The sequence below is a fragment of the Hemitrygon akajei genome, chromosome 2, assembly GCF_048418815.1.
Source record: "Hemitrygon akajei chromosome 2, sHemAka1.3, whole genome shotgun sequence".
Taxonomy (NCBI): Eukaryota; Metazoa; Chordata; class Chondrichthyes; order Myliobatiformes; family Dasyatidae; genus Hemitrygon; species Hemitrygon akajei.
Genome location: NC_133125.1, coordinates 185,815,214 through 185,957,583, shown reverse-complemented (window position 1 = coordinate 185,957,583; position 142,370 = coordinate 185,815,214). Strand labels below are relative to the sequence as shown.

The window sequence follows — 142,370 nt, the reverse complement described above, 5'->3', positions numbered from 1 at the left end:
AACGAGAGAGAGACACATAATTCAGTATTTTGCTTCTGCAGTGATACTGCCACGGACATTTTGCTTTGAACATGATCTTCTCGGTGACACTCCTGTTGAGACGAAAGGAACTGGTGAAGTTTGATGGACAGGTGATGATACCTCATGGGGGGGGGGGCTAAAATAGCGGGTTTGCTAATACACAGGGAGACACGCCACGAGACCCTGAAGAGAGCATTGTGCCCCCACAAGTTGGTGGGAGTTTGGAGGACCGATTCGCTGGAATTGGCTGGAGACTCACAGGGTGTAAAGGTACGACTGGTGGGGACCTGTTGTGTGTCCACCCTTGGCTGGGTGACGGGTTCACCACGGAAGAACGGTCGCATCTGGAACGGGGGGTCACAGTCGGTGACTACAACAGGACACGAAGACAACGGAAGGTTTGCTGAAATTTCGTGTGTATATCTCTCTCTCTCTCTCTCTCTCTCTCTCTCTCTCTCTCGCTCTCTCCCCCTCCCCCCCCCCAACTGTACCACAACAACTATCTCGAACTACAGTAAACTGAACTGAACTCTGCTTCACTGGAAGACTGATCATTTACCCCTAGACTGCGATAGAGCTTGGCTGATTCCTATTCCCATATTTCTGTGTATACATGTATATTATCATTGTTAGCCTGTTACATTTATATCCTTGCATTTAGTGTACTGTATTACTTAATTTACTAATAAACTTTATTAGTTTCTAGTAATTACAGACTCCAACGAGCGTTCCATTTCTGCTGGTTTGACAACCCAGTTACGGGGTACGTAACATATGATATCAACCTAACTTACTTGGAGCAGTCTGGATTTGATAAACTGATGGACTGGCTCTGTCAACGACATCGTACGGTCCCACAAATCTCGGAGTTGTAAAAGGGCCTGGTTGATGTACTGAGATCATAACCTTCTGTCCTATCTCCAACTCCCTCGGTTTTGTTCACACATCAAAATAAGCTTTACTCTGCTGTTTCGTCCGTCCCATGTTATGAGCTGCAACATAATGGGCTTCCTTTATAGTGTCGATGAATTGCTGCTCCCGCTTGTCCTTTACAATACTATCACACTCAGGTTCAGATAAATCTAGCCCAACCAGAAATTCTAACCCTCTCAGTTCTCTCCCGCTCTTCAACTTCAAAGGTGTAAAACCAGTAGAAGAAGCTTCGGTGGTACAGATTACCACAAGGACTTAGGGTAGACAGTGACCCATGTGGCCCTGTGTTACTTTACCATTTTAGCTAACATTCTCTTTAAAGTTCTATTCATCCGTTCAACAATTCCACTGATTGGGATCGATAAGGGATAAGAAACCTCTACTTTATCCCAAACAGTCTCATCAGATTTTGCATCACTTTTACAGTGAACTGAGTCCCTTGATCTGATTCTAAACTCCTTGGCAATCCCCAATGAGTAAAGACTCTCTCGAACAAAATCCTAGCTGTAACTTTGTTGTGTTATTTCTCATTGGAAAAGCCTCTACCCACTTGGTGAATGTATCTACTATCACTCAGATATATTTCAGTCCTCCAGGGGATGGAGATAAAGTTCCTACAAAATCATTCGGCAAGTTAACCCATGTCCTTCTGCATTGTTTTCAAGTGTGTCTTGAAACTGCTTTTAGCCATTTTATCTGGGTTATACTGGGCAAAATTCAAACAATTCTCCCAATAATGTTCTCCATCTCCTCACATCTTCAGCCACCAACACAGATTCTCCAACTGTCCCACAGTTCTATCTGATGCCCAGAAATGTCATGGTACCAATACATCATCTAGTTTCTTTCACTTTCTGGCACCACAAATCTACCAATATCAAGTGCAATCCCATTCTTTACCTGTATTCCTGGGTATTTCCCATCCTCTTCAGAATGTTCCCCTCCCTGCACCTTTGCTAACTCCTGTTGCTGTACCTTAACTAGGAATTCTGTTTGTTATTTCTGTGTCATCATTCCTTCTAGATCCGGATTCCATTTCACCCCACATCTTGCTCCTCTTGGCTAACTCAGCCTTCCTGTACCTCTGCTTTAAATATACTCATTGATGTAGCCTCAGCAGCTGCCTGTAGCAATGAATTCTACAGATTCATCAATCTCTGTTTAAAGAGATTCTTCTCATCTCTGTTCTAAAGGGATGTCCTTCTATTCTGAGGCTGTGCCCTGTGGTTCTAGGTTCTCCCACCACAGAGAACGTTCTTTCCACATCCATTCTAACTTCAGGAGGACATTAGGACAAAGAGGAAAAGAGAATAGGCAAATATCTAGCAGATGGAGTATAAAGTAGGTGAACGTGAAATTGTCTTTATCAGGGAGCAGAAAAAGAGCATATTGTCTGTTTTGAAGGAGATTCCACTGAGCTAAGGGACAGTGTGCAAATGGTAAAGAGGATGTTGAAGGATCGATCCTCAGGGAGTTTGAGTTCTCATTGGGCAGGAATGGGAGGAGAGGACACTGAAGATGATTTTCCATCTATTACATAACAAATAGAATGGAACCCAGCAAGGTGAGACACATCCATCTGGAGAACAAAGAAAATCCTAATTAAAAGATTCAATAAGGTTAAAGATGCAAGTTAATCAATGAGGAAAACACTTTCGATGTAGTGTACGTAGATCTTAGTGAGGAATGAAATTTGAAATCCTGATGTGGTCTGATACTGTCGTGTGGTCGGGTTGGAAAGTGACAGATTTGAACATCAGAAAATTGAAAAACAATAAGGATTTTGGAGCAGCAAGAGAATGATGATGGGAGCAGAAATTTGCAAAGACGGTGGTTATCTTCGGGCTTGGTTTCATACAGTGGGGTGAAAATGGAGAATCAATAGCAGGTATGACAATACCCGAAGGAGAAACTATTAAAAATGTCAGTAAACATTGAGACAGAAAGGGAAATAGGTAGAATCAAATGAGTAGAGAGGGCAGCAGTAGGTGTATGTGTGTGTGTGTTCTGTGTTTGTAAATGATATACAGAGAGTTTTTTAATGTTGCGCTTGGAAAGGAGGTAATACAGAATCCCCACCATTGAGCACATCGACACAGAGCGCTGTCACAGGAAAGCAGCATCCATCATCAAGGACTTCCACCACCCAGGCCGTGCTCTCCTCTCGCTGCTGTCATCAGGTAGAAGGTACAGGAGCTTCAGGACCCACACCACCAGGTTCAGGAGCATTTATTACACTTCAGCTATCAGACTCTTAAACCAGAGGGGATAACTTAACATGAAAAATTCTGCAGATGCTGGAAATTCAAGGCAACACACAAAATGCTGGAGGAACCCAACAGGTCAGTGCCTTCTGCACCCACACTGAGCTCATCGACTTCATCAACTTTGCCTCCAACTTCCACCCTGTCCTCAAATGTATTTGGTCTATTTCTGACATCTCTCCCCACTTTCTTAATCTCTCTGTCTCTATCTCTGGATACAGTCTATCCTTCAAGACCATTTATAAGTGGTGGATCCGTGGAATGCACTGCCAGTGACAGTGGTGGAGGTGAATACAATAGGGTCCTTTAAGAGACTCTTAGAAAGGTACATGGAATTTAGAAAAGTAGAGGGCTATGCGGTAGGGAAATTCTGGGCAATTTTTAGAGTAGGTCACATGGTTGGCACAACGTTGTGGGCCGAACAGCCTGTAATGTGCTGTAAATTTCTATGTTCTATGATCTCACTGATACACACAGCTACCTGCACTATAGCTCTTCCCACTCTGTCACGTAAAAATTGTCGTCCACTTGTCTCCGTTCTTCCATCTCCACAGCATCTGCTCTCAGGATGAGGCTTTTCATTTCAGAACTAATGAGATGTCCTCCTTCTTCAAAGAAAGGGGCTTTCCTTCCTCCACCATCAATGTTGCCCTCACCCACATCACTTTCATTTTGTACACGTCTGCCCTCACCCCATCCTCCCACCACAATACCAGGGATAGGGCCTGTTGTCCTCACTTACTCTCCATCAGTACATTGTCGGCTGTTTTATCTGGAACAACTACACCAACATGCTTTGGTTCAGTGTGGTAGTTTATGAAAGATCAGATTGTGTATTGGAACATAGAAGGCATTTGATAAATCCATCATAAGCTCAATTTCCCAAAATGGAAGACATTGATAATTGGGTCAATGAATGAACAAATAGATCACTCGCAGGAGACAGAGGATAAGAATAACTTGCAAAGACACAGGTTGGCAGGATGTAAGTAATAGTGTCCTGCAAGGAATTCTGGGTCTGCAACTTTTCACATACTGGCTCAGGTGAGTAGATAGAGTCATAGAAGCAAGTTTTCCAAAGATGATATTCAACAGGGTGGATGGTAATGTTACATCAGAGAGACTAAAAGGTGACGTAGGCTTAGAAAATGTAGAATCCTCAAGTAGAGTTAAGAAACTTCAAAGGCAAAAAATACATGGATAGGAGATAAATACAGGCCTCTGAACAGCAGTCAGGATGTAGGGTACAAATTACAGAGGGAGCGAGAAAAGACGTAAAAAATTTCATGACCTTGGGCATGGAGAATTTCAATATCTAGATAGGTAGGGAAAATCAGATTGGTGCTGAATCCATGGAGAAGGAATTTGGAGAATCCCTGTGAGATCCAAGTTTAAATTTAATTATCATTCAACCATACATGAACACGTATGAATACAGCCAAACAAAACAGTGTTATTTAGGGTCAATATTCAAAACACAGTACCAACAGTCACACACAGCACAAGCCACATATAGCACATAGAATATAACTGTAAGATACAGTCCATAGAACATTACAGCACAGAAACAGGCCTTTTGGCCCTTCTTAGTTGTGCTGAACCATTTTTCTGCCTAGTCCCACTGACCTGCACCTGGACCATATCCCTCCATACACCTCTCATCCATGTACCCGTCCAAGTTTTTCTTAAATGTTAAAAATGAGCCCGCATTTACCACTTCATCTGGCAGCTCATTCCACACTCCCACCACTCTCTGTGTGAAGAAGCCCCCCCACTGTTCCCTTTAAACTTTTCCCCCTTCACCCTTAACCCACATGCTCTGGTTTTTTTCTTCCCTAGCCTCAGTGGAAAAAGCCTGCTTGCATTAACTCTATCTATACCCATCATAATTTTATATTAATTTTACATACCCTATCAAGTCTCCCCTCATTCTTCTACGTTCCAGGGAATAAAGTTCTAATGTATTCAACCTTTCTCTGTAACTCAGTTTGTCAAGTCCCGGCAACATACTTGTAAACCTTCTCTGCATTCTTTCAACCTTATTAATATCCTTCCTGTAATTCGGTGACCAAAACAGCACACAATACTCCATTCAACCTCACCATAACATTCCAATACTTGTACATGTACTCAATACTTTGATTTATAAAGGCCAATGTACCAAAAACTTTCTTTACTACCATATCTACCTGTGACGCCACTTTTAGGGAATTTTGTATCTGTATTCCTAGATCCCTCAGTTCTACTGCACTCCACAGTGCCTTATCATTTACCTTTTATGTTCTACCTTAGTTTGACCTTCCGAATTGCAATACCTCACACTTGTCTATATTAAACTCCATCTGCCATTTTTTAGCCCATTTTTCCAGCTGGTCCAAATCCCTCTGCAAGCTTTGAAAACCTCCCTCACTGTCCACTACATCTCCAATCTTTGTATCATCAGCAAATTTGCTGATCCAATTTGCCACATTATCATCCAGATCATTGATATAGATGACAAATAACAATGGACCCAGCACTGATCGCTGTGGCACACCACTGGTCACAGGCCTCCAGTCAGAGAAGCAATCCTCCACTACCACTCTCTGGCTTCTTCCATTGAGCCAATGTCTAATCCAATTTACTACCTCTTCATGTATACCTAGCGACTGACTCTTCCTAACTAACCTCCCATGCGGGACCTTGTCAAAGGCCTTACTGAAGTCCATGTATACAACACTCACTGCCTTCCCTTCATCCAATTTCCTTGTAACCTCCTCGAAAAACTCTAATAGATTTGTTAAACATGACACTCAAAAAAAAATGCATAGTACCAAGTCCCTGAGTACATAAATGTGCAGCAGACTGCGGTTGAACACAATACAGCTTGTCTTCACCCAGCAATCACTAGAGCTGTACCATACCAATGTACCATACCAACTCCAGAGCCTCTCTCCTGGATGGCTTAAGGCCTGGTTCTTGCTACAACTGAGGTCACACAGCTTCCCCACAAATAAACCAGTGAACCGGACTTGCAGCAATTATATTTATGTTTAATATATTTTCTCCTTGTGAACACTGCTTATATTATGTATCAGTGTTGACGCTGCAAGTAAGTTTTTCATTGCGGCCGTGCACAGATGTACATGCACAGTGACGGTCGAATGGGTGGGAGCTCAGAGTGTGGGTGAAGGTATGAAACAGCAAATGGCAGAAAACATTGATAAGGACATGAGAAAACAGGAGCTGCAAAGGACAGAAAAAAAATAATAGGAACTGTAGTTGGCCATCCAGCCCGTGAAACTTACCATCATTTAATCTGACCATGGCTGATAGGCCCCAGGCTTCATCTGACATTTTGCATATTCTTTAATTCCCTAATCATCCAGAAAATTATCTATTTCCTCTTTAAAAGGCAGAGACTCCATTATGCTTTGGGGTCAAGTATTCCAGTGTGTCTCTGCCTTCTCTGAGAAGAAATTCCTGTGTACATCAGTTTTAAATCAGTGGCCCCTAAACCGCCTGGCCTGCTGAGTTTCTCCAGCATTTTGTGTGTGTTGCTCGGATTTCCAGCATCTGCAGATTTTCTCTTGTTTGTGATTGTAACAGTGTCACTCTGTTTGAGATTCTGTCACTGCAAGAAATATCTTAACATCTTCCTTGACATGCCCAGTTCTTCTACCTGCAAAGAATATATATGCTCTGTCCACAACCGGTAGGAATTCTGGATGGCCAGCCATTTTAATTCCACTCCCCAATCCCATTTTGACATGTCAGTCCGAGGCCTCCTGTACTGCCATGATGAGGTCACTCTCCGGTTGGAGGAGCAATATACCTTGGGGCGGTACGATAAAGCAGTGGCTAGCACAATGTCTTACAGTACAGGCGACACAGGTTCAGTTCCTGCCACTGCCTGTAAGGAGTCTGTACGTTCTACCCGTGACTACGTGGGGTTCCTCTGGGTCCTCTGGTTTCCGCCCACAGTCCACAGATGTGCTGGTTGGTAGGTTAATTGGTCATTGTAAATTGTCCTGTGATTGGACTAGGATTAAATCAGGGGATTGCTGGGTAGTGTGCCTCGAAGGGCCAATTCCACGCTATAGCTCACTAAATAAGTAAATAAACCCTTCAGGTACTGGTAACATGTATTAATTATATAGAATCCTGCAGGCCAGAAGCCTTGAAAGTTTTGTAGTTCATGTCAGAGGAAGCCTGGATCACCTTTTTGGTTCAGAATGTTGGAAGTTTAAGGTTTACAGGACAAACACAGGCAAGTAGTATTAGCTTTAGATCGGCAACGTCTGGAGATGGGCCAATATGGAGGATGGATTTTTGTTAGGTAGACAAGATTGTTTATGAACTTAAAGCATTTGTGTCAATCTTTACAGAGATTACAAGAAGCTAAGGGAGTGAATCACTGAATGGAATTTGTATTAATAAATAAAAACAGACTGGAAATGTAGAAGTAGCAGTCGCAGTAAAGAACTGGTACTGGCAAAACTAATGGGATTGAAGGTGACAAATCCTAAGACTCGATGACCTAAATTCAATAGTTTGAGAAAGGTAATTATGAAAAAGGTGGATTGTGTTTCTGGTTTTCCAGACTTCCTTGAATTCTGGATGGCTCCTGTGGATTGGAGGGTGGCAAATGTGAACACATTAAGAAAGACGGGAGACAGAAAGCAGGAAACAATGGAGGTGTTGACATCAGTAGAAAGAAAATATTGGAATTTGTGACAAAGGATGTGAACCATTTGGAAGAGAATAAAAACAGAGAATCACAGGGCTAAGGCATATCATGACCACCCAACCAGGCTGTTCCAATGGAGAGTGGAAAACAGAGCCAAATCATAGATGGATGACTGGTAGAAATGGCCGGTTCTGATACAGTCAGGAACAAGTTACCAAACATTGTGGTATTCAATATTGAGACCGGAAGGTTGCACTGTGTAACACTGTGCACTCATTGTAACAGGGCAGGAGGCTGTAGACATTGAGGTCAAAGTGGATGAAGTACTGAAGTGGCAGGCAATAGAGAATGGCTGCTCTCTGTGGATTGAACACCGGGGATCCTAGAGGGATCACACAATGTGCTTCTGATTTTCCCAGTGTCGAGTGCTGAATGCAGTCACTCGATTGGGGGAGGTGCAAGTGAATCACTGATCACCTGAAAGACTGCTTGTGCCTCTGAATGATGGGGATGGAAGTGGGGAAAATATACACTGCATACCCTGAGGGTGCAGAAGAAAATGCCACAAGATGGCAAGTGGTTGGTGAGATAAAAAAGCAGAAAATGCTTGAAACACTCAGCAAGTAAGGCAGCATCTCCAGGAAGAGAAAGTTTCAGTGTGAAGGCTGACTATTTCAAGCATTTTTTTAAGTTTTCCAGTATCCACAGTACTTTATTCTTGAAATGGTTAGTGTGGACAGAGGTAAGCCAAGGAGTCAGAAAGGGACCGATATTTCTGAACTGCTGAAAGGGGGAAGGGAGGATGTGCCTGATGAAATTCTTCTGGAGCTGGTGGGAATTGTGAAGGATGTAGAGACCAGTGGGGCAGAAGATGAGGAGCAGGATAGTTTCCGTAGCTGCTGTCTTCATGGGTCAAGCAATATTACACAGAAACCTAATTGTTTTCAGGCCTAAGGTGATCATAGGCAATTAGTTACTCCATTTGTGTTTGCAGAGGGATTTTGAATAGGGAAATGCTTGCAGATTTTTAAGATTAGTGTGGGATCGTCTTTTACTGCTGCCAGTCCTGATAAAGGGGAATAGTAATAGAAACATAGAAAACCTACAGCACAATACAGGCCCTTCAGCCCACAAAGTTGTGCCGGACATGTCCCTACCTCAGAAATTACTAGGCTTACCTGTAGCCCTCTATTTTTCTAAGCTCCATGTACCTATCCAGGAGTCTCTTAAAAGACCCTATTATATCCACCTCCACCACCGTTGCCGGCAGCCCATTCCATGCACTCACCCACTCTCTGCATAAAAAACTTACCCCTGACATCTCCTCTGTACCTACTCCCCAGCACCTTAAACCTGTGTCCTCTTGTGGCAACCATTTCAGCCCCAGAAAAAGCCTCTGACTATCCACACGATCAATGCCTCTCATCATCTTATACACCTCTATCAGGTCACCTCTCATCCTCTGTTGCTCCAAGGAGAAAAGGCCGAGTTCACTCAACCTATTCTCATAAGGCATGCTCCCCAATCCAGGCAACATCCTTGTGAATCTCCTCTGCACCCTTTCTATGGCCTCCACATCCTTCCTGTAGTGAGGTGACCAGAACTGAGCACAGTACTCCAAGTGGGGTCTGACCAAGGTCCTATATAGCTGCAACATTACCTCTCTGCTCTTAAATTCAATTCCACGATTAATGTAGGCCAATACACCGTATTCCTTCTTAACCACAGAGTCAACCTGCGCAGCTGCTTTGAGCGTCCTATGGACTCAGACCCAAAGATCCCTCTGATCCTCTACACTGCCAAGAGTCTTACCATTAATACTATATTCTGCCCCACTCCTCCCTCTCTGATAGTGATTGGAAGTGTGGGGTTGGGAAATCGTGCTGTTGGTATCACAGGCTCTCCTTGGTGTTATGTCAGCGGGAAATCTTCTGAGGGAAGCTTCTCATCATAATGATATCGAGTCATCTTATCTGCTAAATCATTCTAATCCATATCTCCATATTCATCCAGCTCCCCGCTTTCAGATCGAAATGCACATACTATTCCTCTCTCTGCAGCAAATTGCCCCTGCAGCTCTGACTCCATCACACTGAAAACTACTCAGCCCACTGCCATTTACACTGCTAACACATGACTGTGCAGCCAGATTCAAGGAGAACCTGATCATTAAATTTGCTGATGATACCACAGTGGTGGGGCTCATCAGCAAAAATGATGAAACAATGTACAGGGAGGATGTCAAACACCTAGAGAGCTGGTGCAGTGACAACAACTTGATGCTTAATGTCACCAAAACCAAGGAGATGATCATCGATTTCAGACGGTCTCAGCCTGAGGACACACCCCTCAGCATCAGTGGCTCCACAGTGGAGAGAGTGGAAAACATCAAGTTCCTTGGGGTGCAGATCTCGGACAATCTCACCTGGTCCAGGAACACCACTGGGATTGTGAAATGAGCCCGGCAGAGATTGCACTTTCTGAGGAAGCTTAAACTCCCCACTAACATCTTAACTACGTTCTACAGAGGTGTGGTTGAGGGTGTGCTGTCCTTTTGCATCATATTCTGGTACTCCAGCTGCAGTGCTGCTGACAAAAAAGCCTTGCAGAGGGTGATTAGGGGAGCAGAGAAGGTTATTGGGGTCTCCCTACCTTCTGTCCAAGACCTCTTTCAGAGTCAGTGCCTCCAGAAGACACGATACACCACTAAAGACCCCTCACACCCTCTCCATGAACTGTTTGTTCTTCTGCCATCAGGCAAACTTTACAGGAGCATCAAAACTAAAACCACAAGGCTACTAAACAGCTTCCTCCCACAGGCAGTCAGACTGCTAAATAGCTGCTTTACCTGACTCTGCTTTGGTCACTTTTAACTTGCACTGGACACTTATAACTTGTTTTTAACCGACATGTGGCTATTGTGTTTTACTATTTATTGTCGTGTTTATTATTTAGCGTTGCATTTGTTATGTTATGATTGCACTTGCCCCTGGGAAATGCAGTCTCATTCTGCCCTACAGAGCTGATGTACGGTTAGAATGACAATAAAGTTTCTGAATCTTGAATCTTAAATCTTGATAATGTATAGCTGCTGTCTTGCCTTCTTTATGCCTACATCGATATGTTGGGACCAGGTTAGATCCTCAGAGATCTTGACACCCAGGAACTTGAAGCTGCTCACTCTCTCCGCTTCTGATCCCTCGATGAGGATTGGTAGGTGTTCCCTTGTCTTACCCTTCCTGAAGTCCACAATCAAATCTTTCGTCTCACTGACATTGAGTGCCAGGTTGTTGCTGTGACACCACTCCACTAGTTGGCATATCTCACTCCTGTACGCCCACTCATCGCCACCTGAGATTCTACCAACAATGGTTGTATCGTCAGCAAATTTATAGATGGTATTTGAGCTATGCCAAGCAAACCAGTCATGTGTACACAGTGAGTAGAGCAGTGGGCTAAGCACACACCCCTGAGGTGCACCAGTGTTGATCATCAGTGAAGAGGATATGCTATCACCAATTCGCACAGACTCTAGGGATCCCTGGGAATGATCCTAGGGAACTGTTCCATGAAGTTAGTTACCAGAAAGCAATACCTGGTCTCAGTAATGCCGAGGAAAGGAGATTGATTATAACGTGCTTGCATCTGAACATACACTCCACTTTGCCAGAAACACTGCGACATGCTGGGGGAACAAATAAGGAGTTAAATAATGTGGTTCTGACTGTTCTGGGTAATAACAACGGGGACCCAATAGATGAGTTGTGTAAATGTTCCCAGAGGAAAGGAGAACACACACTGCATTTGCGTCCTCTCTGTGGATGGTGTCCCGAGGGGTGTACGGATCAACATTAGATCGAGATCATTTCATACCAGAACCACAAACAGATGGATAAGTACATTAGTGTCTCATATCACCAACAAATCTGGAAAGATGTTGGAACGCTTTCATCCCAGTGACCCCACACATACTGAGGCACGAGTATTGAGGAAAATGAATGGAGCATGGGAGAAGGAAGTACAGGAGTTCGATGTTAACTTTGGGAATAATTCAGAGGCAGCTAAAGTGTTTTCACTTGAAGAAGATACACAGGGTATCGTGTGGGGAAATGCAGGTCAGGGTAGAAGCCAGCAGAGAGATTGTAAAAGGGAAGTAACACAGTGCTGGATTTCCTCTGTACCCAATTGGGGAAGTTGTTGTTGGGGGCAGGATAATGCTGAAATCTGCTGTTTAGCTGTGGTAACGTGGGCCATTATGCCCGGAACTCTACAGCGGACAGTTCATGTAATCAGAATCCCAACAATAATCAGTGATTGGGATTACTGAATGGTCGACATATGTTGGAATTTTGGTTAATGTGGGGATTTCATGCTTTAGACTTGTTGAATGTTGTTTACCTGTGCATGATGAATAACTTTCAACATTTCATTGTTTACAGTCTTAGAGTAACACAGTTCCTCAATATTTTTGGATTATAACTCAATATATTTGGTAATGATTTAACCCTCAGGGAAAGAAGATTTTCAGAAATGTTTTAATCTAGGAATAATTTGCATGTTTTAATTATGTGTAGTGTGGCCACGTATGAATTCACTTATGAGAGAGGGAGAGTGAGAGTGTGTGTGTGTGAGTGTGTGAAAGAGAGAATATAAAGGCTATTTTTGAAGAGGTTGTGCCTTTAAGAGTTTGCATCAATGTGTTAATATGACAGGGGCACCCACCCAGCAGTTTTTCCCCCTTTCCTCTTTGATCCTTTGAAAAATGTGTGAAAACTTTTCATGGAGAGAATTAACTGCTTATTTGCAGTTACTGGCAAAGATTCGCAGGGATGAACAGTACAAACATGGATTCTGGATATGAGGTGCCCATATTTCAGAGGGAAATGGGCATTCAGGAAAACTGTTCATGAGCTCCCATCCAACCCGCCCTCGCCTCCTCTGCGGCTTAATATTGACTTCTGGCGAAGGGTCTTTGACCAGAAACGTCGTCTGTTTCTCTTTCCACTGATGCTGCCTAACCTGCCAAGCGTTTCCAACATTTTGTTTTTAAAACTTAATCTTACCGAGTTTTAAAAACCTGAGGGTGGCGGGGTGGACATACGTCTCTACCAGAGGGGGTGTAAGGCGCTCCTTACCCCCGCTCGCCTGCAGGTCACCCTTGGGCAAAGTGTAGCACCTGCTTCACCACGGATCAGGGACATGTGGAGCCATGGGAGCAGGTGGTGGGTGGTCGTACGAGCAGACGGTGCATATCACAAGCCCTGGTTATGCGACCACTGACGCCAGGCAGACAATCTCTGAAGAGTACTGATAATGGCTGGGGTCACCCTCTTGTAAAGGCACTGCCCAGAAGGTGGCAATGGCAAACCCCTTCTGTTGAAAAAAATTGCCAAAGAACAATCATGGTCATGTAGAGACCGTGATCGCCCACGTCATACAGCACGGCACATAACGAAAGAACGATCTGACCCTGGGAAGTTGTTCTGTCACCGAGCTTCCCTGTGTAGTTCCCGTAGAGTCGCTGATGGATAATTCATAAATCCCACTGTCGTTGATCTGCAGGTCTCTCAGTAACAGTGAAGCGTTCTCCGGGAAAAGCAGCGCCCGGTGTTTATACGGTTCGGAGACAGTGATGAGCGCTCTACCGTCATTGAGGTGACATTCTTGCCCCGAGAAGCAGGTATATTCCACACATACACTAGCGTTTCCGCCGCTGGTCCATGTGATCCGCAGATACCCGTGTGGGTCCGGGACTGTGTAAGAGACGGGCAGGAGCACGGACTGGCCGGCGGTTCCATTCACTCTGTCCTGATGCACCCTCAGTGTTAGAGCGGCTAAAGGTGGAGATGGGAATTGTTGTAATATAAAGTGGCGACATTTAAACAATAGACACAAGCATTCTTGGGGCTGCAGAGTGTAACTAACTGAAATAAATCCTGTCGGTGTTTCACACAGCTCACCACCGCGCTGTAATGATCTTGGACCCGCCGGGTTTAATGTGGGATCTTTCTGTTCTCCGGCCCATTGAGTCTGAGCCGTTCCCCAACAACAGTCCCAGTCCGGGACATCCAGCGTTACGATACATCGGTCCCCGGGGAAGGACCAGCGGCGCGATAATTCTGTACCTTCCCGTCACCGTTAAACACTGACTGGTGGACAGCGCCGGGGTCGGGAGGTTGTGGAACAGGTGCGGGTCCATCCCGGGGAGAACCGGCTTCATTCCTGCCCCAGGTTTACCCGGACAGTTCTAATTCAGCCAACAGCGATTCTGATTCGAATCAGACAGCGCAGGAGGCCGATCGGCCCATGGAGCCTATTTGGAAAACTTTCCTGTCGTTATGTTATTGACACAAACCCAATTTCCAACCAGAACCCAAGTGCTGAACACGCGGGAGTTACGGATCTGGTTCACTGAACGGGCGGATTATCCCAGATAATTCCTCAGACACGCCTACATCCCAAATAAACGCTACAAGGCAGAATCGCGATGGTTAACCGTGGGGACTCTCACCGGTAACAGCAGAGAGGTAAGCGAAAATAGCGAGACCGCACACTCCAGGAGCCTCTGTAAACCGCATGGTGCTGCGGGCTGTGTTAAACTGTTGAGGGACGGTGAGTTCACGGGGCGAATGTTCGGCCACTGTCAGTGAGTTTCACAACTCCGCAGTGATACTCATCCAGTCTCGTGTCCCGGGAGCGGGTGGGGTTCCGGCCTCAACAACCCAACGTTAACCCTTTGATGGTTATTGTTTTAACCTGTGGGGAGAGTCGGGACAAAACCCGCAGAAGGGAGATGTCCACTTTCCGCAATCTGCGGGCTCCGCACCGCAGTCTCGGCGGAATAGTGGAAATGTCCCGTGTCTGTGAGCTCCCAGATCTCGGAGCGGACATTTCTCGGGGATCTGTCAACACTAACTTCCTTAGGACAGCCGACACGGTGGCTCCCGATTGAAGACCGGCGATGGGTCAACATCTCAGATCCACGGCTGAAGAAATTCCTCCTCATCTCTGTTTTAAAAGGAGGTCCTTGTATTCTGAGGCTGTGTAAACTCCCCCACTACAGGAAACATTCTCTCCTCATCCACACTGTCCACGGCTTTCAACGTTACACAATGAGATCTCTCCTCATTCTTCCAAACTCCAGTGAGTACAGGCCCAGAAGCATCAAAATAAAACGTCTGCCCGGAACGTCAGCTCCTTATTCCTCCCCATAAATGCTGCCCGGTCTGCTGAGTTCCTCCAGCATTTTGTCTGCGTTACTCTGGATTTCCAGCATCTGCACAATCTCTTGTGTTTACCCTTGGCCCCGTCTACTATGATCCGGCATCGTTGGAAAAGGCTGAGACTCTGCAGTGTCCCTTGTTCCCGTCATTCACTGAATAGGTGCCGAGAGAACAGCTGACGGGGTCAGTGTGGGACAGACGTGCTCAGGTTTGTTGAAACTAAAACCATTTGTTACAACTCAGGCAATAGCTTTCCCCAAGAGTAAAATGTACGGGGCTTCGCAACTCCGCCTGTCGCTGAAAAATACCTTCCATCAGCATGGACCCCACCATACAGGCCGTGCTCTCTTCTCGCTGCTGCCATCAGGAGGGAGGTACAGGAGCCTCAGGACCCAGATCACCAGGTTTAGGGACAGTTATTTCCCTCAACCATCAGGCTCTTGGACCAGTGATGATGACTTCACTCAACTTCACTCACCCCAACACTGATCCTGAAACCTGTGGACTCTTCAAATCATGTTCTCGGTATTTATGGTTTATTTTTATTTTGGCTTTTTTAATTTTTCTATTTGACCAATTAATTTTGTCTTTTGCACATTGGTTGTTTGTCCTGCTTTGTTGTGAGCGACTTTTCATTGATTCCATCGTGTTTCTTGGCATTTGCTATGAATGATCACAAGAAAATGAATCTCGGGATTGTTTATGGTGGCATATATGTACTTTGATAATGAATTTACTTTGAACTTTGAATATGAATCTCCCATAAGGGGTGGTCTCCGGGATGTTAGGGTTAATTCCCATCATGGAAAACGCCCGTGTGTGAGTTTGTTTAACATGGGGAGGCTGATGCAGAAGAACATAAGACCATAAGATATAGGAGCAGAAGTAGGCCTTTCGGCCCATCGAGTCTGGTCTGCCATTCAATCAAGGGCTGATCCAATTCTTTGTCATCCCCACTCCCCTGACTTCTCTACCTACCCTTTGATGCCCTGGCTAATCCAGAACCTATCTATCTCTGTCTTAAATGCACCCAATGACTTAGCCTCCACAGCCACTTGGTAACAAATTTCACAGATTTCTCCACACCTCTGTTTGAAATGGACGTCACTCAACCCTGAAGTTGTGCCCTCTTGTCCTAGACTCCCCTACCAAGGGGAAATAACTTTGGTATATCTAATCTGTCAATGCCTTTTAACATTCAGAATGCTTCTATGAGATCCCCCTCATTCTCCTGAACTCCAGGGAATACAGCCCAAGAGATTCTAGACGTTCCTCATATGGTAATCATTTCACTCCTGGAATCATTCTCGTGAATCTTCCTTGAACCCTCTCCAATGTCAGTATATGCTTTCTAAAATAAGGAGGCCAAAACTGCACACAATACTCCAAGTTGTTATGGTCCGGTCCGGAGCCCGCATTCCGGGCCTTGATCCGGTCCGCGGACTCCGGACTCCGGGTCTTGCAGCCGTCCCTCCTGACACCCTTAAGCCAAATAGGATCATCATGGCTTAAGAAGGTGCACCTGTTGCCTATCAGCTGGCAGGTGGATATAAGGGACTGAGCCTATTTGGAGGGTTGTCCTGTATGAGCTGGTTTGCCATGGTATGAGGTGTTTTGTCTGATTGGCTCTGTTTGTTCCAGTTGTCCTGGCTTGGAGGGCCCATGGCTTCATCCTCATGTTCTGTGAGTCAGCCTTGGAGTTACCCTGGACCAAGTTCCCTTCTGATCCCTTGCCTCTGTTGGGTAGTTGGCTGGACTGCTGTTGCCTGGTGGGGGACTCTGTCCCCTTCGTACCCCTCACCTCTGATTGGGTGGTGCCTGCTACCTGCCCAGGTGTCCAGTGTTTTGCCTGGGCCTCTGTGTTCCTGCCTGGGAGGTGGCCCTGCCCAGGAGTTATGTGGCTGCCCAGGGAGCTCTCCTGCCAAGCCATGGACTCTGGGACCCAGCCAAGCCATGAACTCTCTCTGAACCCCAGGATTACCTATCATGCCCTGTCTCTTTCACATGCCCTGGTCTCCCCATCTGGTTCTATCCCTTAGTTATTCCTGTCCTGCCCCTAGTGCTTCAGTGCCTGTGTCCTGCAGTTGGGTCCAGCCTCCTGTCCCCTTGTGACACAAGTGTGGTTTCATGAGTGCATTATGGAGCCTCTACATCACATCCCTGCTCTTATACAGTATTCTATACCTGTAGAAATGAATGCCAACATTGCATATGCCTTCTTCACCACAGATTCAACCTGGAGATTAACTTTTAGAGTATCGTGCACAAGGATTCCCAAGTCCCTTTGCATCTCTGCATTTTTAATTCTCTCCCCATCTAAATAATGGTCTGCCTGTTTATTTGTTCCACCAAAGTGCATGAGCATACACCTTTCAACATTGTATTTCATTTGCCACTTCTTTGCCTATTCCCCTGAACTATCAAAGTCTCTCCACAGGCTCCTTGTTTCCTCATACATCGTGAAAAGCAGTGGTCCCAACACTGAACCCTGTGGAACTCCACTGGTAACTGGCAGCCAGCCAGAAGAGGATCCCTTTATTCCCACTCTCTGTTTTCTACCGATCAGCCAATGCTCCATCCATGCTAGTAAATCCCCTGTAATTCCATGGGCTCTTATCTTGCTAAGCAACCTCATGTGCAGCACCTTGTCAAGGGCATTCTAAAAATCCAAGTATACTACATCTACTGCATCTCCTTCGTCTACCCTGCTTGTAATTTCCTCAAAATGTTGCAGTCGGTTAGTCAGGCAGGAATTTCCTTTCAGGAAGCCATGCTGGCTTTGGGCTATCTTGTCATATGCCTCCATGTATTCCATTATCTCAACCCTAACAATCCATTCCAACAACTTCCCAACTGCTGATGTCAGGCTAACAGGTCTATAGTTTCTTTTCTGCTGCCTCCCACCCTGCTTAAATAGCGGAGTAACTTTTGCAATTTTCCAGTCATCCAGGACAACGCCAGAATCTATTGATTCTGGAAAAATCATTGTCACTGCCTCCACAGTCTCTCTGGCTAATTCCTTCAGAACCCGAGGGTGCATTCCATCACGCCTAGGAGATTTATCCACCCTCAGACCGTTAAACTTCCTGAGCACCTTCTCAGTCATAATTTTCACTGCACATACTTCACTTCCCTGACACTCTTGAATGTCTGATATTCATCAGGTGTCTTCCACTGTGAAGACTGATGCAAAATACACACTCAGTTCCTCTGCCATCTCTGCATCTCTCATTACAATATCTCCAGTGTCATTTTCTATTGGTCCTATATCTACCCTCAACTCTTTTTTACCCTTTATATACTTAATAAAGCTTTTAGTATATTAGTTGCCAGCTTCCTTTCATAATTCATGTTTTTATTTCTAATAACTTTCTTAGCTTCCTTCTGCAAGTTGTTAAAAGCTTCCCAATCCTCTATCTTCCCACTAGCTTTGGCTTCCTTGTATGCCCTCTCTTTTGCCTTTAATTTGGCTCTGACTTCACTTGTCAGCCATGGTAGTGTTCTTCTTCCATTCAAAAAATTATTTTATTTGGAATATATCTTTCTTGCACTTCCCTCATTTTTCACAGAAACTCCAGCTATTCCTGCTCTGCTGTCCTTCTTGCTAGTGTCGCTTTCCAGTCAACTTTGGCCACTTCCTTTCTCATGCCATGGTAATTTCCTTTATTCCACTGAAGTACCGACACATTGGAATTTAGTTTCTCCTCACATTTCAAAGTGAACTTGATCGTATGGTGATCACTGTTCCCTAAGGTTTCCTTAACCTTAAGCTCCTTTTTCAGCTCCCGATCATTGCACAACACCCAATCCAGCACAACTGATTCCCTAATGGCCTCAACAACAAGCTGTTCTAAAAAGCCATCCGTAAGACATTCTACAAATTCTCTCTGCTAAGGTCCAGTACCGGCCTGGTTTTCCCAATCCAATTTCACGTTGAAATCCCCAATCATAATCATGATATTGCCATTCTGACAAACCTTTTCTATCTCCTCCTCTAATTTGTAATCCACATCCTGGCTGCTGTTTAGAGGCCTGTATGAAACTGCCATTAGGGTCCTTTTACACTTGCCATTACTTAACACAACCCATAGAGACTCTACACCTTCCGATCCTGTCATCTCTTTCTAATGATTTAATATTATTTATACACAGGGTCACACCACCCCCTCTGCCTACAACCTATCTTTCTGATGCACTGTATATCCTTGGACAGTCAACTCCCAATGGCAGCCATCCTTCAGTCAAGTTTCACAGAGGGCCACAATGTCATACTTGCCAATCTGTAGCTGAATTTCAATATCATCCATTTTATTTCTTATGCTGCATGCATTCAAATGCAACACTTTCAGTCCAGTATTTGTTGCTTTCTGTTTTAATTGCACCACACCTCTATTGCCCTGTAACTCATGCCACTGGCTGTGATTGTGCCTCATCTCCTGCCTGTCCTTTCTATTATCTCTGCTGCACACTATCTTTGACTTATTTCTGTTTTCCCTTTCCTCAGCCCTATCAGTCCGGTTCCCATCCCCCTGCCAGATTAGTTTAAATCCTCCCTAACAGCTCTATTAAACCTGCCTGCTGGATATTGGACCCCTTTGGGTTCAGATGCACGGGCAGCTACCACAGGTTCGTTGACAGATCAGGGTCAGGGCCCAGTGACTGGGACCCTTCACTGCTGCAGCTTTCACTGTCTTTGTGGAGTTTGATCTTCTGCCAGCTCCACCATTGAGGTCTTAGTTGGATCGTTCTTTATCTGGAACCTTCCCTTTGTCATCATCACTGCGGTGACCACACCAGGAGATAAATTCCAGATGGCATCGCTCTTGGGATCTCCATCACCAGCCTCTCCGTGACAAGGTGACGATCCTCAGAGAAGGATGTTGTACTAACGAGCCGCTTGCCTCTCCCTCACACGTGGGACTGGCAAAGATCTCACGACCCTCTATGAAAAAAGGAAGAGGTGCAAATTGCCCAGTGACTTGGCCTTCAACGCTCCTCAGAGTCCAACGAAATGGACTGCACTTATACAGCACCTTCAACACTAAGAGGATGCCCTGTTTGTAATTTGTGGGTCATTATAAACGTTCAATGAGATATAGACCTCTTGATAAAAACTCTAAATATCAACTTTGCCTTTACACTCTGGGGGACAGGAGAAGGAATCTACTTGGTGCTCTCTTTTAAAATTTAGCTTTTAACAGCTAAATTTAAAGCTGCAGACGGCACAGTTAGAAACAGCCGACAGTCAGGCGAATGGCAGTAAACTGGGGTGAGCTGGAGCAGTGGGCGGATGGACTGGAACGATTCGAAAACGTTGAGTGTCCATTCCATTCCAGGAAAATGGCTAAATCCCTCCTTGTTACACGGACATGGGCCGGAATACAAGGAGCTGTAGTTATAGTTTGACCTGTTAGACTTGTTGTTTTATTTTCCTGTGTCCCGCCGGGCAGGTATGCAGATTTCTGTTCAAAGTGGGCTCAGTTCAGCCCCATGAGAATAATGTGAATATTTTCCAGGATATTTGTAATATGATGTTTTATTGGTCCCTGCGAATGAGGGCAATGTCCGGGGATTGGGATAATTAAACTCCAACAACCACACCCACCTCCCTTTGTGTAAAGTGTGGTTCCAGTCAGTGGGTTCAATTCACTTTGACTCAACTGTAAATGAAAATCTTCCTCCGACCACACTGCAGCCTCCTGGACTCGATATTCAACATCAGACAGCCTGTTGTCTCTAATTCTCTCAGAACCGTCAGTTCTGCTGCAGCTCATCCATTTGTAACATTGACTCAGTTTTTCTCTCTCCATTAACAGGCCTGCTGGGCATTTCCTACAGCTCTGCATTTCACAACTTTTACATCCCTTTGTGTGTGCTCCTCTCCCTCACTGTAGAGTTTTATGTTCCTTTGTTCATGTTCCACGTCCCTAATAACTTCATTCATTACAAACCCGGTGACCTCATCTACAACGTACCCCACGAGAACTCTGACCCTTTGTTTTACCGACCCCCTCCATCCTCCGTGTAATTTAAAACCAACTTGTTTTCAATCTTTCCCAGTTCTGACGTCCTCAACCTGAAACATTAATTCTGTTTCTGTTTCCACAGATGCTGCCTGAACTGCTGAGTGTTTCTAGCATTTTCTGTAGCATGGTAGCGTATTGGTCAGCACAACGCTTTATGGTACTAGCAACCCAGGTTCAATTCCCACCACTGTCTGTAAGGAGTTCGTACACACTCCCTGTGACTGTGTGGGTTTCCTCGGATGCTCCACTGTCCTCCCACAGTCCAAAGGCTAATCGGACATTGTAAATTATCCCATAATTAGGCTGATCCCATTAAAGAATTTTCACCAATGGCAAAACAGAAGTGGTTTATTTAATCAGCAATGGTCATAAAGAGGCATCAGGCAATATGTTTAAAATACAAATATACACATGTACATACAGTATAGGATTAAAATATCCCAAAATCACCCTCCAATACAACATTCAAACTCATGGAGTTTTATTGCAGTTTCACTGCTCACTGTACAGAAATGGGAGGGATTTTGTGAGGAAATGCTGTACCTGGTATTGGTACTGGGGAAAATCACAATCTTTATGGGATTTCTGATGACAGCATTAGTGTAACAGCCAGAGCAGTTTTAATACTTGTACAAAATGGAAAGGATTTCTGGGCTTGGATTCACTGGTTTAGTCTGATACAACAACACAAAGGTGGGGTGGAGTCTACACACTGTCCTCAGTTTGACTGACAGCAGACAATCTGGGCAGGAAAATGACAAATTTGATGTAGATCCCTCAACGATTGGGATCAGTGGAGATGGGCAACAAGGTCAGCATGGATTTGGTGGGCCGAAGGGCCTGTTTCTGTGCTGTGTGACTCTGTGACCCTTCTCAGGATGGCCCAGGAGTAATAGTTGGATGTTTGTAGATTGATGAAGAAAATGCTCATCACTGATGTGTCACTCCGAGTTGGATGATGCCGGCCTCATTATTATACTCAGGGTTAACGATCCGTGTATGAATGGGGATTATTGTCCTGAAACTGTAGCCGGGTGATCTCATTGCACAGATTCCAGTAAACAGGTGAACAGAGGAACTCCAGTTCCAACTGACTCCTGCGAGGGTACAAAGGGTAACTCCTGTAACACCGACGTGATGGAAGAGCAATGCCATGGCCGAGAGTGAAAATGGTGACATCGGGATGTTCAGTTTGATCTCTCTCAGCTGCCAGCACTTCACCTCTCTGCTACGACAGGGGAAGTCAGCCTCGATGGCACAAACAAATACAAGCAATAGGAAGTGCTGCTGCTTCACAAACTGATTGGAAATGATGGGAAAGGAGAGGGACTCAGAGAGACCTTGTCATTCTGGTGGGGAACATTAACCACAAGAGGTGCTTGTTGTACAAGGGGGCCTTGGTGACCCTCCAGGGCTCCAGCCAGGCAGCAGCAAGGAGTAAAGTGTGAGATGTGGTAGAGATCAGCGATGAATGATCCCGAGGCGAGGAATCTGAGAGGCAGTGATCTTGTCACAAAACAACAAATTTCATCTCATAACACAGTGACAATAAACCTGATTGTGGTTGTCTTCATCAGGCAAAGCAGTTCAGCTGTGTGTGGGAGCCTGCATTTGATGTCCCAGATTGCAGTCAGGACTGTCTTTTGAAGCACATATTATGTAGTTATTGCAGCTTCCAGAGATCTAAATCAGAGACAAACCCATAAGGTCTTGTGGGCCGAGCCCCTCTGGGCTCCTCTTTCATGGTTCCTTAAAATGACTCCGGTGCCAATGGGAATTTTGCCAGACTATCAAGGATTGAATTTCTCACCGGAAGCTGAGAGCTGAAATGAGTGCAGTGTTGTTCTCACTCAGGGTGAGACAAGTTACAGCTGCAGAGCACCATGTTCCCACTGTTGGAGGGAAGGATTTTCCAGGCTCCAGTCTACAGCAGGGACACAGAACCTGCCCTCACAGTCACCTCTGGAACTGAAGGCTGCCGTGTCCCTTCTAACTGACCGGATGATTTTCAGGTTCAGCTTCATGACCTGGGCTGAGAGCTTGTAATTCCTGCATTTCTCCACAATCCTAAAATGGACAGAAAGTGGTGTTATAAATACTGCAGGAAGATTTCAATGAGTTTATACATGTGTGAATTGAGAGAGGGAGAAATAACAGTGAATTTACAAACTATTTACAAGAAAACTGCAGGAATTTATATGAACAAAATACCTGTTTTTTATCAGCATGGTTGTTCTCATTAGTTCCTTCGTTTCTGCCTGTAATTAATGAAATAATCCCTTATAAGTTCTAATGAATGATATACATTGTTGAAGATTATTTGTTGCTATTTTAACCGACCATTTATTCACAGCTGAGTCACAGAAACAGGCCCTTTGGCCCATCTCATCATGCTGTGTATTTTGCCCATCAACACCAATCCTATTTGTCCACGAGGTCCATACCCTTCTCAACCACATTTATTTAAATGCCTTTGTAAATCCTTCTTGTAATATTAAACATAACGTGTCCTCCTCTGACAGTGTGTTCCAGATGTCAATTGTTCTCTGTTTTAAAAACTAATCCCACACATCTCCTTTAGAACTCCTTCCTCTCAGCTTAAACCCAAAAGTTGTTTTTGATACCCCTGCCATACCATGGGAAATGATTTTCACTCTCTATCCCATCTATGCCTTTCACAACCTTGTATACTTATAAAGGTCACTCCTCAGCTGCCTTCACTCCAGGGAAACCAAGCCCAGCCGATGCAATCTCTCCCCAGAACCAAACACCTCCAATCCAGCAACATCCTGGAGAATCTCCTCTGCACTCTCTCCAGTGCAATCACATCCTTCCTGTAGTGTTGTGACCAGAACTACACACAGTACTCCCTGTGTGGCCTATCCTGTGTTTTGTAAAGTTGCAATGTAGAATCATAGAGAATACAGCATGGGTACAGGCCCTTCAACCCAACCAGTCCATGCTGATCACATTGTTCTCCCACCTCGTAACAATTTCCTGTATTTGTCCCATATCCCTCCAAGCACTGTCCCTGAATGTACTGATCCAAGTCTTTCCCACATGAAAAGATTGTACTTCCCAGAACCACTTCCTCTGGCAGTTCATTCCATCTACTCACCAACCTCTGTGTGAAAAAGTTGCTCCTCAGATCCCTTTTAAATCTTGCCCCTCTCTCCCTAAATCTCTGCCCCCTAGTTTTGGGCTCCCCTCCCTGGGGAAGGCTGATTCCATCCACCTTATCTATGTTTCTCATTATTTTAAACATTTCCATATGGCCTCTTTCCCCTATTGTCAGGGCGCTGGAGCAGGGATCCAATCTCAGACCCAGTACTGTGCACACAGTGATACCAATTGAGTAACAAATCCTGAGGTACATCAAAGTTCAGGCAGAGAACAAAACATACAGAGAAATCCAAAAACCAGAATCAGGAAACAGGCTGAGTCGATATTCAGACAGAGTACAGATACAAATGCTGGGAAGGCTCAGGAAAACTCACCGGCACAATCTAGCAAAGAGCAGGTGAAAACACAGGACTGAAATACACTGAGCAATAGATACAGGTGGCAGCAACACAGGTAATAATGAGAAACAGGTGAGAGACAGAGTACTCAGTAATACAGGGACCGGAGTAGAGCAGGAGTGGGGACAGGAGCACACGGCAATACAAATCCACAGACTGACAGCGAGGGGGAAACACACAAACAGACAGAGGTCAACTGGAGGTACTGACAGCTATGTCCTAATCCATAAAGACAGCCTGACCAGCCTCTCCCTATAACTCTCGTCTTGGCAATATCTTTGTAAGTCTTTTCTGCACTCGTTTTAGTTTAATTACATCTTTCCTATAACAGGCTGAACAAAACTGTACACAGTACTCCAAGTGTGGCCTTACCAATGACTTATACAACTGCAGCATAATGTCCAAACTCCTCTACTCAATGTCCTGACTGAAGATGGTCAGCATGTTAAATTCCACTTACCACACTCTTAAAATCCCCCCACATGTTCCATTTGTTTCTTACCCATCAAACAACCCCTTCCCATCAACACCTGTTGGATCCTGGCTAATTTTCTCAATATGAGCCCTGCTCCAGTTTTGGATCTACCCTGTGGACCTATGCTATCCTTTTCCATCACTACCTTAAAATTAAAAGAATTATGGTCACCAGAGCCAAAGTGTCACGTGATGGCAGGTAGGCTGGTGCCAGAGATGGGTTGGGCAGCTTTGACTATCCATTGTAGAGCCTTCCTGTCCACTGCAATGCAGTTTCCGTATCAAGCAGTGATGCTTGTAGTGCATCTGTAGAAAGATGTGAGTATGGATGTGCAAAATCTAAAAGGCCATAAGACATAGGAGCAGATTTAGGCCATTCAGCCCATTGAGTCTGCTTTGTATTTCATCATGGTGGATCCCTGATTCCACTCAACCATACACCTGCCTTGTCGCCATAATGTCCTGACCAATTAGGAAACGATCAACTTCTGCCTTAAGTATACGCACAGATTTGCTTCCCATTTAGATAATAGTCCACACGTTTGTTCCTCTTACCAAAATACATTATCATACATTTCCCAACACTGTATTCCATTTGCCACATTTTTGCCCATTTTCCCAATTTGTCTAATTCCTGCTGCAATCACATTGCTTCCTCAGCACTATCCCTCCGCCTATCTCATATCATCTGCAAACTTTGCCACAAAGCCATCAATTCCATTATCTAAATCATTGACAAACAATGTGAAAAGCAGAGGTCCCAATATTGACCCCTGAGGAACACCACTAGTCACCGGCAACCAACCAGAAAAGGTCCCTTTTATTCCAACTTGCTGCCTCCTGCCTGTCAGCCATTCCTCTATCCATGTCAGTATCTTTCCTGTAATGCCATAGGATTTTATCTTGTTAAGCAGCCTCATGAGTGGCACCTTATCAAATGCCTTCTGAAAATCAAAGTAAATGACATCCACTGCCTCTCCTTTGTCCACTCTGCTTGTTACTTCCTCGAAGAACTCTAACGCTTTTGGCAGGCAAGGTTTCCCTTCACGGAAAGAATGCTGACTTTGACTTATTTTATCATTAGTCTCCAAGTACCTCGAAACCCCACCATTAATAATACACTCCAACACTTACCCAACCACCAAGGTTAGGCTAACTGGACTAAAGTTTCCTCTCTTTTGACTTCCTCCCTTCTTAAAGAGTGGAGTGACTTTTGCAATCTTCCAGTCCTCTGGGACCATGCCAGAGTCAAGTGATTCTTGAAAGATCATGACCAATGCATCCGTTATCTCTTCAGCAACATCTATCAGGACTCTGGGATATGGTCCATTTGGTCCAGGTGACTTATCCACATTAAGACTTTTCAGTTTGCCTAGCACATTTTTCTTTGTAGTAGCAATGGTACTCACTCCTGCTCCCTGACACTCTGGCACACTGCTCGTGTCTTCCACAGTGAAGACAGATGCAAAGTACCCAATAGGCTCATCTGCCATTTTGTTCTCCCCCATTACTACCTCCCCAGCATTATTTTCCAGTGGTCCCGTATCAACTGTCACCTCCGTTTTACTCTTTCTAAAAGTGAAAAAACTTTTGGTATCCTGCGTTATATCATTGGCTAGTGTACCCTAACATTTCATCTGTTCCCTTCTTATAGCTTTTTTAGTTGCCTTTTGTTGGATTTTAAAAGCTTCCCAATCATCTATCTTCACACTCACTTTTGCTACCTTATATGCCCTTTCCTTGGCTTTTATGCAGTTTTTAAACTTTCTTTGTTGGCCACGGTTGCCTACCCCTGCTATTTGAGAACTTCCTCTTCTGTGGGACATATCTATCCTGGGCCTTGTGAACTATACCAAGAAACTTCAGTCATCTTTGGTCTGCCGTCATCCCCACCAATAGCCTCCTCCAATCCACCTGGGCAAACTCCTCTCTCATGCCTCTGTAATTCCCTTTATTCCCTTGTGATACTGTTACACGTGAGTTATGCTTCTCACTGTCAAATTGCAGTATGAATCCAATCAGATTATGATCACTGCCTCCTAAGGGTTCCTTTACGTTAAGCTCCCTAATAAGATCTGGGTTATTACACAACACCCAATCTAAGATAAACTTTCTCCAAGTAGGCTCAAGCACAAGCTACTCTAAAAAGTCATCTTGTAGGTATTCAACAAATTCCCTCTCTTACAATCCGACACCAACCTGATTTTCCCAATCCCCTTGCATATTGAAGTCTACCCTTACAATTGTGTCACTACCCTTATTACATGTCTTCTTCAGCTCTCTTTGCAATCTTAGCCCCACATCTTGGATACTATTTTGAGGCCTAAATATGATTCCCATAATGGTTTTTATTTACCGTTGCAATTTCTTATCTGCATCCACAAAGATTCAACATTCTCTAACCCCATGTCTCCTCTTCTAAAGATGTAATTCCATCTCTTACCAATGGAACCACACTACTGCCTTTGTCTTCCTGTTTTTCCTTTCAATACAAAGTATATCCTTGGATGTTAAGCTCCCAGCTAGGGCCTTCTTTCCGCCATGACTGAGTGATGCCCACCATGTCATATCGACCAATCTCTAATTGCACCACGAGTTCTTGCACCATATTCTGAATGATACATGCATTTAAATACAACACCTTCAGTCCTGCATTCTTCACCCTGGTGAATTTTGCCTCTGTGCTATAACAGACTACCCTGGTTATCCAGATGACTAAACTTGCTCTTGCAAGTTACTGCTTTATCCCCATGTCTTGCTCCTGATCAGAGTCCCATCCCACTCCCAAACACTCTTGTAAGGATATTGACCCCTTTCTGGCTCAAGTGTATACTGTCTATCTTCTACAGGTTGCCTCCATCCCCAGAGGAGATCCCAATGACCCAAGAACCTGAACATTTGCCACTGCCCCAGCTTCTCCACCATGAATTCATCCAGCCCATCGTTCAATTTCTGACCTTACTTAGTGTCCCAATTCTTATATTTTATGGTCCAAATTATGAAGACAAGCATGCTGTCTACATTCTTCTCCACACTATCATCCTCTTATCCACATTAAGGCTTCTTTAAGAGAACTTCCCTTTTTAAGAGAACTATGAACTTGGATAGTTGTCTCCAACTTCCACCCTGCCCTTAAATTCACTTAATCCATTTCTGACACCTCTCTCTCCTTTCTCGATCGATCTGTCTCCATCTCTAGGAATAAACTATCTACTGATATCTTTCATAATCCTACTGACTCCCTTGGCTATTTTGACTGCAGCTCCTCCCACCCAGTCTCCTGTAAAAATGCCACCACATCTATTCCCAGGATGAGGTTTCCCTTGCCGGGACATCAGAGAAGTCCTACTTCAAGGAACAGGGTTTTCCTTTCCATACAACTGATGCTACCCTCACCTGCATCCTCTCCATTTCCTGGACATCCACACTCACCACATCATCTCAGCCCCTTAACAGGGGTAAAGTTCTCTTTGTCCTCACCTACCACGCACGAACATCCAGCAGATCATTCTCTGCAACCTCTGCCATCTTCAATGGGACCCAACCACCAAACAACATTTTTACCTCCCCCTCACCTTTCTGCTTTCTGTGATTCCCTTGTTCATTCATCCCTCCCCATTAATCTCCCTCCTGGCACATCCCTGCAAGTGAAAGAGGTGCTAAACCTGCCCATTCACCTCATCACTCAGCTCGGTCCAAGGCACCAATGTATTGCCCCCAGGTGAGGCAACACTTCATCTCCAATCTATTGGGCTTGTCAACTGTAACTGGTGCTCCTGATGCAGCCTCCTCTACGTTACTGAGACACGATGCAGATCAGGAAACACTTTGTTGAGAACCTTCCCTCCATCTGCAAACAAGCAGAGTTTTCCAGTGGCCAACCATTTTAATTCTATTCCCCATTCTGACATGTCGGTCCAAGGCCTCCTCCACTGCAATGTGAGGCCACTCTCAGGCTGGAGGAACAAAACCCATTATTCCATCTGGTAGCCTCCAACCTGATGGCATGAATATTGATTTCTCCAACTTCCAGTAATTTTTCCCCTCCCCTTCCCTCTTCTACTATACCCACTCTGGCACCACACTCTGCTTCCCTCTTCTCTTCTACTCACCTGCCCATCACCTCCCCTGTGCCCCTCCTCCTTCCCTTTTTCCCCATGGTGCACTCTCCTCTCCGGTCAGATTCCTCTCCAGCCCTTTGCCTTTTCCAACTATCACCTCCCAGCTTCTTACTTCATCCCACTCCCCCACCCAGCTGGCTTCACATATCACATTGTAGCTTGTTCTCCTTCCCCTTCCCCAGCACATTGTTCTGGCTTCTTCACCTTCCTTTCCAGTCTTGAAGAAGCGTCTCAGCCTGAGACGTCAACTATTTATTCATTTCCATAGATGCTGCCTGACTTGCTGAGTTCCTCCAGCATTTTGTGTGTGTTGCTATGAACTTGGAATCCTCAGTCTCTCTGTTCAACATTTCTACCCCATACTGCAGATGTCCAAGCCCTGTTTCAACTCGACAAAATGCATGACCTTGTACTTGTCAGGATTAAGTTCCAGTTGCTAATGCTCTACCCAACTTTCCATCTGCTCCATATCCTATTGCAGACTTGGATAACATTCCTCACCATCCACAACACCCCCAATTCTCATTCATCTGCAAGCTTACTGATCATACCTCCTACACTCACAACTAAGTCATTAATATATATCACAAAGTGCAGAAGCCCTACAACCATTCACTACTGTACACTAGCAGGTGCAGACTTCAAATCAGAAAAAAAACATTTTTCCAACACGACCTCTGCCTTCTGTCACCTTGGATCCCGGGTGTGTTAGGCTTCTGGATCAGTCTCTCATGTGGGACCGTGTCAAATGACTTACTGAAGTACACATGGAGAACATCTTTCACATTGCCTTCATCAATTTTCTTTGCTGTCTCCTCAGATTAGAGAGATTGGGTTTCCCGGACTTTGGGCCTTACTGACAAATCCATAATCAGATCCCGACCTTTCCAATTGTACACAACTTCAATGCCTTAGAATTCCCTCCAATAATTTCCCGGCAGGCACGGAAGGAAATCACCTGAACTCAGCCCAAAAGTTCCAGACTTCCACACTCCAGCAGGAGACCGAAACCCCATCAGCTACCTACTGTGAGATTCCAGCATCTCTGAGCAGAACTTCCAACAGAAACAGCAAAATTCGGGCCAGATCTGTTCCCGAGTGACAGCAGCCAGTTGGGACAGAGTTGATAATGTGCTGGAGATTTCCCCACAAAGGCTCCCTTTAGAAGCTGAAGTGATGGTGAGACCAGGGGAAAGTTTTCACAGTGATTGAGATCTTCAGAAAATGCTTTGATTTTGATACTTACTGCAAACTGGAAAGGATCTGGATAACGTTATCACAACTGCGACCCCTGATACAGTCAATATGATCCAGATTGGAATGTTGGTCTTGCAGCTTTGATCTGAAATGTACAGAAGTGAACCCACTGAGTAAGTTCACACTGATTCTCCACACCCACTCCCAGTTTAAACGTACATTTAACACAGTCATATGTCCAATGGCATTTATGAGACAAAGCAACAAGTTAATCATTGTTCAATGTAAATTTATTATCCAAGTGTGTATATGTCACTGTTTACTAATTAAGATTCACTTACTTGCAGGCATTCACAGTAGACCAGGGAAGTACAATAGAATCAGTGAATAACTACACACAAACACAGACAGACAAACAGCCAGTTCAACAGAAGACAAACTGTGAAACTAAAAGAAGCATGAGTTGTGGAGTCCTTGAAAATGTGTCCATAGTTTGTGGATCAGTTGGGTGCTGAGGTGAGTGAAGTTATCCACACTGGTTCAGGAGCCTGATGGTTGAGGGTGATAACTGTTCCTGAAGCTGGTGGTGTGGGACCTAAGGCTCCTGTACCTCCTACCCGATGGCAGCAGTCGGAAGAGAGCTTGTCCTGTACGGTGGCGGTTCTTGGTGATGGATGCTGCTTTCTTGTTTCAGTACTCGAAGATGTGCTCACTGGTGGGAAGGACTTTGCCAGTGATGTACTGGGCTGTGTCCACCACTTTTTCTGGACTCTTGCATTTCCATACCAGACCATGATGCAACCAGTCAGGATACTCTCCACTGTGCATCTATAGAAGTTTGTCAAAGTTGTAAATGACATGCTGAATCTTTGCAAACTCCTAAGGAAGTCAAGGAGCTGCCATGCCTTCTTTGTGATGGCACCTACATGCTGGTCCTGATGTGATAAAACCAGGAATTTAAAGTTACTGACTCTGTCCACTCTGAGGAGGACTGGCTCATGGGCCTCCGGATTCTTCCTCCTATATCCATAATCAGCTCCTTGTTTCTCTGATGCTGAGTGAGAGGTTGTTGTTGTGACACCATTCAGCCAGGTTTTCAATCTCCCTCCGATATGCTGATTCATTGCCACCTTGATTTGGCCAACAACAGTGGTGTCATCAAAGGTTAAAGGTCCATTTATTATCAAAGAGTGTATCCATTACAACTCTGAGACTCATCTTCTCCAGATTGCCACAAAACAAAGAAAGAAAGTGAAAATTGTTCAGAGAGAAACATCAAACCCAATACACCCCACTTCCCTGCACAAAACAGAACAAGAATATTGACCCCAAACCCTCGTCTCAGAAAGAAATGGGTGAGAAACGCAGAATATAAAAAACATAAATCTGTCAAAGTCCACAGGTCCATAAACACAGTAGTCCAATCCATAACACGGAACCACGGAAACATCTTCCTTCTGCAACAAAGAGGGAGACACCCCGCGAGTGCAGAGACCTCCCCGCCTGCCACTGCGAGCTACACAGTGATAGGCCGCTCACAGACTCCTTCCCGACTGCGATCAAAAGGAAGGTAGTCGGCACTGAGCTCTCGCGCTCCTTCAGCATTCATCTCCATGTCTCAATCTGCCTCACGCTTTCATCAACAATTAGTGGACGCTTTAATCGGTGAAATGCAGTCGAGCATTGGCTCACATCCGTCTCAAAGTTTCTTCACCTTGAGGCCTTCCGAGTACATGCTTGCTTCCTGGAATCTTCTTGAAGAGAGTGAAGTGCTGGATCACACAAACGATCTCCAGACTGTAAACTGCAGGCTCAAACTGTTCCAGGAGCACATTAAATGTGAAGAACAGATGTAAAAGAAGCAAAATAGACATTTTTGTGGGCTTATCAGAAGATGATGACTGAGGGAGAATTGCACGCTGGTGCCAATCTGACCACTTTAAACTTTAAAATGCCATTGGATCTGTGCTTAGCCTCACAGTCATAAGTGAGTGGTGCAGACAGTCCAGCACATCTGTAGATGTAAACATCCCTCTATTCAGGACATTTACAAGGACAGGTGTGTAAAAAGGGCCCGTAGGATCTTTGGGGACCCAAGCCATCCCAACCACAATCTATTCCAGCTGCTATCATCCGGGAAGCGGTACCGCAGCATAAAAGCCAAGAACAAGAGACTCCGGGACAGCTTCTTCCACCAGGCCATCAGACTGATGAACTCTAGCTGAATTGAGTGTACTCTATATTACATTGTCTGTTCTATTTATTTTAAATTTACTATGATTGCACATTGGACATTTAGATGGAGACATAAAGATTTTTACTCCTCATGTACGTGAAGGATGTAAGAAATAAATTCAATTCAATGAAGCGAGTGGAGCAGTGGGCGAAGCACACAGCCTTGTGGCACAGCTGTACAGATGTGATTGCAGAGGAGATGTTGCTCCCAATCCGAACTGACTAGAGTCTACAAGTGAGGAAATTGAGGATCCAGTTGTACAAGAAGTATTCAGGCCTAGGTCTTGGAACTTAGTGATTATCTTCGAGAGGATGATAGTGATGAATGCTGAGTTGTGGTCAATGAAGAGCATCCTGATGTTTGCATCTTCAATGTCCAGATGTTCCAGGGCTGAGTGAAGAGCCAATGAAATAGTATCTTGAAGTAAATTCAAGTCACTTCTTAGGCAGGGGTTTATATGCTTCATAACCAACCTCTCACAGCACTCCATCACCGTGGATAGAAATGCAACTGGATGATAGTCGCTGAGGCAGGTCACCACGTTCTCGTTGGGCATCGGTGAGATTGAAGTCTGCTTGAGGCAGTATCTCAGACTGCTGAAGTAAGAGGTTAAATATGTCAGAAACACTCCTGCCAGTTGATCAGAACAGGTCTTCTCTACTTGACCTGGTACATTGTCTGGCCAGATACTAACACCGGTTTCACCCGTCTGAAGGATGCTGGTTTCACCCGTCTGAAGGATGCTCTGACATCAGCCACAGACACTAAAATCACAGGGTCGGCAGAGGCTGAGGGAGCTCATGAAGGTGCCAACATGTTCTGTTGGTCAAAGTGAGCTTCTTCACAGTCCAGATGTTCCAGGGCTGAGTGAAGAGCCAATGAAGTGGCATCTGTTGTTGACCTGTTGTGTCTGTCGGCAAATTAAAGCTCCTCCAGCATATTGTCTGCATTGCTTTGGATTTCCAGCATCTGCAGATTTTCTCCTATTTGTCAAGGATCCTTCTGCGATTCAAGTTTGGTCCGGAATTCCCACTTTAAATGTAAGAACACACTTCAGGCTCTCAATTTAGCACCAATAAAACCATGTGATCAATTGCAGAGCCAATTAACATAGATCTTCAATAACTTTGTTTGGCCACTTCCAACCTGGCACAATGTGCCGATATATGGAAACACACCCCCTGCCATCAGACCTCTCCCCCCCCCAATCCTTCACATCGCCCTACAGTGATCAATGGGCAGAGGCAGAGAAAGCACCAACTGGGACCAGACTTCTTCTGATATCCACCACTGCAGGAGATGGAGACGTCCCTTCCTGCTCCAGTCTTTTGAGGGGAGGGTCTGGTGAGGATGGAGGAATTGGACTCATCACCAACACTGACATCACTTTTTCATCTTCCCTTCATACTGTTCCTGAGAAACAGCACCACTCTGTCTCTTCATCTTCTCTACCCTTGCTGTACTCTGCAAAGCTCAATTCCCTGTCCCCTCCCCTTTACTACCGTGTCTGGTTACCCCCACTACAGAATTTCCCCAAGCACTGCATTGCTGAAGAGAATGTTTGACTCATTTGGGACAGGATTTCCTCTCATTTTATTGTTAACCATTTTTAAACTCCAGTAATCCTTTCAATTCTGCTCTGTTTATATTTAGAACACTTACTTTCTTGTAGATCCTTCCCCCTTTCTTACTACTTATAGTCTTTGTCAGCTCCCCGTTTACCACCTTCCCTTTCATTACAACACAGGTCCTACCTCAGGTGGACTCTATCCAGTTGGCACAGTTCTTGCCATCCCAGCATTGGTGTCAGTATCTATGAAAAGCTACCCTTTTTCCCAATTGTCCTGACCTTTTGCTTCCTCGCACGTTGGGGTATAATCCAGATACTGTAAAGATCAACTTTCAACTTGGTGGCTACCTCCCTGACACACTGTCTGTAACCGATCTATATTGGGTCAAACCTCCAGCAGGTCTCCCAGTCCCCAGCTGTAGACTGTGGGGCTGAGGACTGCAGGTGCTGGTGTTCCATATAAAGCAGTTCACAATGTACTGACTGAGATACTCATTCCATTCCTGCACTGAGTAACCCAGCGACCATTTTAATGTAATTTAAGAATATTTGTGCACTTACCTTTAGACACAATCCAGCAAATGAGGGCAATGAGGATGGAGACAAGAGCCACAATGTTACAAATATTCAGGCGCCACCACCACTGCTTGTTGTCTAGAGTCCACAGGGAGAAATGAACAACAACATTAGAACTGTTTCAAACTGTTTCAAAACTGATCAACACAAACAGTTCTACATATGTTTCAGTGGACAAGTGTTCCAGATAACAGACATGGACTGGGATTGGTCAGGTTGGCTGTGATAATGAATGTCCTAAACATGAGACAATCCCACCAGGTTGGAAAAGGACCAGGTGTCAGAGCAATGCAGTGAGGGAGGTTCAGAGAGTTCACTCCACTGTCAGTGTGTGGAGATCCCCGGAGAGACTAAAGACCTTGTCGTTAGGTCTGGAAATATATTGTAAAACCTGGGTATCCATTATCCTCAGGCCGTGAAGATGGAAATGGCAGGAAGACTCTCTGTGTACACACTGAGCAAGTGAGACAAGACCCTACTGTAAATAAGCTCAGTCGTATTATCCCAGTGATCCAGTGCTGCAATTGACATGGTCTTGCCAGTGGTGATAATAACCAGTCCCAGCTTCAGCAATGGAGTTACACTGTTTGACTGGGAACCCCGTCCCCATGGTGAATATTGGAACATTACGGCACCTCAATGCTCAAAGGTGTCGGTGGTGAGAGGTGATGCTCTAATCCAAGGTGAAAACGTGACAATATGGGGACAGGCAGGTCAGCATGAAAGATTGGGCATTTAACGGTAAATGAAGGTCGAGGCTGATCGGAGAGCAGACCACGCAGCTGCCGGCTACTTGAAGTTGCTGCTTTCAAGTTGGCGTGATGGCAGCGTGTAGTGAAACCACGAGTGACTGTCTTGGACATTTCTTTTGTGATCGCAAGACCCTGTTGGACATTGATTGCCGCAGGGCTGCTTCCCAGGCAGCGAGGCAGCAGTGTCGCCTCAGTTGTAGTGATGTCTATGCCTCCGTCCTTGGGCTTGTGTTACAGTGTGGGGGTGGGCTCTCCCATTGGTGCTGCCCCACCCTGGTGTTGGCTTGATGGAATTATAGGCTGGACTGCTGGGAACCATCATTTATGGACTTGTCACGCAGGGTCTTGAAAAATATGTTTTCCAACGTGATTATGCACTTTTTTTATTTTGAATGCGCAGATATGTTTTTTGTATATTGGCCCAAAAGGAACACTGTCTCATGGTTTGAATGAAAATTAAACTTGATTTCTTTTGATTTGATCCTCATCTCAAAGCTAACTTTTTTATGATTTGACAGCAAGATATGTCAATCATGAAAGAATTGACCCTCCCTCCTCAGGGTCACTCCTCCCAAAGTCCCCTCTGCAGTCAGGTCAGAGTTGACTCCAGAACGACTCCAGAACAACTCCAGACATTCTGTGTCACCACTTCATATCTCAACCTGTCAATCATGTAGGACAATTGCATTCTGGGTACCACAGGAATCCAGAGACTCTGTGGGGATGGGTGGGGGGGTGTGGGAGGAGTTCATTTTGTTAACATGAGTCACTTGGTATTTCTGCTGAAATGCAAATTAGACAATAACAGGTACCTGGGTATCCTTTCCTTGACCAGCACATGAATATAATAGCATATGCTGTAGAAAACATCAGTCCCACCATCGATGTAAAGGCAACTCCTACATCCTCTGGTCTGAGGCCTGCAATTAAAAACAGTTGAATAACGGTATCTGTAACCAAATCAAGGTGATAAGAGGAGAGAATGCTGCCCCTTGAACAGAAGGCTGATGCCCTCATGAACTGAAAAACTCAGCTAATTTCCTGTGAAGAGGGACAGCAGTGACCTTCACCAATTTCACACACCTTTCATCACACTCTGTTCAAGAGCAGATCTCTGCCAATGATCTCGTGCGGTCAGTGTGGGAGGGAATGTGGAACGTGGTTTATACTGAGCAAGGCTGAACAAAAAGCAGTGTGACAGAAACCGACAAGCTGATGAGTGATGCTGGTTTCATATTTCCTCATGATACAGAGGGACGTCACTGACACTTTGTCAGTTCTCAGAGCAAATCTCATCAACCCCATTCCCAACCACCTCCCTATTTCCCTGCAACCTATTTCTTGTCCGTGCTTCACCTGCTACTTGCTGAGGATTCCCAGCAGATCCAGGTTTTAATTCCAGGAGCAGGTGATTCAGTCCCTCGAACTGTTCATGGCTGACAAATGACCCAGCTCCACATGGCCAGTGCTACGGAGGCTTTGTGGGGATGGGGACTGAGACCAGAACCCCAGGGATCCAGATACAGATCTGGGAAATCTACACCACGCTCACTCAAATGGCAGAACTAAAACAGAGAATCAGCAGAGTTACAGGAAGGAATGGAGGGAGGGGGAAAGAAAATCAGCACCGGCAGAATAAATGGATGTTGTCAGGGTGTTCGGGAGCCCTGAGGGATGAAAGTCAGTAATTAATAGCTGCAGGTGTCCCAGTTCAGAGCTGTGATCATGAAACCAATTGTTACAGGAGAGGCCAGAAACTCATGATGCAGTTAGGTTGCACAGGGAATGACAACACCACTGTCGTCAGCCTATTGCATGCACTCGCATGTGTAAAAGATTTAGCCCTGACATCTCCTCTGTATCTACTTCCAAGCACCTTAAAACTATGTCTTCTTGTGCTAGCCATTTCAGCCCTGGGAAAAAGCCTCTGACTATCTGCATGATTAATGCCTGTCATCACCTTAAATACCTCTATCAGATCACCTCTCATCCCACAATACTCCAAGGAAAAAAGGCCGAATTCACTCAACCTATTCTCATAAGGCATACTCCCCAATCCAGGCAACATCCTTGTAAATCTCCTCTGCACTCTGCTATGGTTTCCACATCCTTCCTGTAGTGAGGCAACTAGAACTGAGCACAGTACTCCAAGTGGGGTCTTACCAGGGTCCTATATGGCTGCAACATTACCTCTCAGCTCTTCAACTCAATCCCACGATTGATGAAGGCCAATGTACCATATACCTTCTCAACCACAGAGTCAACCTGCATAGCAGCTTTGAGTATCCTATGGACTCGGAAACCATGATCCCTCGGATCCTCCACACTGCCAAGAGTCTTAACATTAATACAATATTCTAACAAAATGAACCACCTCTGACAGTCCTCCACACTATCCACAACACCCCCAACCTTTGTGTCATCAGCAAATTTACTAACCCATCCCTCCACTTCCTCATTCAGTTCATTTATAACAATCATAAAGAGTAAAGGTCCTAGAACAGATCACTGAGTCACCGACCTCCATGCAGAATATGACCCATTTACAACCACGCTTTACCTTCTGTGGGCAAGCCAATTCTGGATTGATAAAGCAATGTCCCCTTGGATCCCATGCCTCCTTACTTTCTCAATAAGCCTTGCATGGGTACCTTATCAAATGCCTTGCTGAAATCCATATACACCACATCTACTGCTCTACCCTCATCAATGTGTTTAGTCACATCCTCAAAAAATTCATTCAGGCTTGTAAGGCACCACCTGGCCTTGACAAAGCCATGCTGACTATTCCTAATCATATTATACCTCTCCAAATATTCATAAATCCTGCGTCTCAGGATCTTTTTCCAACAACTTTCCAACCACTGAAGTAAGACTCACTGGTCTATAATTTCCTGGGCTGTCTCTACTACCTTTCTTGAATAAAGGAACAACATCCACAACCTTCCAATCCTTTGGAACCTCTTCCATCCCCATTGATGATGCAAAGATCATCGCCAGAAGCTCAGCAATCTCCTCCCTCACCTCCCATCGCCTCCGTCGCCTGGAGTACATTTCATCTGGACCCAGTAACCGATCCAACTTGATGCTTTCCAAAAGGTCCTGCACATCCTCTTTCGTAATATCTACATGCTCAAGCTTTTCAGTCCACTGTAAGTCATCCCTACAATTGCCTAGATCCTTTTCTGAAGTGAATACTGAAGTAAAGTATTCACTAAGTACCTCTGCTATCTCCTCCAGTTCCACACACACTTTTCCACTGTCACACTTGATTGGTCCTATTCTCTCACATTTCATTCTCTTGCTGTTCACATACTTGTAGATTGCTTTGGGGTTCCCCTTAATCCCGTCAGCCAGGGCCTTCTCATGGCCCCTTCTGGCCCTCCTAATTTCATTCTTATGCTCCTTCCTGCTAGCTTTATTACTTTCAAGATCTCTATGATTACCTAGCTTTTTGAACCTTTCGTAAGTTTTTCTTCTTGACTAGATTTACAACAGCCATTGTGCACCACATTTCCTGTGTCCTATCATCCTTTCCCTGTCTCATTGGAATGTACCTATGCAGAACTCCACACAAACATCCCCTGACAATTTGCCATATTTCTGCCGTATATTACCCTGAGAACATCTGTTTCCAATTTATGCTTCCAAGTTCCTGCCTGATAGCTTCATATTTCTCCTTACTCCAATTAAATGCTTTTCTAACTTATCTGTTCCTCTCTCTCTCCAATGCTATGGTAAAGAACATAGAATTGTGATCACTATCTCCAAAATGCTCTCCCACTGAGAGATCTGACACCTGACCAGGTTCATTTTCCAATACCAGATCAAGTACAGCTTTTCCTTTTGTAGGCTTATCTGTATATTGTGTCAAGAAACCTTCCTGAACACACCTAACAAACTCCATCCCATCTAAACCCCTTGCTCTAGGAAGATGCCAATCAACATTTGGGAAATTAAAATCCCCCACCATGACAACCCTGTTATTGTTACACCTTTTGTGAATCTGCCTCCCTATCAGCTCCTCGATGTCCCTGCTACTATTGGGTGGTCTATAGAAAACACCCAGTAGAGTTATTGACCCCTTCTTATTCCTAACTTCCACCCACAGAGATTCTGCAGACAACCCCTCCATGACTTCCTCCTTTTCTGCAGCTGTGACAATATCTCTGATCAGCAATGCCACACCCCCACCTCTTTTGCCTCTCTCCCTGTCTTTTCTGAAACATCTGGAGCTTGGCACTCCAAGTAACTATTCTTGCCCCTGAGTCATCCACGTCTCTGTAATGGGCACAACATCAGAGCTCCAAGTACTTATCTACACTCTAAACTCATCCTCTTTGTTCATAATACTCCTTGCATTAAAATAGACGCATCTCAAACCTTTGGTCTGAGCACATCCCTTCTCTATCACCTGCCTATCCTCCCTCTCGAATTGTATCCACACTTTCTCTATTTGTGAGCCAACCGCCTCTTCCCCAGTCTCTTCAGTTTGGTTCCCACCCCCAACAATTCTAGTTTAAACTCTCCCCAATGGCCTTAGCAAACCTCCCAGCCAGGATATTGGTCCCCCTGGGATTCAAGTGCAACCTGTCCTTTTTGTACAGGTCACACCCTGCCCCAAAAGAGGTCCCAATGATCCACAAATCTGAATCCCTGCCCCCTGCACCAATCCCTCAGTCACGCATTTATCCTCCACCTCACTCTATTCCTATACTCACTGTCACGTGGCATATGCAGTAATCCCGAGATTACTACCTTTGAGGTCCTTTTCTCAACTTCCTTCCTAACTCTCTGTAATCCCTTTTCAGGACCTCCTCCTTTTTCCTACCTATGTCATTTGTACCAATCAGAGATTCAGATTTTTGGATCATTGGGACCTCTTTTGGGGCAGGTGTGACCTGTACAAAAAGGACGGGTTGCACTTGAATCCCAGGGGGACCAATATCCTGGCTGGGAGGTTTGCTAAGGCTACTGGGGAGAGTTTCAACTAGAATTGTTGGATGGTGGGAACTGAACTGAAGAGACTGGGGAAGAGGAGATTAGCTCACAAATAGAGAAAGCTTGCAGACACTGCCAGAGGGAGGATGGGCAGGTGATAGAGAAGGGATGCGCTCAGACCGAAGGACTGAGATGTGTCTATTTTAATGCAAGGAGTGTTGTGAACAAAACGGATGACCTTAGAGTGGATCAGTACTTGGAGATATGATGTGGTGGCCATTACAGAAACTTGGATGGCTCAGGGACAGGACTGATTACTTCAAGTGCCGGGTTTTAGATGTTTCCAAAAGGACAGGGAGAGAGGCAAAAGAGGTGCGGGCTGGCATTGTTGATCAGAGATAGTCTCACGACTGCAGAAAAGGAGGAAGTCATGGAGGGTGTTTCTATGGAGTCTCTGTGAGTGGAGGTTAGGAACAGGAAGGGGTCAATAACTTTACTGGGTGTTTTTTATAAGCCACCCAATAGTAACGGGGATATTGAAGAACAGATAGGGAAACACATCCTGGAAAGGTGTAACAATAACAGAGTTGTCGTGATGGGAGATTTTAAGCTCCCAAATATCGATTGGCATCTCCCTAGAGTGGGGGGGGGGGTGTTTAGATGGGGTGGAGTTTGTTAGGTGTGTTCACGAAGGTTTCTTGACACAATATGTAGATAAGCCTACAAGAGGAGAGGCTGTACTTGATTTGGTATTGGGAAATGAACCTGGTCAGGTGTCAGATCTCTCAGTGGGAGAGCATTTTGGAGATAGTGATCGTAATTCTATCTCCTTTACAATTGTATTGGTGAGAGATAGGAACAGATAAGTTAGAAAAGTGTTTAATTGGAGTAAGGGGAGTTATGAGGCTATCAGACAGGAAATTGGAGGCTTAAATTGGAAATAGATGTTCTCAGGGAAAAGTATGGAAGAAATGCGGCAAATATTCAGGGGATATTTGTGTAGCACTCTGTATAGGTTCGTTCCAATGAGACAGGGAAGTTATGGTAGGGTACAAGAACCATGGGGTACAAAGGCTGTAATAAATCTAGTCAAGAAGAAAAGCTTACAAAAGGTTCAGAAAGCTTGGTAATGTTAGAGATCTAGAAGATTATAAGGTTACCAGGAAGGAGCTTAAGAAGGAAATTAGGAGACCCAGAACCGGCCATGAGAAGGCCTTGGCGGGCAGAATTAAGGAAAACCCCAAGGCATTCTACAAGTAGGTGAAGTGCAAGAGGATAAGATGAGGAAGAATAGGACCTATTAAAGGTGACAGTGGGAAAATGTGCATGGAACTGGAGGAAACAGCAGAAGAACTTAATGAATACTGTACTTTACTTCAGTATTCACTATGGAAAAGGATCTTAGTGATTGTAGTGATGACTTGCAGCAGACTGAAAAGCTTGAGCATGTAGATATTAAGAAAGAGGATGTGCTAGAGCTTTTGGAAAGCATCAAGTTGGATAAGTCGCCGGGACTGGATGAGATGTACCCCAGACTACTGTGGGAGGCGAGGGAGGAGACTGCTGAGCCTCTGGTGATGATCTTTGCATCATCAATGGGAGAGGTTCCGGAGGATTGGAAGGTCGTGGATGTTGTTCCTTTATTCAAGAAAGGGAGTTGAGATAGCCCAGGAAATTATAGACCAGTGAGTCTTACCTCAGTGGTTGGTAAGTTGATGGAGAAAATCCTGAGAGGCAGGATTTATGAACATTTGGAGAGGTATAATATAATGAGGAGTAGTCAGCATGGATTTGTAAAGGGCAGGTTATGCCTTACGAGCCTGATTGAATTTTTTGAGGATGTGACTAAACATATTGATGGGGGTAGAGCAGTAGATGTAGTGTATATGCATTTCAGCAAGGCATTTGATAAGGTACCCCATGCAAGGCTTGTTGAGAAAATAAGGAGGCATGGAATCCAAGAGGACATTGTTTTCTGGATCCAGAACTGGCTTGCCCACAGAAGGCAAAGAGTGGTTGTAGACGGGTCATATTCTGCATGGAGGTCGGTCACCAGTGGAGTGCCTCAGGGATCTGTTCTGGGACCCTTAATTTTCATGATTTTTATAAATGACCTGGATGAGGAAGTGGAGGGATGGGTTAGTAAGTTTGCTGGTGACACAAAGGTTGGAGGTGTTGTGGATAGTGTGGAGGGCTGTCAGAGGTTACAGCAGGACATTCATAGGATGCAAAACTGGGCTGAGAAGTGGCAGATTGAGATAAACCCAGATAAGTGTGAAGTGGTTGATTTTGGTAGGTCAAATATTATGGTAGAATATAGCATTTATGGTAAGACTCTTGGCAGTGTGGAGGATCAGAGGGATCTTGGGGTCCGAGTCCGTAGGATGCTCAAACCAGCTGCACAGGTTGACTCTGTGGTTAAGAAGGTATATGGTGTATTGGCCTTTATCAAATGTGGAATTGAATTTAGGAGCCGACAGGTAATATTACAGCTATATAGGACCCTGGTCAGACCCCACTTGGATTACTGTACTCAGTTCTGATCGCCTCACTAGAGGAAGGATGTGGAAGCCATAGAAATGGTGCAGAGGAGATTTACAAGGATGTTGCCTGGATTGTGGAGCATGCCTTATGAGAATAGGTTGTGTGAACTCAGCCTTTTCTCCTTGGAGCGATGGAGGATGAGAGGTGACCTGATAGAGGTGTATAAGATGATGAAAGTGATTGATTGTGTGGATAGTCAGAGACTTTTTCCCAGGGATAAAATGGTTGCCAGAAGTGAACACAGGTTTAAGGTGCTGGGGAGTAGGTACAGGGGAGATGTCAGGGGTAAGTTTTTTACTCAGAGAGTAGTGGGTGTGTGGAATGGGCTGACGGCAACGGTAGTAGAGGTGGATACGATAGGGTCTATTAAGAGGCTTTTAGATTGGTACATGAAGCTTAGTAAAGTAGAGGGCTATGTGTAAGCCTAGTCATTTCTAAGGTAGGGATGTGTTCGGCACAACTTTGTGGGCCGAAGGTCCTGTATAGTGCTGTAGGTTTCCTATGTTTCTTTGTTTCTAATATGCACCACGGCAACAACATATGGTTATTGTCAGGGTGTAATTAATAGCTGCAGGTGTTGAAGTTCAGAATTGCTATAGAGAAACCAATTCTTAGGTGGGTGGCCAAAAAAAAAACACATGATGCAGTTACCCTGCAGTTCCACTAGTGGGCAGTGCTGTACAGGGAATGACATCATGCGTCCCTGATATGGAAATGATAGGGCATGAGGGTGACAGGCACCCACAGTGCCCGGTTACATTTGTACTGTGTGTGCTACTCCTTTTTCACCACAGGAAAAGGGATTCCCAGATGGAAAACGTTGGAACAAACCAATGTTCGGCAATTACATTCCCTGCCCCAAGTTTCCTAGTCCCAGATGCCCTCAAGCAGTAACAGGACTCTCTATCTCCCCATGACCTTTTATTAAGACCATAAGATATTGGAGCAGAATTAGGCATTTGGCCCATCAAGTCTGCTCTGCCATTTCATCATGGCTGATCCAATTTTCCTCTCAGCCCCAATCTCTGCCTTCTCCCTGTTTCCCTTCATGCCCTGACCAATCAAGAATTTATCATCCTCTTCCTTAAATATGCCGTACATAAAGACTTGGCTTTAACAGCTGCATGTGGCAAAGAATTCCACAGATTCACCACTCTCTGAAGAAATTCTTCCTCATCTCTATTCTAAAAGGATACCCCTCTAATCTCAGGCTCTGTCCTCTGGACTTCAACTCTCCCACCATAGGAAAGATCCTCTCCATCTGTTCAGTTCATTTCAGTTCAGTTTCAGTTTATTGTCATTTAGAAACCACAAATGCAATGCAGTTAAAGAATGAGACAATGTTCCTCCAGAATGATATCACAAAAGCATATGACAAAACAGACTACACCAGAAAATCCACATAACGTTTGACAATCCCCAATCCAGAGTCTGAAGAGGCTGCTGTGTATTAATATTGTGATACTATCTTAGCGCGTTCTCTGGAAAGGAGCTCCAAATCCACCAGACAAAACAAGACTGGAGACCAAGTCTAGCATCCAACAAAATTCCAAAAACTAAAGCTACGAGACCTGCACAAAACCACATACTTACAACATATCGTTACAACAGTGTAAATAATAGCATAATTGATAAAAAAAACAGACCACGGGCGCAGTAAAAATAGTCCAAGGATGTTAAAAGAGTATAAAGTTCCGCTTATATATATGTTCCATATCCACTATATTAAGGCCTTTCACCATTCAGTAGGTTTCAATGAGGTCACCCCTCATTCTTCTGAATTCTAATGAATCCAGGCCTGGAGCTATCAAACATTCTTCATATGACAAGCCATTCAATCCTGGAATCATTTTTGTGAATCTCCTTTGAATCCTCTCCAGTTTCAGCACATCCTTTCTAAGATAACGGGCCAAACCTGCTCACAGTACTCATCAGTGCTTCACAAAGTTTCAACATTACATCCTTGTTTTCCTATTCTAGCCCTCCTGAAATAAATGCTAACATTGCATTTGCCTTCCTCACCACAGACTCAACCTGCAAATTAACCTTTAGGGAATCCTGCACAAGGACTCTCAAGCCCCATTGCACCTCATTGTTTTGTATTTTCTCTCCATTTAGAAAATAGTCAACCCTTTCACTTCTTCCAGCAAAGTGCAAGACAATGCACTTACCAACACTGTATTCCATCTGTCATTTCTTTGCCCATTCTCTTAATAAATTGAATTGAATTTCAGTTTATTGTCACTTAGAAACCATAAATGCAATGCAGTTAAAAAATGAGACAACGTTCCTCCAGAATGATATCACAAAAGCACATAACAAAACAGACTACACCAAAAAAATTCACATAATGTTTGGCAATTCCCAATCCAGAGTCCAGAGAAGCTGCTGCGTATTAATATCACACTTACATCTTATCATGTTCCCTGGAAAGGAGCTCCAAATGCACCAGACAAAACAAGACTACCCAGACACACCAAGTCAAGAGACCAACTCTACCACCCAACAAACCAAAAACCAAAGCTACAAGGCCTACACAAAACCACATAGTTACATATAGTTATAGTTAACATATAGTTACAACAGTGTGGACAATACCATAATTGATAAAAAAAAAAGACCATGGGCACAGTAAAAAAAAGTCCAAAGATGTTAAAAGACTGTAAGTTCGAAAGAAACCTCCAGACATTTTCCACAAGTCCTCAGGGTTCCGATAGACTCGTCATCCACGCCAGCGGCAGAAGGGAATACCCCCGCGATGGACTTCCAAGGCGCCTCCAGACTCAGCCTTGCAGACGCAGCATACAATGAAAGCTCCATTGAACCCAGCCTTGCAGACGCAGCACACAGTGAAAGCGCCCCGACCGCAGCGGATTCCAAGTCCGTCGAACCTCCGAGCCTCCGACCATCCCCTCCAGCACAGCCTCTCCGAGCACCACCATCTGCCGAGCGCATTGCTGCCCCCACCAACGGCCACCGGTAACGCGACCCCGAGGACTGGGGGCCTGTTCTTCTCAGCAGAGACCCGGACCTCACAGCAGCAGCAACAACGAAGAAGGTCTTCCTGGAGATTTCCAGATGTTCCTCCGTGCTCCCACATCTGTTTTTCATCAGATTAGGATTGCGCATGGCACCCCGCTTAACAAATAACAGACATCAGCTCCAGAGTGGCCGCTGTAAGCTGCGTCGCGCCACCATCTTGGAATCAAACAATCTCACTAAGACCTTCTGTAGCCTCTCTACTTCCTCAAAATGACCCGCCAATCCATCTATCATCATATCGTCTACAAATATTTTCCATCATCCAAATTATTGACATTTTGTAGCGGTGTGTTACATGCAGCACTGAAATAATGACAGGGAGTTGATGAGCTGCAGTTGCAAAAAAAGATTTATTCAAACTTCGCGGCCTCGCTTTAAAGCCTTCCTGATCCCGCCCTCCCCGGGCGGGAATGCTGTAGGGGGCGCGTATTCACAGTCCCGTCCCACGCGCGGGCTTTTCCCCTTGCTGGTGAAGCAGGCTTGGCGTCCTTTTTGGGACCGGCCTCAATGCCGGCGCGCGCTGATTTGTGAGCCGGTTCGAGTGTGCTGGGAAGTGGGTCACCACATAACCCCCCCCCCCCCCCAGAACCAGCGATACACCCCCCAATGTCCACAGTCTGGGTCGGACTCTGTTTGGGAGGTCTGCCTCTGCACCACGGTGCCTGAATCTCGACCGGCTGTGCCACGTCCACATGAGCCGGTTTGAGTCAGTCCACCGTGAAAACCTCCTCTCTCCCCCCAATGTCCAGCACGAATGTGGACCCATTGTTTCTGAACACCGTAAACGGCCCCTTGTAGGGCCGCTGTAGCAGTGCCCGATGTCCGCCCCGTCGTACGAAAATGAACTTAAAGTTTAGCAGGTCTTTGGGTACTCAGGTCGGGTTCTGCCCTTGCTGCGAAGTGGGTATGGGGGCCAGGTTACCGAGCCAAATTATTGACATATAACGTAAAAAGAATCGGTATGTATCTAAATTATTGACATATAATGTAAAAAGAATCAGTCCTAACACTGACCGCTGTGGAACACTACTAGTCATCACTGTTACCTGCCTTTCCTACAATACTTCTTGCATTGAAATATATGTAACTCAGGACACAAGTTGCACCGTACACAATCTTTTGATCTTCACCTGCGGTCTTACCAACATCTGCCTCCACAACCTCTCCACTGACTGTTCTGACACTCTGGTTCCCATCTCCCTGCAACTCCAGTTTAAATCCCACCATGAAGCATTAACAAACCTCCCCTCTCCAGTTCAGGGACAAACACTCCCTTCTGTATTGGTCTCACCAAAGTGATATTCCTGTTGTTGAAGAGGATGGCCACAGGGGTACTCTACACTGGTTCCTTAACCTCTTTCTCCTTCCTGATGGTCACCTAGTTTCCTGTGTCCTGCACCTTGGGTGTAATTACCACTCAATATGTCCTATCTATTACCCCTTCAGCATCAAAAAAGATCTTGAATTCATCGTTGTAGCTCCAATCCCTTAAATCATTTTTTAGAATCTGTCGCTGGATGCATTTCTCCCAGTTGTAGTCGTCAGAGACACTGGAGGTCTCCCTGCCTTCCCACATCACACAAGGGGAGCATTTCACTATCCTGCCCGGCATCTCTGCTGTTCTAACTGGGCAAATATAAAGAAGAGAAGGGAAAAAAACTTAAGATTGTCTTTTAATTGTCTTCTCTGAGTGCAGCCTCCCTTTGAAGAGCTAAAGTCTCAATGTCACCACTCTGACGATGTCCACTGAGACGATAGACACTGTGCTTCTCCCTGCCTTCCGTTAACTTGCTCTTACTAAACAATCCCAAACACTGACTGATGACTGGTCACTAAACCGTCACCTGCTGCTGCCTTTTATCCTCGAGAAATGAACCAGATTGATGTCCCCTCCTCTCCAAACTTCTGATATCTAGATTCTGATGCTAGTCAAAGTTATTTTTCTTGTAAAATTTGACTTCTTGTGAAACTTAACTATTTCACCCTTTAACTGTCTCAGATCCATTCAGCACAGCCCTAGTTTCTGCAGATTCTGCTCAGTAAATGTACACCAGAATCCTTAAAGACCAATTTCTCCTTCTTGTGATTTGGGACACAAAATTCCTCTCTGTCTCCAAGACCTATTAAGGACTTGTCCTGAATCCTGATTTGTCTGGCTGCAGAGTGGCATTTATCCCTGGTTTTGCTCATTCCCATCTATTAATCCCTGTTGACCACAAAGCTGCTCCCCACTTCTCCTTGCTTCATTGGGAAATGTCATCATGCAACCTGTCATCCCTCTGTCAATCTGAGAAAAGTTGTAATCCAAACACAAATCCTTGCAGGACACCATAAGTCGCATTCTCCCAACATGGGTCACGTAATCTCCTGCAAATTATCCCCACATTCTGCCTTGTCCCATTGAGGCAACTGTCTGCTCAAGTCAACATTTTGCCTTCAGTTCCATGAGCATCAGTGAAATGCCATTAAAGTCTAAACCTCCAGCAGATCCCCCTGTGGGAAAGGACTTCAGCTGTGGGACTGAGGACTTCAGGTGCTGGTGGTCCTGGTAAAGCAGATCACAACATCCTGACTGAGATACTCACTTCATTCCAACCAAACTCCAGAGAACCGAGTTCATCATTTACATGAAAATACAGAATAATATTTCAGCACATACCTTTAAACGCCATCCAGGAAATTGTCGCAATGACGATGACAATGAGAAAACCAACATTATAGACCGACATCCATCTTCGAAATCTTTCAAAGTCTTCGGATAAATGAAAATTAATTAGTTTGAAAGCCATAGTAACAGATCTACACAAATTATTTCACATAAGCATCAATTTACAAAGTGTTCTTGGTAATGAAAATGAACCCTGAGTCAGTCAGGCTTCTTAAACACAGAAACCCAACCAGTTCAGAAATGGAGCAGAAATCAGAACACCGGACTGAAGAAAGTCCAGGGATCTCTCTCACACTGGCAGCAAGCAGAGAATCCAGGAAACAACAGAAAAACACAAACAAACACATATTTGATAACTTCTGTAATCCCTTATCGAGTGTCTGCACATGCAGAATTGTCAGATACACTGCAGTCTCCCTGTGTACATATACAGCAGATGAGGTAACAATCCACTGGAAATCAGCTTTGCATTATTCTAGAGATGGTGAAGGTTTCAGTTGATGTGGTTCTGCCTGTGGTGACAATACCCAGCCCCAGCTACAGCACTGAAGTTCCACTGTGAAGCCTGTTCTGTTGTTGAGGACTGAACCATCACCACACCCAGATGCTCAAGGCTTCAAACAGTGTTCTGGTCCAAGAAAAAACTGAACTCAATGTGAGTGCAGACTAAACTGTCCAAATGCTGGGACATTTAACATGGATAAGGATAGTGGTTGTCCAGGAAGTCCATCGGTAACCAGTGATACATGTCTGAGGGATTGTCCACCATAAGATCCAAGGGACACTTTTCCTTCACCCAGATTTTTAATTCATTCAGACTGATGAGTTCAGTAATTATTGTTTAGAAGGCTACAAGACTATAAGACATAGGAGAAGAATTAGGCTATTTGGCCCATCGAGTCTGCTCTGCCATTCAATCATGGGCTAATTCATTTTTACCCCTCCTCAGTCCCACTCCCTGGCAGTATGCCTGAAACCTTTAATGCCTTGGCCAATCAATTTCTGCCTCTAATACAACCAATGACCTGGCCTCCACAGCTGCCTGTGTTAACAAATTCCACACATTTACCATTTTCTGATCAAAGAAATTTCTCTGCATCTCTGTTTCAAATGGATGCCCCTCTATCCTGGGGTTGTACCCTCTTGTTCTACACTTCCCCAACATGGGAAACATCCTTTCCATATCTACTCTGTCTAGGCCTTTCAAAATTCAAAATCCTTCTAAATTCTAGTGAGTACAGGCACAGAGGCATCAAACGTTCCTCATATGATAACCCTTTCATTTCTGGAATCATCCTTGTGAACCTCCTCTGAACCCTCTCAAATGGCAGCACATCCTCTCTTAGATGAGGTGCCCAAAACTGTTCACAATACTCAAGGTGAGGCCTCACCAGTGCCTCATAAAGCCTCATCAACAAATCCCTTCTCTTATATTTTAGACCTCCTGAAATGAGTGTTAACATTGCACTTGTCTTCCTCACTACTGTCTCAACCTGCAAGATAAACTTTAGGGTGTTCTGCACAAGGGTTCCCAAGTGCCCTCATCTCAGATTTTTGGATTTCTTCCCTGTTTGGAAAACAGTCTTCACATTTATTTCTATTACCAAAGTGCATGACCATGCATTTTCCAACATTGTATTTCATTTGCCACTCTCTTGCCCATTCTCCTCATCTGTCTAAATCCTTCTGCAGCCTTCCTTTTTCCTCAACACTAGCAGCCCCACCACCAATCTTTCTCAACCGGGGTTCCGTGAGAGTTTGTGATTGAAAGAATAAACTTTGTCTATTTGAACTCCGTGCAACGTGTGATGTTAGCACTCACAGTGGTTGGCAGTGACCGAGCAGACACGTTAGCAATCTCATTAGAGATCTCTCCGCCCAGTATGGCAGTGCAGAGTAGGGCCGTGTTTATTTGGCCATTGACAGATGTTGAGAACTGTACTTCCCGGAGTAGAAGATGGTAGGCTGATAAAAGGTAATAAATCCTGTATGGAGGGGTGGACAGTAGGCTGATGAGGAGCATGAAGTTTGTTTTCTTTTTTGTAATTAATTTTTTTATTGAAGTTCATCAAACAAACATTTCCATAAGATGTATTTCAGACATTGTACATATATATCATATAATCATATATATCACAAAATCTCCACAAAGTATTTATCTGGGGTATACACTTATAGAAAAGAGTGGAAAGAAAAATACAAGCAAAAGGAAAGAACTATGTACAAGTAGGGAGTGATCGTTTTTTTTTACAACAGATTCATTGATTTGTGAGAATAAAACCAGGCCTATGAGCATTACCGGTATGTAGTTAAACCATTTTTCCCAGTATGAATCAAATTGTTCCAACGTTGAATGGCCTCACCCATATTTATATTGTACTAACCCCTGTGGTTTACAGACATGTCTGATGTTCCAGTCATGTGGTGATTTTTGAATTACAATATTTTGAGTCATTTCACTGCATTAGGGCAACAACGGGCACAAATAGTCCATCTCTACAATGAAAGCTATTTATCAATGGGTTTTACATGGACTGGTGATCCAAGTTGTCCTATTCCATTGAGCCCAGTCTATGACAAACAACTTACTGTGTCCTTCCTGCGTCTCCTCTTCTCTTCAGCAATCGCTCTTCTGGATTCCTGAAAATTCCTGTCTACACCGTGGATCAGTGTTCTCCAGCGGTCTCTGTCACAAGCCAGCGACTGCCACTCATTCATCTCAATATTTGTCTGAGAGAGCTGCTGCTTAAGTTAGTCTTTGTGCCTCTTGTGCAGGACACGGTGATCTCTCTTTCCCTGAGAGAGTTCTCTGTAGAGTACAGCTTTCGGTAACCTGGAGTTGTCCATGTGAGACGTGTCCTGGCCAGCAGAGCTGCCTGAGCAGCAAAGTGGCTTCAATGCTTGGACGTTGAGCTTCTCCAGGACCTCATTGTTGGAGACACGATCTGGTCAGCTGATAACCACGATGGAGCAGAGGCAGCACTGATGGAAGTACTTGAGCAACTGGATTTGCTTGCGGTACAAGACCCAGGCTTCGGAGCCGTATAGCAGTGTTGTGATGATGGCAGCCCTGTACACCTGGATTTTTGTGGACAGACTCAGCTGGTGTTCTTCCACATGTTTCTGGAGGCATCTGAAGGCACTGCTACCTCTGGCAAGTCGATTGTCAATGTCCCTTACTACCGTAGCATCATTGGATCTGACACTGCTCAGGTAGGTGAACTGCTCAAACGTGGTGAGAGGATGGTCGTCAATGATGATCTGAGATGGGTTTTAAACTCCATGAGGGAGCTTCTGATGGAGGATCATTGTTTCCTTCAGACTGATGGTTAACCCCAACACAACAGCTTCTCTATCCAGGGTGATGAGTCAACAGATTTGACCAATAAATGTCATGTTGTAGCATTTGTAAAATTTGCAGGTAATTGTGAAATTCAAGAAACCTTTTTCAGTTGCAAAGAGCTGCCTGAAACAAGCAAAGGCCAAGATATATTTAATATTTTTTCTTCATATCTGGAAACAAAAGGTCTGTCTTGGAGGAACCGTGTTGGCATCTGTACTGATGGTGCCCCTCGATGGCTCCATGAGAGGTTTCATTTCTCTTGTGAAAAAGAAAATCCTGATGGTGTCACAACACACTGCTTTCTTCACAGAGAGGCGATGATGTCAAAAACTCTTGGAGATGAAATGAAAAAGTTCTGGATGTTGGTTCAAAAATGGTTGACTTTCTTAAACAAAGACCAGTTCACTTAAGAATGTTTAAAAAAGTGTGAAAATCTGGACAAGGAGCACACCGATTTCCTCCACATACAGAAATCCGGGGGCTGAGCAGAGGAAGAGTTCTCAACAGGATGTTTGAGCTGGAAGGTGAATTGCAGGAGTACTTGCAAGAAAATAGTAGGCCAGGTTTTGCTGAGTGCTTTGACGATGAAGAATGTCTACAGAAACTAGCCTACTTAGCAGACACTTTTCATCATATGAACCAGTTGAACAAGTCTCTGCAAGGTGCTGGAGAAAACGTTTTGACTTAAACTGACAAAAATCTTGGATTTAAAAGGAACTTAATCTTTGGAAAAATCATGTTGCAAAAGGAAATCTTGAAATGTTTCCAATGCTGCTTGGGCTTGAGAGTGAGGAAGGATCAGAAAGTCTCGAGTCTTATTGAAAACCCCCTGGAATAACTGCAGAACAAAACTGAACAGTATTTTTCCTCCCTTTCAACACAAGTGTATGACTGGGTGAGGGATCCTTTCTCTGAATCTTCTGCTCAGCCTGAGAACTTGACTTTGAGAGAAGAGGAGGAACTTTGTGAGATGCCGTCTGATCGTGCACTCAAGATGGGATTTACTGACCTGCCCCTGGACAAGTTCTGGATTTCTGTGAAAGAAGATTATCCTGCCATTCATAGGAAAGCAAGGAACATTTTGCTGCAGTTTTGAACTTTTCACATGTGTGAGCAAGCTTTTTTTTGTTTAACAAGCAACACGATCAAGAATAGAGATTGTTTCATTTCAGTTGAAGGTGAAATCTGTGTGTGCTTATCTCAAGTTTGACCCAGAATTGAGTATTTCTGCAGCAAAAAACAAGCACAGGTTTCATATGCTAGGCCTATATTTGAGTCTGATCATGTCACTTAGTAAGAAAATGTTTTTTCGAAGTTTTGTATGAAATTATGTCAGGCTATATTTTTATACATATTGCATTGGCTTACAGTTTTTAGTAACTTTACTCTTCAACGTAGTCAATAAATTTTCATGTTGTAAATAGTATTAATTAAAAACAATTTACAACCTTTGTTTCAATTAAATTTATCGAGCCTTAAGTCAGTTTACTAACTAAGTCAGTTATTTAATAGAAATTTGTTATGTTTGCCTTATGAATTTTTAAAAGTTATGAAATGGAAAGGAAGAGTTTAATTTCATGAATGGTTAGCTAAACTTAATTGCCTGTTTTTTCAAGACAAAGACAGGTTGGCTAAAAATTCATTCTCTACTCAAAGCAACTTTGACAATTAGATTTGCATTATTATATCTACAACTTACTGATGATGCTAATGTACCATGAGCTGTAGATACAATAATTTTTATCAGGAGATCACTGAGACCTGAAAATTAATTCAAGGGTCCCTCCAGAGCAAAAACTTTGAGAAAGGCTGTTCTAGCCTGTACATGTATGGAAGTTAAGCACTTGTGTGCCAAAGTGAATATAGATCTGAGTTAAGATGAGATGAATTTATTCAGATTTTTGATGTTCTGTACAACGTACAGGTTGGTGGTATTCTAATGTTATTTGTATTCCTTTTTTTTTTGAATTGCCACTACCATATTGGTTTTGTATATCTTGTTTAATTTATTTTCATACTGCATACGTAACTAGTTGATACACAAGTGTGTGGACCGAAGTTCAGCTTTTGGTAGTTCCTTTCTGCATTAAAATATCTCAAACAGATAAAGGAATTAAAGACTTGAAGAAGTATTTGTTGTTCTTTCTTTTCAAATCTTTTTATTAATTTTAAGAAAATCATAAGTAAAATATGAGTACAAAACATTTGAGAGTACACAATTAATAGATTAATTAAACAATCAGATATGTATTAATCAATATATAAAGTCTCCCAAACTCATAGTATTAATGTAAAGGAATTAAGAAAAAGAGAAAAAGGAAAAAAAAAAAAAACCCAAAAAACTAAGAGAATTAAAAAAAAACTAATAAAAAAAAACTAACCAACATGGGCAATTGCATAATGTTAAATACATACAGTAGTGCCGATGACTCTGAACCTCCATCCACACAATTCAGGATAGTAACAATAAGGTTCAGGATCAGACCATTTAATTCATATGAAAATGTTGAATAAATGGTCTCCAAGTTTCCTCAAATTTAACTGAAGAATCAAAAACCACACTTCTAATTTTTTCTAAACTCAAACAGGAAATAGTTTGAGAAAACCACTGAAATACAGTTGGAGGGTTAATTTCTTTCCAATTCAGTAAAATAGATCTTCTAGCCATTAATGTAACAAATGCAATCATTCGTTGGGATGAAGCAGATAAACGCTTATTATCTATCATTTGTTGTTCTGAGTGTGTATTCTTCCCAGGCTACAAAATTTGGTAGAAGCAGTGGGGTAATTCCAAGCCAGTTTAGAGGGTTTTTGATTTTTGTATGCAGTACAATACACAATACATAATAGGGTAGTGGTGAAGGACAGGACAGTCGTTCCCATGAGACGGTGTCGCGTGGAGACCATGGTAGAGTCTTGATGCCGGGTTGGGACATCAGGGACTGAAGCTAGGATGTAGAACTGTGACGGTGATCCAGAGCAACTGCGGCCATGAAGTCATCGTGTTTTCTGCAGAAAATGTCAGCAACCCCTATTCCAGGCTCATTTTAGAGACCCTTTAAGGACTTGAGTTTTCATAACGTTACATTCAGAGGATGAGCAAACTGAACCTGAATTCAATAAACAAATTAGAGAGATGCGTGGTCGACGTGTGGAAACCATGGCAACTGTTGATAAATTAAGCAAAAGGTCCTATGTACATGTTCCAAGGGAAAGACACATCGCTCCATTTACGGGGATGCTGAGAAAGATGGGAGGTCTGTTGATGACTTTATTGAAGAAATCGATCATGTACTTCATGCTGGAAATTAGACTGACCGGGATCAGTATGATTTTGTTATGTCACTGCTCAGGGGTGCAGCTCTAGAAGAAGCACTGATGTGCAGTGATGACCAGGCTGATGACTTGTTCACCTGTCTCAGGGAGGCTTTCAGAGACAAGCATAGTGCACCCCAGCTGTTGCATAGCTTCTATAGTCACAAACAGTGTGAGGGTGAAGACACAGAGAGTTTTCACATGCCCTAGCCTAAGCTCTTAACTTTCAACTGAACTGTTCCCCTGATGCTCTGGCCAATGAAAGGGTGGTGCTCGGAGATCAATTTCTAGATGGGATCAGAGATCCTTCCCCTGGAAGGGAGCTTTACTGACTTGTGCGGAATAACCCTGGGTCCTCGAAGTTAGGAGTGCGAGAGGAGGCTCATCTGTGGTTTTTAAGAGTCGTCAGGAAATGCAGAGACTGTAAAGTCAAAGTGTGTCAGTAGCCAGGCACAGTGCTCACCTCCAAAAACTCAGGAATCCAATTTGTCACTCTAGACGATGTCCTTAAAGTAGTCACAGAGCAGGGAAAAGCCACTAGTGAGTTGACTCAAGCAGTGAAAGATCTTACTGTACAGAGAGGTGTTGCATATGCAATTAGTAGTCAACCCAAGTTGCAGCCTAGATTCACAGAGGATGGGCAACCAATATGTTTCAAGTATCAAGTGGGGGCGATGTGGTCAAGAATTGCCCACAAAACTGAAGTATGAGGGATGTACAGCCAGCATCTTCCAGCCCTCAGGTTGTTGTGAGTTGGGCAATTCGGGGCAACCTCATAGATAATGTACAGCCATCCCGAGACCAGTTGCTGCAATGTTCCATAGGACCATGTATTGTCGTTGAGCTTAAGATATCAGGTGTCACTGTCCGTTGTCTGTTGGACACAGGTAGTCAGGTGAGCACCGTGACTGAGCAGTTCTTTCGAGAACACTTGAATGGAGAGGATGAGGAAATGTTGTCCACTGCCGGCTGGCTTAGGTTAACAGCCACTGACAGTCTTGATATTCCTTACCTTGGGCATCTAGAGCTGGAGGTTCAAGCGATGGGTATGAAAATATCTAATTGTGGCTTTCTAGTAATCAGGGATCCTGTTAAACTGAACAACCCATCCCATGCATTGTAGGCATGAACATTATAAGCCAAAGTAGACAACTTATCTACTTGTCAACTTGTCTACACAGGATTTGGCACAACTCTGGAAGGAAAGTTGGATTCTGGCTGGAGAGATGATTTCCAGAAAGTGCAGATGTGAACTACTGAAAAGAAAGCCGTCGTCCGAGTATCGGGAAAAGATACTGAGCACATACCTGCTGAATCTGTAGTTACCATTGTGGCTAGGAAGGCTACTGGAGATGCTGGGTGTGACCATAAGATGTTACGTGAGCCACTTAACACCCCTCTACTGGGTGGTCTAGTAGTTATTCCCATGCTCGTTGACTCTCGTAGTCGTACAGTACCAGTACAGGTTTTAAACCTCTCTCAAGAGGACGTATGGCTCTCACAAAGACCCGACTGGGTATACTGTCAAAGTTAGAGTATGTAGATAGTGATCAGCAATGTGCTGTAAGATTTCAGTGGATCTCAGCTGGCATTGAACAAGTGGCTGTTGGTGTGAAGGAGGAGGGTAGTAACCACAAGTTAAAGTCAATTCTAGACAAGCTCGACATTGGGGTAGTGAAGAACAACAAGCTCAGCTAAGAGCATTACTGGCTAAGTACCTGGATATCTTTGCAGTTAAAGATGAAGATCTTGGGTACAATGACAAGGTCAAGCATGAAATTCAGTTAATTCTTGACCAGCCTATTTCACATCCACACCGTCACATTCTGCCCAATCAGTACAGTGAAGTGAAAGCACACAGCTCAAAGAAGGTTGTGATTCAGGAGAGCAATAGTGTGTATGCCTCACCTGTAGTGTTGGTACAGAAGGTTGATGGTAGCATGAGACCGTGTGTAGATTATAGGACACTGAATTTCAAGACCAAATAGGACACGTTCCTAGTCCTGCATATTGATGGGAGTCTTGCTGCCCTGCAGGGAGCACAATTTTTCTCAACAATAGGCCTCACGAGTGGTTACCACCAAGTAGTGGTAGAGGAGTGTGATAGGCATCAGACTGCTTTTCGACCCTGTTTGCTCTATATGAATATCTTCACATGCCATTTGGGTCTGCAATGGGCCGGTGACTTTTCAAAGACTCGTGCAGGCAACCATGAATCACCGAGTCTTCCAAGTTATGCTTGTATACCTGGATGATATTCTGATGCATTCACAGACTTTCCAGGGACACTTGGAGGCTTGACACTGTGCTTCAGCACCTCAAGGAAACTGGTCTGAAGGTGAATTTGGAAAAATGTCATTTTCTGCAGTCAGAGATTAAGCTCTTATGACACCAGGTATCAACCAAGGGGATAGGCACAGATCTCGAGAAGGTCTCGACTGTTCCGCAATGGCCAGTACCATCTACAGTCAAAGACTTAAGGTTATTTATCAGCGTTTGCAGTTCTTATCGACGGCTCATTCAGGGAATCTCAAAGATTGCAGGTCCACTGTATGATGTAGTGAATTTGTGTTTTAATGCAGGGAGTCCGAGTAAAACAAACCAGCTGTTAAAACAGTCTTGGACAGAAGAATGTCAAACTGCCTTTGACTTGCTCAAAGAAAAACTAGCCATTTCACCCATCCTCAGCTCTGCCGATTTCACACACCCTTTCATAGTGGAGACTGATAGCAGCATAAGACTGTGTAGATTATTGGAAACAGAATTTTAAGACCAAAAATTATGCGTTCCCACTCTTGCATATTGATAAGAGTTCCCGCTCCCACGTATTGATCAGGGAGCGTAAGGGGTTACTGTATCGTGTAGTTGAGGATGAGAAGCATGGGGAGTGTGATCAGCTTCTGCTACCTACCAGCTTGAGGGGTAAAGTGTTTGGGTATGTACATGACTCTATGGGGCATCAAGGCATAGAGCCTACTCCACACTTGTTGAGAAGCAGATGTTTTTGGGTGGACATGCACGAGGATGTGGCATGGTGGATCAAAACTTGTCCGCATTGTGTGTTAGCTGAGATGCCTCACCTTAAGATCCGTCCCCTCCATGAAATCATTCCTTGCTTCTCAGCCACTCAAAGTTGTTGCTGTAGATTTCACTGTGTTTGAACCGACAGCTGATGGGCGTGAGAATGTCTGAGTAGTCACAGACCTTTTTACAAAATTCACCCAAGCATTCCCAACTCAGGATCAAAAGGCGGATACCACAGCAAAGGTGCTCTCGAGCAAATGGTTTATGAAGTACGGTGTTCCTGAGAGGTTGCATTCTGACCAGGACCGTGACTTCGAAAGTGAGGTCATAGCTGAGCTCTGAAAACTGTATGGGGTAAAGAAAAGCCGTACTACACCCCATCGTCCTACTGGCAACACTCAGTGTGAGCGTTTCAACAGGACGATGTGTGATTTGTTGTGTACGTTGTCTCCAGAAAAGAAACACAGGTGGCCAGAGCATCTACCTGAGTTGGTGTATGTGTATAATGTGACGCCTCACACCACCACCGGATATTCCCCTTATTACCAACTGTTCGGTGTTGATCACCACTTGCCAGTGGATGCCCTGCTGGGGTGAGAACAGTCTGTGGACAGGAAATATGACTGGTTAGCCACACACCAGAAACAACTGAGTGATGCTCATGCCAGAGTGAAGGAATACTCTGAACAGAAGGCTCCAGAACACATTGCCTTACTGTGGGGTAAAAATCATTGTCTCAAGATTGATGTAAATCAACTGGGTTACCTCAGGAACAGGACATTAGGCCATAATAAAATCCAAGATGCTTGGAAATCAACTGTCTACAGGCTGGTGTAGGTACTAGACAGCACATACACTGTGGAACCTTTGGAGGGAGGGCCTATCAGGAGGGTGAACAGGGTAGACATCAGGCCCTGAGAGAACCTTCCCACCCCAGCTCCTCAAAGGAGACTATGAACTCCCTGGGACATGAATCAGATTCTGAGGATTTAGAGAATGATGTGATATTGGTGGAAGATGTGTCAGAACAGGGTGTACAGAATCTTGACTCCAGCCTTGACAGCATATCTTCTGGAACTGTAAGAATGTCTGGAACTGAGACTGTAGCGCCTGTGACTGATGATACAGGGTCAGATGTTGGTGGCCCTCCTGTTGTAGTACCCCACAGGAGCAAAAGAGTAAATGCTGGACAGCACTCTAACCCACATCACGAACCAAGGTCAGTCCGAGATGTGGCCTCCATAAGTCCTGCAGCAGTGTCACAGATACTGGCCGGTCGAGGTTCAGTTCCATTCAGAGAAGCAGTTAACGAGGTTAAAAATACCTTTGCAGTGAGTGAGTAACCGAGGATGCTTACCTGTATGTAGGGGAGAATGTAACCAGGTGACTGTTGGAAATTTTTTTTGTTGTTAAAAGTGCACTTGGGCATTCACCGTGGTAACACTGAAATAGCTGCCTGTGTCTTTAAGAGAAAACACTGACGTCATTATGCACATGTGGAGTCGAAAGAAGAGTTACAATGTTCTGCAAAGACAAACATCGAATGCTGGGAGCTGCTTTTCCCAGATTTTCGCGAGTAAGGTATCGGCACAGGATGGCGTGGTTGTGAGAAGTTCCTTATCGGCTTAGTAGTGTGAGCGAGGAGAATTCGTTTCAGGGTCCAGCCTGTACGTGTTTGGAAGTTAAGCACGTGTGTGCCAAAGTGAGTAAGGTGAGATGTAATTATTCATGCCTTAGTCTTCTGTTTACTGTTTGTTCCTTTGCCTAGTTTGCCCTCTCCAAAAGCACTGCTGTGAACATTTCCAGACTGAATTCCATTTCCTCTTTTGTGTATCCAAGGAGACCGGTGATATCTTCCTGTGACCCAGACCTTTCTTCTTCACTGTCAACCAAACTGCTGCTATTGTGATCAACAGGAAACTTCCTGATCGTGTTCCTCAATTCAAGTTCAAATCATTGACATGAACCTTAAACAACAAGGAACCTGTTACTGAGCCCTGCTTAACTCACCACACATGGCCCTCCAGACACTGAAACTCCCATTGATCCTCACTGTTTGCTTCCTCCCTCTCAACCAATTTTTATTCCAACACCATCTTTTCTTGGATCCCGTGGACATTTAGTTTCTTGAGTACGCCATGAGGAACTTTAACAAAACTTTGCTAAAATCCATGTCCTGAGGAGGGGCTTTACCACTCTCTCACCTCCCTTTCATCAGGATTAATGAGCAACTTTCAAGTTATTGTCATTCAACCGTATACATGTATACCATCAAATCAGACCACTTTCCTCTGGATTAATGTTCACAACACAGGACATGTAACTCACGTGCATAACACAAAGCAATATCACCACAAATAAATTAACCAATAACAAGGTGCACATATAATACAACTGAAAAGTAAACAGTATAAAACTACTGGTGCTCCATACACGATGAGACCTGGGTGGTGGCACAAAGTTCAATAGTTTTACAGCCTGGAGGGAAGAAACTGTTTCTCATCCTAACAGTTCCGGTCCTAATGCTACGGTACTTCCATCCTGATGGTAGGGGATCAAATAGATTACTGGATGGATGGGAGGGATCACTGACAATGCTAAATGCCCTGTGTATGTAACACTCCTGATAAATATATCTACTGGGTGAGAGAGAGACCCCAGTGATCCTCTCAGCAACACTTGTGATCCTTTGTTGGGTTTGTGGTCAGATGCCTTGCAATTCCCATACCAGACAGAGATGCAGCCGGTCAGGACACTCTCGATTGGCTCCTGTAAAAACTGGTTGTCATGGGGGATGGGGGTGGGGGTTAGACACAATCTCCTCAGGGAATGGAGATGCTGCTCTGCTCTTTTAGCCAAAGAGATGGTGTTGACGGACCAGGTAAGATCATCTGTTATGTGCACTCTCAGACACTTGGTGCTCTAACTCTCTCCATGGAGGAGCCACGTGTGTGCAGTGAGGAGTGGTCCCTCACTCCTCACCTCTACATCATGAGTCACAGCACCTTTGACAACATAATGTGTGTAACACAATTGAGTTGAGACATTTTACCCTCAAGTACCATCTCTGACACCAGGTCAGAGGTGACTCTGGAATCGTTCCAGCAGTGGTGTCACTGTGAAACACCACTCCACAACTGGGCAAAAATACAGGGTAATTTCATCCCTCATGTCTCAGGGACCCAGACTGGGGGAGGGGTGATTTTTCTTTTAAAATTAACTGCAATTTCCTTGGAGAGATGCCTGAAGTTTAAACACAAGTTTAGACAATGACACTTACCTACATACCAAAATGTTTTCCACCAAAGAATCACAAATGAAATAAAAGCCACTACAAGCAACACCACCGTTGTGATTGACGCAGCAAATGTGACAGTGTCCTCGCTGTAAAAACCTGCAATTACAAATACATTCAAATCAGCAAACATGCAACAACACACCAGAAAAATGAGCAGGAGAGCTGCCAATTGTTGCCACAACCAATTTGTTCCCCTTATCTCCTGCAGGGAAGAGATGTGCTCATCACTGCCCAGTCTTGTCAACCTTGACTTCTGGTCTGCACCGACTGACTCTACCTGCTGTGCTGGGTGAACAAGCCGCTGATTTGTTACACCGGCCAAGAATAGACTGACTCACTCTCTCTTCCTCAGTCAGTATTTCCCTGTTACCTGCTGCCAATATTCTGCACTGGGTGCTCCTTCTGGTGTTGAGATGGCCAAATTTTGATGAGTTCACTATCAGAAGCCCCTGCCCCTCCTCCATCCCTTCCTCTCATGGGCCACTCTCCTGTCCGAGTGGATTCATTTGTCAGCCATTTGCCTTTTCCACCTATTACCTCCCAGCTTCTCACTTCACCCCCTCCACATGGCTTCACCTTTCACCTTGTACTCTTCCCCCTCCCCCCCCCCCCACGTTCCTATTCTGGCTCTTTCCCCTTTCTTTCTGGTCCTGATGAAGGGTAGCCTGAAACATCAACTCTTTATTCCTTTCCATAGATGCTGTCAGACCTCCTGAGTTCCTTCAGTATTTTGTGTGTGTTTCTCTGGATTTCCAGCATCTGCAGAATCTCTTGTGTTAAGGACCACAATCCATTGTTCTTTTGCAAGAAGATAATAAACACAAGAAAATAAGAGGGGAGTTGGTCACTCAGCTCCTTAAACCTGCCCCACCATTCAATACAATTGGAGCTGATCTGCCCCAAGCCCCATCTCCTCTTCTGTCCCAGTCCAACACAATCCCAAATTCCCCAATCTTTCAAATATTTATCCATCTCTTCTTTAAATACTGCTCAGCTGCTTGTGGTGGGAAAAGCCACTCATCCCAGGAATTACTCACATGGATCACTTTTGGACTGCCTGCAGTGTCAGTGCAATTGTGTTTAAACAAGGACACCAGAACTGTGCACAGTACCAAGTGGGTCTCCAACACTCTGCACAACTGTAACAGTACTTCCTCATTTCTAAACTCCAAATCCCTTACAATTAAGGTTTATATGTCACTCCTGTTCCTGATTACTTGCTGCAACAAATCTTTTTGATTCCTTTACAAGAAAATCTTGATCCCTCTGCAATTCACTCATTTACAATTCCTCTCCATTGACATTACAGTCTGATTCCTCTTACTCAAGGGCCCCACCTCACACTTTCCTGCATTAAACTCCATGTGCTGAGTTCTCACCCACTCATTGAATCTATCAATATCCTATTGTACAGTTCGAATTCCCTCATTGGAACTTGCTTTTCCTCCAGTTTTGATGGTTTTCAATATCCATTCATGACATTATATTAATCAATAATTAGAAACTCTGCTCTCCCGTGGGGATTGGATCACTGGTGCTTTTAGATATTTACTATTTAGAATCTATCAGCTCTGTGTGTAATAACAAATAATAATGTTGGAAACACACAGCAGTTTGTGTAGCATCTGTGGAAGGTGAAACAGAGTTAATATTGCAGGTCCTAGACACTCTCAGAACAGGGAGAATGACTTTTAGATATTTATTTGAGCAGCGACCTATCAGAGAGACTGGACGCTTGAGAAGACATAGTTCACTCCTGTTCGCCCATTGTGCAGAAAATGCAGTGACTCGTGGCAGTTTGGTGCTTTGGGCAGTGCCCAACCAGAATTCAGGATTGATTAGCATGAACAAATTAGAGTGAGGCAGTGGCTAGTGGAGCGGCCGTCATTGGAGTGGTCAGAGTTAGAGTGGAGATTTTGAGGCTTTAGCTCTTCAAGGCTTCAGTGAGGAGAGACTTCAGTCAAAGACAGCAAAAACAAAGCTGCAGGTAGAGTTTTCTTTTCCCCCACAATTTACTGTTTTTCCTTCTTTATGGCTGCACAGTTAGGAGCAGTAGAGATGCCAGGCAGGATAGTCTCCCTGGATAGACCTCCAGTCTCCCTGACAACTACACCTGTGAGAAATGCTTCCAGCTACAGCTTCTCACACTCTGTGTTAAGGATTTGGAGCTGGAAGTGAAAGAACTCTGGATCATTCGGGAGGCTGAGGGGTTGATAGATAGGACATATCGAGAAGTAGTTACACTCAAAGTGGAGAACATGAGAAATTGGGTGACAGTCAGGACAGGGAAAGAGATTAAACAGCCTATGCAGAGTACCCCGTGGCCATCTCCATCAACAACAGGTACACCACTTTGGATACCATGGGGGAGAGGGGTGGATGACCTAGCAGAGGAAAGTCACAGCGGTCAGGTCTCTGGCACGGAGTCTGTCTCTGTAACTCAGGAGGGAAGTGGGGAAGAAGGAGTGAAATGTGGTGACAGGGGATTCATTCATTAGTGAAGAGAAAGGAGGTTCTGTGGACAAGAATGAGATTCCCAGATGTTATGCTGTCTCCTCGTGCCTGGGTCCAGGACATTTTGGATTAAGTCCTCAGTATTCTTAAGTGGGAGGGTGAACAGACAGAAGTCGTGGTCCATGTATGTAAGAAGAGTGAAAAGGTTCTGCAAAGTGAGTTCAGGAGTTCGGTGCTAAGTTGAAGGGTAGAACTTCCAGGTTGTAATATCCGAGTGGGAAGGTTTGCAAGTGCTGCACGGGGTTGAGGAGGAGTTGTTAAACTGGAGTTGCATCTGGATGGGAACCAGAGTGTCAGAACAGATAGTGGAGAGGTTGTGGGGACAGACGGGAATCAGAAGGTTGAGCATGGAGTGACCGATGTCCTGAGCTGTGTATACTTCAATGTAAGAAGTATCATAGGAAAGGCAGATGAGTTCACAGCATGGATCAACACCTGGGAATTTGGTATTGTAGACATTAGGCAGACTTGTTTGCAGGAGGAGCAGGACTGGCAGCTCAATATTCTGGGGTTCCGTTGTTTTAAACACAACAGAGTGGGAGGGATTAAAGGAGGAGGGGATATTTTACTATTCAAGGATAATATCCTGGCAGTGTGCAGCCAGGCCAGACTGGAGAACTCATCTAGTGAGGCATTATTGTGAAACTGAGGAATAAGAAAAGTGTGAACACGTTAATGGAGCACATTACAGATTATACGAAAGTCCGTGGGGTTTAGAGGAACAAATTTATGGAGAGATCTCGGAGTATTGCCAGAAATATAAGGTTGTTACAGTTGTTGATTTTAACTTTCAATATATTGACTTGGACTCCCATAGTGTCAAAGGTCCATACTGGATATAGTTTGTCAAATGTGCTCAGGAAATTTTCTTAATCAGTATTAGAAGTCCCAATGAAAGAGTGTGTGATGCTTGATCTGCTGTTAGGGAATGAGATAGGAAAGGTGACAGAAGTGTGTGTAGGAGATCACTTTGCATCTCGTGATCACAATGTCATTGATTTTGAAGAAAATATACAGAAAGATAGGTCTGGTCTGCAGGTTAAGATTATAAATTGGAGAAAGGCCAATTTTGATGGTATAGGAGAAGATCTAGTAAGTTTTGATTTGGACAGGATGTTTTCTGGCAAATGTGAACTTGGTAAGTGGGAGGCCTTCAAAACTAAAATTTTGAGAATACAAAGCTTGTGTGTGCCTGTCTGAATAAAAGGTAAAGATAACAGGTGTGGGGAACTTTGGTTTTGAAGAGATATTGGGGCCTTGTTGAAGAAAAAGAAAGAGATTCATTGCAGGTACAGGCAGGTAAGAACAAATGAGATGCTCATGGAGTATAAGAAATGAGAGAAAAGTTACGAAAGAAATCAGGAGGGTGACGAGAAGGCTTGAGGTTGCTTTAGCAGACAAGGTGAAGGAGAATCCTGAGGGATTCTACAGATATGTTCAGAGCAAAAGGATTTCAAATGACAAAATTGGTCCTCTGGAAGATCAGAATGGTAATACATGTGTGGAGCCAAAAGTGATAGAGTAGATCTTAAATGCATATTTTACATCTGTATTTACTCAGCAGACAGACACAGAGGCTATAGAAGCAAGGCAAATTGGCATCAACTTCATGGACTCTATACAGACTACAGGCAGTAGATGGTTGCCTCTCTGACTGGAAGCCTGTGACCAGTGGAGTGCTGAGGGATTGGTGTTGGGTCCATTCTTTGTCATCTATATCATCCATCTGGATGATAATGCAGTTAACTGGATCAGCAACTTTGCAGATGTTAAGCATATTGAGGGTGTAGTGAACAGTGAGGAAGACCATCATGGCTTGCAGTGGGATCCGGACCAGCTGGAAAAATGGGCTGAAAAATGGCAGATGGAATTTAATGCAGACAAGTGTGAGGTATTGCACTTTGGTGGGATCAACACAGTGAATAGTTGGACACTGAGGAGTTTGGTAGATGAAAGTCATCTGGGAATACAAGTCCATAATTCATTGAAAGTGGTATCACAGATTGATGGGGTCATCAAGAAAACTTTTGGCACATTGGCCTTCATAAGTCAGAGTACTGAGTCCAGGAGATGGGATGTTATGTTGAAGTTGTCCAAGACACTGGCGAGGCATAATTTGGAGCACTGTGTGATCTCCTACCTACAGGATAGTTGTAAATAAGGTTGAGAGAGTACAGATAAATTTTATAAGGATGTTGCTGGGTCTGGAGGACCTGAGTTATATGGAAAGATTGAAAAGGTTTGGACTTTATTCTTTGGAGCCTAGAAGACAGAGGAGATTTGATATGCATACAAAGTTACGAAGGGTATACTTCAGGTAAACGTCAGGCTTTTTTAACTGAGGTTGGATGGAATTTCAACTGGAGGTTATGGGTTAATGGTGAAAGGAGTAAGGGAAACACGAGGGGAAACTTCTTCACTCAAAGGGTCGCGAGAGTGTGGAACGAGCTGCCAGCTCAACTGACGCATGCAACCGTGATTTCGGCCTTTAGGAGAAGTTTGGAGAGGTACATGGATGGTAGGGGTACAGAGGTCTTTGGACCCAGTGCTGCTTGATGGAAGTAGGTAGTTTAAATGGCTCAGCATGGACTAGATGGTCCAAAGAGCCTGATTCTGTGCAGTACTTCTCTTACACTCTGTAACAGAGACGATGGGGCAGGGATGGGTGGATGAAAGGGAATATCTCTGATACACTGAGTTATTGTTGCAATTAGAAGCACACAAATCGTCTTTGTCAGTGTCACACATCACAAATAACAGGGCTGTAGGACATGCCTTGTCAATAGAGAGAGAAAAACATGAGACAATGTCAGTTGGATGACTGGTAGAAATGGCTGGCTCTGACAAAGATAAAAAGAGAAAGCAAGTTACCTAATGTTACAGAAATCAATACTGAGTCCAGAAAGGAATGACATGCCCTGAGATTATGTTCACAAATACAATCTGACTTTGCATAATTTGTCTATAATTGTCTGAAATTTTGTACGGCCAGTTGTTCTGAAAAGAGATTTGAACTATAATGGACATTCAGATATTTTAAACCTCCAGCAGGTTTCCCAGTCCTCAGCTGTGGGGCCAAGGACTGTATGTGTTTGTGGTCCAGATGAAGCAGCTCACAATGTTCTGACAGAGACACTTCATTCTGTCCCTCTGCTCAGCACCAAGTACATCATTTCATGTAAATACAGAATTATGTTTGAGCACTTACCTGGAATCGAAATGCTGACAGAAATGCCAAGTAAGAATACCAGGTTAAAGAATCCAGTTTGGAAGATCACCCAACCTAAAAAAATGAAATTAAAACCATTTGAAATTCTAATAATCAGAATTGAGACTCAGGTTAATCATCACTGACATACATCATGAAATGCGTTGTTTTGTGGCAACAGTGCATTGCAATAAATAAAATAGACAATAAATCACGATGAAATATATAGTGAAAAAGAGAGCCAAAGTAGTGAGATCATCTTTATGGGTTCACAGACCGTTCAGAAATCTGATGACAGAGGGGATGAAGCTGTTCCTAAATCATTGAATGTGTGTCTTCAGGTTCCTGTGCCTCCTCCCTGATGGTAGTAATCCCCCTGAGTTACAATCTACACAACTTATTCAAAACTTGCATCAATGAAGTGCTGCAGTGAACAGAGATGAACCCGGGCTTGGTCAGGTTCATTGTGATATTCAGTGTCCTAACATGAGGCAATCAACCAGCTCAGAACTGGACCAGACATTCAAGCGTTGGACTGAAGGAGGTTCAGAGAGCTTTCACACACTGGCAACAAGTGGAGAGACCAGGGAGGGACCAAAAGCATCTTCTGGTTCCCTCTGGAAACACTACATTTGATAACTTACTGACCCACAGGCATCACATGTGGAAATGACAGGTACTCTGTAGTTTGTCCATGTGTACATCCAGTGGATGGGATATCAGGCCACTGTAAATCAGTTCTGCTGAATTATCCCAGTGACCTGGAGGACTGTAATTAAACATTTTGCCAGTGACTGAGTTCCAGGTCTGACAGTACAGCCTGTTCTGATGCAGAGAATCACAACATCACTGTTTCCAGCTGTTCAATGGCATCGGACAGTGTTCTGGTTCAAATTGAAAACTGAACTCCACGAGGGTGCAGGCTGAACAGTCCACATGCTGGAACATTTTATGTAGACGTGTTGAAAGATTATCCTGAATATAAAAATAATGCCTTAGTTCCATCCTTTAACTTTTGCAGCAACTTATCAGGATGCCATGATGGTTGTGATCGAGATCATACATCTGTCTCTGCTCCTTCAATCTGCCCACAGGATCAACCCTTCGAAATGTTACACATCACTCCAGTACTGAAAATTGTATCTGTCTCCAGATTCATCTGTCTCTATATTCTACCCCATCTCCTTGCCAAGTTTCACATCCACACATCACCCTCACCCACACTCTCCTGCCGTTTCTTGGTATCTTTGTATAAAGCAATCACGTTTGCTGTTGTCCAATTTAATGGCAACTTTTCAGAATAGGAAGGACATGTAAATTGCTGCATGAAGTATGTCATTAGCTGCCTCTTTTAGACCCCAGGATGAGGTCCATCTGGATATCCAATTTGCCAGATGGCAGCTCCAACAACTGACTCAGTATTTCTTCCCTGGTGATTGTCATTTTCTCAGATTTGTTGCCCTACACTGGTTCTCACTCAGATTACAGCTCAATGCTCATCAATACTTTCAGAAACCTCTTTGACTTTACAACTCACTTCCCCCTTCCTCTCTGCAGTCTATAAACCTTTATATTTCTGTTCTAATCCTCTCCTTCTCAGCAAGTTTGATCTCTGTGCTTTCAGCAAATTGTTCTTTATCTCTGAATTTACCCCACTAAAGCTCACCACCTTTCCTTAATCCTTCAAGCTTTTCTTTGATACCCCACTGTCTGACCGAGCCTGGGGTCATCTGCCCTCATCTTGCTTTACTTGGCTTGGTGACAGACTTAATTTGGTCATTTGCCTGTGAAACAGCCGGGGGTGTTTACTGTACAAACATTGATTCTATTCTTGGACAACTTTAGCCTCTACATAAGGTGAAGTAGATCTCAAAGTGAACTTAGCCAGGCCTTGCTTGAATTCGGCCATGAGGAAGGAATGTCAATATTTTGAACCCTGGATAGTTTACAACTTGGAGAGGAAGAGGGGGAATGTGTTCCCTTGTGCTGACTATCTGGAAGGTGCTGTTGAAAACAAAACTATTGTAAATATCCAGGAAAGATCGGAGAGAGGCCTCCCAACACTGAATTCTATCGAGGATCAGATGGATACCTATCATGCAAACACCTCACCATCACTGGGATAAAGGGGATTCTGTCCCTCATTCCTCAGCTGATTTCATTTTGAAGTTGAACAACACCACGTGTCAAACACCAGACAGCTGAGATAGCTTCCTCTCAACCCGACGTCTTCTAAAGATCCCTCTGGAGTCAGGTAAGAGATGGTATCACTGTGACCAACACTTCACAACTGGGTTGAAAAATTATGCCAGTTTCATCCTACAAGTCACAGTGAGTCAGAGGGGTGGGTAGGGTCTGTGATGGGGATATGGTGTTGATTTTTCAAGTTTTTCATTTCATTAATGTCTGTGTTAAAATTAGTCACAAATTACTTGGAAAGATAACTGGAGCTTATACACAAAGGTAAATTACACAAAGTCACATACCTTCATCAAACAACTTCTTGTAGATCAAATAAAACAGAAACAGAACATTCACCAATGGCAACAACAGGCCAATGAGCTGCAAAGCTTCAATTAAAGTGACCTTGAAGGAAACACCTGAAAGTGAAAATAAATTCAAATAAGAAAACATGTAACAATTCACCAGAGAAATGACCAGAACAGCTGCACAATGTTGCAAACAGCCAAACTGTTCCACTTTCACCCTGCAGGGACTGGCATGTGCCAACCTCTGCCCAGTCCTATCAACTGCATGTCCTGTACGGTGGGAAACCTGGAACAGACAATTCACGACCCTGATCAGTTGTCCTCAGAGATCTCCAGTCCAATCTTTCCAGGTCACCTCCTGCCAATATTCTGCACCAGCTGCTCCTTCTGGGGTTGCAATGGCCACTCCTCTGGGAGTGCACTACACTGACCCACATGATCCAGGGTTTGATTTTCCCAACTTCCACAACAATTGGTTATGGAGTTACCCCACAATTTCACTGGAAAGTCACTGAAACTCTCAACCTCTGACTCGATTCCACATTTTGTCACAAAAGTTCTCCCACTCATTTAGCCAGAGGAGCTCAGGCTGATATCCACAATCTGGTCAGGGGCACAATCGAGGAGAGAAAGTCTCCTTGTGAAGGGCAGGTTGATGCCCAGACAGCTGACTGACACCTGCACATCAGACTTATTGTCACCAGCGACTTTATTTCAGATATCAGGGTCTGATGTTGCATCGTGCCAGGAACAGGAGTGTGTCTGACAGCTCTTTACATTCTTCATATCGTTTCAATGACGTCACACAGGAAATGAAAAATTCAGCCAACTCCTGTGAGCGGGGGCAGAGTGAACTTCTCCACGTGAGAAACAGAACCTGTAATCTCACAGCATCTTTTACCAGTCTCTGGTCCAGACAGTGAAGTACTTTAAGTGCAGTCACTGTTGGAGGGAATGAGACTCAGTTTATACTGAGTAAGGCTGAACAAACAGTCATGTAAAAGCTGGCTTTGTGATGTTGGTTAACAGAATTATTTTTCCTATACTGGGGAGAAATTCTTTGCTCTTTTAGAAATAACAGTGAAGGATCATTTACATCTTCCCGAAGAAGGCAGATGGGACTCTGGCTTAATGTCTCATCCAAAAGTGGAGATCTCTCAACGTGCAACACTTCCTCCACACTGGTTCTGAGAATGTGGGTGATGCTGGTAAAGCCACAGATATTCCCTGTCCGTTTACCCTGACAGGGGGATGGTGAGCATCCCACTGGAACCTCTGTTGTTCTCATGGTGATGCTGGGTGTTGGTCTGTTGTTTAAGAGGGGCAGCAAGGACAAGCCCAGGAACTACAGCCTGGTCAGCCTGACATCAGTGGTGGGGAAGTTACTGGAGGGAATTCTGAGAAATAGGATCTACCAGGATTTTATTAGACAAAATCTGATTAGGAGGAGACATCATAGCTTTATGTACAGGAAGTCCTGGTTGATGAATCGTTCAGAGTATTTTTTGAAGAGATAACCAAAAGGGTAGATAGGACAATGAACGTTATCTATTTTGACATGATCCTGACATGAATCCAGGGGCTTCCAGGGGGATTCAAAATTGGTTCCAAGGTAGAAAATTGTTTTCCATTCTAGAAGCTGGTGACTCGTGCTGTGATGCAGGTATCAGTGTAGGGACTCTTGTTATTTGATATTTTTATCAGTAATTTGGATTGAAAAATGCAAGGCTTTTTGCATATTACACAAAATTAGGTGTTGTCGTTGGTAGTGAGGGCGGCTATTGTGGGTTGAAGGGGGATTTTTGACCGTTTAGAGAAGAGGGCTGAGGAGTGTCAAATGGATTTCAAAGCTAATGGAACCTTCTCCCAATCAAGAGAACTTGAGAAAATTAATACCGATCATAAATTATAACTCTAGTTTATTCTTTTAGACCCCAGGATGAAGTCCATATTGACCTGGGACTTGGCAGATGGAAGCTCTGACAATGTGCTCAGTACCTCTTCCCTGGTGATGGTAATGTACCCAGTTTACTGCCCCACATGGTTCTCCCTCAGACAATGGCTCAATATTAAAATGCTGATCTGTTCTTTCAGACCCCTCTGACTTTACAATTCACTCCCCGTCTCTCTCAGTCTACAAGTTTCTGCATTTCTGCATCCCTTTCCTCCTGTCTATCTGAGACAACCTGATCATCATCACTTTGTGCTTTGAGCTGTCTTGTTCCTTATCTTGAATTTACCCCCAATAAAGCTCTCTATCCCTCCCTGATCCATTAAACTCTTCTTTAATACACAACTCCCCGACCAAACCTGGGGTCATCGGCCCTTTTCCTGATTCCTGTCTCTCGGTGACAGACTTCATTTGGTAATTAGTCTGTGAATCAGCAGAGAACATTTACAATACAAACACCAGTAGTACTGGTACTGTTCTTTGATAACTACAGTCTGTGTGGTTAAGTTATTCTCAAAGTGAACTTAGCCAGGACTTGCAAAAGTTAGGCCATGAGGAAGGAATGTCAATATTTTGACCTTTGAATGGTTTATAACTTGAGGAGGAAGAGGGAGAAGGTGGTGTTCCCTTGCATTAATTGATTGGAAGGTGTTGTTGAAAACAAAAATCAGAATCAGGTTTATTATCACCGACATGTGACATGAAATTTGTTAACTTAGTAGCAGCAGTTCAATGCAGTGCATAAAATAGAAGAAAAATAAATAAATAAATATTATTTGGTATACTTTATACAGTATACGTATATTGAATAGATTAAAAATTGTGCAAAAAACCCAGAAATACTATGAATTAAAAATAAAGTGAGGTAGTGTCCAAGGGTTCAATATCCATTTAGGAATCAGATGGCAGAGGGAAGAAGCTGTTCCTGAATCACTGAGTGTGTGCCTTCAGGCTTCTGTACTTCCTATCCGATGGTAACAGTGAGAAAGGGGCATGTCCAGGGTGCTGGAGGTCCTTAATAATGGACACTGCCTTCTGAGACACTGCACCCTGAAGCTGTCCTGGGTACTTTGTAGGCTAGTAACTAAGATGGAACCCACTAAATATACAAACCTCTGCAGCTTCTTTCAGTCCTGTGCAGTAGCCCCCATCCCTCCATACCAGACAGTGATGTAGCCTGTCAGAATGTTTTCCACCGTACTTCTATAGAAGTTTTTGAGTGTATTTGTTCACATATCTCTTCAAACTCCTAACAAAGTATCGCCACTGTCTTGCTTTCTTCATAACTGCATCGATATGTTGGGACCAGGTTAGATCCTCAGAGATCTTGACACCCAGGGACTTGAAGCTGCTCACTCTCTCCACTTCTGATCCCTCTATGAGGATTGGTATGTATTCTTTCATCTTACCCTTCTGAAAGTCCACAATCAGCTCTTTCATCTTACTGATGTTGAGTGTCAGGTTGTTGCTGTGGCACCACTCCACTAGCTGGCATATCTCTCTCCTGTACACTCATTCATCACCACCTGAGATTCTACCAACAATGGTTGTATCGTTAGCAAATTTATAGATGGTATTTGAGCTATGCCATAGTCATGGGTATATAGAGCAGTGGGCTATGCACACACCACTGAGGTGTACCAGTGTTGATCGTCAGCGAGGAGGAGATGTTATCACCAATCCGCACAGATTGTGGTCTTCCGGTTAAGAATTTGAGAATCCAATTGCAGATGAAGGTACAGAAGCCCAGGTTCTGCAACTTCTCAATCGGGATTGTGGGAATAATGTTATTAAATGCTGAGCTATAGTTGATGAACAGCATCCTGACATAGGTGCTTGTGTTGTCCAGCTGGTCTAAAGCTGTGTGGAGAACGATTGAGACTGCATCTGTCGTTGACCTATTGTGGCAAAAGGAAAATTGCAATGGGTCCAGGTCCTTGCTGAGGCGGGAGTTCAGTTGAGTCATGACCAACCTCTCAAAGCATTTCATCACTGTAGATGTGAGTGCTAATGGGCTTTAGTCAGTAATGCAGACTGCATTATTCTTATTAGGCATTGGTATAATTGTTGCCTTTTTGAAGCAAATGGGAACTTTTGCCCATAACAGTGAGAGATTAAAAATGTCCTTGAATACTCCTGCCAGTTGGTTGGCACAAGTTTACAGAACTTTACCAGGTACTCCATCGGGACCTTCCAACTTGCGAGGGTTCACTCTCTTTAAAGACAGCGAAACATCAGCCTCTGAGACAGAGATCACAGGGTCACCAGGTGCAGCAGGGATCTTCACAGCTGTAGTTGTGTTTTCCCTTTCAAAGCGGGCATAGAAGGTGTTGAGTTCACCTGGTAATGAAGCACTGCTGCCATTCATGCTATTGGGTTTCACTTTGTAGGAAGTAATATCTTGCAAACCCTACCAGAGTTGTCGTGCATCCAATGTCGCCTCCAACCTCGTTCGAAATTGTCTCTTTACCCTTGAAATAACCCTCAACAATTTCCCACCACCCACACTTCCCATTTCTACCTCCTACCCAAGATCCATAAACCTGCCTGTCCAGGTAGACCCATTGTCTCAGCTTGCTCCTGCTCCACGGAACTCATCTCTGCATACCTCGACACTGTTTTATCCGCCCTTGTTCAATCCCTTCCCACCTATGTTAGTGACACTTCTCACGCTCTGAATTTTTTCAATGATATTACGTTCCCTGGCCCCCACCGCCTTATTTTCACCAGGGATGTGCAGTCCCTATATACATCCATCCCCCACCAGGAAGGTCTCAAAGCTCTCCGCTTCTTTTTTGATTCCAGACCTAACCAGTTCCCCTCTACTACCACTCTCCTCCGTCTAGCGGAATTAGAACCATAGAACCATAGAACATTACACACAGAAACAGGACTTTTGGCCCTTCTTTGCTGTGCCGAACCATTTTTCTGCCTAGTCCCACTGACCTACACCTGGACCATATCCTTCCAAACCCCTCTCATCCATATACCAGTCCAAGTTTTTCTTAAATGTCAAAAGTGAGCCCACATTCGCCACTTCATCTGACAGCTGATTCCACACTCCCACCACTCTCTGCATGAAGAAGCCCCCCTTTATGTTCCCTTTAAACTTTTCCCATTCACTCTTAACCCATGACCTCTGTTTTTTTTCTCCCCTGGCCTCAGTGGAAAAAGTCTGCTTGTATTCACTCTATCTATACCCATCATAATTTTATACACCTCTATCAAATCACCCCTCATTCTCCTAAGCTCCAGGGAATAAAGTCCTAACCTACTCAACCTTTCTCTGTAACTCAGTTTCTCAAGTCCCGACAACATCCTTGTAAACCTTCTCTGCACTCTTTCAACATTAATATCCTTCCTGTAATTAGGTGACCAAAACTGCACACAATACTCCAAATTTAGTCTCACCAATGTCTTATACAACCTCACCATTACATTCCAGCTCTTATACTCAATACTTTGATTTATAAAGGCCAATGTACCAAAAGCAATCTTAATGACCCTATCCACCTGTGCTGCCTCTTTTAAGGAATTATGTATCTGCACTCCCAGATCCCACTGTTCTACTGCACTCCTCAGTGTCCTACCATTTACCTTGTATGTTCTACCTTGGTTTGAGCCTCCGAAGTGCAATACCTCACACTTGTCCGCATTAAACTCCATCTGCCATCTTTCAGCCCATTTCTCCAACTGGTCCAAATCCCTCTGCAAGCTTTGAAAACATTCCTCACTGTCCACTACACCTCCAATCTTTGTATCATCAGCAAACCTGCTGATCCAATTTACCACATTATCATCCAGATCATTGATATAGATGACAAATAACAATGGACCCAGCAATGATCCCTGTGGCACACCACTAGTCACAGGCCTCCAGTCAGAGAAGCAATCCTCCACTACTACTCTCTGGCTTCTCCCATTGAGCCAATGTCTAATCCAATTTACTACCTCTCCATGTATACCTAGCGACTGAATCTTCCTAACTAACCTCCCATGAGGGCCCTTGTCAAAGGCCTTACTGAAGTCCATGTATACAACATCCACTGCCTTCCCTTTATCCACTTTCCTGGTAACTTCCTTGAAAAACTCTAATAGATTGGTTCAACATGACCTACCACGCACAATGCTATGCTGACTTTTTTCTAATAAGTCCCTGTCTATCCAAATACTTGTAGATCCTATATCTTAGTATTCCTTCCAATAATTTACCTACTACCGATGTCAAACTTACCGGCCTATAATTTCCCGGCTTACTTATTGATCCTTTTTTAAACAACAGAACTACATGAGCTATCCACCAATCCACTGGCACCTCACCTGTGGACATCGACATTTTAAATATTTCTGCCAGGACCCCTGTAATTTCAACACTAGTCTCCTTCAATGTCCGAGGGAATACCCTGACAGGTCCTGGGGAATTATCTACTCTGATTTACCTCAAGACAGCAAGCACCTCCTCCTCTTTAATAAGTATAAGTTCCATGACCTTCCTACTTGTTTGCCTTGTTTCCATCGACTCCATTCCAGTTTCCTTAGTAGATACAGATGCAAAAAAAACATTTAATATCTCTCCCATTTCTTTTGGTTCCATACATAGCCGACCACTCTGTTCTTCAAGAGGACCAATTTTATCCCTTACTATCCTTTTGCTCTCAACATACCTGTAGAAGCTCTTAGGAGTATCCTTCACCCTAACTGTCAAAGCAACCTCATCTCTTCTTTTAGCTTTCCTGATTTCTTTCTTAAGTATATTCTTACTCTTTTTATACTCCTCAAGCATCTTATTTCCTCCCTGTTGCCTATACATGTTATACATCTCTCTGTTCTTCTTTATCAGAGTGCCAATATCCCTCGAGAACCAAGGTTCCTTATTCTTATTAATTTTGCCTTTAACCCTGACAGGAACATACAAACTCTGCAGTCTCAAAATTTCTCCTTTGAAGGTGTCCTACTTACAAATCACATCCTTGCCAGAGAACAACCTGTCCCAACCTATGCTTTTTAGATCCTTTCTCATTTCTTCAAATTTAGCCTTTTTCCAGTTTAGTACTTCAACCTGATTACCAGATCTATCTTTATCCATGATCAAGTTCAAACTAATGACATTATGATCACTGGAACCAAAGTGTTCCCCTACACACTTCCGTCACCTGCCCTAACTCATTTCCTAATAGGAGATCTAATATTTAATTAGTCCTTACTCTTAATCATTTCTTCTTTGGCTCCTCCCAAGTTCTCCAAACTAAAGGTGCAGCCATAGGCACTCGTATGGGTCACAGCTATGCCTGCCTTTTTGTTCGCTTTGTGGAACAGTCCATGTTCCAAGCCTATATGCTACATCAACAACTGCATTGGCACTACTTCTTGCACGCAAGCTGAGCTCGTTGATTTCAGTAACTTTGCCTCCAACTTTCACCCTGTCCTCAAATTTACCTGGTCCATTTCCGACACCTCCCTCCCCTTTCTTTTTCTTTTTATAATATTTTTATTTAGAAGAAAAAACAAGATTTACAGAGTGCAACACATAGATACATCTCAACATAACTTGTGTACATTCATATATTGTGATAAAATTGATCAAAATGTTGTAGCATATCACATAAAGGTATACCACTCTGTAATCAAAAAATTAAAGATAGGTCATACATCATAAAAGAAATTTTTTATATAAAAAAAGTCAACCCCCTAACAACTACCAAAGAAAAAAGCTGATGGATGATAATGGATAATTAGAAAAAAACATATTCGTTTAAGAAGGGAAGATAGAAATATACATAAAAGTCTGTGCACTGTTAAACTTTATAAATTGGAAAAATAATTTCGGAAAGGTCCCCAGACATCATAAAAAGATTGTTTCGAGTTTAAGACTGAGCGGCAGATCTTTTCTAAATTTAAATAAGACATAATATCACGTAGCCATTGAAGATGTGTAGGAGGGGTAGACTCCTTCCATTTAAGCAAGATTGCTCTCCTTGCTAAAAGAGAGGTAAAAACTAAAACCTGTAGGTTAGGTGTGTTTAAAGTTATATCTTCATTTGCAATAATACCAAACAAGGCAGTAAGGAGACTTGGGTCAATTTGGACCCTAAAAAGTTGTGAGAAGGTATGGAATACTTCCCGCCAAAACTTTTCATTTTAGGGCAAAACCAAAACATATGAATTAAAGAGGCATCAGCAGAGCTGCATTTATTACAAAGTGGAGAAACGTTCAGATAAAAACTGAACAGCTTCTGTTTAGAAATGTAAGCTCTATGAACAACTTTAAATTGTAGAAGAGAATGACGGGCACAGAAAGATAATTTATTAACCCGCTTAAGAATTTTATTCTATCTTTCATCAGAAATCTGACAATTTAGGTCATCCTCCCAAACTTTTTTTATTTTATCTAAAAAGTCTTGTCTAGAATCAATCAACAAGTTATAGATAACCAGTAATAGAACCATTAACAAAAGGTTTTAAATTTAAAAGATCATCCAGCAAATTTTTATCAGGACCTAGAGGAAAAGTAGTTAATTGGGAACGTAAGAAATCTCTAATTTGAAGGTATCTGTAAAAATGTGTTTTTGGCAGTGCAAATTTAGTTGCCAATTGATTAAAGATTGCCCATCATGGGTCTCCTTAGAAGTTAATTCTGTAAAAAATTCCTCTATTGTCTCTCTTCTTGGATCATACTCTTCTTGTTCAGTAAATAAAACAACAGATAACATAATTGTTAAGCAAAGTTTAAGGATCTGGTCTCAATTTAGAAAATTTTTTTGTTTAACGAATTTTTCATTTTCCCATTCTCCTTAATTATTTTTTTTACCCCTTCCATGACTGACAAAGTCTTTAAGGATTGGGATGAACTAGGTATTCTCTTCCTTCTCCAGCCTTGTATCACTTTTGCCAATCAACTTTCCAGCTCTTAGCTTTATCCCTCCCCCTCCTGTCTTCTCCTATCATTTTGAATCTCCCACTCCCCTTCCCACTTTCAAATCTCTTACTATCTCTAATTTCAGTTAGTCCTGACGAAGGGTCTCGGCCCAAAATGTCGACTGTACTTCTTCCTATAGATGCTGTCTGGCCTGCTGTGTTCCACCAGCATTTTGTGTGTGTTGCTTGAACTTCCAGCATCTGCAGATTTCCTCGTGCTTCTGCAAATCATACCTGATTTTCTGGTACAGGTCTGGATCGCCAGTCTTGAATGCCACAAATCTAGCCTTCCACAGACAATGTACCTCCTGGTTCGTCCACGGCTTTTGGTTTGAGAATGTGCAGTAAGTCTTTGTAGGCACAAATCTATCCACACAGGGTTTGATGTAGTTGGTAACAACTGCAGCATACTCATCCAGGTTCAAAGATGAATCCCTGAATACGGTCCAGTCCACCGATTCAAGGCAGTCCCGTAGGCACTCCTGTGCTTCCCTTGTACAAACCTTCATGGTCCTCACTACTGGTGCTGCAGTCTTCAATCTCTGCCTATACTCAGGGAATAGAAGTGCAGCCAGGTGATCAGACTTCCCGAAGTGAGGGCGTGGAATAGCACAGTAGGCATTTTTGTCGTTTCCTCTGGTATTGCAAGTGATCTGTTGATGGTAATTGCTTAGTGATATTTTCAGACTGGCCTGGTTAAAATCTCCCAAAACAATGGTAAAGGCATAAGGATACACTGTTTTGTGCATGTTGATCCCATTGCTCAGATCATCTAAAGCCTGATCGACATTGGCCCGAGGTGGAATGTATACTGCTACCAAAATGACCCCGGAGAACTCCCGTGGCAGGTAAAAAGGACAGCACTTAACTGCTAGATATTCCAGGTCTGGTGAGCAGTGGGACAGCACTGATATATTTGTGCACCAAGAAGAGTTGATCATGAGGCTTACTCCTCCACCTCTGCTTTTGAGAGACTCTATAGATCTATCCTGATGGTGTATAGTAAACCCATCGATCTGAATTGCTGCATCCAGTACGGAAGGAGTTAACCAGGATTCTGTGAAACAAAGGACACATGCAGTCCTAATGTCCCTCTGATTCAGCACTCTGGCTCTGAAATCATTGATTTTATTCACTGGAGACTGCATGTTTGCCAGCAAGATAGTCGGTATAGGGAGTTTAAAACCTGTTTCCTTAAATACACTTGTAACCCCGATCTACACCATGCTTCCTCCGTGGGCACTTCCATCCACAATCAGAGTCATTTCCGTCAGTTTTAAGCAGGTTAAATGGTTTAAGACATCTTTGTTGACTGTACTGATCTTGGAAGTAGTTGTGGTTTTTTAGCTGTATCAGTCTGAAACAAGAATATTTAATCAAATATCTAAGCAAGATGATTAACAGCCTGAAGGAGAGGCCTTCCTACACCCAACTGTATCAAGGTTGAGAAAGTTCCCAAACACTCACTCACTCATTCACCATCATTGGGATCCTTTACACCAACCTGATACGATGCTGAAATTTGACAACACCATGATCAAACACCAGTGAGCTGAGACATGTTCCTCTCCAGACTACTTTTCCTAAAGACCCTCTGGAGTCAGATCAGAGGTGACTCCAGAATCATTCCAGTGTGGTGACACTGTAAATCAGAATTTCATAACTGGGAAAAATGTCAGACAATTTCATCCCACAGGTCACAGGAATCCAGAGGGGTCAGTGGGGGTGAGGATTATTCAGCTTTTTTTCTTTACTGTCTTTTTATTAAAATTAGTTTAAAATTACTTGGAAATGTGACTGAAGTTGATAAACAAGTGTGAAAATACAATGACAGATACCTTTGTCCAAATATTCTTTTATGTACCCACACATCAGAAGTAAAATGAACACAAATGGCAGTACGATTGACAAGATGATACTGACAGTTCCCGCGGTGGAAAGGCCTGTAATTAAAAATAAATTCAAATAAGTAAATGTAACAATTCATCAGAGAAATGACCATAACAGCTGCCCATTGTTACAATCAACAAAACTATTCCACTTATCTCCACAGGGCAGGAAATGTACCAGCCTCTGCCCAGACTTGCTAACTTTGTCTACATGACTGAACCAACAGACTCTGCATGGCCTCCAATGTGGGATAACAACAGGCTGACCAGTTATTCCAGACCTGAATTCTTCCCTGCAGTCTAATCTATCCTGGTCACTTGCTGTCAATATTCTGCACTGGCTGCATCTTCTGGTGTTCCAATGGCCACACCTTGAGGAGTGCACGACACTGCAGCCAGACATCCCACATGGTCCATGGTTTGACTCTCCTGACATCCACAACAATTGGTTATGCGGCTGTCCAACAATTTCACTGGAAAGTCACTGAATCACCCAAGTTCAATCTCAACTCATCAGTTTCTGTTTCATCTACCACTGACAACCAGGCTCAGTCGTTAACCCTCGCAGGGGTGGGTGGGGGCAATTGCTTACTGGCACCATTCCACACTTTGTCAACTAACTTTTCCCATTACTTTTGCAAGAGGGAGCTCTTACTGATATCAATGATGTGGTTGTGGTATATTTGAGGAGAGAGTGTTGTTTTTTGGAGGGAACATTGACGTGCATGTGGTTATTTGAAGCATACATAATGCTCATTGTCACCCAGTTGTAGGGCTGTGGACTGCAGATGCTGGTGGTCCTGATAAAGCATCTTACAATGTACTGACTGAGATACTCAATGCATTCCAACCACCCAGCAGAGAACTGAGTTCATCACTTTCATACAAGTTTATTTGACCACATACCAAAAGTCGTAGCGCTGACGATCCAGGCAATGACGAAACTATTGATGAGGACAGTATCACAGACGGCTTTCAACTTCCACCAAATTATGATCATCTGAGAACCTTTTCAAAAATAAAAAAGAAATTGAAAACATTTGATAAACAAACAATATAAATGATGTAACACATGCATCAATGGACAAATGTCCCGGTAACAGAGCTTGACTCAGGGTTGTTTCGATTGGTGATGATATTGCATGTCCTAAGCATCAAGCAACCCAAACAACTCTGAAATGGATCAGATGTCAGAGCTTTGGATTGAAGGAGGTTCAGGAGTTCACTCACCACTGCAGCAAATGGGGAGCTCAGAGAGACACAAAACACAGTTTGTGGCTGCTACCAGGATTTGTTTTACATTTGATTACTTAGATAAACCCTCAGCCAGTGACTGTGCATGTGGAAACAGATAGACTGCAGCTTCCCTCTGGACATGTCCAGCAGATAAGGCAACAGCCACTGTCGATATTCTCTGCTGTATTCCCTCATGATCTCAAGGGCTGAGACTGACATCAAGTTGCCAGTGTTAACAAAAACCAACCCCAGCTGTAACACTGAGGTTCCACTGTTTGACTGTGAATCCTGTTCTGATGCCGAGGACTGGAACAGCTGCTCACAGCATCAGGCAGTGGCTTATTCCAACATTGAAACTAAACAGCTCAAGGGTACAGGCTGAACTGTCCAAATGCTGGGATATTTAATATAGATAAGGGAAGAGGTCATTTGCACAGCGTCTGGCTGTCTTCTGTGCGTTGTTCCTAGCTGTCCTCAACGCTTGCAACGTTGCCTGAGTGGGTTGGTGTTTGTGCTTCAACAGTGCAACACGCTTCTCCTCGATGGTCGCATTGAGCTCATTCGCGCTTGCCTCGAACCAATCCTGTGTCTTGCTCCGCTTCCTCCCAAAGGTCTCCAATGCAGTGCTGTGGGTGGTGTCCCTGAGAGAATCCCATCTCCGCTGAACAGCTCCTCCTGGTGGGTCTGCAAGGCTACAACTATGCGAAAGCATCCAGTTATCAGTCGACATAGGCAACATTCGCGGAATGTATGAGGGGATCAAGAAAGCCGTCGGTCCAACCCAGAGCAAGACAGCTCCACTGAAATCCAGGACAGGCAAGGTCATCAAAGACAAAAGCAAGCAGATGGAGAGATGGGTGGAGCACTACTCCGAACTCTACTCCAGGGAAAATGATATCTCGAACAACGCGTTAGCCACCGTGGAATGCCTACCGGTCGTGGAGGAGCTGGACGTACTGCCGACTGCTGAAGAGCTGAGCAGAGCCATCGACAGATTACCCACTGGAAAGGCACCAGGGTTGGATGGCATCCCACCAGAGGTCATCAAGTGTGCAAAGGGAGTTCTGCTTAACCACCTGCTGGAACTACTCTGTCAGTGCTGGGAGGGGGGAACGGTGCCGCAAGACATGAGAGACTGCAACATTGTCATCCTCTATAAGAACAAGGGGGACAGAAGCGATTGTAACAACTACAGAGGAATCTCGCTGCTGAACATCGTTGGGAAGGTCTTCGCCCGCGTGGTCCTGGGCAGACTACAGAAAATCGCCGAAAGGGTATACCCCGAATCTCAGTGCGGTTTCAGATCGGAACGTTCCACAATCGACATGATCTTCTCTCTTCGACAGCTGCAAGAGGAAGTCCGAGAGCAAAGACAACCACTCTACGTCGCTTTCATCGCCCTCACAAAGGCTTTCGACCTTGTTAGTAGAGACGGCTTGTTTAAAATCCTCGTCAGGATTGGTCGTCCTCCGAGGCTCCTCAAGATAGTCCAATCGTTTCACGCGGATATGAAAGGCGCCGTTCAATTTGACGGCTCTTCTTCAGAGGATTTCAACATCTACAGCGGGGCAAAGCAGGGCTGTGTATTTGCTCCCGCCCTATTCGGCATCTTCTTCGCAGTCATGCTGAAACATGCGTTTGGAACTTCAACCGATGGAGTTTACCTTCATACCAGATCGGACGGGAGGCTGTTCAGTCTGTCCCGGCTGAGGGCAAAACCCAAGGTCCGTGAAGTACTCATCAGAGACATACTGTTTGCAGATGACGCAGCGTTGGCGACACGCTCTGAAGAGAAACTGCAGCGACTTATGGACAACCTCTCAAGAGCCTGCCAGGAATTCAGCCTAACCATCAGTCTGAAGAATACCAACGTGATGGGCCAAGGCGTTGAACAACCCCCCCGGTCATCAGCATCAACAATTACGAGCTGGAGGTAGTCCACGAATTCACATACCTTGGCTCCACCATCACGGACAGCCTCTCCTTGGACTCCGAGATCAACAGGCGGATCGGACGAGCAGCCACCACATTCGCCAGACTGACCAAGAGAGTCTGGGAGAACAGAAAGCTAATTACGAACACCAGAATTGCAGTCTACAGGGCATGTGTCCTCAGCACACTGCTCTACGGCAGCGAGACCTGGAGCCTCCACTCCAGGCAGGAGCGACGTCTCAACGCCTTCCACCTTCACAGCCTGAGACGCGTTCTGGGCATCAAATGGACCGACCGAGTCACCAACACCGAAGTCCTTACCCGCGCCCAGTTACCCAGCCTCTTCACCCTTCTCCAACAACGCCGCCTCCACTGGCTGGGACACGTACATCGCATGCCGGACAGGAGGATTCCGAAAGACCTGCTGTATGGGGAACTGACCACCAGCAAGAGAGCACGAGGACGTCCTCATCTTCATTTCAAAGACGTCTGCAAAAGGGACATGAAGTCAATGGACCTGGACGTCGAGAGATGGGAAGCCGTCGCGAATGATCGCTCACGCTGGAGACAAGAACTACAGAGGGCTAGAGCGAGGAGAAGAGAAACTGAGGAAAAGCGCGCTCGCCGAAAAGACAACAACACGGAACATTGGAGAAGAGCGTCTTCAAATGCAATCGCTGCAACCGAGACTGTCACTCCCGTGTGGGCCTGTACAGCCACAACAGACGCTGCACCACCATCAGCAGCTGAATCAAAACTCTCCAGGCGCAGATCCATGGTCTCTCGAGACCGACCGATGCCACACACACACAAGGGGAGAGGTTGTCCAGGACATCCAGTGGTGAGCAGTGCACACGATCCAAGGACACCTCTCTTGTAGTGGTTTTTGTTCATTTCCAATTGCTCTCAAGAAAGGGGGGGATGGAAGAGCTGGTTTCTTATTTTGCACCCACCACCTAAATTCCCACCCTCTTCAGACCCCACATTACTGAAAAAGAATTTCTCTCAATTTCCTCACAAATTCACATTCTTTCTCTTTCACATTCCCAACCTTATAGTCCACATTGCAGGAGTTACTGAGATGTTGAATCAAACCCTCTTCATTTCACCATATCCCCTTTCCCCATTATAACTATAACTCATTCACCTGAGACTCTGCCCATTGGCACAACTACCATCACTATACACTCAAGATTAACAGGTCTGAACACCCTGTCTGATAAATTGGATTAACTAATCACAAATAGATTCACCTCTTGCCCAGTGAACAGTTTAAAGATGAAAAAGAATGAGTATAGGAGTTGGAATGTTATGGTGAGGTTGTATAAGCCTTTGGTGAGTGTGAATTTGGAATATTGTGTGCAGTTTTGGTCACCAAATTACAGGAAGGATATTAATAAGGTTGAAAGAGTGCAGAGAAGGTTTACAAGGATGTTGCCAGGACTTGAGAAACTGAGTTACAGAGAAAGGTTGAGTAGGTTAGGACTTTATTCCCTGGAGCGTAGGAGAATGAGGGGAGATTTGATGGAGGTGTATAAAATTATGATGGGTATAGATAGAGTGAATGCAAGCAGGCTTTTTCCACTGAGGCTAGCAGAGAAAAAAAAAAACAGAGGACATGGGTTAAGTGTGAAGGGGGAAAATATTAAAGGGAACATTAGGGGGGACTTCTTCACACAGAGAGTGGTGGGAGTGTGGAATGAGCTGCCAGATGAAGTGGTAAATGTGGGCTCACTTTTAACATTTAAGAAAAACTTGGACAGGTACATGGATGAGAGGGGTATGGAGGGATATGGGCCAGGTGCAGGTCAGTGGGACTAGTCAGAAAAATGGTTTGGCACAGCCAAGAAGGGCCAAAAGACCTGTTTCTGTGCTGTAATGTTTCTATGGTTTCTAGAATTCAAAGTTATCCCCCAGGTCATCACCTTGATGTTTTTCAACGATATGAACCAAACCGTGAATGTTTGTGTAAAAATAAAACAAGCTGCATCAGGTCTCAACCTGAAATGTTCACAACCCCTTTACCTCAGACAAGAGAAAATCTGCAGATGCTGGAAATCCGAGGAATACACACAAAATGCTGGAGGAACTCGGCAGGCCAGGCAGGAAAAAGTAGAGTCAATGTTTCAGGCCGAAACTCTTCAGCAGGACCATTTTGTGTGTGCAACCCCTTTACCTTCACAGATGCTGCTGAACCACCGAGTTCCTCCAGCAACTTGTTTTCTGTTCCTGATCCCAGTGTCATCAGTCTCCTGTCTCCATGGAGACTTGTGGGTCAAACTATTCATCAGCCTCTCTCCTTTCTCTTTGTCTTTGTTGCCCATCATGGAATTTTATCTCAGTCTGGATTTTATCCCACTACCTCCCCACATTAAACTTACCCATGAAGCATACCTTCCATTTATTACCAATTTCCCTTCCAGCACTGAATGTTAACAAATCTGACAGGACTGATCTTCCACCTGTTAAACCTCCAACATAGACCAACCACTAACCACACCCCCCTCCCACACCCAACTTCAAGATTCCCACTGTCATTGTAATTGAGTTTCTCCATCACCAGCCTCCCTTTCCTAGTTAAAAATCCTTGTTGGCATCTCCTAAATCAGTGGGAAATTTGATTTATGAGTGTCAGTGTTCCCAGCCCTATTACAATAGTGGAGCAGTTTTGGTCACCCTCCTACAGGAGAGATGCCATCAGTTGGAAAGTGTGCACGGTAGACTTGTGTAAGGATTTTGCCAGGACCTGTAGAGTTATAGAAAAGTACAGCACAGAAACAGGCCCTTTGGCCCATCTAGTCTATGCCAAACCATTTAAACTGCCTACTCCCATCGACCTGCATCGGACCAGAGCCCTCATACCCCTCCCATCCATGTACCTATCCAAACTTCCCTCAAACATTGAAATTGACCTCTCATGCACCACTTCTGCTGGCACTTCGATGCAGAATCTCACGACCCTCTGAATGAACAAGCTTCCTCTTAAACTTTCCACTTTCCAGTTTAAGATAGCACTACCGAAGGCATGAGACAGCTCACTGAGTATGTGAAAGCAAAGGAGTTCAATTAAAAACATCATTAATAACACTTTATTTTAAATAAATTGTGGTAAACTACCACCACAAGCAATGAAGAAGCGAGTGAAGGCAAAGCGAATTCATGGGATGTGCTCTGCTGGTGCGCTGCAAAATCACCGCACCTGAAGTTGGAGCCGTGCTGGTTGGAGTGAATGGTTCAGAGGGGAGAAGACAGGACAGAAGAGTTCGATGTCCGTCCAACTAACCGGGTATGAGACTGGATCTCTCTAAGCACTAAGCCAAATTGGAGAGAGCGAGAACGGCTCCTACGGCAGCAAAATCCGGGTCTGAACCGAATCACTGGGCGGTGTTTTCAAGGCTCCTAATATGAGATACAATCTGCTGTTTTGACCATCTAAATGCCAGCCATATAGACTGGACAGGCAGGATGTCGAGAGTCAGACGAGGTTGGATCGCACTGGGCACCATACCGATTTGGAGAGGTCGAGAACAGCTCTTTCAAAAGCTATATCTCAGCCCGTAGTGATTCACCAGTAGCAAAACCTGGGTTCCAGTGTGAGGTTCCAACAACTTCAACCACTGAGGTTCGGAGGTTCAAAGGTCCTTTTTGTGGGTTAATTTATTCTTTTACTTTCTTATGGACATGTTTCTTGTAATTCTCTGCACATTGGGTGTTAGACAAACTTTTTTCAGATATACAGGGTTAGTGTTTGTGTTTCGTTGTTTCATGGCTGCTTGTTAAGAGATGAATCTCAAGGTTGTATAATGTATACATACTTTGATAATAAAATGTACTTTGAATTTAAACACCAGCTCAGATAGTCTGGGGGGTTTCTCTCTCTGCGACACTAAGGCTGTGAGACTGCGCCCGGTTGCTGTGCTTCGTGTCTGTGAACTTTGCAGCTGTTTACCCCATTAAAATGATGAAGTGAATACTGAGGCTTTGGGCCTACTCCAGGCTGCTCCAGGGATTTGGATCTAAAGACTCAGTTTGGTTCGGAATGCTGTTGTTGTTGCTCACTTCTATTGTTTATATGATTTGTTTTGGTGTTTCTGTTTCTCTTTCTCTCTGAGCACTGGGGAGTTGGACTCATTTTCTTCAATTGGGTTCTGTCGAGTTCCTTGCTTTGTGACTGCCTGTAAGCAAACAAATCTCAACGCTGTATAATTTCTACATTCTTTGATAATAAATGCACTTTGAAACTTTGATCTTTGAAACTTAACCCATGACCACTATTTGTCGATCCACCCAGCCTCAGTGGAAAAAACCTGCTTGCATTTACCCTATCTGTACCCTTCAAAATCTCTGTCAAATCACCCCCAAACCTTTACTTTCCAAGGAATGAAGTCCTAACTTATTCAATCTTTCCTTGTAACTCAGGTTCTCCAACATCCTTGCAAATTTTCTCTGCACTCCTTCAACCTTATTTCCATCTTTTCCGTTGGTAGGTGACCAAAACTGCACACAGTACTCCAAACTGGGCCTCACCAATTTCGTATACAACTTCAACATAACATCCCACTCCTGTACTCAATATATTGATTTAAGAGGACCAATGTGCCAAAAGGTTTCTTTATGACCCTCCCTCACTGTGACACCTCTTTCAATGAACTCTGGACCTGTATTCCCAGATGCCCTTGTTTTACCACACTCCTCAGTGCCCTACCATTCTCTGTGTAAGACCTGCCCTGGTTGGTCCTCCCAAAGTGCATCACCAAACACTTGTCTGCATTAAATTCCATCTGCCATTTTTCAGACCATTTTTCCAGCTGGTCCAGATTCCCTGCAAGCAATGACAGCCTTCCTCGCTGTCCACGACACCCCCACGCTTGGTGTCAGCAACAAATTTACTGATACAGTGAATCACATTATCAACCAGATTGTTGACATAAATAACAAACAACAACAGATCCAGCACCGATCCCTGTGGAAATAAATTTTCAACACAGATTATAGTTCAAGAATAGTAGCAAAACCTCCAGCTCCTGGCATTAATATAATGAAAAGTACTCTGTCAAAATTATTTGCATCTTTCCTGTAGGTAGGTGACCAAAACTACACACAGTACTCCAAATTAGACCTCACCAAAGTTTTAGACAACTTCAACCTAAGCATCTCCTGTACTCAATACATTGATTTATGAAGGCCAATGTGCCAAAAGCTTTCTTTATGATCCTATCGACCCATGACACAGTCTCCAATGAATTATGGAACCTGTATTCCCAGATCCCTTTGTTCTACCCCACTCCTCAGTGCCCTCCCAGGCACCCCTAATCCTGGTGTCATCTGCATATTTACTGCTCCAGTTAACCACATTATCGTCCTGATCAGTGATATTGATGAGAAACAACAGACCCAGTGTTGATCCTGTGACACTCCACTAGTCACAGGCCTCCAGTCAGAGAGGCAACCACTGTCTGGCTTCTCCCACAAAGCCAATGTCTAATCAGTTTACTATCTCATCCTGAAAGCCAAATGTCTGAACCTTTCTGACCAACCTCGCATGTGAGACCATGTCAAATGTCTTGCTAAATTCCATGTAGACAACATCCACTGCCTTGCCTTCATCAATTCTCCTGGTAACTTCCTCAAGAAATTCTAAAATATTGGTTAAACATAAACTATCACGCACAAAGCTAAGCTGACTATCCCCAATGGTAAGGCATCTTCTGATCAGAGAAATTCAGTGGTAAGTTTGCAAAGATTGTCGTTGACGAAAATCTAACAACCAAACAAGTTTACAATGTTGATTGTTTTATACCTTAAATAAAACCTAAAAAAATAAACTACAAATACAGTGTGCTGTAATGTTTTTATCAAAACATGACGTTGTAGCTGGAGACTGAATGCCTGCCGTTGATTGTTGTTCAGCAGCTGATTCAGGTATTCTCTGATGCTGCTGGGCTGTTTTTGTTACCCTGCACACATTATATTTTCATTATATTATTGCTATGTAATAATTTTTACTGTGACGTATGGATGTGTGATGAACAAGTGTAAGACAAAGACTGTTTACCAGTAACACATAAATTCAGAGTCGGAAATGATGGCGATACTAAACTATCTCATTATATATTCCAAAATCTGAAGCACTTCTGGCCCCAAGCATTTCAGAGAAGGGTTACTCAACCTGTATATTGTGTTTGAGGCAGGAACATTAATAACACTTAAAAGGTCCCGGACCAGTCAGGTGTGGGGCCTTTAAGGCTCATCGCCATGTCTGAAAGTGAGGCTGGAGAGGGGAATCCAAGCCAGGCTGAAACACAGGGGGATGAGGCCTCCTCTACCCGGCATCCTGTTGGAAAATGTGCCGTCACTGGAGAACAAAATCACGGATCTGAGGGCAAGACTGCTGCATCAGAGGCAGCTGAGAGTCGGCTCAATTGTATGCTTTATGGAAACGTGGCTTTCTCCAGACACGCCGGATGCAGCAGACAGACCAGAGGGATTCACGATTCACAGAATGGACCCAACTGCTGACTCGGGGAAGGCAAAAGGAGAAGGTGTGTGTTTTATGGTTAACTCTCTGACATGAGTGGTTTGAGTGGTGGGTGATCTGGGAAGGGTCCAATGTAGCTGGAAGGTGGGACTTCATACGATCCATTACCAGCTGCTCAAAGCACTTCATGATTGTTGAGGTCAACGCCACTGAGTGGTAATCAATTCGGCCAATTACTGTCTCTCTCGGACACTGAAATGATGGTGGCTGCCTGGAAACCTGCAGGGACAGTGAACTGTTTCAGAGAGATGTTAAAGATGTCTGTAAAGACCTGTGTTAGCTGGGTTGGACAATCCCTCTACATCCCACCAGGTCTGTTGTCTGGCCCTGCACCTTTGCATGGGTCATGAGAAACCACATTTGGTCAGATTACAGATTGATGAGCATCTGCAACCAGTCTGAGTTGGCATCGGGGACCAGGGTCGACCACGGGAAGAGTGAGGCCACGCTCTTCAGCATGGTTGTTATTCTGGGTGGGGGTCTGTGACTCGTGGTGTTTTGTAGGTATCTGTGCTGGGACCTCTGTTGTTTGTAACGCAGAAGTGACTTGGATGGAAATTTAGATGGTAACTTTTCTGATGATAAAAAAATGATATTGACAGAGTTGCAGACATTGTACAGATATTGTGTGCAGTTTTGTTTGCCCAGTTGTAGGAAGGATGTGGAGGCTTTGGAGAGGGTGCAGAAAAGCTTTACCAAGATGCTGCCTGGATTAGAGGGTATGAGCTGTAAAGAGAGGTTGGACAAACTCAGATTGTTTTATCTGGAGTGTCAGAGGCTGAGGGGGTATACCTGACAGAAGTTTATAAAATTATGAGAGGAGTAGATAGGGTAGACATTTTCCTCAGGGTGGAAATGTCAAAAACTAGAGGCTGTAGCGTGAAGGTCAATGGGTAAAAGTTTAAAGGAGATGTGCCGGGCAAATTATTTTACAGAGTGCCAAGTGTCTGGAGTGGGCTGCCAGGGGTGGGGGAGGCATTTAAAAGGCATTCAGACAGGCAGAAGAATCTGCAGGGGATGGAGGGATATGGATCATGATCAGGCAGAAGGGATGAGTTTGATTTGGTATCATGTTCAGCACAGACACTCTGCCTCAGGGCCAGTTCCTGTGCTGTACTGTTCTACGTGAAAATCCTGAGGGTCTTGGCAGAGTGTCAATTGTTCAAAGTTCAAAGTCAATGTTGTTACCAAAGTACATAAATATCACCATATACAACCCTGAGATTCACTTTCTTGTGTGCTGCCCTGCAATTCTCTAGAATAGTAACTAAAATAGGATCAATGAAAGATTAACCAGAGTGCAGAAGACAACAACTGCGCAAATGCAAATAATTAACAAGTACATGAGATAATGAGACAGAGTCCTTGAAAGTGAGATCATTGGTTGTGGAACATTTCAAGGATGGGACAAGAGAAGTTGAGTGTAGTTATCCTCTTATGTTGAAGAGCCTGATGGTTAAGGGGTAGTAACTGTTCTTGAACCTGGTGGTGTGAGTCCTGAGGCTCTTGTACATTCTACCTGATGGCCACAGTGAGAAGAGAGCATGACCTGGTTGGTGGGAATCCCTGATGATGGGTGCTGCTTTCCTACGACAGTGTTTCATGTAAATGTGCTCAATGGTTTGGAGGGCTTTACCCGTGATGTACTGGGATGAATCTGTTATTTTGTGTCCGGTTTTCCATTCAAAGTCATTACTATTTCCATACCAGGCTATGATGCATCCCATCAATGTAGTGGGCTACACATCCACTACACATCCATACAAGTGTAGAAGTTAGAAATAGAAGTTTGTTAAAGTTTTGGATGTCATGCCAAATGTCTGCCAATGCTTCAGGAAATGGTACAGGCAAAATTGTATTTATGTGCTGGACCCAGGACAGGTCCTCTGAAATAGGAGCACCCAGGAATTTAAAACTGCTGACCCTCTCCACCTCTGATCCTCTGATGAGGACTGGCTCATGGACCTCTGGTTTCCTTCTCCTGAAGTCTGTAATCAACTCCTTGGTCTTTCTGACATTGAGTGAGAGGTTGTTGTTGTGACACCACTCAGACAGATTTTCAATCTCCCTCCTGTATGCTGATTCATCAACACTTTGACTTGGCCTGTGACAGTGGTGTTGTCAGCAAACCTGAATGTGGCATTGGAACTGTGCTCAGCCACACAGTCATAAGTGTACAGCAAGTAGAGCAGGGTCTAAGCTCACAGCCCTGTGGTACACCTGTGCTGATGGAGATCGTAGAGGAGATGTTGTTGCCAATCTGAACTGAGTGGGGTTTACAAGTGAGGAAATTCAGGATCCAATTGCACAGGGAGATATTGAGGCCAAGGTCTTGTAGATTATTGATTAGATTTGAGGGGATGATGGTATTGAATTCTGAGCTGTAGATAATAACGAACATCCTGATGTTTGCATCTTTGCTGTCCAGATGTTCCAGGATTAATTGAGGAGCCAATGAGATGGCATCTGCTGTAGACCTGTTGCTCCGGATGCAAATTGGAGAGGATCCAAGTCGCCTCTCAGGCAGGAGCTGATATGTTTCATCACCAACCTGTCAAAACACGTCATCACTGTCGATGTACCTCAGTGTAACTGGGCGATAGTCACTGAAGCAGGTCACCACGCTCTTCCTGAACACCAATATGAATGAAGCCTGCTTGATGCAGGTGGTACCACACTCTGCCGAAGCAAGAGGTTAAAGATCTCAGTGAACACACCAGACAGTTGATCAGCATTTTAGTACGTGGCCAGTTACCCAGTCCGGTCCAGATGCTTTCCTGGGATTCACCCTCCTGAAGACAACCCACACTTCAGATCATCGGATCATCGGGGGATGTGGGAGTTTGCGATGGTTCCTCCATGTTCTGATAGTCAACGTGAGCAGAGAAAACATTGAGCTCATCTGGAAGTGAAGCTCTGCTGTCTCCCATGTCACTTGATTTAACTTTATAAGAGGTGATAGCATTCAAACCCTGCCACAGCTGTTGAGGATCCCATCATTGATTCAAGTTTGGTTTGGAGCTTCACATCAGTGTCTTCAGATCTTCTACCTCCTCCTTGATCTTAGCAATGAGAAGAGGGCATATCCTGGGTGTTGGGGGGCCTGAAGGGTCAATGCCACCTTTTTGAGGCCTCGCCTTTAAAAGATGTCCTGGATGCTGGGGAGGCTGGTGCCCATGATGGAGCTGACTGAGTTTACAATTTTCTGCAGCTTATTCTGATCCTGCACAGTGACCCTCACACCAGACGGTGATGCAACCAGTTAGAAAGCTCTTCAAAGTAGATCGGTAGAAAGTTGTGAGTGTCTTTGGTGACATCCCAGTTGTCCTTATATTACTCAGGAAATATATCTGCTGTCATGCCTTCTTTGTAATTGTATCAAGTTGTTGGGCCAGGATAGATCCTCAGAGATGTTGACACCCAGCAACTTGAAACTGCTCCCCCTCAGCAAGCTGTTTACTGTTTACCTGTGCTGCACACTACATGCACTCTGGATTATGTTTTATTTATGTATTTGTGGTGATATTTTGTTTTCTGTGCTGTGAGTGATATGTGTTTTGTGGGTGTACGTGGTCTGGAGGAATAGTTGTTTTGTTTGGTTTTATTATGTACAGTCAGATGACAATAAACTTGAACGTGTCCTATTTAACTGAAGATAATTTAATACTTGTATAGTCAGTTCACTCTACAATAAATGTGACATTCTGTTACCTTCTCTGATTACTTGCTGAAGCTGAAATTGTCCCAGTTGCTAATGATGCCCAGTGAACACAGCTCCCTCTGCATCTGCAGCCTCTCCACATTTCAATAATACACTCCTTCGTTTTCCCTGACAAAATGAACAATTCCACATTCTGCCACCTCACACTCCATTTGTCAGATGATTTGCCCACTCTCATCGCTTTGGACCCTCCATACGTCCTTATCACAATTTACTTTCCTCCTTATGTTGGTGTCAAATTTAACCACCATATCATTGGTACCTTCATCTCCCACAGCAAGAACATTACAGAAAATTATGAAAATCTCTGTTCCCAGAACCAAACACAGCAGCATCCACTTTTACATCCAGACAACCAGAAAAGACCCATTTATGCCGACTGTCTTCTTCCTGTTTTACATTCTCCACAATAACCTTTGATATGACACCACAGTAAATGTTCACAGGAAATCTAAACACAGCAGATCCACCTTTACCCACAGCACGTTATCACTGGAAAAAAAAGGCCAATAAATAGATCAAACATGATATCCCTCTCACAAAACCATGTTGATATTTACTGATTCAGGGATGTTTGTTTTAGGTGTCCTGTTATCATGCCTAATGATTAAAATCTCATCTGTGCTCTCAGAACCTGCTAAATCTTTATACCTCATTTTCCCTGACCCTGTTCTACAACAGATTCATCCAGATGCATTTGAAATTTCTTCACTTCTCTAACTCTCTTCTCCTGTGAACTCCTGATCTTCATTGTTCCATCCAAGACCAAGGAGATGGTGGTGGACTTTAGGAGATCTAGGCCTCATATGGAGCCAGTGATCATTAATGGAGAATGTGTGGAGCAGGTTAAGACCTACAAGTATCTGGGAGTACAGTTAGACGAGAAGCTAGACTGGACTGCCAACACAGATGCCTTGTGCAGGAAGGCACAGAGTCGACTGTACTTCCTTAGATGGTTGGCGTCATTCAATGTCTGTAGTGAGATGCTGAAGATGTTCTATAGGTCAGTTGTGGAGAGCGCCCTCTTCTTTGTGGTGGCGTGTTGGGGAGGAAGCATTAAGAAGAGGGACGCCTCACGTCTTAATAAGCTGGTAAGGAAGGCGGGCTCTGTCGTGGGCAAAGTACTGGAGAGTTTAACATCGGTAGCTGAGCGAAGGGCGCTGAGTAGGCTACGGTCAATTATGGAAAACTCTGAACATCCTCTACATAGCACCATCAAGAGACAGAGAAGCAGTTTCAGTGACAGGTTACTATCGATGCAATGCTCCTCAGACAGGATGAAGAGGTCAATACTCCCCAATGCCATTAGGCTTTACAATTCAACCGCCAGGACTTAAGAACTTTTTAAAAGCTATTATTAATGCTTTTTGAGATAGTGATTTAGATGCATATCATATTTTTTACTGAGTTAAGTATTGTATGTTATTAGTTTTGCTACAACAAGTGTATGGGACATTGGAAAAAAAGTTGAATTTCCCCATGGGGATGAATAAAGTATCTATCTATCTATCTATCTATCTATCTATCTATCTATCTATCTATCTATCTATCTATCTATCTATCTATCTATCTATCTATCTATCTATCTATCTATCACTGGTGTGTGTGCTTTGATTTACACAAAGACCAAACTCTGAATTTCCCTGTCTGAAACTCTGCACTTGTGCTCCTCCTTTCAATACGAACTCTATGTTCAGTCCAGGGTCACCTGCATCATCATTGTTCCCTGTGGCTCGCTGACATATTATTGTGCAATTTGCCTCTGAAGCTTCACAGTACTTTTCATAGAAACATAGAAAACCTACGGCACAATACAAGCCCTTCGGCCTACAAAGTTGTGCCGAACATGTCCCTACCTTAGAAATTACTAGGCTTACCTATAGCCCTCTATTTTCCTTAGCTCCATGTACCGATCCAAAAGTCTCTTAAAAGACCCTATCGTATCCGCATCCACCACCGTTGCCGGCAGCCCATTCCATGCACTCACCACTCTCTGAGTAAAATACTTACCCTTCACATCTCCTCTGTACCTACTCCCCAGCACCTTAAACCTGTGTCCTCTTGTGGCAACCATTTCAGCCCTGGGAAAAAGCCTGTGACTATTCACATGATCAAAGCTTTCATCATTTTCTACACCTCCATCAGGTCACCTCTCATCCTCCATCGCTCCAAGGAGAAAAGACCGAGTTCACTCAACCTATTCTCATAAGGCATGCTCCCCAATCCAGGCAACATCCTTGTAAATCTCCTCTGCACCCTTTCTATGGCTTCCACATCCTTCCTGTAGTGAGGTGACCAGAACTGAGCACAGTACTCCAAGTGGGGTCTGATCAGGGTCCTATATAGCTGCAACATTACCTCTCAGCTCTTAAATTCAATTCCACGATTGATGAAGGCCAATACATCGTAAGCCTTCTTAACCACAGAGTCAACCTGCACAGCCGCTTTGAGCGTCCTATGGACTCGGACCCCAAGATCCCTCTGATCCTCCATACTGCCAAGTGTCTTACCATTAATACTATATTCTGACATCATATTTGACCTACCAAAATGAACCACTTCCCACTTATCTGTTGAACTCCATCTGCCACTTATCAGCCCAGTTTTAGATCTGATCAATGTCCCGCTGTAACCTCAGACAGCCCTCCACACTATCCACAGCACCTCCAACCTTTGTGTCATCAGCAAATTTACTAACCCATCCTTCCACTTCATCATCTAGGTCATTTATAAAAATCACGAAGATTAAGCGTCCTAGAATAGATCCCTAAGGCACTCCACTGGTTACCGGCCTCCATGCAGAATATGACCCGTCAACAATCACTCTTTGCCTTTCGTGGGCAACCAGTTCTGGATCCACAAAGCAATGTCCCTTTGGATCCCATGCCTCCTCACTTTCTCAATAAGCATTGCATGGGATATCTTATCAAAGGCCTTGCTGAAATCCATATGCACTACATGTACTGCTCTTCCTTCATGAAAGTGTTTAGTCACATCCTCAAAAAATTTAATCAGGCTTGTAAGGCATGACCTTACGAATTAATATAACTGGAAGTTTTGCTACTATTCTTGAACTGTAATCTGTGTTGAAAATTTATTTGTGAAGTGAACTTGTCCAGGAAGTTCCTGAATGAGGAAAAGAGGAAGAAATAACAACATTTTGACCTTTGATGTTTTATAAGCTGGAAAGGAAAATGGGGGTAAAAGCCACAGAGCTGAAAGCTGCTGCTGAATGAAAATGTTGTTGTAAGTATCCAAGTGAGACACAAGGGAGACAAGTCCTACTCCTTCCCAACCTTGCCACAATCAGGATCGGGGGGAACCTTTCCCTCAGTCCTCAGCTCCAAACTGATTTTGTGTTACTTTGAAGTTCAACACAATGTGAATCACTAATGAATTGAGTCAGCTCCTCTCAGGATCCCTTCTATTAAAGACCCCTCTGGAGTCAGGTCAGAGACAATTCCCAAATATTTCTAGGCATTCTGTGTCACTGCAAAACATCAGTTCATAACTGGAATGAACGGGACAACTTCACCAAAATGTAGAGCACTGGAAGAGTTGGGATAGAGTTTTGGTAATTCAGGCAAGATTTAATTTGATATCTTTTGCTTTTTGAAAATATATCACATTTCACTTGCTTGCAAATTGATATCCAAGTGTGTATTAAACAATGACAGATACCTTTCAGGAATTCCCAAATCTTGATCACATACGAAAGTTCATTGATATAAAATGAAGAAAGCTGCAATCCTACGATCATCACACAAATCACTACAAAGTCCAACAGTGAAAGGCCTGCAATTAAAAATAAATCAAATAAACAAACATGTAACAAAGCTCCAGAGAAATGTCAATGAAAACTTCCAGTGGTTGCAACAACCAAACTCTTACACTGATGTCCCAGTGAAGGGTAAATGCCAATTCCCACCCAGTGTGCCAACCCATGACCCAGACCTGCACCAGCAGACCCTGAAGTAGATTAACAAGACTCTGAACTGCAATACCAGGCAGTATGAAGAATTCATGGTGCCCACTCCATTTTCCACATGGGTCTTCAGTCCAGTCTTTACAGGTCACCTACTGCCAATTTCTGCACTGACTGCTCCTTCTGGTTCCAATGGCCAGACCTTAAGGAGTTCATTCTGGTCCATAGTCTCTTTCTCCCAACATCCACAACAGTTGTTTATGGAGAAAACATAAATTTCACAGCAAGTTGCTGAAATTTCCATTCCAATTCTGACCAGTTTCTGTAGCATCTGCTGTTCATAACTGGAGCTCGATGCCAATTTTTCACTGGTGGAAATTCCTCACTGGCTGCATTCAGTGTGATTGCAACCTAATTTCCCTCATTTCATGATGTGGTCAACAGTCCATCAGACAATAAAAAAGCTGTACATGGCATTCATTGGACACTCAGACATGTCAGTCACTGTCACCAGCTCCATCACTCCAGATGTTTGTGTTGGAATGTCAGATGGTGAACAGGGGAAGGAAACAGGAGTGTTTCTGACAGCTGCTTTGACTCTGCATATCTATTCACTGATGTACATAGATTGAAAAATTCAGACAAATTCTGTGAATGGGAGCCACAGTGAAAATCTACTTTAACTCTGCCCACCATCTTGGTGAATCTTTTCTGCACTCTTTCTAGTCTAATCACATTCTGACAGGCTGCATCACTGTCTGGTATGGGGTGGGGGGTGGGGGGGGGGGGGTGGGGGGGGGGGTGGTCTATTGCACAGGACCAAAAGAAGCTTCAGAGGGTTGTAAGTTTAGTCGGCTCCATCCTGGATACCAGCCTACAAAGTACCCAGGACAGCTTCAAGGAGCGATGGCTCAGAAAGGCAGTGTCCATTATTAAGGACCTCCAGCACCCAGGCCAAGCCCTTTTCTCACTGTTACCATCAGTTAGGAGGTACAGAAGCCTGAAGGTACACACTCAGTGATTCAGGAACAGTTTCTTCCCCTCTGCCATCTGATTCCTAAATGGACAGTAAGCCCTTGAACACTACCTCACTTTTTTAACATATGTCAGATTTTTACACTATTTTTAATCTATTCAATATACGTATACTGTAATTGATTGTTAGTTATTTATTATCATTATTATTATTTTCTTCTATATTATGTATTGCATTGAGCTGCCGCTGCTAAGTTAACAAATTTCACGACACATGCTGGTGCTAATAAACCTAATTCTGATTATATAATATTCATTTATGATTACATTTATGTAATATTTATTTATATCTCAAGATTGGAACAGAACACTCCAGGTGTGGCCTGACTAAAGATTGTACAGTTGTAACGTGACATCTTAACCTTGTACTCGATGCCCTACCGATGAAGGCAAGCACACCATGCACCTTCTTTACAATCCTGTCTGTCTGTGTCACCACTTCCAGGGAACTATGTACTTGTCCTAAGTTAATTACCATCTCCCATTCCTATGCCCAATTACACAGATGATCTTGGTCTTGTTGTACACTGAGACAACTTTCTTCACTGTCCACTATCACACCAATTTTGCTGTTGTCCACGGATATACTGATCATGTCACCTACATTTTTGTCCAAATCGTTAACGTAAATGACAAACAACAGGAGACCGAGCACCAATCACTACAGTACACTATTTCTTCGGCAGTTTGAACGGGGCATGACTGTGCAAGCGTGTGAAAGTCGGCCCGTGAGGTAGCGGGAGAATTAAAAAAGTGAGCAGATTAACGGAACAGAAGACACAGTAGGAAGGCTTTGGCTCGAGAGATTTTGTCAAGCAGAGGCTGAGGATGAGCTTGCTCCCAGTCAGGTAAAGTCGGGTAACCTCCTTTAGTTGATCTGGGACTCTCAAGATGGCGCTTATGGTGTGAGGCTGCATTAGGCTTCGCTCCAATCCTTTTACTGTTTTTTACCTGTAATCACCCCCTAACTGACTTATTTAACCCTACACTCAAGGGGTTGATATTTCAGGTATACTTTTTGAGTTTTATTTGCAATTTGCTAAAATGACTGAGAGAGCACGAGCAGCTAAAGAACCCAAAGCAACTAAAGACCTGCTAACTTAGGACACAATTTTGAAACTTCTGGCTGACAGACAGGAGGAAAAACTTATCCAAAAATTGTCCCTGCTGGAGGAACTTTTAAGAAGGTCAATGGAAGGAAATCTCAAATCGCTTGGACGTGAACTAGAACAACAACAAGCAAGAATTTCAGAACTCGACAAAGCTGCTCGTCAGAGAGATCGTAGAATTAAAACTTTGGAACAAAAGTTGTTATCGTCCTCTCAAGCGTTCGAACGCTACAAATTCAAAACTATTGATCTCGAAAACCAATCTCGAAGACAGAACCTGTGGATAATCGGGCTCCCGGAGGACGTTGAGAAGGGCAATCCTGTTGAATTCTACTCTCAATTCTTAATGAACGTGTTTGGCTCGAAGGTTCTGGATACCCCTCCAGTGATCGACTGCGCGCATCGCTTATCTCGCTCCAAGCCAGTTTCAGGCAAAAAACCGTGGCCAATTATTCTCCGTCTTCATTATCCTCATATTAAAGATCATCTAATCCGAGTCGCTTGACAGAAGGGCATGATCAACTTTCAAGATTTCAAGTTTCGAATCGTGGAAGATTTTAGTCCCGAAGTTTTGAGGAAAAGAATAGCTTTTAAACCAGTGATGTCAGAATTTTTTCAAAAAGGTTTCAAACAAGTGCTGTTACTTCCAGCGCAGCTGAGAGTCGTCTTTTCCGATAATTCTCGCCGGCTGTTTAAATCTTCAGCCGACACCCAAAGGTTTCTCGAGGAATATCATCCTTCTACTACGAGCTAAATAAAGTATTGTGGTTTTTTTTTCCTGTTTCAACAGTTTTCCTCCTGCTCCTTTTTATGTTAACAATTAGTTTACAGACTCGGACCTTAATTTGAGGGTCGCTGTACGTCGATCGATAGTGTAACTATTTCTTATAAGTTCAAGTAAGCGTTTGCTTCTGGTTTCTTCACAGGACTTTTATCTCATTTTATTATCACCTTTTGTTAGATTGTTTTTGCTCTTTTTTAAGTTAACAATTAGCTTATAGTTTCGGACCTTTCATAATTTTAAGATCCGTGTGTGTTGACTGATAGTGCAACTACTATTTACATGTCCAAGTAAACATTTGTTTTTGGTCTCTATCGAGATTCTTTTTTTAATTATTACTCTTTTGATTTCGAAAGCTACTAATTAAATGTTTTAAGTTTGAATTTATTTTTGTTTTATATCTTTTATGCGGGAGCATTCAGTCCTTTTCAAATTTCTTTTCTACAAGGTGTCATTTCTTCTTCCCATGGGACCTTAATTTCTTGGAAACGTCACATCCGTTTCGGTGTGTCTGTACAAGAGTGTTGGTGTCTTACCAAAATATTAGTATGTTACCCTGTTTTATGCGCTAACGGTTTAGTTTTTTTCCCTCTTAATCTTGTCTTTCTTTTATATTAATTTTATAGTCTTCTTGTTATAGTAACCCTTTGTTTTTGAATATGGGTGGTTGGTGTCTTTTTTCATATTTCTTTAAGCTGCAATCTTGAGAGATGGGGATAAAATTAGTGTTAGTCTGCTTGCTGGCCCTTCACTGGCTCTTTCTTGGGTTTTCGTGTGTGGGGGAGGGGGTTTCCTTCTTTCTTTTGCTTTTCGCTTAGTTGTTCCTTCATGGGCTGACGTGAAACTACCAAAATGTCTGGAGTGTCGTAACTTCCGGTTCCTTTTTAAACCTGCACTCCTTTTCCGGATTCATGAGTTCACTTTCTGTTGAACCTTGTGCCTTTATTATCATAAACATTAGCAATATGGATAAGACTATTAACTTTATCTCTTGGAATACAAACGGTCTAAACCATCCAATTAAACAGAAAATAAAATATTTAAAGCATTCCATAGAATGAATGCTAATATTATTTTTACAGAGGAGACTCGTGAGGAAAGAGGATAATCAACATTTTTTTTAGGTTTTGGAAGGTCCAACTGTACCATTCGAATTCCCAAGCGAAAGTTAGAGGCGTTCCTATTTTTATAGACTCTTCAAACTCTTTCATTCATTATGAAACAATTTCAGACCCACAAGGTAGATTTTTGCTCTTCACTGGTTTACTTTTTAACTAAAAAGTTGTTTTGGTTAATGTCTATGCCCCGATTATTGATTGTCCCGAATTTTTTAAGTGTTTATTCACATCCCTTCCTAGTTTAAATGAATATGTGCTGATAATGGGTGGGGATGTAAATTGTTGCTTAAATCATTTGATGGATAGATCTAAGTCTAACCAGATTCTTCCGAATAAGTCAGTCTCTCTCATTAACTCCTTTATGGTTGATTCTGGAATTTCTGAAATTTGGCGATTTCTACATCCAAAGCATAAAGAATTTTCATATTTTTCTCATGTTTATCATAATTACACAAGAATTGACTATTTATATCCATATAACAATTACAGCATGGAAACAGGCCATCTCGGCCCTTCTAGTCCGTGCCGAACGCTTACTCACGTAGTCCCACTGACCCGCACTCAGCCCAAAACCCTCAATTCCTTTCCTGTCCATATACCTATCCAATTTTACTTTAAATGACAATACCAAACCTGCCTCTACCACTTCTACTGGAAGCTCGTTCCGCACAGCTACCACTCTCTGAGTAAAGAAATTCCCCCTTGTGTTACCCTTAAACTTTTGCCCCCTAACTCTCAACTCATGTCCTCTTGTTTGAATCTCCCCTACTCTCAATGGAAAAAGCCCATCCACATCAACTCTATCTATCCCCCTCATAATTTTAACTACCTCTATCAAGTCCCCCTTCAATCTTCTACGGTCCAAAGAATAAAGACCTAACTTGTTCAACCTTTCCCTGTAACTTAGGTGCTGAAACCCAGGTAACATTCTCGTAAATCTTCTCTGTACTCTCCTTATTTTGTTGACATCTTTCCTATAATTCGGTGACCAGAACTGCACACAATACTCCATATTCAGCCTTACCAATGCCTTGTACAATTTTAACATTACATCCCAACTCCTATACTCAATGCTCTGATTTATGAAGGCCAACATACCAAAAGCTTTCTTCACCATCCTATCCACATGAGATTCTACCTTCAGGGAACTATGCACCATTATTCCTAGATCACTCTGTTCTACTGCATTCTTCAATGCCTTACCATTTACCATGTATATCCTATTTGGATTATTCCTACCAAAATGTAGCATCTCACACTTATCAGCATTAAACTCCATCTGCCATCGTTCAGCCCACTATTCTAACTGGCCTAAATCTCTGTGCAGGCTATGAAAGCCTACTTCATTATCCACAACACCACCTATCCTAGTATCATCTGCACACTTATTAATATAATTTCCCACCCCATCATCCAGTCTATTAATGTAATGACAAACAACATTGGACCCAGTACAGACCGCTGAGGCACACCACTAGTCACCGGCCTACAACCTGACAAACTGTTATCCACCACTACTCTCTGGCATCTCCCATCCAGCCACTGTTGAATCCATTTTACTACTTCAATATTAATACCTAATGATTGAACCTTCCTAACTAACCTTCCGAGTGGAATCTTGTCAAAGGCCTTACTGAAGTCCATATAGATAGATAGATAGATAGATAGATAGATACTTTATTCATCCCCATGGGGAAATATAGACAACATCCACTGCTTTACCCTCGTCAACTTTCCTTGTAACCTCTTCAAAAAATTCAATAGGATTGGTCATACCTGACCTTCCATGCACAAATCCATTTTGACTGTTCCTAATCAGACCCTGTCTATCCAGATAATTATATATACCATCTCTAAGAATAATTTCCATTAATTTACCCACCACTGATGTCAAACTGACAGGCCTATAAATGCTAGGTTAACTCTTAGAACCCTTTTTAAACAATGGAACCACATAAGCAATATGCCAATCCTCTGGCACCATCCCCGTTTCTAATGACATTTGAAATATATCTGTCAGAGCCCCTACTATTTCTACACTAACCTCCCTCAAGATCCTAGGGAATATCCTGTCAGGACCCAGAGATTTATCCGCTTTTAAATTCGTTAAAAGCGCCAGTACTTCCTCCTCTTTAATCGTCATAGTTTCCATAACTTCCCTACTTGTATCCCTTACCGTACCCAATTCAATATCCTTCTCCTTAGTGAATGCTGAAGAAAAGAAATTGTTCAAAATCTCCCCCATCTCTTTCGGCTCCACACATAGCTGTCCACTCTGATTCTCTCGGACCAATTTTATCCCTCACTATCCTTTTGCTATTAATATAACTGTAGAAACCCTTCAGATTTATTTTCACCTTACTTGTCAAAGCAACCTCGTATCTTTTAGCTTTTCTAATTTCGTTCTTAAGATTCTTCTTACATTCTTTATATTCCTCGAGCACCTCAAATTTCTTTATAGATCATCATTTTCTTACAGACATTATTGACTGTAACTATGATTCTATTACTATGTCTGAACATGCATTTTTGAAACTATCTATTAAGACAACAGATTCATCCTCAAGTGTAAAGCCATGGCGGTTCAACTCTACTCTACTTAAGGATTCAGACTTCCGCAACTTAATTAGACAACAAATTGATATGTTCTTTTCAACAAATTCTGCAGAAGAGATTTCTAGTGGAATGTTTTGGGACACCTAAACATTTATCCATGAACAAATTATTTCATACTCTGCTGGAGTCAGAAAATGAATTAACACTGAAATACTTGTGTTGGTTGATAAATTTAAAGAAATTGATAAGACATTCTGTTACTCCTAGTAAGGAGATTTATAAAAAGAGAGTTGAACTTCGAATGGAGCACAGTTTGCCATTATCCTCTTCGATTGAAAATCAATTAATTAAAACTAGGACTCAGATTTATATACATGGGGATAAATCTGGTAAATTATTGGCTAATCAATTGAAAACTGCTGTGGTTAAATGTAAGATCATTAAGATCTGTAAATGAGATGGTACTCTGACAGTTGATCATAAAGAGAAAAACAATATTTTTCAAGAGTTTTATAACTCTTTATACCAATCAGTGTTTTCTGACGACTCTTCCATAATGAATGATTTTTTAAGGAAACTAAATATCCCAAAATTAACAGTCGAGGATTGTATATCATTAGATGCACTCATTGCGGAAGCTGAAATAAAAGAGGCTATTTTTTCAATGAATTCAGGAAAAGCCCATGGTCTGGATGGTTACACTATGGAATTTTTAAAATCTTTTTCTTCTATACTTTATCCTTGTTAATGCAAACTTTTTAAGGATGTATTAACTGTAGGTAAATTACCACGTTCTTTTTATGAAGCTTCCATTTCTCTAATTCTTAAAAAAGACAAAGACCGTATTGAATGTGCATCATATTGGCCTATATCTTTGCTGAATGTGGATTCTAAGATTTTTACCAACATTTTGGCCACAAGATTGGGACATTACATACCTCAAATCATTTCTGAGGACCAGATTGGATTTATTAAAAATCGTTATTCATCCTTTAATATTAGAAAATTAATTACTATAGCTTATACTCCTTCATCTAGAATCTCAGAATGTGTTATTTCCTTGGACACTGAGAAAGCATTTGACAGTGTTGAATGGCCATATTTATGTAGTACGCTTCAGAATTTTAATTTTAGCCTGACATTTATAGTGTGGATTAAATTAATATATTATAAACCTTTGGCTTCGGTTCTTACCAATGATCAAAGATCTCCCCTTTTTCAGTTGTTTTGTGGCTCTAGGCAAGACTGTCCTTTAAGTCCTCTACTATTTGACATTGTTTTGGAACCCTTATCCATTGCTATTCGTGATTCACCTAACATTTTTGGTATTACCCGTGGGGAAGGGACATGTAAGCTATCATTATACGCTGATGATTTGTTACTCTGATCCTGAGAGATCTATTCCTGTTGTTTTATCTTTGCTTGCTCAGTTTAGTAGCTTTTTTGGCTATAAACTGAATCCCAATAAGAGTGAATTATTCCCATTAAATACACAAGTTTCAATTTATAAACATCTACTATTTAAAGTAGTTACAGATAACTTTACTTATTTGGGTATTAAAATTACTAAGAAACATAAGGATTTATTCAAAGTTATTTTTTTTTACCTGTAATTGACCAGATTAAGCAACTCATTACTAGATGATCGTCATTGCCTTTGTCATTGGTTGGTTGAATAAATGCTATTAAGATGATAGTTCTACCAAAATTTTATATTTATTTCAAGCATTACCAATTTTCATTTTAAATCCTTTTGATATTATTGACTCTAAAATATCTTCATATGTATAGCAGAATAAAAATCCTAGATTAAGTAAAAAATATTTACAGAAGCCTAAGAAGGAAGGTGGTTTGGCTTGGCCAAACCTAAGATTTTACTATTGGGCAGCTAACATTCAAAATTTAATATTGTGGACACAAGAATCGGTCACATTACCAAGCCCACAATAGGTAAACGGAGTGCAAATCTGTACAAGACTCCTCATTGTATTCTATCCTAGGATCTTCACTTCCTTTTGTTTTATCTAAATTGAATAAACAAATAACTAATCCTATAGTTACATATACATTACGAATATGGTTTCAACTTCGTAAATTCCTTGGCTTGAATAGGTTCATCTTATCAAGCCCTATTACATCTAACTTTTTTTTTCAGCCTTCTCTTATAGACCAAGTCTTCATGTTGTGGAAAACAAAAGGCATAACATATTTTTGTGATCCATTTTTAGATAATAGTTTTATGTCCTTTGAACAGTTGTCCAATAAATATAATTTGCCTAAACCCCATTTTTGTTAGATAATAAATTAGAAATTTTAAAAATAATATTTTACCATCATTTCCGAATTTAGGTCCAATGGATATTACGGAAAAAATTCTAGCTCTGAATCCTTGTCAGAAGGGTTTAGTAGCCGTCATTCATAATATGATTATGAAAATACAACCAGGGATATCAGACAAAATTAAGAAAGAATGGGAAAAATAACTTCACTGTCTTTTATCTGCAGAGCAATGGGCGAAAATTTTACAGTTAGTTAACTCCTCTTCTATTTGTGCCAAACACGCCCCAATACAATTCAAGGTGGTACATAGGGCCCACATGACTAAGGACAAACTTGCTCGATTTTATTCCCACATTAATCCAATCTGAATTAGCCATTCTGAAGTAGCCTCTTTGACCCACATGTTTCGGTCTTTCCCTTGCTTGCAAAAATACTGGAAAGATATTTTTGGTATCATTTCAGCAGTTTTGAGTATTAATTTGCAACCTCATCCTATTACTGCAATTTTTGGCTTACCTAAATTTTGGTGGATAACAGTTATTTATCCCCTTCAGCTCAATGGATGATTGTATTTGTTACAGTAATGGCTAGAAAATCCATTTTATTGAACTGAAAAGAAATGAATCCCCCAACTACATTTCAATGGTTTTCCCAAACTATATCTTGTCTGAGTTTAGAAAAGAATCAGAAGTGACATTTTTGACACTTCGGTCAAATTTGAAGAAACCTGGAAACTGCTGTGGTCAGGTTGCTTTCAGTGTGTACTGTGTCTGCGAGGCTGAGTCCGGTGGTGCGTTGGAAGTCCATAGCAGGGGTATTCCCTTCTGCTGCCGGCGTGGGATGGTGAGTCTGTCGGGATCCTGGGGACTTGTGGAAACTGTGTGGTGGTTTCTTTCGAACTTACAGTCTTTTAACATCTTTGGACTATTTTTACCGTGCCCATGGTCCGTTTTTTTTAATCAAATTATGGTATTGTTTGCACTGTTGTAACTATGTTGTAACTATGTGGTTTTGTGCAGGTCTTGTAGCTTTAGTTTTTGGTCTTGTTTTGTCTGGTGGATTTGGAGCTCCTGTCCAGAGAACAAGTTAAAATGGTAGCACAATATTAATATGCAGCAGCTTCTCCGGACTCTGGATTGGGGATTGCCAAATGTTATGTGGATTTTCTGGTATGATTCTGTTTTATCATGTGCTTTGCTGATATCATTCTGGAGGAACGTTGTCTCATTTTTTAACTGCATTGCATTTGTGGTTTTTAAATGACAATAAACTGAATCTGAATCTGAATCTGAATCTGATTTATTCAGCATTTTCATGTGAGTTAAATTGACCTTTCCTGAACCTTTTTCTTATCACTTTTAGTTATTTGGATAGAGGTGTGGAGTTATTGACACTACTGTGTATTCCTGATATGATACAATAGCCCATGTCAGTTAGGTTAGCTGTAGTTTTTTTGGGGGTTTTTTATTTTGTAAATACAGTATGTGTTTGGGAGGTTATTATATCTGTGTTATTAACTTTTTGTATTTGCATTTCAACCTTATTAATTATGTACTCTCAAGCTCTCTGTATTTGTTGTTTTTCTGTCATGTTTTGTTTGAAAATTAATAAAAAGATTTAAAAAGAAAAAGTTGATCTAATTAGCTTAGGAGTAGGTAATGGAGGCAGCATTTAGGGCAGCTGAGTGCTCCGTTTGCAGTATGTGGGAAGTCAGGGACAGCACAATTGTCCCTGATGACTACACCTGCAAAAGGTGCATCCAGCTGCAGCTTCTGACAAACCGAGTTAGGGAAATGGAACTGGAGCTGGATGAACGTTGGATCATTCTGGATGCAGAGGCAGAAATAAACAGGAGTTACAGGGAGATAGTCACCCTTAGGAGTCAGGAGACAGGTAGCTGGGTGACTGTCAGGAGAAAGAAAGGGAATAGACAGAATGAGCAGAGCAACCCTGTGGCCATTCCCACCAATAATAAGTATATCATTTTGGATACTGTTAATGGGGACAACCTACCAGGGACAAGTTGCAGTGGTTGTGTCTCTGGCACAGAGACTGGACCCTCAGCTCAGAAGGGAAGGACAGAAAAGAGGAGAGCAGTAGTAATAGGGGATTCGATAGTTAGGGGGACAGATAGGAGGTTCTGTGGAAGAGATTGAGAATCCCGGATGGTCTGTTGCCTCCCTGGTGCCAGGGTCCACAATATCTCAGATCGAGTTCTCAGTATTCTCAAGAGAGAGGGTGAGCAGCTGGATGGTGTGGTCCATGCAGGGACCAATGATGTGGGTGGGAAGAGTGAGGAGGTCCTGAAAGATGAGTTTAGAGAGCTAGATGACAAGTTAAAGGACAAGACCGCCAAGATAGCAATATCAGGATTGCTACCAGTGCCATGTGCAGGTGGGTTTAGAAATAGTAAGATAGTGCAGATCAACACATGGCTGAAGACACGGTGTAGGAGGGAGGGCTTCAGATTTATAGATAATTGGGCAGTTTTCCAGGGAAGGTGGGAACTGTTCCAGTGGAACAGTTTACATCTGAACTGAAGGGGGACAAATATTCTTGCAGGTAGGTTTCCTAGTGAGGCTCCAGTGGATTTAAACTAGATACAAAGAAGGAGGGGAACCAGAGTGTAGGAACAGATGTATGGGAGAAGGAAGAAAAAGAAAAAGAAAAGAAAAAAGAAAAAGAAAAAGTTCTTTGTACTGCTGGAGATAAACAGACAGGAGGAGGTGGAGAATTTCTTAAATGCATTTATTTTAATGGTAGGAGCATTGTAAGAAAGGTGGATGAGCTTAGAGCATGGATTGATACCTGAAAATATGATGTTGTAGCTATTAGTGAAATGTTACAGGAGGGGTGTGATTGGCAACTAAATATTCCTGATTTCGTTGCTTCAGGTGTGATAGAATCGAAGGGAGAAGAGGGGGAGGTGTTGCGTTGCTTATCAGAGAAAATATTACAGTGGTGCTCTGGCAGGATAGATTAGAGGGCTCGTCTAGGGAGGCTATTTAGGTGGAATTGAGGAATGAGAAAGGTGTAGTAACACTTATAGGGGTGTATTATAGACCACCTAATGGAGAGCGAGAATTGGAGGAGCAAATTTGCAAGGAGATAGCAGATATTTGTAGTAAGCACAGGGTTGTGATTGTGGGAGATTTAAATTTTCCACACATAGACTGGGAAGCCCATACTGTAAAAGGGATGGATGGTTTGGAGTTTGTAAAATGCGTGCAGCATAGTTTTTAACAGCAATACATAGAGGTACCAACTAGAGAAGGGGCAGTGTTGGATCTCCTGTTAGGGAATGAGATAGGTCAGGTGACGGAGGTATGTGTTAGGGAGCACTACAGGTCCAGTGATCACAGTGCCATTAGTTTAAATATAATTATGGAGAAGGATAGGTCTGGACCCAGGGTTGAGATTTTTGATTGGAGAAAGTCTAACTTTGAGGAGATGCAAAAGGATTTAGAAGGAGTGGATTGGGAGAATTTGTTTTATGGGAAGGATGTAATAGCGAAATGGAGGTCACTTAAAGGTGAAATTTTGAGGGTACAGAATCTTTATGTTCCTGTTAGTTTGAAAGGAAAGGTTAGAAGTTTGAGAGAGCCATAGTTTTCAAGGGATATTGGAAACTTGGTTAGGAAAAAGAGAGATATCTACAATAAATATTGGCAGCATAGAGTAAATGAGGTGCTCGAGGAATATAAAGACTGTAAGAAGAATCTTAAGAAAGAAATTAGAAAAGCCAAAAGAAGATATGGGGTTGCTTTGGCAAGTAAGGTGAAGATAAATCCTCAGTGTTTTTACAGTTATATTAAAAGCAAAAGGATAGTGAGGGATAAAATTGGTCCCTTAGAGAATCAGAGTGGACAGCTATGTGTGGAGCCAAAGGGGATGGGGGAGATTGTGAACAATTTCTTTTCTTCGGTATTCACTAAGGAGAAGGGTATTGAATTGTGTAAGGTAAGGGAAACAAGTAGGGAAGTTATGGAAACTAAAGATTAAAGAGGAGGAAGTACTGCTGTTTTTAAGGAATATAAAAGTGGATAAGTCTCTACGTCCTGACAGGATTTTCCCTAGGACCTTGAGGGAAGTTGGTGTAGAAATAGCAGGAGTTCTGACAAAAATATTTCAAATGTCATTAGAAACGGGGATGGTGCCAGAGGATTGGCATATTGCTCATGTGGTTCCATTGTTTAAAAAGGGTTCTAAGTGTAAACCCAGCAATTGTAAGTCTGTCAGTTTGACGTCAGTGCTGGGTAAATCAATGGAAAGTATTCTTAGAGATTGTATATATAATTATCTGGATAGACAGGGTCTGATTAGGAACAGTCAGCATGGATTTGTGCATGGAAGGTCATGTTTGATGAATCTTATTGCATTTTTTGAAGAGGTTACGAGGAAAGTTGACGAGAATAAAGTAGTGGATGTTGTCTATATGGACTTCAGTAAGGCCTTTGACAAGGTTCTGCATGCACGGTTAGTTAGGAAGGTTCAATCGTTAGGTATTAATGTTGAAATAGTAAAATGGATTCAACAGTGGCTGGATGGGAAATGCCAGAGAATAGTGGTGGATAACTGTTTGTCAGGTTGGAGGCCGGTGACTAGTGGTGTGCCTCAGGGATCTGTACTGGGTCCAATGTTGTTTGTAATTTACATTAATGATCTGGATGATGGGGTGGTAAATTGGATTAATATATGTGCAGATGATACTAAGTTAGGTGGCTTTGTGGATAATGAAGAAGGTTTTCAAAGCTTGCAGAGAGATTTAGGCCAGTTAGAAGACTGGGCTGAGCGATGGTAGATGGAGTTTAATGCTGATAAGTGTGAGGTGCTACATTTTGGTAGGAATAATCCAAATAGGATATACATTGGAAGTGGTTGGGAATTGAAGAATGCAGTAGAATAGAGTGATCTAGGAATAATGGTGCATAGTTCCCTGAAGGTGGAATCTCATGTGGATAGGTTGGTAAAGAAAGCTTTTGGTATGCTGGTATCATAAATCAGAGCATTGAGTACAGGAGTTGGGATATAATGTTAAGATTGTACAAGGCATTGGTAAGGCCGAATTTGGAATATTGTGTACAGTTCTGTTCACTGATTTATAGGACAGATGTCAACAAAATAGAGAGAGTACAGAGAAGATTTACTAGAATGTTACCTGGGTTTCAGCTCCTAAGTTACATCGAAAGGTTGAACACCTACAATAGACAGTAGACAGGACTTCGTGTTTGCCACCCACTTCAACTCTGCCTCTCATTCCCATCTAGATATGTCCATACATGGCCTCCTCTACTACCATGATGAGGCCAAACTCAGGTTGGAAGAGCAACACCTCATCTACCATCTGGGTAGCCTCTAGCTTGGTGGTATGAACATTGAATTCTCCAATTTCCGGTAATTCCCTCCCCCTCCCCCTCCCCCTATCCCAGGTCCCTCTCTGCCTCTCTCCCCTTTCAACTTTCTGCTTCTTTATCACTACAGTTCTTTCATGCTTATCCCCTCCCCCTCCCCACTTTATCTTTCCTCTGATTGGTTCTCCACCTGGCGCCTCTAGGCCCTACCCTCTCCCCTATCTCTATTACTGGGCTTCGGCCCTCTCTTCCCCCCCCCCCCATTCCTGATGAAGGGTCTCAGCACGAAACGTTGACTACTCTTTTCTCACGGATGCTGCGTGACCTGCTGAGTTCTTCCAGCGTTGTGTATGTATTCTAAGGTTGAACAAGTTAGGTCTATATTCTTTCGAGCATAGAAGATTGAGGGGGGACTTGACAGAGGTATTTAAAATTATGAGGGGGATAGATAGAGTTGACATGGATAGGCTTTTTTCATTGAGTGTGGGGAGATTCAAACAATAGGACATGAGTTGAGAGGGGGCAAAGGTTAAGGGGTAACACAAGGGGTAACTTCTTTACTCAGAGAGTGGTAGCTCTGTGGAACGAGCTTCCAGTAGAAGTGGTAGAGACAGGTTCGATATTTAAAGTCAAATTGGATAGGTATATGGACAGTAAAGGAGTGCAGGTCGGTGGGACTAGATGAGAGTAAATGCTCGGCATGGTCTAGAAGGGCCGAGATGGCCTGTTTCTGTGCTGTAATTGTTATATTTGTCATCCATTGCCACACCTGCCTCTGACAACCAAGCTAAATGTGCTTTAGTGATGCTGGTTGGGAGAATTATTTTCCTGAATCACCAGGTGATCCGTTACATTCTCCCAGGGAACATAAATGGTTCCTTGGTTTCATGTCTCATCCAAAGGCAGAGGTGTACTGGAGTGTTAAATTATCAGAGATTACACAGACTAGGACTGCATTCCCTGCCGTTTACTCAGGTGTAATTGGAGTTTTCAAGATATTAATGGTAGATGGAAGCTATTTGCACACGTTGGGACTGAGAAACGTTACCACAGAAATTCCCTTACAAAGCACCGTTTTGATTCAGTGTTTTACAGTTGGGATTTACTTTTTCCAGAGCGGAAATGCCCCCCACAGAAATTCAATAGTCTGCTGTGTACAGTGGTCGTCCTCACACCCTAATGGGGTTTCCACATCCGGAACACTGGTGATGTCATTTCCTGTGCAACATCCTCCTGTCGGGAAACTGCAGTGTCATTAGACTGGAACTTGGAGATGCTCCTGACTACCTGCCATGGTCTCCTCTCAGTGAGTAAATGTAGCCTCAGTAACACCGTCTGAAGTCCCCATCACTTGTTTAAATGGCCAAGACCAGACTTCTGAAAATGCAACACTTCCCTCGCACTGGTTTGGGGGATGTGGGTCCTGTAGTTACTCCCCTCAGCTTGTCCTGAGAGGCTGATATTGAGCATCCCACTGGAATCTCTCATGATGGGAACTGGGTAGAGACTCCAGGAAACTAACCCAGAGACAATAAACGACTGGTCTCTGTGTGCTGACACTGTGATATCATTGTATGAACACAATTAAACCTCAATCAAATCCGGCACATCAGCAGCCCCTCAGGATTAGGGTTGATCTGTTTCCACCTCAGTACAATGGGTTCTGAAGTGAATATTATTATTATTATTAAAATATTATTATTTAGCTGCATCATTCCAGAATAATAATTATTTTGCTCTCCTTAACATTTGTGTACAAGGAAATGACATTAAACAATTTTGAATAATACAATTGTGAATCGTAAGAGTATTGGTCACGTACCTTCAACCACAAACCAATACAGTAACACAATGTACGTGGCAGTAATTGACAAAGTATTACAGGTCCACAGGATTAGAAAATAAAATCTATGTCCCAGATGTCCTGTGGAGAATTTAAAAAACATATGAAATCCGTTAACAATCTATGCAGACTGATTATGACACTGGAGGCCATTCTGGACATCACTCAATGCTAGCTCCCCGGGGAGAAATCATAATCCTGCCCTTGACCCCACTTTAACTGTTACTCTGTCACACCAGTTGTTACCAATGGCAAACCCTCCATCTCATCTCCCCCAAATGTAAAAGACATAACAGTAAATGTCCTTGGTGAGAACAGTTCTAAACCATCAGATCCAGCTGCACCTGATTCAGCATCATCGGTCTTCCCCCCCATCACTAAATTATTTGTTCAAAGATTAACCTGAAGTACAAGAATAATTCCTGATTTGCTCTTGTCTCTGTAATTTTGCTCCAACAACATGTTCGATGCCCATCGATGGGTGTGACTGAGACTGTCCACCTGTCTCTGTGGTTCCCTCCCATCCCATGCCCCCTGGATCAATGTTCCCAAATGTTCCTGTTGCCCTGGTGTTGAAATTGCATCTCTCTCTCACTGGATTCTATCCCATCTCAGTTCTAATTTCAGTTTCTCTACAAAGCCACCTTGTGTCTGTGTCAGGCTTCGTGTCTGTGGACTCACTTTCATGAACTTCAGTTCTGAATGTTATCTGTTTAATTTTATTGTTTGTATTTTTTTTCTACACATCGGGTGTTTGAGAGTCTTCTTTTTAATGGGTTCTATTGTGTGTCTTTGTTTTGTGTCTGCCTGTAAGGAGACGGATCTCAATGTTGTATATCATACACATACTTTGATAATAAATGTACTTTGAACTTTGATGTACCATCCCCGTTCTAATCCTGCCCTTTCTTGTTCAATTGATCCTCTTCACTGCCAACTTCTCTTCCAGGGCAAATGTTAACTGACATTGTTAATGGTTCCTTCTCCTCAGATATTGATCCTCCTACTTTGAAATCTCCCATCGTCACCTCTCTGCATTTAAATAAAAGCAAAATCCTGCAGCTCAGCCATGGCAACATCACTGTCTGGTCATTCAAATCCATCCGGTTGCCTGGTGACTGGAGCTGAGCACAATGTGTCCAAAACAATACAGTGACTGGAAAACCCCACGTGTTGAGAATCTGAAATACACTCAGTGGCCACTTTATTAGGTACACCTGTATACCTGCTCGTTGATGTGAATATTGAATCAGCCAATCATCTGGCAGCAATTCAATACATAATAACATTCAGGCATTGTCATGGGGTTCAATTGTTATTCAGACCCAAGACTAGAATCGTGCAGAAATCTGATCTAAGTGACTTTGACTGTGGAATGATTGTTGCTGACAGATGTGGTGGTTTGAGAATCTCAGGAACTGCTGATCTACTGAGATTGTCATGCACAACAGTCTCTAGAGTTCACAGAGAATGGTCCAAAAAGCAAAATAAAACATCCAGTGAGTGACAGTTCTGTGGCTGAAAATGTTTTGTCAGAGAATGGCCAGACTGTGTCAAGCTGACAGGAAGGTGACAGTAATTCAAATAACCACGTGTTACAACAGTGGTGTGCAGCAGAACATCTTTGAATATCGAACCTTGAAGTGAATGGGCTACAGCAGCAGAAGACCATGAACACACACTCAGTGGCCACTTTATTAGGTACAGGAGGGAGCTGATAAAGTGGTCACTGAGTGTATCAGAGAAAATGCTGGAGGGACACTGCAGTAGAAGCAGCATTTGTGCAGAGATTTGATGCTTCTAGTCACAGAGAAGAGTGAGAGAAATCCTGAGAAATGCAAGAGAAAGAAAAACAACGGTATACGATACACTGCAGTTGCTGGAAATTTGGAATAAAAAAGAATTCTAGATTTACATTTCTGCATCTGTGGAGAGTGGAAAACAGAGTTATGGTCACACACTCTGATCTTGTATCAGAAGTGGTCAGTTCTAACATAAACTGGAATGGCTGGTTATCTGAAATTGATGAATTCATTATTGCAGCTCCTGGGACTCAATGTGGAATAAGGGATGCTGCTCCTCAATGGGCTTTGCTGGAACTGGGGAAGAGGTTAAAGATGGGAAATCAGAGAGAAAACTAAAGTGATCGGCAACTGGAAGCTCACTGTTACCCTCGGTGTTCTGCAAAGTGGTCACACAACCTGTAATGGTTTCTACAATGTGCAGGAAACTGCTGTGAGGACACAGAATTGGAAGTACAAGTCACTCACTGCTTTACCTGGAGGGGTTATATGTGTGCCAGGAATGGGGAAAGGGAAGAGGTAATAAAGCAGGTGTTGCATCTTTTTTGGTTCTGGGAGACAGAGGTGTCCCATGTGGAAAACTGCATTGGAAAGAGAGGTTTCTTCAAAATAAACTTTTGCAAACACCCAAGAGAAATTGCCACCGTGTCTGAAAGAAAGAGCCACATGTACTGTACGCTCACCAGCAGGTCTGAGAGACAACTACTCAATCCCCTGACCCTAGATGGGGAGTAGAACTCCCTTCACAACTCTGCCCTCTATGTGAATGAGGACCCTGTTTCCGAAGGCACAGCCACCATCAGGATGAAAGGGCATCTTTCTCTCAGTCCCACCTCTAAACAGACTTGGTGACACAGTGAGATGAGACAACACAACGCAGCAAACACGAGTGAATGAAGACGGCTCCTCTCATGCCCCCTTCTCCCAAATATCTTCTGCAGTTTGGTCAGAGGTGACTCCAGGACTGCTTCACGTATTCCGTGTCACGGCCAAGCACATCAAAACTGGGAAAAAATGGGCAATTGCATCCCACAGGTCACAGGGACAGAGGGGAAATGGGGGGTGAGGGTTGGTGGTGAATTGATTTCCCACATTTTCCCTTGTTTATGTTAAAGTTCATTCAGGTTTACTGGGTGGTGTCTGAAAGTTCATGCAAGAGGAAATTAATCAATGACAGATACCTCCGAGGGTTTTCCACCTCCACTGGTCTGGCAACATGGCTGAATGAAGAGATGGTGCAGAAATCACCTCTCCTGCAGTCAATACAGCAATCAGTATAACATCATTGAGGGAAAACCCTGAAATTAAAATTAAATTCAAATCATTAAACATCTCACGGGCAGCGGATGACAAATGATGCAACAACCATAATGTTCCATAATTTCTTGCCGAGAAGGGAATGTTCCAACCCCAGTCTAATCTCACCAATCTGTGACCCAGGCTGACACCAACTGACTCTACTCTGAGAATCATTAATCACAATGCATCGTTATACCCGTCAAGAATGGATTCTTCAGATTAATTTATCAGATATATATCACAACCCCGACAATGAAATGTGTTGTTTGCATTAACAACCAACACAAGCTGAGGATGTGCTGAGGGCAGGGCAGCCTGCAAGTGTCACCACACACTCTGGTGCTACTTTCCACCTGATGTCAGGGGCTGCTACACAAATGCACATGTGGGCAGTTTGTTCTAGTTGATCGGTGACGTGCATTATCTGCCGATTGATCCATCCCAAGAGTAGGAAGAATGAGAAGAACATACAAACTCAAGGAAACAATTCTAAAAGTGTTATACCAACAAGACATTTGTAGAAAGGGTTAAGAAAGTAGTTTAACAAAGATAGGATCTTCGCCTTCATGAATAGAGGCATAAAGTGGAAGAAGATCATAGTGAAACTTTCTAAAACCAGTTGTGAGTGGGAATGAAGGTGATTGGGAGAAGAACAGAAAATATCTTGGGGATTTTCTTTATGCACAACAGTGGACAGGTTCTAGAATTCATTGTCAGGAATAGTGAAGGGATATTCAACTGTAATTTCTTATGAGGGCTGGATAATTATCTGAAAGAAAGAATTTACAGAGCTGTGGGGAGAGGACAGAACAATAGGATTCAGTTGTTTGCTCAGTGATAGAACCAATCCATTCTTAAAGGGCTGAATGGCTTCCTTCTCTGTGATAACTGTTCTAGGATTCCAGGAACCCAATTAATTCAGCTTTTGCCTCTCTCTGCTGCAGCACTGATTTCATCGGCTGCATTCAATAGCCCACCAATATGGTCTAAATGTTAATTGCAAAATGTCATTCATAAATGAAGTTCACCTCGCAACATTAAGGTGTAGTTTGTCTGGATGGAGCTGACAGGATTGGTTGTGATGCAGGTGTACACTCCACAGTCTTCAGATGAAGCGCTTAGGATAACAAGTGTTCTGTTTTCATCTGTTAGTTGGTGATGCTGGGAGATTTCCCCTCCATTCTTTTGCCACTGATACACATTCAAATCTCCAAAGACATCACAGGTGAGCTGGACCGTGACACCCAGTGATTCGGTGTTGGTAAATATGGAAGCTTCTGACAGCTCATCTAAAGGAGAGAATATAAAACCATGATATTCCTATCTTGATGAAGAATGCAATCTTACCATGTGACATTGCGCCAGATATGTACAAAGGAACGAAAGCACAGTCGGTTCTACACAACAAATACACATACAACAATGGAAATAAAAGGCATTTAACCCTGCAACACTGCTCTGTCATTGCACAAGATCACAGCTAACCTGATGGTAGATATTCCCATCTCCCACAATAACAGTTCACCTCTCTGCTTATCCAGGATCTATCTACCTCTGCCTCAAAAATATTCAGATTCCAAACAATCTTTTTCAGAGCTGTGGAAGCAAAAACTCAAAACTGTTTCATCTCTGTTTTAGACGATCATTTGCGAGTTCATAGACGTGCCAGTCAGAGCAGGAATAGGATGATGGTACAGATGAATGAGTGGCTCAGGAAGTGATGTTTGAACCTTTTCCCCATTCAGAGAATAGTCCGCACTATTGTTCCTTTTACCAAAATGCATTATCTTATATTTCCCAACACTGTATTCCATTTGCCACTTTTTTTGCCCATTCTTCCAATTTGTCAAAGTCCTGCTGCAATCATGCTGCTTCTTCAACACTACTTCAGTCTGTATCATCTGCAGACTTTGTTACAAAGCCATCTATCCCATTATTTAAATGATTGACAAAATGTGAAAAGTAGCGGTCCCAATACCGACCACCTCCCCCCCCCCCACCAGGAACACCACTCACCAACAGCAGCCAACCAGAAAACACCCCTTTTTCCCACTTACTGCCTCCTGCCTGCCATCTGCTAACCATGCCAAAATCTTTCCTGTAACACCATAGGATTTTATCATGTTAAACAGCCTCATTTGTGGTTGCTTATCAAATGCCTTCTGAAAATCCAAGCAAATGACATCCACTGCCTCTCCGTTGCTGTTACTTTGTCGAAGAACTCTAACAAAATTGTCGGAAGAATTCCCTTCACAGAAAGCAAGCTGACTTTGACTTATTTTACCACTAGTCTCCAAAAACCTTGAAATTTCATCCTTAATAATAGACTCCAACACGTCCCCAACCACTGAGGTTAGGCAAACTAGACTACAATATCCTTTCTTTTGTCTTCTTCCTCTCTTCTTAAGGGAAACTGGCCAAAATTGACTGGAAAGGGAGATGACCACAAAGGACAGCAGAGCAGCAATGGTTGGAGTTTCTGTGAAAAATGAGGGAAGTGCAAGGCAGATATATTCCAAATCAGAATGGATGAAGGACACTACCGTAGCTGACAAGTGAAGTCAGAGGCAAAGTAAAAGCAAAAGAGAGGGCATACAAGGAAGCCAAAGCTAGTGGGAAGATAGAGGATTGGGAAGCTCTTAAAAACTTGCAGAAGGAAACTAAGAAGGTCATTAGGAAGGAAAAGATGAATTATGAAAGGAAGCTGGGGACTAACATCAAAGAAGATACTAAAAGCTTTTTTAAGTATATAGAAGGGTAAAGGAGAGTCGAGGGGAGATATAGGACCAATAGAAAATGACCCTGGATGTATTGTAAGGAGAGACGCTGAGATGGCAGAGGAACTGAATGCATATTTTGCATTGGTCTTCACAGTGAAAGACACTGCAGTATACTGGACATTCAAGAGTGTCAGGGAAGTGAAGTTTGTGCAGTGAAAATTACAACTGAGAAGGTGCTCAGGAAGCTTAATGGTCTGAGGGTGGATAGAACTCCTGCACCTGATGGAATCGATAGATTCTGGCATCGTGCTGGATGACTAGAAAATTACAAATGTTACTCCGCTATTTAAGAAGGGTGGCAGGCAGCAGAATGGAAACTATAGACCTGTTACTCTGACATCAGTGGTTGGGAAGTTGTTGGAATCGATCATTAGGGATCAGATTACAGAGTATCTGGAGGCACATGACAAGATAGACAAAAGCCAGCATGGTTTTCTGAAAGGAAAATCCTGCCTGGCAAACCAACTGCAATTTTTTGAGAAAATTATAAGCAGGGTAGACAAAACAGGTGAAGTGGATGTGGTGTACTTGCATTTTCAGAAGACCTTTGACAAGGTGCCGCATATGAGACTGCTGAGCAAGATTATATCCCATGGAATTACAGGGAAGTTACTAGCATGGGTGGAGCATTAGCTGATCGACAGAAAACAGAGAGTGGGAATAAAAGTGTCCTATTCTGACTGGCTGCCGGTTACCAGTGGAGTTCCACAGGGGTCAGTGTTGGGACCGCTGCTTTTTATGATGTACGTCAATGATTTGGACAATGGGATAAAGGATTTGTGGCAAAATTTGCTGATGATACAAAGGTAGGTGGATGAGTGGGTGGTGTTGAGGAAACAGAGAGCCTGCAGAGAAACTTAGATAGTTTAGGGGAATGGGCAAATGAAATACGATTTTGCAAAGTGTATGATCACCAATTTTGGTGGAGAAATGAACGGGCAGACTATTATTTAGATGGGGAGAGTATTCAAAATGCAGAAATGCAGAGGGACCTGGGAATTCTTGTGCAGGATACCCTAAAGGTTATCCTCCAGGTTAAGTCGGTGGTGAAGAAAACGAATGCGATATTGGCACTGATTTCTAGAGGTAGAGAATATAACAGCAGGGATTTGATGTTGAGGCTCTATAAGGCACTCATGATTTGACACTTGGGAGTATTGTGTGCAGTTTCGGGATTTTTATTTTAGAAAGGATAAACTGACGTTGGAGAGGGGTCAGAGAAGATTCACAAGAAAGATTCCAGCAATGAAAGGGTTACTGTATGAGAAACGTCTGGCAGCTCTTGAGCTGTATTCCCTGGAGTTTGGGAGAATGAGGGGGGATCTCATAGAAATATTCCAAATGTTAAAAGGCCTGAACAGAATAGATATGGCAAAGTTATTTCCCATGGTAGGGGAGTCTAGGACAAAGGGCAGGACTTCAGGTTTGAAGGACGTCCATTTAGAACAGAGATGTGGCGAAATTAATTTAGTCAGAGAGTTGTAAATCTGTAGAATTTTGTGCCACAAGCAACTGTGGAGGCCAAGTCACTGGGTATATTTAAGGCAGAGATAGACAGGTTCTTTATTAGTCAAGGCATCAAAGGGTATGTGGAGAAGGCAGGGGAGTGGGGATAATTGGACAAATTGTATCAGTACATGATTGAATGGCAGAGCAGACTCGAGGGGCCAAATGGCCTACTTCTGTTCCTATATCTTAAGGTCTTAGAGAGTGGAGTGACATTTGCAAACTTCTGATCCTCCGGGGCCATGCCAGAATCAAGTGATTCTTGAAAGATCATGACGAAGGCATCCGTTATCTCTTCAGCAACCTCTCTCAGGACTCTGGGATTTTGCCAATCTGGCCCAGGTGACTTATCCAACTTAAGACCTTTCACTTTGCCTCACACTTTTTCCTTTGTAATAGCAGTGATACTCACGACCTCTGGCACACAGCTAGTGTCTTCCACAGTGCAGACAGATACAAGGTACCGATTAGGTTTGTCTGCCATTTCTTTATCTCCCATTACTACTTCATCGGCATCACTTTCCAGTGGACCAATATCAACACTCACCTCCCTTTTACTCCTTATATAACAGAAATCGCTTTTGGTATCCTGCTTTATATTATTGGCTAGTCTGCCCTCATATTTCATCTTTTCCCTTCATATAGCTTTTCAGTTGCCTTTTGTTGGATTTTAAAAGCTTCCCAATCATCCATCTTCTTATTCCCTCTTATTTGATTCAAGAGCCTGATGTTTGAGGGGTAAAACCTGTTTTTAAATGTGGTGGTGTGCATACTAAGGCTCCCATACCTTCATCCTGATAGCAGCAATGTGAAGAGAGCATAACCTGGGTGGTGGGGGTCCCTGATGATGGAGGCTGCTTTCCTGCAGCAACTCTCCATGTAGATGTGCTCAATGGTGGGGAGGGTTTTACCCATGATGGACTGGCCTCTATCCAATACTTTTTGTAGGATTTTCTGTTGAAGGGCATTGGTGGTTCCATACCAGGCTGTGATGCAGCCAGTCAATATACTCTCCACCACACATCTACAGAAGTCTGTCAGATTTTCAGGTGTCACGCCGAATCTCCACAAATTTCTAAGGAAGTAGAGGCACTGCTGCACCTTCTTCATTTTGTACTTAACTGCTGCGCCCAGCACAAGTCCTCTGTAATGATACACCAAGGAATTTAAAGTTGCCAACTCTCTTCAACTCTGATCCTCTGATGGGAATGGCTCATGGACCTCTGGTTTCCTCCTGAAGTCAGTAATCAGGTCCTTGGTCTTGCTGACATTGAGGAAGAGGTTATTGCTGTGGCACCACTCGGACAGATATTCAGTCTCCCTCCGATATGTTGATTCATCACCACCTTTCATCCCAGAATTACCACCAGCCCCAAGAACTCTTGCTGTTTCCCCAGTGGGACAGAGCAGCCTCACACCTGGAAATGCTTTCCTGACTTTTGTCATGAAGAACAGACATTGAAATCAATGAAACGGGCCCTGCCGTGGAAACCATCAGACACGACACCTCAGGAGGAAGGGGAAGGTGTACATTTAATAGTCTGTGGAATTACCCCTTCCCTCACACTCCATTAGTGCATTTTGACCCATCAGTGACCCATCTGCACAGGGAACATCGATACCCTGACATCTCAGCCTTTTCAATAAGATTCTGGTCTTGTTATTTCAGAGAACATCCTCAGGTTTGTTGCCTTTTTGTCAGCCTGGCTCGAAATATTTCTCATTGATCACCTTCTCCAGGGGCTGAATGCTTATGTCAGAAGCAGGGTTTAAAGAATAAGACTAATGTGATCATTGTGAGCATTGTATGGATTTCAAAAACAGAAACAGAGACACCAATATTAATTCTTTTTATATTCTCCATCTTCCTCCCTGGTCAGTTTCACAAAATTCTAGTCCTTATTTCAGTACCTGGAATTACCAAACAGAATCGAAAAGTTTATTACAATACATTGCTGACTTCACAGTGCAGAGAATGGCTTTATCCCACAGAAACACGCCAATAAAAATTTGGTGGGGTGAAATTTGGCAACTCTAAGAGCTTTCTGTATCTTTTAAAATTAATATTATTCTTGACTTCCCTGTTTTTAAAACTCTGAATGGTTTGTGACCAGATTACATCACAGAATCACTTTCCTTTCATAATCCTGCTCAGGCTCTCAGGTTTTCTGCCACCGGTCTCTTAAATTAAAAAAAATCTCCCTCAGAAGGAAATGGGCAGGTCTTTTTTGAACTATGCTCCTCAACTGTTGAATTCAATACCTAAAACTATAGGGGATGCAGACTCAGTTGACACTTTTAAATGAGAGCTTAAAATCTATTTATATAACCTTGTTTTCAACGAGCATCTTTTTCTCTTTTATTTACATTTATTTTTATTTGATTTTATTTTTCATATTTGCACTTTTATTCCATTGCAAACAACTTTGAAATACATCACCTGTAGGAAAAGTGTTCAATAAATAAATTTCATCTACTTTTATATATTATCATTGCTATTTGAAGTTTCTTTTGTCATCATGTCATTTCCCTTTCCCCATTTCCCACACTAATCTAATGCATTTTGTACCTCCCTCCCCTCCCATCCCTTCTCTTGCTACTTTTTCCATTTCTCCACCTTTTCCATCCATCCACCCTTTCACTTCACAACCATTTCCTTCTGTTCTCTCCAACAGAAAACCCAAGCCTCAGGTTTGACAAACAGTTCTTCTTCTCTCATCCCACCAGTGCAGCAATGAGTGTTGGATCAAATCCCGAATGGGCTCCTCCTTGGGATGGCAGGTACTCACAGAGATGAGGGTTGAATGACGGCTGCATTCAATATCTGACACCTCAGTGTTTATTCTATCAGGTGAGTCACCCAACTTAGCCTCTGCTGGAAAATACAACCACAAAAACTATGGCGAATTCTGTACCCAATCACATCCTGTATAAACACAGGGATGAAAGAAAAATGGTTGTCTATGAGGGAAGGAGGGATTAGATTTATCTTGGAATAGGTTAAAATGTCAGCATAACATTGTGGGGCAAATGACCTGAACTATGTTGTACTGTTCTATGTTCTATGAAACTTAAAGCTACCTACCAACAAGGCGTAGTTGTATTTTTCTCAGCTCTTGTCCATCCACAATGAAGGTGTAATCTCCTTGGTCACCACGTTCTGATCCATTCACAGTCAGAGCACCATTAGAAGTATTAAAGTGCAGACGAAACTTGAACTGGTCACTCGGTTCCACTAAGATGTGACCTGGGACATGACGCAAAATGCTCCTGCCGATGAAGGTCCAAACTATTTCACTCTTGCTGGGATCAACTTTGAGTTCAGGATCCAGTAAAACTGATGAGCCAAGGAGACCAACCTCTTCTTTCACTTTATCTGTTAATAAAAATATTTGTACTCATTTAAAATGTGGTGGTTGTGAAACACTTAAACAGTGAACTTTGTGAAACTACAGCAAATGAGAACATACTACTGAATAGATATTGAGCCACTCTTTACTGGGGTTACAGGAACTTGTCTTTTAGACAAGAATGTTGTGGAAATTCTTTCTGGCCCAGCCTCCCACCTCAAACCCCTCATCAACTTTGGCTGATCCAACACTCTCACACTATACCTGTTCAAGCCAGATCCCAGTGCTTCTGATCTACACTGGCTCCAAAACTGGCAATTCACTGGCTTCAGATTTCTCTATTCTCCATCTCTCAGAAAGTTGAATTGCCTCACCTTCAGATTTCTCTGGGGTTCATTCATCCCCTTTTCAGAAACATCCCCCAGTTTCAACACCTTGGCAACACAGGGGACAGGCAGAACCTCAGCATGTAGTGGTACCTGGTGCCCATGTATTTAGGTTCCACACACAGCCTGATGCAGCCACACATGAAGTTGGTCATCACGGTGAGGGACACATTGGGTAAACTGTTGCGCCCATTATACAGGGATTTGTGCGTTGTGATCTGTGCCTCACCTACTCCATCTCGGACCCCCAGATGAACCTGAAAACAGCTCGGGTGATTCTCAAGCTGGAGGAGCGGGGCATGGGCAACACGTGCACCATGTACAGTAGCCTGAGAGAACCTCTCACTTGTAGACCAGGTTCTTCTCAGATATCGATAGGGAGCATCCTCCCCACAGTCCCAATTTCAGTTTTATCTTCTCAGTCCAGTCCAGACAATTATTCAAAGTTTAAAATACAAAGTAAATTTATTGTCAAAGTACATATATGAAACCATATACAACAATAAGATTTATTCTCCTGCAGGCATTCACAGTAACTACAAGAAACACAAATGACCCCCCCCATCCAATGTGCAAATGACAACAAACTGTGCAAATACAAATAAAATAATAGTCATAATAAATAAGCAATAAATATCTAGAACATGAGATGAATAGTCTTTGAAAGCAAGTCCATTGGTTTTGGGAACATTTCAATGATGGGGCAAGTAAAGATGATTTATCCCCTTTGTTTCAAGAGCCTGATGATGGTTGAGGGGTAATAACTGTTCCTGAACCTGGTGGTGTGAGTCCTGAGGCTCCTGTAATTCTTCCTGATGACAGCAGTGAGAAGAGGGCACAACCTGGGTGGTGGGAGTCCCTGATGATGAATGCTACTTTGCTGCTACATTACTCTGTGTAGATGTGCTCAGTGGTTGGGAGGGCTTTCCTTGATGATGGACTGGAACATATCCGATACTTTTTGGAGGATTTACCAATCAAAGGCATTGGTGTTTCCAGACCAGGCTGTGACACAACCAGTCAATACACCCTCCACCACACATCTATAGAGGTTTGTCAGTTTTAGATGTCATGCTGAATCTTTGCAAACTCCACACTTCCAGTCCCACGTAGCCGAGTACAACTCAGTCAGTGAACCATCACCATCCTTCTGAAGGGGTGCTGAAGGCATTGAGCAGCTTGTCTATTTTAACTGTTTCCATCAGGAATCTGGAGGTGCTGACCAGCCTGTTGTCGGCACTACCAGCTGAATCGATGATGTCACCAACCAGAATGTCCAGCTGTGATGTCACCGGCAGTGGTGGGAGCGGCTCGAGGATGGCCAGCCGCTCGCTCCGCATGGGAGAGGTGTACGTGTTCATTAACCAGAGCAGAGTGTTTCAGTGCATTATTCCTGACACTGTATTCCCTCTGACATCAGGTTTAATATCACTGACAAAGGTCATGAAATTTGTTCTTTTACAGCAGCAGTACATTGTAACACATAATAATAAAAAACAATAAATTACAATAAGTGTATATTAAAAATAAATTAAATAAATAGTTCAAAAAGAGAGCAAAAATAAGTGAGGTAGATTTCTTGGGTTCATTGTCCATTCCATTGAGAAATGTAATGGCAGATGGGAAGAAACAGTTCCTGAAATACTGGGTGTGTGTCTTCAGCCTCCTGTACCTCCTCCTTGATGGCAACATTGAGAAGAGGGCATGTCTTGGATGATGGGATTCCTTAATGATGGAAACCATCTTTTTGAAGCATCACCTTTTGAAGGTGTCCTTGACACTAGGTTAGTGCCGATGACAGAGCTGGCTGAGTTTCCAACTTTCTGCTGCTTTTTCTGATCCTGTGTTCTCCACGTATATTTGTAGAAACTTGCGTGAGTCTTTGATGACATGCCAAGACTCCATAAACTCGTAATGAAACATAGCCTCTGTTGTGCCTTCTTTGTAATTGCATCAATATGTAGGTCCCAGGACAGATTTTCAGTGGTGTTGACAACAAGGAACTTGAAACTGTTCACCCTTTCCATTGATGATCCATTGATGAGGACTGGCGAGTATTCTCTATTGACTTTGCCTTCCTGAAGTCCACAATCAATTCCTTGGCCTTACTTACATGGAGTGTAAGGTTGTTGTTGTCACACCATTCAACCAGCTGATCTACCTCACTCTTGTATGCCTCCTTGTCGCCAACAGTGGGCTAAGCATTCATCCCAGACGTGTTCCAGTGTTGATTATCAGCAAGGTGGAGATGTTATTTCTGATCTGCTCTGACTGGTCTCCCAGTGAGGATGTCAAGCAGGGAGGTACAGAGGCCCAGGTGTTGGAGCTTCTGGGACATTCTGATTTGGCTCCAGGGGAAGACAATACATGTATGTTCATGTTGATTGGTGGTCATTTAAATCCTCAGGGTGTGATCAGGGAAGTCACAATGGGAAAGGGCTGTTTCATCAGAATCAGAATCAGGTTTATAATCACTGGCATGCAACATTAAATTTATTAACTTAGCAGCAGCAGTTTAATGCAATACATTGTTTATACTCTGGACAGTTCTGTATTCAGAGAGCCATCCTTCAGCACTTTAACAAAAGAGTTGTATTTTGGGTGTTTGGAGTTTGTGCTCTATAGCTTTCAAAAGGATTCTACTAGCTGGGATGTATGACTATTGTAAATATGTAATTCTACAAATATTCAAAATGTCAGAAGTTGGTAGGTAATTATAGTAATTGAAATTGTGTTTTTTCATTTATCACTCTATTTACGTTTAAAAAATATAAGACTGCAGGTGATGAGAGGACAATCAGATTCTCTGCAGAAATTCTGCTGTTTTTATATCACCAGCTTCAATGTCTCTCTGATGACTCAGTTGATGAGTCACAACAGAGGTTATCCTGTTTAGACTTTGATGGAAATAAAAATCACAGATCATAGTTTCTAAGGCAAATTCTGCCATTAATAAATCACACACTACATCACAAATATCTGAAACTTCTTACCAATGACAAGCAACTTCATTATTTTCAACTTGTTCCCATCAACAGTGAAGGTGTAATCTCCTTGGTCACTGGCATTTAATCTGCTTATCGTCAGTGCACCACTCAAAGCGTTGAATTGTAAACGGCCCTTGAACTGTTCACTTGGTTCCAATGTGGTGACACCTGGGCTGTGATCCAAAATAACATCATGGCTTTTGTTGCTGGCTTTGAAAGTCCAAAGGATTTGATTCTTGCTGGAATCAACGGTGATTTCAGGATCCAGTAAAACTGATGAACCAGGGACACCAACCACTTCTTCCCTTTCAGCTGATTAGAATGGAAGGAAAATGTAATCATTTAAACTGTAGAGCAGGTGAAAGTGAGACAACTACAGCACAGGAGTAATATTACATGAACAGATGTTATTGGACATTTTACTGCAGTTTCAGGACCAAGCTGTGTAGGGCGACTTGATCTGTAGCCTTGGTCACCTGGACAATACTAATACTTATGTCAGGATGTTGTTTATTGGCCTCATCTCAGTGTTTAATACAATCATTCCCACGGTTCTGACTGGAAACCTTGCTTTTATATTCTAGTCCTCTCAAAATGAATGCTAACATCACAGTTGCCTTCCTCACCACAGACTCAACCTGTAAATTAAACTTCAGGGAATCCTGCACAAGTTCTCTAAAATCCCAGTGGTGCCTCAGATTTTTGCTTTTCTCGTCCATTTAGAAAATCGTTAACCCTTTCATTTCTTCTACCGAAGTGCATGACAATACATTTCCCGACACCACATTCCATCTGCCATTTCTTTGCCAATTTTCTGAACCTGTCTAACTCCTTCTGTAGCCTCCCTATTTCCTCAAAACTACCTGCACTTCACATCTACACTCACCACTGTCCGCATCACCCACTGTGGAGTCCTGCGATTTGGGGATCCATAACGAACTTCTTCAACCATGGATTGAAGGAAAATGAGGAGGAATTTCTTTAGCCAGAGAGTGGTGAATCCATGGAATTCTTTTCCACAGGACACAGGATAAAAAACAAAGAGGTGTAGGCGTGGCACGGTTGATCGGAGATAGTGTTATGGCTGCAGGAAAGGAGGATGTCATGAGTGGAATTTAGAAACAGTAAAAGATCAATAAATGTACTGGGTGTTTTTTATAGACCACCCAATAGTAACAGGGACATCGAAGAGCTGATATGGAGACAGATTCTGGAATGATCCAGTAATAACAGTTTTGAATGTTGAAAGGCCTGAACAGATTAGATATGGCAAAGTGATTTTCCATGGTAGGGGCATCTAGGACATGACTTCAGGATTGAAGGAAATCCATTTAGAACAGAGATGTGGAGAAATTATTTGAGTCAGAGTGTGGTAAATCTGTGGAATTTGTTGAAACGAGCAGCTGTGGAGAAAATGTCATTGGGTGCATTTAGGGCAAGAAATAGATAGGTTCTTGATTAGCCAGGGCTTCAAGGCTTATGGGAGAAGGCAGGGGAGTGGGGATGACTGGAAGAATTGGATCAACCCATGATTGAATGGCAGAGCAGACTTGATGGGACGAATAGCCTACTTCTGCTCCTATATCTTATGGTTTAATATGGTTGTTGTGAAGGGAGATTTTAATTCCCAGATATTGATTGACATCTCCCTGAAGCAAGGAGTTTAGATGGGGTGGAGTTTGTTAGGTGTGTTCAGGAAGATTTCCTGACACAGTATGTACATTAGCCTACAAGAGGAGAGGCTGTTCTTGATCTGGTTTTGGGAAATGAGCCTGGTCAGGTGTCAGCTCTCTCTCTGGGAGAGCATTTTGGAGATAGTGATCACAATTCTATCTTCTTTACCATAGCATTGGAGAAGGATAGGAACAGACAAGTTAGGAATTTTTAAAATTGGAGTAAGGGGAAATATGAGGCTACCAGGCAGGAACTTGGAAGCATAAATTGGGAACAAATGTTCTCAGAGAAATATACGGCAGAAATGTAGCACATGTTGAAGCAAAATTTGTGTGGCGTTCTCTATAGGTACATTCCAATGAGACAGGGAAAGGATGGTAGGGTACAGAAACCATGGTGTACAAAGACTGTATAAATCTTGTTAAGAAGAAAAGCTTAGGAAAAGTTCAAAAAACTAGGTAATTAGATAGAGTATAGAAAATTATAAGGCTTGCATGAAGGAGATTAAGAATGAAATTAGGAGAGCCAGAAGGAGCCATGAACAGACTTTTGGTGAGCAGGATTAAGGAAAACACCAAGGCATTCTACAGGTATGTGAAGAGCAAGAGGATAAGACCAAGAGAGAATAGGACCAATCAAGTGTAACAATGAAAAAGTGTGTACAGAACCGGAGGAGGTAGTGGAGGTACTCAATGAGTACTTTGCTTCAGTATTCACTATGGAAAAGGACGTTAGCAATTGTAGTGATGACGTACAGTGGACTGAAAAACTTGAGCATATAGAAATTAAGAAAGAGGATGTGTTGAGCTTTTGGAAAGTATCAAGTTAGATAAGTCACCAGCACTGGACAAGATATACCCCATGCTACTGTGGAAGGCAAGCAAGGAAATTGCTGAGCCTCTGGCAATGATCTTTGCATCATCAATGGGATGGGAGAGGTTCCAGAGGATTGTATTGTTGCAGATGTTGTTCTCTTATTCAAGTAAGGAAGTAGAGATAGCCCAGGAAATTATAGACCAATGAGTCTTACTTCAGTGGTTGCTAAGTTCATGTAGAAGATCCTGAGAGGCAGGATTTATGAACATTTGGAGAGGTATAATATGATTTGGAATAGTTAGCATTCCTTGGTCAAAGGCAGGTCCCCCTTACGAGCCTGATCGAATTTTTTGGGGATGTGACTAAACACGTTGATGAAGGTAGAGCAGTAGATGTAGTGTATATGGATCTCAGCAAGGGATTTGATACATTACCCCATGCAAAGCTTATAGAGAAATTAAGGAGGTATGGGATCCAAGGGAACATCACTTTGTAGATCCAGAATTGGCTTGCACACAGAAGGCAGAGAGTGGTTGTAGATGGGTCATATTTTGCATTGAGGTTGGTGACCAGTGGAGTGCCTCAGAGATCTGTTCTGGGACACTTACTCTTTGTGATTTTTATAAATGACCTGGATGAGGAAGTGGAGGGATGGGTTAGTAAATTTGCTGATGACACAAAGGTTAGGGGTGGTGTGGATAATGTGGAGGGTTGTGAGAGGTTACAGCAGGACATTGATAGGATGCAACTGGCAGATGGAGTTCAACTCAGATAAGTGTGAGGTAATTCATTTTGGTAGGTCAAATATGATGGCAGAATATAGTATTAATGGTGAGACTCTTGGCTGTGTGGAGGATTAGAGGGATCTTGGGGACGGAATCCATAGGACACACAAAGCTGCTACACAGGTTGACTCTGTGGTTAAGAAGGCATACTTTGGGATTGAGTTTAAGAGCTGGGAGGTAATGTTACCACTACATAGGACCCTGGTCAGACCCCTCTTGGAGCACTGTGCCCAGTTCCGGTCAGCTCACTACAAGAAGGATGTGGAAACTATAGAAAGGGTGCAGAATAGATTTACAAGGATGTTGCCTAGATTGTTGGGCATGCCTTATGAGAATAGGTTGAATGAATTCGGCCTTTTCTTCTTGGAGCGACAGACGATGAGAGGTTGACCTGATAGAGTTGTATAAGATGATGAGAGGCATTGATCGTGTGGACAGTAAAAGGCTTTTTTCCCAGGACTGAAATGGTTAACATAAGAGGGCACAGATTTAATGTGTTTGGAAGTAAGTACAGTGGAGATGTTAGGGGTAAGTTTTCTTTTCTTTTTTTAAAAAAACGCAGAGAGTGGGCTGCCGGCAATGGTGATGGAGGCAGATACAATAGGATATTTTAAGAGACTCCTGTATAGGTGCAAGGGGCTTAGAAAAATACATGTTTATGGGTAACTCTAGGTAATTTCTAAAGTAAGGACATGTTAGGCATAGCCAAGAATTTATGTACAGTATACTTAAGGAAGAAGGTGATACAGTCTTGATTGATCAGAGTATGAAGGGATATGGGGAGAAGGCAGACATTGGGGCTGAGAGGAAAATTGGATCAGCCATGATGAAATGGCGAAGCAGACTTGATGGGCCAAATTCTGCTCGTATGTCTTCTGGTCAAATAGTCTTATGGGAATGACCACAACTGGACAAAGTACTCCAAATTATGACCACCAATGGTTATACAATTTCAATATAGCATCTCAACTCCTGTGCTCAAAATATGCCAAAAGCTTTCTTTATAAACATATCCACATGTCATGCCACATTCATGGACTTATTCATCTGCATTCCCAGATCTCTCTGTTGTACAAACACTCCTCTGTGCCCTACCCCTCATCTTGCAAGCCCTAGCCTGGATGATCCTGCCAAGTACAACACCTCACACTTGTCCACACTAAACTCCATCTACCATTTTTAAGCCCATTTTTTCAGCTGTTCCAGATCCTGCTGCAAGCTTTGAAAGTCTTCCTCACTATCCACCAGACCCCAATCTTAGTGTTATCCACAAATCTGCTGATCCAGAATACGACATTATCATCCAGATCATTGATATAGATGACAAACAACTGATGGACTCAGCAGTAATCCCTGTGGCACACCATTAGTCATGGCTCTCCAGTCAGAGAGGTAACTATCTACTTCCACTCTTTGGCTTCTCTCTTCTCCAGTGAAGCCAATGTCCAATCCAAATTACTACCTCATTTTGAATGCCAAGCAACTGAACCTTCTTGAGCAGCCTCCCATGTGGGACCATTTCAAAGGCCTTGCTAAAGTCTATGTAAACAACATCCACGCCTTGTCTTCAACGTTCCTGGTGCAACAACAGCCACGTGACTCTGCGGTGAGAAGACCACCTTTCATAAACAATACACATCTGGGGTCGGTATGATTTCGGGTTCAAACCAAACAGGAACGTTATGATGTTCTCATTGAAGAAACCTCAATCTGAGCGAATGCTTTGTAAATTCTGCCCAAACCCAATTATCAACTGTCGAGAAATAACAGATTGTACACCACATAAAATTATAAAGGAAGTATATTTACCAATTTCAGCTTTATCGAACAGTTATTAAAAGAAAAAGAAAGAAGAAAAAAAATAAAAGGGCCTATTACAGTTAAACCTGTCTAAATATTGGAACTCATCTTTTCCAAAGCTGGGGAAAACCATTACTCATGGTGCTGAACCACGATCTGCCTGAAAGCACCCACCACAGTCCTAACTTTCCTTGAAGGCCATCTTCAACAAACCAGTTTTTTTCTCATGAGTATTGGCACTCGTCTTTGGAGATATTCATCTGCACAAAACACCTCTTGCAATGGGGACTCTCCTTCCCACGGCATTCTGTGGTATCTTCCCTTCTGTCCTGCTCCCCAACCCCTCGGCCTACCTGCCTATCTTTTCAATACAATGTGTACACTTGGATATTAAGCTCCCAACTCTAATCTTCTTTCAGCCACAACATCATACCTGCCAATCTCTAACTGAGCCACAGTATCAACTACCTTGTTCCATCTATTGTGTACATTGAAATAAAACACCCTCATCACCCTTTCTGTTTTTGGCCCCCTGTTACAATTTAACTCATCCTACTGACTGTAATTTTGCCCCATCATTTGTCTGTCTGTACTCAGAGCCTCACTGCACACTGCAGCTAGTTGTATACCTCTTCTATGTATGGCCTCCTCTACTGCCATGATGAAGCCAAATTCTGGTTGGAGGAGCAACACCTCATTTACTGTCTGGGTAGTCTTGAGCCCCTTCGTATGAATATCGAATTATCTAACCTCTGGTAATTCCCTCCCTCTCCCTTCCCCCATCCCACTTTCACTCTGTCTCCTCTTCTAGCTGGCTATCACCTCTCTCATGATTCTGCCTTCTTCTACTACCCATAGTGCTTTCCCCTTAGATTCCTTCTTCACCTCTCCTGCCTATCCCCTCCCTGCTTCCCCTCCCCAACCCCTTGATCTTTCCTCTGATTGGTTTTTCACAGGGCACATTCCATCCTCCCCCCACCTTCTTTATAGGGCCATTGCCCCCTCCTTCTTTAGTCCTGAAGAAGGGTCTTGGCCTGAAACGCTGACTGCTCCTTTCAACGGATGCTGCCCGACCTGCTGAGTTCATCCAGCTTGTTTGTACCTGTTATTTGACCACAGCATCTGCAGTATACTTTGTGTTTACTAGTTGTATACCACTACACACTGCAATTAGCTGTATACCAATTGCCCATCCTCAGCCCCATTACTACAGTTCCCATCCCACTGCGAAATTACTTTAAACCCTCCCCTACAACTCTAGCAAACATGCCTGCAAGAATATTGGACCCTCAGAATCAGGTGTAACCTGTCCTTTTGTACAGGTCGTTCCTTCCCCAGAAGAGATCCCAGTGATCCAGAAATCTGAAACCCTGCCCCCTGCACCAATTCCTCAGCCAGATCATCCTATTCTTACCCTCACTGGCCCGTGGTACAGGTGATAATCCAGTGATTACTACCCTGATGGTCCAGCTTTTCAGCTGACTGTCTAACTCCCTAGATTCTCTCTTCAGGAGCTCCTCCCTTTTCCTACCTATGTCATTGGTTCCAATATGTGCCACATCTTACAGCTGTTCACCCTCCCCTTTAGAATGCCATGGACTCGATCCAAGACAACTCTAACCCTGGGATCTGGGAGGCAACAGACCATCCGGGTTTCTCTATCACGTCCACAGAATCTGCTTTCTGATCCTCTCGTCATGGAACCCCCTATCATTACGGACTCCTCTTCTCCTCATTCCCTTCGAAGCTGCAGAGCCAGACTCAGTGCCAGAGACCCAGCCGCTGCTCAACAGTATCCAAAGTGTTATACTTATTACTGTGGGAAACGGCCACAGGGGTACTCTGCACTGGCTGTCTATTCCCTTTCCCTCTCCTGACAGTCACCCAGGTAACTGCATCCTGCAACTTCAGGGTGTCTATCTCCCTGTATCTCCTGTCTGTCACCTCCTCATTCTCCCGTATGAGCTGAAGGTCATCTAGCTGCAGCTCCAGTTCTTTAACACAGACTCTGAGGAGATGTAACTCGGTGCACTCCATGCAGATGTAGTTATCAGTGAGACTGCAGGTCTCCCAGAGTTCCCACATCTCACAGAAAGAACATACCCCTAAATCTGGACCCATTCTTGGCACACGAGCTATGTACTAACAAAAACAATATTACCTGAAACTTACTTGCTTACTTACTTAGAACCTCCACTCCAGCAATAGCCACTCTTAAAATGGCCACTCCTACAATGGCTGCTGTGCTTACACCTCCTTTCTTTTTATTGATCCAGAGCTGATTTCAGCCAGCAGAATGAAAACTGACTCTCCTGAGCTATTTAGAAACTTTGTGCTGCATCACAAACAGATGTAGCGGAGGCGAAGAAACAGAGAAAAGGGAATAACATTTTACAATAGATGGGGAAGAGGTTAGTCATAATAATCATAGAAATCAGAGGTTTATAAAAGATGCTGGTTGACAGTTTATCTCCAGAGATGGTGACAGAGAGATCGAGAAAGTGGGGGAAGATGTCAGAGGTGGAACAAGTGAATTTAAGGGCAGGGTGGAAATTAGAGGCAAAGTTGATAAAATTGATGAGCTCATCATGGGTGCATGAAGTAGCACCAATACAGCTGTCATTGTAGCAGAGGAACAGTTGGGGATTATAACAGGGGAAGACCGAACTTGGACTGTTCTACATGGTCAATGAAGAGGCAGGCATAGCTAGGGCCCATGCGAGTTCTTCTGGCTAAACTTCAAGTTTGGACAAAGTGGGAAGAGCCCAATTTTGAAAAATTTTGAAGGTGAAAACTAGTTCTGCCAGACGGAGGAGGATGGTGGTGGAGGGAAAATGGTTGGTTCTTTGTCAAGAAGAAAGTGGAGAGCTCTGGGGCCTCATTGATGAGAGACTGCAGACAGGGGAAGAAGGAATTATCAGCACAGGGTCTGAAATCCTTGCCAAAGAAGTGGGCTTGGAGATAGTGGTGATGGAAGAAGAGCTCAGTGCTGTGGTGGGCATAGAACTCACAGAGGTGCGTGTGAAAGGGTACAAAGGTGAGGCCCTCACTGAGGACAGGATATTCAGCCCGAAGAGAGGAAGCGAGGAGGAAATTGAGAAGACACGGCAAGGACCAGAGCTGGGATCAGAGAGGAGTAGAGAGCTGATGGTGTCACAGGAGGGACGAGGTTTGGAGTGTTCAGGGAAGGTGGCAAAGTGAGAGACACAGGGTTGCAGAGTGGTCTGGAGATGGGCAATCTTTCAGCCTTTGCTGGATGTGCAGAAGGCGAAGATCTGGCAGGTGAAGGCATGGATCTAGTGCAGGATAAAATATCGGAGAGGCCCATGACAGGCTAAAGAGAGAAAGGCCCAGAGATGTGGCAGATACTTAGACAAAGTCACCAGGTATCTCTGCATGGCAGAAAGAGTGACGTGTGGAATGTGGAGGGAGAAGCAGTCAATTAAACACGAGTACCTGGAATCCTCAGAGGGTCCAGACCTAGAGACCTGAAAACGGAGCTGAAAGCCATGTGGCACAAGATGGTGGCATAGACAAGCACACAAAAAGGTTACGTGGTTGTGGTAGAGGGTTTTGGGGAGCACATGGTGGAAGAGTTGGAGGGCAGCAGACATCACAGAGGAGAAGCAGTGAGAGAGAGTTTCACAAAACTACCTTTGTACCATTGAAGAGCAGATTTAACACCAGATGAAGTTCATCACATCAGTACGTCGAGGTAGTACAAGGGAAAACAATAACAATGCAGAATGAAATGTCACAGTGACAAACAAAGTGAAGAGCAGAATCAGAATCAGGTTTAATATCACTGGCATTTGTCATGAAATTTGTTGCTACGTCACAGTCATTAAGTCAGTGTGTTGTGCACTCGTGGTTTCTGATAGTTTAAGAGCTGCTGTCATAATTTCTTGTCTGCTGTCATCCTGAACAGAAACATTGAACCCCATTTTCCACTCAACTTCCACCATGGGTGATCCATAGAACATGCAACAATACAGTACAGTGTTACGTACCCCGTAACTGGGTCACTTACCAGCAAAGATAGACAGGTCTGTTGAAGTCTGATGGTACTATTTTTAACAGTATTTATTGGTAAAAATACACAAAAGTAGTATCAATGCAAACATACAGATAATATACGTTGTCAATACTAACTCTAAAAGTGTGGGTATAATAATAATCAATAAGAAATAAGCTCTATCGTTCTCTAAGGGATAATGTATTGTCCGATGGATATATAAAAGTCACTTCAGTTCATTTAGGCTGCAGCTTTTGGTTGGAGTCAAAAGAGGGATTTTTGAAACTTGCCAGCTTTTCCTTTTTATGATGTCGATCCTTCGAAATTTCATTGGTGGTGGTCTCTTCTTTAGCTAAACCGTCTTCCGTGGTAAGGCCCCAATCCCGGCAACGGGAAAGGACACATGTGGGCCTTCCACTGGCTGTCGCTATTAAACACTGTCACGGGATTTCTAGCATTTCTCCTGGTGCGTCTAAAGGGGTTGTTCCCCAGACCCTCTTTTATCCTTACTCACGGGGTCTCAGATGTCAATCAGGTTGGGATGATGCAATCCCTCAACCAGCCAACTCTGGTCATTCCCTGAGGGCTCCAATGAATAGTACAGTACTCAAAAAACAATTCCGTCTCCAAGAGACAATGGCCGGTATCCGTGGCTTTGTCTTGCTGAGGGCAGGACACACATTCCAAACCCATGAGGATTCTCTCTCATTCCCTGGGTCCCCAGACCTGAATTAATAGCGATCTTACGATTAACTCAAAAAGGAGGGGGCTGCTTTGTACCCTTCGGCCCCTCAGAGTTGTGGCCCAGTTGTAACAACAGGAACAGGCCCTTCGGCCCACAATGTTGTGTTGAACCAATTAAATTGTAATCAAATGGCGAACTAAACTAATCTCCATACACTGTCCATATCCTTCCATTTTCCTCACATTCATGAGCCTATCGAAATGTCCTTTAAAAGTCTTTAATGTTTCTGCCTCTACCACCACCCCAGGCAGCCACCATTCGGTGTAAAAACCTGCCCTTTCATCTCCTTTGAAATGATCCCCTTGCACCTTAAATCCATGCCCTCTGGTATTAGATATTTCTACCCTGGGGAACAGATACTCTCTGTTTACTCTATCTATGCCTCTGATATTCTTATAAACTCTAACAGATTTCCCCTTGGCCTCCATTGCTCCAGAGAAAACAACCCAAGTTTAACCAGCCGCTCATTACAGCAGATGCTCTCTAATCCAGACAGCGTCCCGGTAAACCTCCTCTGTACCGTCTCCAAAGCCTGGACTTCCTTCCTATAGAACTATTTGCATTACTCCAGATGCGGCCTAATGAGAGTTTTATAAAGCTGCAACATAACTTCCTGACTTTTGAACTCAATGCCTCTTCTAATAAAGGCAAGCATGCCAAACACCTTCTTAACCACCCACCAACCTGTCGAGCCGTTTTCAATGAGCTATGAACTTGGACTCCAAGATCCCTCTGCTCATCAGAAATGTCAAGGATCCTGTCCTTAACAGTATTCTGTCTCTTTACATTTGATCTACCAAGGTACAACACTTCACTTTTAAAAGGGGTCTGTTTTCCTGACTCTGAACATCACCCGTATAGTTTTGGTACAAATGATACCTTCAAAACATTTATTACTTATACTATGGACTTTGTGTATTTCTACACTTGTTTTCCAGCCAGTACATCCTGCCCTGAACTCAGGGGCATCTCCCCTACACCCTACCTCCACCTGCCCCAGGTAGGAATGCCCTGGAGAATGTGAAATCAGATAGGGGAGATGATTTGTTTCCTTTCCATTCTGGCAAAAAGCAGTGGATCAGCAGGTTTTCTTTTTCTAGAGGTAGGATTGGATAGATAAGCTCCTGAATTTTGCAAACATTTATTTAGTATGCATTTAGTTTCACATTTTTCATAGAGTGTATTTTTAAATCTCTGCTATCTTCTCTTATTCACACATTGGGCACTTTATTAGATAGACCCCTATACCTGACCATTAATGCAAAAATCTGATCAGCCAATCATGTGGCAGCAACTCAATGCACAAAAGCATGCAGACATGGTCAAGAGGTTGACTGGTTGTCCAGACCCAACTTCAGAATGGGGAAGAAACGCAGTGACTTTGACTGTGGAATAATCACTGGTGATGGTGAGAGTATCTCAGAAACTGCTGATCTCCTGTTAATTTCATGCACAGCATCTCTCGAGTTTACAGAGAGTGGTGTGAACAACAAAAACATCCAGTGGACGGCAGTTCTGTGGGTGAAAACACCTTGTTAATGAGGGCGGCCAGGGGAGAATGGTCAGACTGGTTAAAACTGACAGGAAGGCAACAGTAACGCAAATAACCACACGTACAATAGTGGTGTGCAAGAGCATCTCAGAAAGCACAACACGTCCAACCTAGCAGCAGATTGTCTATAGCAGCAGGAGACCACAAACATACACACAGCACCTCCTGTATGAGTTTCATTAGGTATCGCCAGTGACCACTGAGTGTATGATCAGTCTAGTTCCCTCACTGATTCGTTTGCTCAATTTTAAATCACCCCATGGTTTTATTTATGCGACCACCCATGAACAATGTGGAAGCAGAGACCTTTCTCTTTACAAGAGTGACCAGAACTCTATAATCTCTAGTTAGGCCGCATCTGGAGGATTGTGTAAAACTGCAACATAACTTTGATTTGGAGCAAGAAGGCTGCGAGTGGAATGGCTACGGATTTCCGGAGCGAAGGCATTTTTCTACTCGGGGTAAAAGAGAGGCAAGACTGCATAGGCGCATGACATCAGCCAGCAGAGCAGGAAAAGATTTAAAAGACCTCCATATCCAGCGGGCAGTGGAGCGAGAGGTAGCAGTGTGTTAGGACTTTGGCTCAATGGGCTTGAAAGGTAACAAGGCGAGGTAGGTTTACCTGTGTTAATTGTGGAATTGAGGCCGGTTTTCTGTGCTCACTGTCAGATGTGGGAGGTCCTGGAGTCTCCCAGCCTCCCAGATGGCCATATCTGCACCTGGTGTGTCGAGCTGCCGCTCCTAAGGGACTGGAGATGCAGCTCGATGATCTTTACCTGGTCAGGGACAGTGGGGAGGTGATAAAAATGAGTTAAAAGGAGGTGGTCACATCAGGGCCATGGGAGACAGACAAGTGGGTCACAGTAAAGAGGGGGAAGGGGGAGAGTCAGGTACCAGAGAGTACTCCTGTGGCTGTACCCCTTGACAGTAAGTACTCCTCTTTGAGTACTGTTGTAGGGGTGGGGTAACAGCCTAACTGGGGGAAGTAACAGTGGCTGTGCCTCTGGCACAGAGTCTGGCCCTGTGGCTCAGAAGGGTAGGGAAAGGAACAGGAAGGTAGCAGTGATAGGGGAGTCTAGAGTTAGGGGGACGCACATTATAGATGCAGGAAAGAAACTCGGATCCGGGATGTTTCAGATCACATCCAGGATATCCTGCAGAGGGAGGGAAAAGAGCTAGAGGTCGTGGTACATATTGGTACCAATGACATTGGTAGGAAAAGGGAAGAGGTCCTGAAAGAAGACTACAGGGATTTAGGAAGGAAGTTGTGAATCAGGACTGCAAAGGTAGTAATCTTGGGATTACTGCCTGTGCCACGCAACAGTGAGTACTGTATAGGAATAAAATGAGGTAGAAGATAAATGCGTGGCTGAGAGCTTGGAGCAGGGGGCAGGGATTCAGATTTCTGGATCTTTGGGACCTCTTTTGGGGCAGGTGTGACCTGTAAAGAAAAGGACAGGTTGCACTTGAATCCCAGGGGACCAATATCTTGGTAGGGAGATTTGCTAAGGCTACTGGGGAGAGTTTAAACAAGAGTTGTTGGGAGTGGGAACAGAACTGAAGAGACTGGGGAAGAGGCAGTTGGCTCACAAATAGAGAAATCTTGGAGACAGTGTGTGAGGGAGGATAGGCATGTGATAAAGAAGAAACACATTCAGACAGACAATTTGAGATACGTCTATTTTAACGCATGTATGGCCCTTGGCCAAGTGGTTAAGGCGTTGGACTAGTACTCTGAAGGTCATGAGTTCGAGCCCCAGCCAAGGCAGTGTATTGTGTCCTTGAGCAAGGCACTTAACCACACACTGCTCCACCCAGCTGAAAATGGGTACCGGCAAAATGCTGGGGGTTAACCTCACAATAGACTGGCATCCTATCCAGGGTGGGGGAGTCTCGTACTCTCAATCGCTTCACGGAAACTGGCAGAAGCACTGGCCTGATGAACCTATAAGGCTCAGGACAGACTTTAACTTTAATTATTTTAATGCAAGGAGTATTGTGAACAAAGCGGATGAGCTTAGAATGTGGATCAGTACTTGGAGCTATGATGTTGTGGCCATTACAGAGACCTGGATGGCACAGAGGAAGGAATGGTTACTTCAAGTGCTAGGTTTTAGATGCTTCAGAAAGGACAGGGAGGGAGGCAAAAGAGATGGGGTCATGGCACTGTTGATCAGAGATAGTGTCACAGCTGCAGAAAAGGTGAACAACATGGAGGGATTGTCCACGGAGTCTGTTTGGGTGGAAGTTAGGAACAGGAAGGGGTCAATAACTTTACTGGGTGTTTTTTATAGGCCGCCCAATAGTAACAGGGATATCAAGGAGCAGACAGGGAAACAGATCCTGGAAAGGTGTAATAATAACAAAGTTGTCATGGTGGGAGATTTTAATTTCCCAAATATCAATTGGCATCTCAATAGAGTAAGGGGTTTAGATGGGGTGGAGTTTGTTAGGTGTGTTCAGGAAGGTTTCTTAACACAATATGTAGATAAGCCTACAAGAGGAGAGACTGGATGATTTGGTATTAGGAAATAAACCTGGTCAAGTGTCAGATCTCTCAGTGGGAGAGCATTTTGGAGATAGTGATCATAATTCTATCTCCTTCACAGTAGCATTGGAGAGAGATAGGAACAGACAAGTTAGAAAAGCATTTAATTAGAGTAAGGAAAATTATGAGGCTATCAAGCAGGATATTGGAAGCTGAAATTGGGAACAGATGTTCTC

At 43.3% G+C, this 142,370-nt stretch overlaps 1 protein-coding gene across 1 annotated transcript; it reads right to left on the bottom strand.

Moving 5' to 3' along the window:
• Positions 1-21,929: 21,929 nt before the first annotated feature.
• On the bottom strand, positions 21,930-82,699 carry LOC140721609 (uncharacterized). Its single transcript, XM_073036424.1, has 11 exons — positions 82,396-82,699; positions 81,631-81,732; positions 80,674-80,778; positions 69,967-70,080; positions 67,481-67,555; positions 61,741-61,854; positions 48,770-48,862; positions 34,817-34,909; positions 30,499-30,594; positions 23,348-23,394; positions 21,930-23,203 (listed from the first exon to the last, which is right to left on the bottom strand). Exons 1-11 carry the CDS (start codon positions 82,697-82,699, stop codon positions 23,126-23,128), a joined length of 1,221 nt encoding a protein of 406 aa, XP_072892525.1. The 3' UTR covers positions 21,930-23,125.
• Positions 82,700-142,370: the final 59,671 nt, after the last annotated feature.

Excerpts from the sequence above, each read along its gene's own strand:
- LOC140721609 (XM_073036424.1), bottom strand. The coding sequence starts at position 82,699 with ATGTTGCCTATGTCGACTGATAACTGGATGCTTTCGCATAGTTGTAGC. Across the intron at positions 67,556-69,966 it reads CAAGAAGTTGTTTGATGAAG|GTTGGGTGATCTTCCAAACT; the intron begins GTATGTGACTTT and ends TCATTTTTTTAG. Across the intron at positions 30,595-34,816 it reads TTGCTGGATTGTGTCTAAAG|ATCAAAGCTGCAAGACCAAC; the intron begins GTAAGTGCACAA and ends TGTACATTTCAG.